The sequence below is a fragment of the Podarcis bocagei genome (assembly GCF_964188305.1).
Source record: "Podarcis bocagei genome assembly, chromosome: 13".
Classification (NCBI taxonomy): domain Eukaryota; kingdom Metazoa; phylum Chordata; class Lepidosauria; order Squamata; family Lacertidae; genus Podarcis; species Podarcis bocagei.
Window position 1 is genome coordinate 49,413,905 of NC_138138.1, and position 144,179 is coordinate 49,558,083.

Here is a 144,179-nt window from a genome sequence, read left to right on the forward strand (position 1 = left end):
ACTTTGGAAAAACCATTTCCCTGAGTCCAAGAAGGCTTTATGTTTTGAAGAAAATCTTGGAATGCTAGAAGTTTCTGTGAGTGAATTGTGAGGGCAATGGCACCTTGGAAGAGCAGAACATTCCAAACCTTAAGAAGACCCATAGATATGAAGTCAGTCTGGGCTGTCAAAATCCACACCTTCTTAAGTGATGCCTTTTCCTTATTTGTAGGATCTCGCATAAATATAATAGCTCTCAGCCCTGTAATTGTCTGAGATTCTCCATAAACGATAAATGTTGTGGCTTTAGCATCCATAAATAGTGCATACATATTTGAGGCTAAATCATACATTTCATCCAACTTATCAAAATAGAGTAGTTTTGGGATTCTTTGTGTGAAGGCTGAACAAATTCCATTCTGAGAAAGCAGGGGCTCCAGAGTCTTGAGGAAATATTCCCCACTGTTATCATTCACAGCAAATAGTCCAACCCACGTCCATCCAAAATGCTTAAGCAAACTGATAATACCCATGTACTGGTGGACTTCATTAGGCACCATGCGGTAAAAAGAAGGAACCTGACTTGAATCCCTCTCCTCTGGGGGAAATGAACCATATGTGAGCTGAGAAAAAAATGTAGAGATATTGCCAAGTTATGGGAACAGCATTCATTCTGTGACTATGCGAGTTTCTTTCAACATACATTTCTTCAATCAATTTATAGATTAAATTCAAGGACTATTCCAGCCAGGGCTTATTTAAGCTTCTTTTTTCCAACTGCATATTTTGATTTGGGATTTGGACAGATTGGTTGTATAGATGGGAAACATGAGATATTAAGATTTAGGTTTGTATTCAACTGAAATGCATGGACAGAAATCCATGGAAGAAGCAAAAATTAAATCCTGATGCCCTTGTTCATACATCTTACCTGTGGGATCTTGTAGATTCTCAACGCATCTGCCATGTGGAAGGAGGTGTCAGAGCCAAGTCCCCCAATAGTAGCTAGGAGGTTTTTCTGGGTGTCACATTTGTAGTTGGGGACAAAGCTGTTTGATTTGAAGAGCAGGTCCAGCGTGGTCCGATAGGTCATCCTTGCATCATAATAGCTATCATAGATGTGGAAGCCAAGTGTGACATTGGGCAATATGTTTGGGTTCTCATTGATTTCTTTCTCAGCAAATGCCAAGACAAGGATGTGCTGGTAGAATTTGGTTATCATGCTGCAAATAAAGTTAATCTTTTAGAAACAAAATATACCACAATATCAATTCTGTTCTGTCTCAAACTGCTTTGGACCAAAATCAAAGTATTTAGTTTATCATTAACCTTTCTAAGGTAATAAACACCATACAGTCAAAAATGAATGGTGGATGATAGTAGTTCTATTTTGCTTAGTAGTTACACTTTACCTTCTGTTCATCTTTTTGTTTGACCTTCTCAGTTCATTTAGTCAAAACAATAAATCACCTCTGTTTCTCTTTAAGTATGTGACCATTTCATATATCAGAAGAAGCTTGGTCTAGACCATGAAAACTGCAATCCCATACTTGCTTAACTGGAAATAAGTCCCATTGGAGTCAGTGGGGCTTATGTGTCACTAGACAGTTGGGAGAAGGCATAGCTCTGTAGCAGAACATCTGATTTTCATGCAGAAGATCCCAAGTTTAATCTCCAGCAACTACAGGAAAGGCATTTCCAAAACAGCTAGAAACTTTGATGCAACATGCACGACGAGGCTTTCTGTCTCCAGGGTGTATGTATAATGTAAAGAAAAACACCCTCACCAATGTCAGCCACCAAAGGTAACCTCAAGCCCCCCAAACATTGAAACTTTAACACACTGTGAAAAAGAGGCCAAAAACACAGCAATTTTTAAAAGGGGATGAAAGCTGATTTGGCACATCTCTAGCTTTATGTTATGAATTTCTTCCCCATTATACTCTATTGAGTCATTCATTTTCATTTTCATGAACCTCCACAACCAATAGCTGTACCCATCCCTTTACAAAACAGAAAGCATTATGAGTGAACAACAGTCCTGCCACTTAGCAGACTGCACAAGAATCAGAAAGGAGTTTAAAATGGGGAGTGTCCTGGGGTGCATCATTTGGATTGTTTTCAATTGCTTAAGGGATTCCCTGTTTGTTTTTACTTGAAGGATTATTTATTATCTTACACTTCTGGGGGGCAAAGTCTTGCATGGCAGCTAATAGCATGCTAATAAATGTGAGTGTTGAGACAGTCCCCAACTTAAGTGACATGAGCCGAAAGGAAAATGGATGTGGATTGGTGCTGGAGCAGGAGGTAGAGAAGCTCTTACTATGTAACATCAAACAAATTCTTTGCTGGTTGTTCATTGAAGAAAACTTCGTAGAAAACATAACAGATCTGAGAAGCAATCCCACCAATGATGAGGTCACCTGGCTGGTACCACTCATGTGGAACAGGAAAAGGATTATTCTTCAGACACATGGGTGTTTTACACACAACAGCAGGCATTAGAAACAAGAGCACAAATAGACACAACATCCTGAGATCCAAGCTTTTCTCTAAATACAAACTCTGCTGTGTCCATCCATCGATATAAGAGTCCACATTGGATCATGCATGGTTCTTCCAATACAGATCTTTGAGATCTCGGAGGTGCATCATGGGTTCCAAGGGTTACAAATGCATGACTCGAGTACTAACAGAGATTATGGTATTAGAAATTAAATTGACCTCGCCCTGCCTACCTCTTGCTCCTACCCTAGCTTTCGATAGCACATAGGTTTATTTATAACCATTTTCAGGCTTGCCTAGAAAGTCTCTGGAGGGTTGATCAGGTGCACCAATTACAGTGATTTGGATAAATGTGTGTGCATCTGGGGGGATTATTGCTTCAGAGTTTGGCTCTGAGTGACTTCCCCCCTCCCCACAACCACCATTCCTCTCCTCTGCCCCTTAGAGACACAAAAAGTGGCAGGTACAATTTTCCATAGTGAGCAAACACCAACAGGAAACTCAGAATGAAGCCATTGGCTTTAGGATGCAAACAGTAGCACCACATTTTGAGATTATGGCCACTGCCTAGTCCAATGTTTCTGAAGGAATCCAAGTCAACATTTTTCATTGCAGCTCAGCAATAGTTTAAAAACACCTGTGTCAACCAACAGAAGCTGTTGCTGTATTCATGGGGTTGGGGGGGGGGTTGGGGTGTTAGCCTGACTGTGGGCAGCAAATAAATAAAAGCTATTGAATTGAAGAGATGTGGCAAATATATTAATGACGTGGGTGCCAACTTCAGTTTATCAGCAAGGAAAGACTGACTTAGTACCAAAAAGATAGCAATATTTATGCTCCATCTCTCCTTTGAAGAACATTCTATCATAAAACAATTGAAAGATATTTGTATCACTAAATTTTGTAGCATATGTGTATATATATTGAAATAAAGCAATATTTTTAGTATCAGTATTCTACATGCAAGTGTTTTAATTTAAATATCATTTACTTGTTGTATAAAGCAGGTGGTGGGGATCATTTGGCCCACCAAATTTTGCTGACCTATAACTCCCTATAAAGGGAGCTGCAGTTTCTCAGCATCTGAAGGGCCCCACCTACCAATCACTTGGTGTCGCAATGCTAGGTAATGAGTTTATTTGAAGGCACATTTCCACAGAAACATCATCTTGCAGTAGGAAGTGTCCTCTGCTGCAAAATTCAGTTTTTGTCTGCATCTTAGTAGCAGTTGATGTCAGGCTGCTGCCAGCAACTCCCACAACTGGTTGTCCAGGAACATACAAACACAAGGAAATGTTTCTAACTGTCCACTTTTTATTCAGTATTTACACAGAGAAGCTTTAGAACCCAACCTCTTGGATTATGATGTTGTCCGGAATGAATCTCCAACCACCATCTCTCCCATTTCCTCATTCGTCATTCTCAGTACCTCCTTGGGTGCTGACAAATGCCCTCTGCCTTTGAGCTCTTTGATCTCCTACTTTCAAGACTTGCCAGGTTCTGGGAAATTTGGGGGGGGGGGGGGGCTGGAATACTTTCTAAAGACACTGTGTCCATCTGCTGTCGCCCCCCAGGTGCTTCCTCTTTCTCCTCCTCCTCTCCTCTCTCTTTTTAGTATATGCTTGTATATGCACAAAAAAGTTATAGACTAGAGGTACTTATACAGTGGTACCTTGGGTTACAAACACCTCAGGTTACAAACACCTCGTTTACAGACTCTGCTAACTCGGAAGTAGTACCTTGGGTTAAGAACTTGGCCTCAGGATGAGAACAGAAATCGCATGACAGCGGCGCAGTGACAGCAGGAGGCCCCATTAGATAGTGGTACCTCAGGTTAAGAATGGATTCAGGTTAAGAATAGACCTCCGGAACAAATTACGTTCGTAACCAGAGGTACCACTGTAGTAACAACTTTATACCAAACTCCTTTATAACAGTACAATCAAATAAAAAAATAAGGTACAATTTACATCTTTCTCCTTATCATTTGCTCCCTGTTGTTCAGCTCAGGCTTCAGAACAATGATGTAACATTTAGGGACAAAGATGCAGCCCAACAATCCAGCACTGGAGGACAAGATGGAGAAGATCTCCACAACCACCATGGATTTTCCTTTGGTGCTCAGGTATGATGGGACAAAAGACAGCCAAACACTGCAGAACAGCAACATGCTGAAGGTAATGAACTTGGCTTCATTGAAACTGTCTGGTAGTTTGCGAGCTGCAAATGCCACAATGAAGCTGGCAATGGCCAGGAGGCCCATGTAGCCCAGGACACAGTAAAACATGGCCACTGAGCCTTCATTACATTGCACAATGGTTTCTTCTGTTAGCGAGTGCATGTCTACAGCTGGGAACGGGGGAGAGATAATCAACCAGCCACTACAAATGCTCACTTGAATGAGGGAGCAGGAAAGGACAATGGTGTTGGTCAGTCTTTTCCCCACCCACTTCCTCATATTGGATCCAGGCTTGGTGGCCATGAAAGCTGCAACTACAGTGATGGTTTTGGCCAACACACAAGAAACAGCCACGGAGAAGATGATGCCAAAAGTTGGTTGTCGAAGAAGACAGGTCATTTTGCCAGGGTGTCCAATGAATAGAAAGGATGAGAGGAAGCAGAGTAGAAGGGCAATGAGGAGAGCGTAGGTGAGATCCCTGTTGTTGGTTTTGACAATGGGAGTGTCTTTGTGTTGGATAAAAGTTCCTAGCACCAACATTGTGATCAGGGAAAAAGCAGCTGCAACTGTGGTTAAGCTGATCCCTACAGGATCCTTATAAGAAAGAAAGGTTTTTAATTTGGGAATGCATCTATTTTTCTTCTTGTTCGCATACTGATCTTCTGGGCATCTGAAGCAGTCAGTCATGTCTGAAAAATTGTCAATTCATTTGATCAAATTCCAATGATATTTCATTGGTGTCCTTTGCCGCTTACGTAAAAGTTATCATTCCTGTTTATTTCAATCTTCAGAAATTTAGCTAGTTAGTAGTCATGTAATATCTGAATTACCTTTTGAGCTTAATTTATGATTGCTTTGTTTAAAACAATTTAATTAATAGTTATTTTTGAAAGTTTTTATAAGATGTTACTGGAAGGCAGCATACAAAATCTTCATGCCACTCTAAGGAGGATAGTATGGTATTTAAATTCTTATAAATCAATGTGACTCGTTAATCATTACTATTCTTGTAATAAAATGTCATTTACCATTCTGGTTTGAAATCTTCCCTTCTGGGCACAGAGTACAATCATAGCAGCAAAATTTATGCCCTTCCTTCCTTTTCTTCTGATTACCAGGGTGGCAGTAGTCATTGCACACAGAAATGGGCACCACCTGTCAACAGGAAAGTGTTTCATTTTTTGGAGAGGGTTGTTGAATAAACTTCTATTAGGGTTTATAGATAAAAATACAAAACTTAATATCAAATATTTTCCCTCTCTTTTTTTTGTCCAAATTAAGACTTTGATCTGAATACAATAAAAACATAAAGAGATGTGGGAGGAAGAAAGGGATAAAGAAAGAGAGAGAAACAAAGGGGGAAAATAGAAAAGAGGTTAAACAAGAGAGAGAAATAAAATTCAGAAGGGAATTCTTATTCTTCCTCTGTCCACTATAAAATAAACAATATTCCCTTTATCCACTCCAATATAACACCCAGAAAGCCACTTTCTACTGTATACAAAAACATTATCTTCAATCCTGAAAGGCAATTATTATTATTATTATTATTATTATTATTATTATTATTATTATTATTATTATTTTGTTTTTCACGCAAAACATCTATGAGAGGTTTCCAATCTTTAGCAAATGTTAACAATGACTTTTCTCTGAATAAACATGTCAGATTTGCCATCTTTGCTAAGTCCATTAGTTTTATCAGCTATTCCATTGTTAGAATAATGGATCCTTCCGTCTTTGCCTATATAAAAGTCTTGCAGCTGTAATCATATATTGTAGCAAAGTTCCATAGTCATTTTCTAACTGTATATCCATAAGTCCCAGCAGGAAGAGTTCTGACTGGGGATCAAAATAAATCTTCAAAATAAACAGAAAACTGTTTCAGAAGGGGAAAGTGCTGGGGGGGGGGGAGAGAGAGAGAGAGAGAGAGAGAAGGAATTCATCTGTTGAACTTCAAATAAGAAAGTACACTTCTCATCCCATATATATTTGCACAGGAAATCAGATCAGACATTGGCCAATTTGAATTAGGGAACCAGAAAAAGGCAAGAAAGAAGATATGAATTAAACAAGGGCCTCTGTCCTAACTTTAACTTAGCCCAAGTCACTTTTCTGAGTCAGATGTGGGGAGCAGTAATAACACTTTAGGAATACAGAAATGGTTAGGGTTTTGTCAGCCCTGATCTGTCTCAGGAGACAATGGAAGAGGGGACCTTCAGGGTGAAGTCAAACCATTGGAAAGTTACAGCACAACTTAAATATAAAAACATATGCCCTTCAAAAGTTTTAAAACATTATTAAAACAAAAACATTAGGTTTGTTTTGGAACTTTATAATTGCATCCAGTTAGATATCCAGTTTACTTCCATGAGTTTATGAAGGAAATCATTGATGATTATTCCGGGACACCTGAATGACCCATCTGAAGAATAAATACTCTTGGCTTCTGATTCCACTCTCCCTTAATGGAGGCAGACACCACAACAGCGGGAGATCGTGGTGAAGGAAAAACAAGGATGATTGAGGGTAATTATCCTTGCGAGTTCCCCTAAGGAAGAGGGGAGAATGGGCTTCACTCGCAGTTCATCTCAGTACCTGGCTCTCGCTCCGGCATGGAATGCGAGGGGGCAGAGAGGTGCTGAGTGCAAAAGCATTTCACCTGCTGACAACACTCCAAGGTCGCCATTAAGAAGCAGAGGGTTTCCTGTTAACTAGAGCTTAATTGGACTAAAGTAAGGGTACCCGCAAACTGCAGAACAAAACCAACTGCGAGGACTTTCAGGTTTGAATTTGAGATAAAATTTCATTTGGTGCAAAACACGGTGTGGGGAGGCGAGTCTATGGTTTCTTTATTTAAAGTATTATTCTCTAAATTTATGATTTGACAACCCTCCTGTGAATGTTAGTTCAAATTATATTTTTACAAGCAAGGATTGAAGAAATTGGATTATAAATGCGCAATATAACATCAAATGGAAATGTGTGTGTAAAGAAAGGAAAAAGGGAGGGAAGCTCTATTTTGCAAAAGGTTTACAATGGAAGCTTTGAGCTGACTTTTCCCCATCCTTTATTATTTATGGGGTGAACTGAATAGCACTAGGAAGACCTGGAATTTAATTTAATTGGGTGTATAATTGCTCATATATTTTCAGTTGGAAGGAAGGATGAAAGGAGCCTGTTAACTGTTATGGTTTTTTATTGAGTCGTCTGCAGTTTGACAGACCACTCTTATCAGACTGAGATGGAAAATGGTGAAAATAGGTTATTTATTGGGACAGAGTATTTATTTATTGGGACAGCTGTTGTTAAAATTGCAAAATAACGAAGCATGGGACAGAGCAGTGGAGAAAATTCTGGAACAAGAATGGGATATCAGCTCCGCCAAGGCATTATGGATAACAGCAACAATGGGGGGAAGAAAGACATAACATCCTACAAGGAAAGGAAGAAACAGCATGCACAGAATAATTGCCACACACAGGAAGAACAAGTATATCATTTGAGTTCCTCACTTGTAGTTTTATAAATCACTTAATGTGTCAACACAAATACCGTAGAAGTTATTAATATTGCAGTTGTTGTATAAGGGATTATTGTTATGACTAGAATGTAATGGAAATCAATAAGATTTTGAATGCAGAAATTAAGCAAATAAACAATTGATCAAATCTAGTACGCGGGGGCCATTTTATCTAAATTATATGATTCAGTATTTGAACAATTGGTATTAATAATTGTATTATAAATTGGTACTGTTATAATGAGGCTATTAATCGATTGCAATTGAAAAAAAATAAAAAATATGAAAACGAACGAGGAGGAGGAAGAGGAATACTCCTCATGCCAGACCTGGTTAAAACCTTCGTGCCACATAATCATGTCCTCATTAATGATGAATTCTTTTCCATCAAGTGCATAGGGATTCACCGATCCTATTTTCAGTTGAATGAAGGACTTATTTGGGAAGGCGATCATGTTCATAATGTCAAATCCACCTTGCATTTCTCTGTTATCAGTAAATAATACTGTTTCTCCAGCTGAGTTGTTAAATGAAATGTCATGGAAAAAATGGTGCAGCTAATGGAAAGAGACAAAATGCTTGAAAGGAAAATAATGCAATGGAGCTTTTGATAAAATGCCATGATTTTCTACCAACATTCTTTAGGAATATAATAATAATAATAATAATAATAATAATAATAATAATAATAATAATAATAATAATAATTTTTTATTTATACCCCGCCCTCCCCAGCCAAGGCCGGGCTCAGAGCGGCTTACAAGCAATAATAAAAACAAGATGAGTGATTACAACTTAAAAACAAAAATAAAATACAACATTAAAATAATGGAACATTAAAATATTAAAATGAAGCCTCATTGCAGGAGAAGGAAAAGAAAAAAGAAAAAGGGGGCGGAGAGAATCAAATTGGCTCCAATCCAAAGGCCAGGCGGAACAACTCTGTCTTACAGGCCCTGCGGAAAGAGATCAGATCCTGCAGGGCCCTGGTCTCATGAGACAGAGCATTCCACCAAGTTGGGGCCAGTGCTGAAAAGGCCCTGGCTCTGGTTGAAGCCAATCTAACTTCCTTAGGGTCTGGGACCACTAGGGTGTTGTTATTTATGGACCTTGAGGCTCTCCGTGGGGCATACCAGGCGAGGCGGTCCCGTAGGTACGAGGGTCCTAGGCCGTGAAGGGCTTTAAAGGTCAAAAGCAGCACCTTAAATCTGACCCTGTACTCCACCGGGAGCCAGTGCAGCTTGAAAAGCACTGGATGAATATGCTCCCATGGCAGAGACCCCGTGAGGAGCCTCGCTGCAGCATTCTGTACCCGCTGGAGTTTCTGGGACAGCTTCAAGGGCTATTATTTACCTATACTTATGTAACTTCTTCTAACAAAGACCCAGCATTAATCAGCTGCTTGATATTAAATATTCTTCGGTGAATGAGACCCGTAATGGCATTTCAGCAGCTTCTTGTGAATGACAATTTTGATCAACCTTTTACTTTTTACTAATCTGTTCACTGAAATTGTACGATATTTTGATACTCTTCAATTGCAATGCATTACCTGCCAAGGCTGTAGATCTTGAAATTTTAATACTCCACTGTTTCCTGTTGCTCTTTTCTTTAAGCTAGTCAAATATATGCCTTGCAAAACATGCGCCACAACGTAAACAGCCTTGTAGATACTGTAGCTGTGGCCAGTCATGCTCATTTCAAATAGAGACCCTGGAAGACTCTGCAAGCTCTCTTCCCCAGTACACATGTCACTGACCTCTGTTGGCACACTGGGATTTGGAAATGTACAATCAAATGCTTGCTCCCAGAAATCCTTGAAAAACCCATCTCCCTGTGTCCAGTGAAGTTTTATTCCCTGAAGAAATTCTTGGAACTGTGGGAGATTTTGTGAATGAATTGTGAAGGAAATAGCACCTTGGAAGATCTGAAGGCCCCAACTCCTTTGAGATCCTGTTAATATGAAATCAATCTGAGTTGTTATAATCCACACCTTTTTAAATGATGATGTTTCCCTATTTTCAGGATCTCTTAGAAATAGAATACTTCTGAGCCATATAATTGTCATAGATTCTCCATACATCATAAAAGCATTGGCTTTGTCATCTGTTAAATGAACATAAATATTTAAGCCTATATCATGAAGTTCAACCCAGTTATCAAAACGGGCTACTTGTGGGATTCTTTGCGTGAAGGCTAAACAGATTCCATTATGGGAAAGTAATGGCTCCAGGGTCTGCAAGAAATGTTCTCCGCTATTATCATCGACAGTGAAGAGCCCGACCCAGGTCCGTCCAAAATGCTTAATCAAACTGATAATCCCCATATGCTGGTGGGCTTCATTGGGCACCATGCGGTAAAATGAAGGTACTTGGCTTCCATAATTTTTATCTGGGGGAAATGATCCATATGTGAGCTAAAAGAAAATTAAAGAGATTGGTTAGCAGCAGATGCCTGTTTATTCAAGAAACACTTGTTTAAGCAACTTATGAATTAAATCCAAGTATGTATGTATCTTGGGAAGTGGGTGGCGCTGTGGGTTAAACCACAGAGCCTAGGACTTGCTATTCAGAAGGTTGGTGGTTCGAATCCCTGCGACGGGGTGAGCTCCCGTTGCTCAGTCCCTGCTCCTGCCAACCTAGCAGTTCGAAAGCACATCAAAAGTTCAAGTAGATAAATGGGTTCCACTCCGGCGGGAAGGTAAACAGCATTTCCGTGCACTGCTCTGGTTTGCCAGAAGCGGCTTAGTCATGCTGGTCACATGACCCGGAAGCTGTACGCTGCCTACCTCGGCCAATAAAGCGAGATGAGCGCCACAACCCCAGAGTCTGCCACAAATGGACCTAATGGTCAGGGGCCCTTTTACCTTTACCTTTATGTATGTATCTATTTGTTTAATTTCTATATTGCCCTTCATCTAAATAACTCAGGGTGTTCTCTGCATTAAAATGTCAAATAAAAACACATCATATAACCAAGACAAAAACAACTTCAGATTTAAATATCAGTCATAAACTCTTCCTCTTTCAAAAGTTCATACCGACTCCCAGAAAGGTAAGGCAAGAGTTTATTTTGAGATACCCTTTCATAGATCCTACCTGTGGAATCTTGTAGATGCCTAATGTGTCAGCCATATGGAAGGAGGTGTCAGCGCTAAGACCCCCAATGATGGCTATGAGATTTTTCTGGGTGTCACATTTGTAGTTGGGAACAAATCTATGTGATTTGAAGAGCAGGTCAAGAGTGGTACGATAGGTCATTCTGGCATCATAGTAGCTATCATAGATGTGGAAGCCGAGGGTGATATTAGGACAAAACTTGGGGTTCTCGTTTACCTCTTTTACGGCAAATGCCAAGGCAAGAATGTGCTGGTAGAATTTTGTTAGCACACTGCAAGCAAAGTTGATTAATGTACAACTTTGGAATTTGAAATCAACATGCCACAATGCCATTTTTAGCTCAAATTGATTTAGATAAACATAACATTATTTTAAATTTCATTAATGTTTCTAAGCTAATAAACACAGTGCACTTCATATAAAAATTATGCTCTCTCAGGGGATGCCTAAAACTTTGAATCACCTGCTATTAATTTCTTTCTTGACCTTCTCAGTTCTCTTGGTTCCCCAGTGGGAATCTTGGGATACAGTCTACCATACTCCTGAAAGTTATCCAATGTTACATATTTTAACATCCTTTTCTTTATTTTTCAAAAGGGGGGAAATTGTTTATTTAGGCAAAATGAAGGACGTTCCTTTATAAAGTAAATTAGGAAGACCAGCAATCACAGGGCTTGTCCAAGAGATTTTCTCTCAATAATTAAAAATAAATTATTGAGGAATGGTAGATGTACTGATTCAAGCATTTTTTAAATTCTTCAGCTACACGTCTCCCACAGCACCTGAAAAAATATATAAAACGCTCCCTACCTTCAGGTTTACAATCTAAAAAACATGACACAAAAGCAAAGGAGATTTGGAATGATGCAAAGACAGAAAAGGCCCTTACTATGGAACATCAAACATATTCTGTGAAGGGTGCTCCTTGAAGAAAACTTCATAGAAGACATAATAGACCTGAGAAGCAATCCCACCAATGATGAGGTCACCTGGTTGGTACCACTGATGTGGAGCAGGGAATGGATAATTCATGGGACACCTAAGTGTATCTACTTTGCACACAGCAGGAAGGAGAAGAGACAACATCAGCAGCCACAGCATCCTTGCGGTCAAACACACACCTCCTGTTTCCATTCAGAGTAGTTGCACGACTTGAACAGGTTACATTGGGTAATTCCTAGCTCTGTCAATACAGCTTTAGAAGAATGGATTACAACCAGCATTTGAGAATCAAAGGGTTAAAACTGCATAACCTATTAGCCAAGATTGCCAACACTGTGATGCTAAATCTGATCAATATTGTGTGTGTGTGTGTGTGTGTGTGTGTGTGTGTGTGTGTGTGAGAGAGAGAGAGAGAGAGAGAGAGAGAGAGAGAGAGAGACGTGAGCATTGAAACCGACAGAACCTTGACTGCTTCTTATCCCTGTGTCCTGCTCCCAATAGCGCGGGGTTTCTTTATAACTACTTTGAGGTTTGCTTATTGAGTGATTGCTTGAGTTCTAGGAAGCCTGGGAAAGTTCAGAGAAGAGAACAAAGTATAGTGATTTGGATAATTGCTGGGTGAGATAATTACTTTTTCATTGCTTTGGCTGTAAGTAGCAGTTTTGCTAACAAACATGCTGAACTGCCACGACTTTCATCATCTGCTCCTTAGGGGCAGAAAAAGTGACAAATACAATTTCCCATGGTGAGCAAACACCAAAAGAAAAGTAACACTGAAACATTCGGCTTTGATGACTCAAAGAAGTAGTAGATGATCCTGAAATGAAACGAGGCTGGTCAACTGCAGTTTTAGCAAAGAAATGTGAAGCTGCAATTTCTTTTTGCCAAAAATAGAGAGCCTATGGGGTTCCAGGTGCTGCTAGAATACAGCTTCCAACATTTCCCACCACTGACCATGTTGGCAGTGGCTGATATGGTGCGGGGCAAAGTTTCCTTATCTCCCCTCTAAGAAATAAATCTCAGAGAGGGAGAGAGAAAATGAGGGGCAAAGACTCTCCTCCCTGGAAGAGAGGGGAGTGGTTGTGGACGGGAGCCCGAGCACCGCCCCTAGCAGGGGGCGTAGCCCCCTGCTTCCACCTCACCTGGCTGGTGCCCACGCCCCTCGGGAGGCAGCCAACCAGGTGCCTCGGAGGGGGCGTGTTCAGCAGCCTTTTGCTGTGGTGCCAGCCTCTCCCCGGCCTCATTCTTTGCCATCGTCTCGTTCGAGTCACCCACCCTCCACTCCCTTTTAATTAGGGCTTAGGTCATTGGCCTTGCTATGGACCTTAGGTTGGTCACCCTGGTTGTCTGGGGGGCCTGGTAGGAGTTTTTCCATTTGGCTTTAGGCTTTTTGGTTTTTTCGCCTACCTCGTAGCAATCGTCACAACTTTTGTGGTATTGGTGGGTAGGTTAGGCATTGGAATAATGTGTTGTGGGGTGTCGAAGGCCTAGGTGTGGCCATCGCCTATGCCTTCAAATTTTGGGTATTCCGTTAAAGGAATCTGGCGGTCGTGTGTTCTGTCCGATGCCTGCTTGGCGGGAGGCCATAGCACGACCCTCGGTGACATCAGGGGGGAGTCTATAGTTGGATTAGCATCAACAGGCTCCACCTACTGGTGAATAAACCCACTTGCTTTAGAGATCCAATGCCTAAGCCAATACCTTTTCCACTGCTGTAATCAATAAAGTTGTGGCCTTTCCATGCCCATTAACCTTATATCATGTGTCCTTGTGTATTCATTCCGCATCGCGGGGGTCGGGTCCTCGAACCACAATAGTAAATTTTAATCTTAAGGAATGTCAACAGTCATGTTACAGATGGAATAACCATTTGTATTATTTATTATTATTATACTATTGCATATTGAAATAAAAAAAAACTATTCTAGGGTGTCATATTCTTTTTGTAATACTTATTATTATTAAATTTATATCCTACCCCAAGAGCCCAGGGTGGCTAAACATAAATGTTTTAACAGGTAAAACATCTAAAAGCATCTACAAACCAATTCCTGGACAGATGCATACTGGAAAGATCTCTACTTAAAAGGCTTGTTGAAAGAGGTAGATTGTCACTAGCTACTGAAAAAGCATCATATGGCCGGACAGTCTCAAACAAACATGTTCTTTCCCAAGTAAACATTGCCAGCATGTCCACACTCCTGTCTGCATCATGTCTACTCTGGCTTGGTCATGTCCACAGAATAGAAAATGGCAGGATCCCCAAGGCTTTGTTTCATGGGGAACTAGCTTGAGGTACCAGGCCCATTCTGACATGAAGGTTGGCAACATCAAGCCCACCACGTGGGAATCCCTTGCAGATGACCACAGTGCCTGGAGACAAACAACCAGGTCATGCATCTATAGCAGTGATCAGAGGAGGAATGACCACTAGGAGGAACATAGAGATATGATGTTCCATGGTGCATCTGCAGCCGTGCAATAGGTAGCCTTCATCTACCCCAGGTGCAACAGAACTTGTCTCTCCTATATTGGTCTCTACAGCCACAGCAAGTGCTGTAAACGTCCAGTAGTTCAACTGTAGCCGCAAAGGTGCACCTCTCCATTATTTCTCAAGTCAAATTGATGCCAGCAACCAAAAGTACAACAGAGGTGGTACCTGTCTAATATTTAGCCAGAACGCATTTCAAAGGGTAGATGATATGAATAAATAATGTGTTGTGGAAGCCACATTCAAACAATGACAAAGTGGCTCAATTCACCATATAACTGAATGGGAAACTGTCCCAATATAATGACATCATCATCATGGGCTGACAAAAGTGTCTACTTCTTTTCTGTGCGGTGTGTTCCCAATCCAAATGTCCACTCATCCCTCACAGAGCTATTTATAACAATAACAAAGGTTTCAAGGATTTTGCATTGATGTGTAATGTGCAGTTGAAACCTTCAAGATGCCACAAAGCGGTTTCTCTATGTATGGCATTTCTAAATTAATAGAATCAGTTTACAATTGCCCAGAAGTGTTTTCTCAAGATGTTGTTCTTGTTTATTTGCTGCTCTGGTAGGGAGAGTGGGGTATAAATATATATGAATGAATAGTAAATCTCTTTAATCTGTAAAGTAAATCTGCATCCTTCATTTAAAATGTATATCCTACCTAATTCCCCACAGTGGTAATTAAAATGTGTTTGGCAGTTCAGCTGTGGGAAGGTGGCTGGAGGGAACTCAGTGTGGAAGAAAACCAATAGAGGAAACCACAAGTTTGACCACTTTGCTGGTCAACCGATAAACCAATATGACTTGCTATGGACAATATGTTTTGAGGAGGAAACACCCGGTCTCCATTGGATTGATTTGGACCCCTTTAAAAGCAGGGAATGGAGAAGCTGGCTTTCATTCTTGGACATCACAGAATTCTAGAGTTGGGAGAGACCTCAAGAGTCATCTAGTACAAACTCCTTTAATGCAAACTGAGATTGTGGCTGACAGGAATATAGGATAACCTTTGTCAATGTTATCAATAACATATTTTTTTTAAAAAAGTTACGCATATTGCCAGCACACCTGGAAATGAATTTCATGAGACATGAACTGTCTGAACTTTATTAACAATAAACTTGAGGGTGTGACATAGAACACTGAACAATAAATTAAACAACAATACTAAAATAAATATTCTAAATGCAGGTGTTTTAATCTAAATATCATTTGTGTGTTATATAATGCAGATGGAGGGGAACATTTGACCCTCCAAATTTTGCTGACCTATAACTCCCTTTATCCCTAGCCACTAGCCAGACCTGCTTGAGATAAAAGGAGTTGTAGTTTATCAGCATCTGGAGGCTCCACCTTTCAAACACTTGGTGTCGATGAATCTATTTGAAGGCACATTGGAGCAGATAGTGTCTTCCACTGCAAAATTATTATTATTATTATTATTATTATTATTATTATTATTATTATTATTATTATTTATTTGTACCACGCCCATCTGGGCGGCATCCATAGAAACCAAAAAACACTAAAATATCACACATTAAAAACTTCCCTGAACAGGGCGGCCTTAAGATGTCTTCTGAATGTCAGATAGTTGTTTATCGCTTTGACATCTGATGGGAGGGCGTTCCACAGGGCGGGCGCCACTACCAAGAAGGCCCTCTGCCTGGTTCCCTGTAGCTTTGCTTCTCGCAATGAGGGAACCGCCAGAAGGCCCTCGGCACTGGACCTCAGCGTCCGGGCAGAACGATGGGGTGGAGACGCTCCTTCAGGTATACTAGACCGAGGCCGTTTAGGGCTTTAAACGTCAGCACCAACACTTTGAATTGTGCTCAGAAACGTACTGGGAGCCAATGTAGGTCTTTCAAGACCGGTGTTATGTGGTCTCGGCGGCTGCCCCCAGTCACCAGTCTAGCTGCCGCATTCTGGATTAGTTGTAGTTTCCGAGTCACCTTCAAAGGTAGTCCCACGTAGAGCGCATTGCAGTAGTCCAAGCGGGAGATAACTAGAGCATGCACCACTCTGGCGAGACAGTCAGCGGGCAGGTAGGGTCTCAGCCTACGTACCAGGTGGAGTTGGTAGACAGCTGCCCTGGATACAGAATTGACCTGCGCCTCCATGGACAGCTGTGAGTCCAAAATGACTCCCAGGCTGTGCACCTGGTCCTTCAGGGGCACAGTTACCCCATTCAGGACCAGGGAGTCCTCCACACCAGCCCACCCCCTGTCCCCCAAAAACAGTACTTCTGTCTTGTCAGGATTCAACTTCATTAGCCACCATCCATCCTCCAACTGCCTCCAGGCACTCACACAGGACCTTCACCGCCTTCACTGGTTCTGATTTGAAAGAGAGGTAGAGCTGGGTATCATCTGCATATTGATGGACACCCAGTCCAAACCCCCTGATGATCCCTCCCAGCGGCTTCATATAGATGTTAAAAAGCATGGGGGAGAGGACGGAACCCTGAGGCACCCCACAAGTGAGGGCCCAGGGGTCTGAACACTCATCCCCCACCACCACTTTCTGAACACGGCCCAGGAGGAAGGAGCGAAACCACTGTATGACAGTGCCCCCAGCTCCCAGCCCCTCAAGACGTTCCAGAAGGATGTTATCCAGCAGAACTAGGAAACAACTCTCACCTTTGTCCCTAGCTCGCCGGAGATCATCAACCAGTGCGACCAAGGTAGTTTCAGTCCCATGATGAGGCCTGAATCCCGATTGGAAGGGATCCAAATGGTCCGCATCCTCCAGGCGTGCCTGGAGTTGTTCAGCAACCAAGCGCTCAATCACCTTGCCCAAGAATGGAAGATTTGAGACTGGGCGATAGTTGGCCATATTGGCCGGGTCTAAAGATGGTTTTTTAAGAAGTGGTTTAATAACCGCCTCTTTCAGTGGATCTGGGAATGTTCCCTCACAGAGGAAAGCATTCACCACCCCGCAGAGTCCATCGCCCAGCCCTTCCCGGCTTGCTTTTATTAGCCAGGATGGGCAAGGATCAAGGAGACAGGTGGTTGGTTTCACACGTCCAAGCAGCCTGTCCACATCCTCGAGGGTAACGGATGGAAATTGATTCCATGCAACTTGACCAGACAGGGCTCCAGCACTCTCCCGCCCTAGCCCTGCTCCCACGGTGGTGTCTAGCTCCTTCCGAATATGAGTGATTTTATCTGCAAAAAAGTTTGCAAAATCGTTGCAGGAGATCTTGGAGTCTTTACAAGGCCCCGGTGGTAAAGGTGGTTCCGTTAAATTGCGGACCACCTGAAAGAGTCTCCTGCTACTATTTTCTGCAGATGCAATAGAGGTGGTTAAGAAAGTCTTCTTCGCTGTCACTATCACCACTTGGTAGGCTCAATGTTGAGCTCTAACCTGTGTCCGGTCAGATTCGGAGTGAGTTTTCTGCCACCGATGCTCTAGCCATCTCAGCGATTGTTTCATTGCCCTCAGATCCATGGAAAACCACGGGGCTGTCCGGGCTCCATGCAATCGGAGAGGGCGCTTTGGAGCCAGATAGTCGATAGCCCTGGTTAACTCCGCATTCCAGCGGGCCACCAGGGAATCAGCTGAAAGGCCATCGACATGGGATAAAGCATCCCCTACCAATCTCTGGAAACCATTTGGATCGATTAAGTGGCGGGGGCGGACCATCCAAATTGGTGCCACCTTCCTGCAGAGGGGAAGGGTCATGGAAAAGTCCAGTTGCCCCAGGAAGTGATCTGACCATGGCACTTCTTTTGTTTCACTTTTACTTAGTGTCAGATCACCCACGTCACTAGAGGTGAATACCAGGTCTAAGGCATGTCCATGACTATGAGTTGGGCCCAACTTATTCAGGGACAGCCCCATGGAGGCCATGCTTTCCACGAAGTCCCGAGTGGCCCCTTGTAAGGTCATGTCGGCATGGATGTTAAAATCCCCTAGGATAACCAAACTAGGTGTCTCCAGGAGAACATCCGCCACGACCTGAAGCAGCTCGGACAGGGAATCCTTGGTGCAGCGGGGAGGTCGGTACACCAAAAGGAATCCTGTACTGCCCCTATTGCCCAACTTGCAGAACATGCACCCATAAAACTGGGTCTTCCCAATAGGACGCCTGATGCAAGCTAATGACTTCCTAAAAATCACCTCAACCCCCCCTCCCCGCCCACATGACCTGGGTTGCTGTGCGTAAGAGAAACCTGGTGGGCAAGCAGCGGCAAGGACAGGCCCATCTGCTTCCTCCAACCAGGTCTCTGTCACACATGCCAGTTCAAATCCTCCATCCACAATCAGGTCGTGGATGGCAGTGGCTTTATTCATCATTGACCTGGCATTACACAGCAACACCTTCAGGTCATGTGGGTTTCCCCTGTTGATTCCAATATCCATCCAGTCAAGGCCAGACCCGGAGGCAGGGATTGTCTTCAAACAACGACTAAACCTGCCTCCTCGGTAATGACATGGTCTGGTCTTAGCGTATCTCCTCCTCCTGCCCATGATCATCGAGATTGGATGTCCCAGTGCTTCCCCCCCTGTGGAACTTGTCCCAGCCATCGTGTTGGCTGGGGCCCCACTCCCAGGCAGCCCTGATCCCGCCCCTTAAAAACAAAACGCAAACTATACAGAACCAATAAAACAACAAACAACAAAAACAAAATAATTATACTAAAATTAATCCCCAACCAAATATCCATCCATCCCACCCACCCACCCCCCAACAAAGGAAAAAAGGAAAAAAGAAATAAAAATTTAAATTGCCACCGACTGCTTGAGGGCTTTTTAAAACACATTAACCACTTGGAACAGGGAAACTTCCCCAAAAGTTTGTTCCAAATAAGGGTCTTGGCCACACCCCCTGGGCGAGTTGGAAAGGCCCTGGAAGGGAGCAGGCCCTGCATTCCTCCCCACAGTCGATGGTCCAAGGCCTCACCGCAGCAGGAGTCCCTTTATAGCTGGGAGAGAGGGCCTGGGCCACGCCCCCTGGGCCAGTTGGAGAAGGCCCTGGATGGGAGCAGGCCCTGCAGTCCTCACCCAGCCGATGGTTCAAGGCCTCACTGCAGCAAGAGTCCCTTTGTAGCTGGAAATGTGAGGGCCTGGGCCACACCCCTTGGGCCAGTTGGAAAAGGCCCTGGAAGGGAGCAGGCCCTGCAGTCCTCCCCACAGCCGATGGTTTTATATTTAAAATAAGGCTATTTCCAACAGTAGTTGTACTCAGAGCAGACCCATGGAATTGATATAGACAGGCCCACGTCCTGGACGGATGGTATGACAGCCGGCAGCTGGGGCAATACTGTGGCATCTGAATATAGACTGCATTTTTAATCAAGGCATATATTGGCTTATATCTTGATCAGGTTCCTAAATTAAATGGGCTTAGATTTTCAAATGTTTCATGCCAGGCAAGAAGGCCAGCTGTTTTTTACAGAACCTTGACAGTGTTTTCCTCCTAGACAAGAGACGCCATCCAGATATATTAGTTGTCAGACATTTGTTTAGAAACCTTCAAATGAAGGAGATCTTTCAATGTTTATGTGAACCCAAGGTCTCTGACATCTGTTCAAGATAAAATTTTAAAATTATTAACCATCTGTTTTGGAGGGCAAGGAGGGCAAGAGGTGAGCTGGTAATTAAGATTCCTTGTTGAGACACATGTAAGATATATTACTACTTATTTGTCATTTATAGATGTAACAATATATAGCTCTTTGTGTTCCATATAAGGACAGGAGGATATGAGTGTATCTTAAAATTGGTTATAGCAATCAGCCAATAGGAAATTCAAGCAGGCTGATTGAACAGAGGCAGCCAAAGGAGGAGCAAAGGGGCTGGATTAAGGAAATATAAGTGCTGGCCATTATGGCAGGAGGCAGGCCAGAGCTTGGTAACGATATACCACTGTGCCTCTCATTTATTTGTCTGACAAATAAATTATTATTTAATTTCTCTGTTGCTGCGTTGAATATTTCATTCCAGCTAAGCGTTAACCACAAGCAGGGTGCTACATTTTATGGTGCCTGCGACTCGGATAAGTGGTCTGCTGGAACGCAGCGCCTTCGCCTTACTGGACGGGGTACAAGAGAGAAGACAACTGATTGCCTACCCAAGCGCGCACTGGAAAAATTTTTCCAGGGGAACGCAGCAGTCTCGTCTGTCTGATACCCTGCCCACCGACGGCGACGGACCGGGGGGGGGACCAGAGAAATAAACAGGGAACCAGCTAAGGGTAAGTGCACTAAGGGGTTTTGGCCCTCCAATTAATTGGGAGGAAGAGAAGTCCTGATCAAACTTCTGCGTCTCAGTAAAGGGGAACTGAGTACGCTAGGTGGCTGGGTATATCAGATGGTGGTCTGGTGGGGGAAAAGGGAAGAATGGGAGGTAGTGTGTGGTGAAGTATCTGGCGCATTGCATGTGTGAGAAAGTACAATGTGTAGCTGACCTAAGTGTGGAGTGAGTACTACTTCGTTTACCAGTAAGGTGTGTGTGTGAGTGACTGAGTGGATACTTCACAGGGCCATACAATGGGAGTTGGGGGTTCAAAGGGGGGAAGTACACCTTTTGAATGTATGTTAAATAATTTTAAGAAAGCCTTCTCAGGGGCATATGGAGTCAAAATGACGCCAGAGCGCCTGAAAACGTTATGTGAACTAGAATGGCCGAAGCAAAATACTAAATGGCCATCTCAAGGAACCTTTGATATAAATTTAGTAAGCAAACTTTGGTCTAACATCGCCAAAGAGACTGGAGGGTGCCCAGAACAATTTTCATACATAGATTCTTGGCTGAGCACATTAAATAAAAATCCTCCATGGATAAGGGAATGCAAAGTCCAACGATGCAAATTATTGGCTGTAAAAGCCAAAGCTAGGAAAGGAATCTTGCCAAATAAATCCAAACACTCCACCAGTTGTAACCCCAAGGCAAGAAAGTGGAATGAATAATGGGGGTGGAGTCACAGAACTTGATTCCTTGATAGATTATGATAAATATCTTCAGGAGGCATTGGAGTTCTATAATGAAGCCCAAGCAGAAGTGGTTATTCCACCTGTGAGTCCCAGTAGAACTCCATCTACAGTCTCCTTTAGTGGAACAACTAATTGCCCACCCCAAACCCCTGTACATCCAAGTTCTAGAGAATTATTACAGAAGTTACAGGGAGACCTTGATCGGTCAGCAAGCAATACAGCCACCTCAGGCTATGATGGACTTGGTGACTTCAATAATAAATACTCATAGTCCTACTTGGACAGATTGCCGCCAGCTCCTGAATACTCTGTTCACCACTGAGGAAAGGAGAGACATAATTGAAAAGGCACAGATATATTTGCGTGAGCAGGCCAGAGTGGGAAATATTTTTAATATTGACCGTCATCTCCAGGACAACTTTCCCTTGGAAGATCCTAATTGGGATCCAAATAATGCAATTCACCTACCGCCAGACGCTTGTGCAAGGTATCTGCAGGGCATGCCAGAAGCCCACTAATATGTCTAAAGTCTCAGGAGGGTAGACGTGTTACCCATAACACTGTTTCGTGTTCGGTGCACACCCACAAAAAGACTTAAGTTGTCACCTTTTGAGCTCCTGTATGGGAGGCCGCCCTCCTTTGTTCAGGATAGTCCAACTGACCTCAAACAAATAAGAGACCATGTGACACAGGGACAAGTGCAATCTCTCTCCCGTGTTTTTGTCTCTCTCCCGTGTTTGTTTGTTTGTTTTTTATCTTAACAGGTGGGCCCTCGAGCGCACGCAGTGCAGCATTGCCAAGCCGATTCATCAGCTCCAGGCTGGCATAGCATATGGGTGAAAGAGTGGAAACGTGATCCACTTGCACCTAAGTGGCGTGGACCTTACACTGTCTTGCTCTCTACTCCAACAGCGGTGAAGGTAGCTGAGGTGACCCCCCTGGATTCATCACTCCCGTTTGAAGAAGTCCGAAGGCAGTTGGACGTGCAAAGGTGACCCCTCTAATCCTCTTAAACTGACTCTCTCCAAAAACCCCTGTATCTAGCCCTACGGGGAACGGGCTAGGTCACGGGCAACATTAGACGACCGGCCTGCTGCAGCCACACCCTGGAAGCTGGCTGACCTGCGCACGCCTGAAGCTTGAGGAGCGTCTGAACCAGAGACTGTGAGCGGGAAGATTCTCTTATACAATTGATTGACTGCCCCCTTGTGGAACAATTATCAGGGATATTACACATTGGGGATCTTTGGGATATATGTTTTGGTCTTGGTGGTTCCCCATTCCTGTCACTGGGGGAATTATATAGGGACTAATATTTATATGCTATCACAATACGGTAATCTTTTGTGGAAGGAATGCATATGCTAGACATCAACATGATTTTATTATTAATCCTGATCCCTTGGGAAGGGGAGGGTCCTTGAATCTGACCAAATTTGCTAAATATGGATTCCGCTATGACCATAATATGTGGGTAGGCTTAGCTGAAATGGTAGGCAATGTTGCAAATAGGACTAATTGCCTTGTTTGCTCTCTTGGGCCAGATGATTCAGAGGGAGGTATGCCCTTATTACCGATACCATTAAATGCTATTGGTATGGTAAGCGAAATGCCACACCAAACAGAAGTACAGAATTTCCCCGGATGGAACTCAACTAAACATTACGAGTTATACCTGTACAAGGGGAATTCTGTGTACATAAATCATCAGATGCAGCTGATTCTACCATGATAGGCTCTTCTCATTGCCACTATACTTGGGATTATATTAAGAATAGTCATACCTGGGCAAACGGTACTACCTATCGAACTCGGAATACCTTGCCCTGTGCAACCCCTTTTATTCATGCATGGAAAGTGGTATGGAACATAACTGTGACAGAGAAAGGCAATCTAACATACTGCACTGTGAACTCTATACCCCTTGTGATATTTCGCCTTATGCACTCCACATACCAAAAACCTCAGACCCGATGGTTGTGGTGGATATGTGGAGAATGGGCATACAAGAAACTCCCTTCCAAATGGAGTGGGACTTGTTTCCTGGGATGGGTATTACCACCAATGTGGATTTTGCCCACTAATTTGGCCAAGCGTACACGAAGAAACGCTGATATTTCTCATATAGCAGGAGGAAGTACCCAAAGTTGGAGCGGTACTGATGATTGGCCACCAGAGCGCATTATAGCCTATTATGATCCTGCCTCCTGGAATCCTGGTGAGCTCATACAAGGGGCACGGGATCCTATTTATAATCTAAACAGAATAATTTGATTGCAAGCAGTAGTGGAACTTGTAACCAATGTAACGGCCCAGAGTTTGAGACTTATTGCACAACAGTTGGATGAAAGTAGAGCCCCATTTTGCAGCTGAAAATGGGAATGGATTATGTACTTGCCAAGCAGAGAGGCCTATGTGGAGTCTTGAACTTGACAGGGAATGCCTGTTGCTTTAACATTTCAGATAATGGTGAGGCAATCCGTGTGTTGGCCACATGTCTTGCTTGTTTTTCTTGACGGTAGTAGTGATGGTTTTATGTATGATGCCATGTATCATTTCATGTTTTAGAAGTACAATTAGCAAGATGATTTCGAATGAAACTCTACCTCATATCATGGCCCTATACACAGCTTTAACTCAGAATATGATGCAGATCAAGCTATCAAGGACGCTTGGTCCTTGAGCTTGAAAGGGGGGAATGTGGCATCTGAATATAGACTGCATTTTTAATCAAGGCATATATTGGCTTATATCTTGATCAGGTTCCTAAATTAAATGGGCTTAGATTTTCAAATGTTTCATGCCAGGCAAGAAGGCCAGCTGTTTTTTACAGAACCTTGACAGTGTTTTCCTCCTAGACAAGAGACGCCATCCAGATATATTAGTTGTCAGACATTTGTTTAGAAACCTTCAAATGAAGGAGATCTTTCAATGTTTATGTGAACCCAAGGTCTCTGACATCTGTTCAAGATAAAATTTTAAAATTATTAACCATCTGTTTTGGAGGGCAAGGAGGGCAAGAGGTGAGCTGGTAATTAAGATTCCTTGTTGAGACACATGTAAGATATATTACTACTTATTTGTCATTTATAGATGTAACAATATATAGCTCTTTGTGTTCCATATAAGGACAGGAGGATATGAGTGTATCTTAAAATTGGTTATAGCAATCAGCCAATAGGAAATTCAAGCAGGCTGATTGAACAGAGGCAGCCAAAGGAGGAGCAAAGGGGCTGGATTAAGGAAATATAAGTGCTGGCCATTATGGCAGGAGGCAGGCCAGAGCTTGGTAACGATATACCACTGTGCCTCTCATTTATTTGTCTGACAAATAAATTATTATTTAATTTCTCTGTTGCTGCGTTGAATATTTCATTCCAGCTAAGCGTTAACCACAAGCAGGGTGCTACAATACTTCATGTACCCTCATGCTTGGTCTCAATAGGCAGTGAGTTTCCACAGGCGCTGCCTCGCGAAACAATCTTGCAAGGGCCTGTCCTGCACAGAGCCGTTTGCACTTGCACAGAAGGAATCCTTTGCATCCATCTCTCTAGCAGTTGCTGCTACTTACAGCAAATGCACAATCAGGAACTCATTTAAGCTCCAGATTGTTCCTCTGAAATAATTGGTACCTTTAACACACTTACTGTCAATTATATAGTCAGATGAGGGGTAGATGGGTGTGGATGGTCAGGAATGGTCTGGCAATTGGAATCATTCCTAGATGAAAGTTGGCCCACCAGCCAGAGGTCCCCTACCAATGTGCTAGGTTGACATAACATTTAATTTCACGAATTTGAGCTTTTTAGTACATGCTTGTACTTTTCCCACAAAAGAGTGAGACCAGAGGTACTTATAGTAACAACTTTATACTAAACTCCTTAATAGAATGAAGAACTAAGCTGCAATACTTAGGAGAAATATTTACATCTTTCTCCTTATAAGTTGCTCCCTGTTGTTCAGCTCAGGCTTCAGAACAATGATGTAACATTTGGGGGCAAAGATGCAGCCCAATAATCCAGCAGTGGAGGCCAAGATGGAGAAGATCTCCACCAGCACCATGGATTTTCCTTTGGTGCTCAGATAGGTTGGAACAAAAGAAAGCCAAACACTGCAGAACAGCAACATGCTGAAGGTAATGAACTTGGCTTCATTGAAACTGTCTGGTAATTTGCGAGCTGCAAATGCCACAATGAAGCTGGCAATGGCCAGGAGGCCCATGTAGCCCAGGACACAATAAAACATGGTCACTGAGCCTTCATTACATTGCACAATGGTTTCCTCTGTTACTGAGTTCATGTCTAGATCAGGGAATGGGGGAGAGGTCATCAACCACCCAGTACAAATGCTCACTTGAATGAGTGAGCCGGAAAGGACAATGGAGTTGCTCAGTCTTTTCCCCACCCACTTCCTCATCGTGGACCCAGGCTTGGTGGCCATGAAGGCTGCAACTACAGTGGTGGTTTTGGCCAACACACAAGAAACAGCCACGGAGAAGATGATGCCAAAAGTGGGTTGTCGAAGAAGGCAGGTCATTTTGCCAGGGTGTCCAATGAAGAGAAAGGATGAGAGGAAGCAGAGTAGGAGGGCAGTGAGGAGAGCATAGGTGAGATCCCTGTTGTTGGCTTTGACAATGGGAGTGTCTTTGTGTTTAATAAAAGTTCCCAGCACCAAAATTGTAATTAGGGCACAAAGGACAGCAACTGATGTTAAGCCGATCCCTAAAGGTTCCTTATAGGAAAGAAAGGTTATTAACTTGGGAATGCATCCATTTTTGTTCTTGTTTGCATACTGATCTTCTGGGCATCTGAAGCAGTTGTCCAAATCTGAAAAAATCGCATAAGGCCAAACTCCAATTGCTATTCATGAGTGTTCTTTGCCTCTTACATATAAGTTATGATTCCTCTTGTCAGACTCCGGGTAATTCTTTCCCTCCCCCGGTGGCCACAAGGAGCAGAGAAAAACAAGAAAGAGTTCTTACTAATGAGTTTATTAAATCATCACAGAGCGAGACAACAGAATCAGTCTACCTCCCCATTAATGGTGTTGCTCCAAATGAGCTCTTCCTGCCTCCCTTCCTAGCAACAGCACTTCTCCTGATGGTGGCTGCCCTCAATGAACGCTGAGTTCTTGGAGAAGAGGGTCAAAAATGCTCTCCAGTGATGACGTGTCAGCTGGCTGCTCTGGCTCTTCTCCCAACAGCTCCCAAGTCTTCTGTTTTTCTGTCTCTGAGCTGTGACTTTCCTAAATCAACCAGTGTTATTCAATACAGTGGTACCTCGGGTTAAGAACTTAATTCGTTCTGGAGGTCCATTCTTAACCTGAAACTGTTCTTAACCTGAGGTACCACTTTCGCTAATGGGGCCTCCTGCTGCTGCCGCCGCGTGGACACAGTGCAATTTCTGTTTGCATCCTGAAGCAAAGTTCTTAACCCGAGGTACTATTTCTGGGTTAGTGGAGTCTGTAACCGGAAGCACCTGTAACCTGAAGTGTCTGGAACCTGAGGTACCACTGTATTGCCTTCTTCTCCTCTGGAAGCTTCAGGAGAAGGGGGGGGGGCAACCGCCGCCATTTTCCTCCTCCTCAATCTGGTTCCCTTCAGTCCAGTCTCTGCACCTGTTTATCTCAATCTTCCAATATTAAAGTAATTGGTGGTCATCTAATATTATCTGAATTACCCTTTGAGCTGAACATATTATAGCCTTGTTTAAAACATTTTAATTAATATTCATTTTTGAAAGTTTTTTTATAAGAAGTTACTTGAAGGCGGCAGAAAAAATGTTCATGCCACTCTAAGGAGGACAGTGTGGCTACATGCATAACTTAGTAATTAGGTTCTTTAAAATCAATATGACTCATTAATCATTACTAGTCTTGTACGATGAAGAATGTCGTTTACCATTCTGGTTTGAAATCTTCCCTTCTGGACATGGAACACAATCATAGCAGCAAAATTTCTGCCCTTCCTTCCTTTTCTTCCGATTACCGGGGTGACAGTAGTCATTGCACACAGAAACAGGCACCACCTGTCAACAGGAAATTATCTTGTTTTTGGGGAGAGGGGTTTTTAAATAAACATTATGAGGGTTTATAGATAAAAATACAAAACTTAATATCAAATATTTTCCCTCCCTTTTTTTTTTGTCCAAACTAAGACTTTGATCTGAATACAATAAAACATAAAGAGATATGGGAGGAAGAAAGGGACAAAGAAAGAGAAAAACAAAAAAATAGAAATAATAGAAAAGAGGTTAAAAAATAGAAATAGAAAAGAGGTTAAACGAGAGAGAGAAATAAAATTCACTATAAATAAACAATATTCACTTTATCCACTCCAATATAACACCTAGAATGCCACTTTCTATACACAAACATTACCTTCAGTCCTCAAATCAAAATGTTATAATTAATTTTAACAGCTATTCCATTGTTAGAATAATGGATCATTCCATCTTTGTCCATATAAAGTCTTGCAGACATAATCCTATATTGTAGGAAAGTTCCATAGTCATTTTCTAACTGTATATCCATAAGACCCAGGAAGAGTTTTTCACAGAAAAGAATGCATAGAGAAAAGACCATGTGTGGGAAATATTTAAAACTTTCATCAAGCTCCTAAGCATCCGTAATGATAGGTTGAGGTATTCATGATTCACACACCCTTTGAGGCCAACACCAGCAAGCTAATGACATGATTTGATGTAAAATTCATCCACACAGGTCGCAGAGCATTTGGAAAAGTTTCTGGAACCAGAATTCATCTGAGAAACACTTATCAGACTGCCTCCACTAACTGCACCTCCCCGGTTCTGCTTGTAAGGTTTACAATGAAGTTGGAAAATCCCTCCCCCACCCCAAACCATCAAGACAATCATAGGAGAGAGAAAAACTACTTGGCCTAAACAACGGTGATCACTTTACTTAATATTGCATATGGTGAAGAAGAAGGATGGGGGGGGGCGCGGCAGTGGCAAATGACAGACAATCTACATTATATGGCAGTGCATCTCTAATGCTGATACACATCAAAAACATAGCCCAAGCCACTTTTCTAAGCCAGACTGGGGGGGCGGTGTTAACACTTTAGGAATACAGAAATGGTTAGGGTCTTGCCAGCACTGATCTGTCTCAGGAGAAAATGGAAGAGTGGACCTTCGGGGTGAAGTCAAACCAATGGAAAGTTACAGCACTACCTAGATATTAAAACGTGCCCTTCAAAAGTGCTATACCAACTTACCATTTAAAAGAGTCACCTATCTGCACTTCAGTTTTTTTATCTATATTATGTGAGCACGCCATGTATAAATGTAGCATAAATGGTAAAGGTAAAGGGACCCCTGACCAATAGGTCCAGTCGTGAACGACTCTGGGGTTGCGGCGCTCATCTCGCTTTATTGGCCGAGGGAGCCAGCGCACAGCTTCCGGGTCATGTGGCCAGCATGACTAAGCTGCTTCTGGCGAACCAGAGCAGCGCACGGAAACGCCATTTACCTTCCCGCCAGAGCAGTACCTATTTATCTACTTGCACTTTTACGTGCTTTTGAACTGCTAGGTTGGCAGGACCTGGGACCGAGCAACAGGAGCTCATCCCGTCGCAGGGATTTGAACCGCCAACCTTCTGATCGGCAAGTCCTAGGATCTGTGGTTTAACCCACAGCGATAAGTGTGGCATAGTAAACATTATTAAAACAAAAGAATAGTTTGGTTTTGGAAGCTCATAATTGCATCCAGCTGGTACCAAAATTATTTTCATGCATTTATGAAAGAAATCAGTGATGGTTATGTTGAGACACCTGAATGACCCATCTGAAGAAACCTGAATGACCCCAGGCGCCAGACCTGTTTAAAACCTTTGTGCCACATAATCTTGTCCTCATGAATGATGAATTCCTTTCCATCAAGAGCATAGGGATTCACACATCCTATTTTCAATTGAATGAAAGACTTATTTTCGAATGTGACCATGTTCATTATGTCAAATCCACCTCGCATTTCTCTCTTATCAGTAAATGTTACTGTTTCTCCAGCTGAGTTGTTAAATGAAATGTCATGGAAAAAATGGTGCAGCTAGTGGAAAGAGACAAAATGCATGAAAGGAAAATAATGCAATGGAGCTTTTAATAAAATGCCATGATTTTCTACCAACATTCTTTAGGAATATTATTTACCTATGGTTATGTAACTTTTTTCTAACAAAGACCCAGCATTAATCAGCTGCTTGATATTAAATATTCTTCAGTGAATGAGACCCGTAGTGGCATTTCAGCAGCAGCTTGTTTCTTCCAATTGTGATCAACCTTTTACTTTTACAAATCTATTCATTGAAATTGTCTGACATTTTGCTACTCTTCAATTGCAATCCATTACCTGCCATGGCTGCAGATCTTGAATTTTTAATATTCCACTGTTTCCTATGGCTCTTTTCTTGAAACCAGTCAAGTATATCCCTTGCAAAATATGAGCCACAACATAAACAGCCTTGTAGATACTGTAGCTGTGGCCAGTCATGCTCATTTCAAATAGAGACCCTGGAAGACTCAGCAAGCTCTCCTCCCCAGTACACATGTCATTGACCTCTATTGGCACACTGGGATTTGGAAATGTACAATGAAATGCTTGCTCCCAGAAATCCTTGAAAAACCCATCTCCCTGTGTCCAGTAAAGTTTTATTCCCTGAAGAAATTCTTGGAACTTCAGGAGATTTTGTGAATGAATTTTGAAGGAAATAGCACCTTGGAAGATCTGAAGGCCCCAACTCCTTTGAAATCCTGTTAATATGAAATCAATCTGAGATGTTACAATCCACACCTTTTTAAATGATGATGTTTCCCTATCTTCAGGATCGCTTAGAAATAGAATACTTCTGAGCCATATAATTGTCATAGATTCTCCATACATTATAAATACATGGGCTTTGTCATCTGTTAAATGAACATAAATATTCAAGACTATATCATGAAATTCATCCAAGTTATCAAAACGGGGTATTTGTGGGATTCTTTGCGTGAAGGTTAAACAGATTCCATTATGGGAAAGTAATGGCTCCAGGGTCTCCAAGAAATGTTCTCCACTATTATCATCGACAGTGAAGAGCCCGACCCACGTCCATCTGAAATACTTAAGCAAACTGATAATCCCCATATGCTGATGGGCTTCATTGGGCACCATGTGGTAAAATGAAGGTACTTGGCTTCCATAATTTTTATCTGGAGGAAATGATCCATATGTGAGCTAAAAGAAAATGTAAGTACATTAAAGAGATTGGTTAGCAGCAGATGACTGTTTATTAAAAAAAATATACATTTTAAGGAATTTGTGGGTTAAATCCAAGAAGTTAGTTAGTTAGTTAGGTAGCTATGTAGTTAGGTAGTTAGGAAGTTAGGAAGGTAGTTAGTTAGTGTATTGCCCTTCATCTGAAGATCTCGGGGTGTTTTTAGCATAAAAATGTGAAATAAAAGCACAAAATACCAAATATAAACAAGAACAGGAACAATACAAAAGAAAACAATGACCACCACTCAATCCCAAAAGGTTTTTATAACTGAAGGGAAAGGGGGAAATTGAAAAAGTAAATGAATGGAGGAAGACAGATAACTAGAATAGACAAGGAAGGGACAAAGGGCCAGGAAGGAAAAAGGGGCCAGGAAGCTTGGGATGAAGTTGAAGAAGGAGCAACGACTTTGAAAGAATTGAGGTACCGGTAGTAAGTGCATGTGACAGAAGGATGTTAGAAGGCAATGATTCCCCTTTTGTTTCAGTGAGTGTGGCAGGGAGTGAGGTTGGGAGCTGTAATTTCCATGCCCAGGTTTGTTCATGGAGCAAGCAAGGTTTGTTCATGGAGCAAGTGTCCTCCTTATGGCTTATATGGAGATGGGAACGGATTGGCTAGAAATGGAATGCTAGGGAAAATGACACTTGTAGGGGGATGCTTAGAAATCTACTAGGCCACCTTTAAACCAGTTGGGGTGGAGTTGCAGAAAGCTCAGGTCAACTTAAAGCACTGCAATATGTAATAATAATAATAATAATATTAATAATAATAATAATAATAACCGTAGCGTCAATTTTTTAAAAAATCAGATTTAAATGTCAGTCAAAAACCCTTCCTTTTTCTAAAGTTCAAAATGACTCCCAGAATGGTAAGGCAAGAGTGTGTTTTGTGATACCTTTTCAGAGATCCTACCTGTGGAATCTTGTAGAGGCCAATTGTGTCAGCCATATGGAAGGAGGTGTCAGCGCTAAGTCCCCCAATGATGGCTATGAGATTTTTCTGGGTGTCACATTTGTAGTTGGGAACAAATCTATGTGATTTGAAGAGCAGGTCAAGAGTGGTACGATAGGTCATTCTGGCATCGTAGTAGCTGTCATAGATGTGGAAGCCGAGAGTGATATTAGGACAAAACTTGGGGTTCTCGTTTATCTCTTTCACGGCAAATGCCAAAGCAAGAATGTGCTGGTAGAATTTTGTTACTACACTGCAAGCAAAGATAATTAATGTACAACTTTGGAATATGAGATCAATTTGCCACAATGCCATTTTTAGCACAAACTGATTAAGATTGACATAAAATTATTTTAAATGTCATTGATGTTTCTAAGCTAAGAAACTCAGTGCAGTTCATATAAAGATTATGCTCTCTCATGGCATGCCTAACACTTTGAAACACATGCTATCAATTTCTTTCTTGACCTTCTCAGTTCTCTTGGTTCCCCAGTGTGAATCTTGGGAGACAGTCTACTATACTTCTGAAAGTTGTCAATTGTTACATATTTAAAAGTCTTTTTATTTATTTTTCTAAAGGGGAGAAAATTTTTATTTAGGCAAAATGAAGGACATTCCTTTATAAAGAAAATCAGCAAGACCACTAATCCCAGGGGCTCCACCAGCCAGACTCACCATCTCCCAACATTTATATTAAAACTCAGGGAAGTGCAAAATGAGTTATCTCCTTCCACAGAGGAGGCAATTTGAAAGCATTGTATAAATGTTTAATTGAAAGAAAAAACATGCATATTTTTTTCAGCTTTTTAATATGGCTTATAACTTGGTTTACGGCTTGGTTTTATGTATTTCTGATGTAAGCTACTTTGATTTTTTAAATAAAAGAATGATATATAGATATATATTTAAAATAGTTTTGTAAGTAAAATATATACACCCATATCGTCCACTGCACAACAATGAAATAAGCTTAACCTCATACCTTGAAAAATTACTAAAGTTCCCTGCAAATGCAGAAAAACTCAGGATTCTTTAATTTGGGAACAAATGGCTCTAGTCTTATCATTTGAATTTCTTCCCCAGATTACCCCCCACCCCCATTTTCAACTTTATCCTCATAAATGTCTGAATGGCAGAACAATTTCATTTGTTTGGTGCAATAATTTTTTGCAGCAAAAATTCAAAATCCTTTTCATCATTTTGCTTTACAGAATGGAAAACATTCTCAGTATGGTAAACCAAACTACTATTGTCTACATTGCCAAAGATAAATAATGTGACAGAGAATGAGGAGTGGCCAGAGATTGTCCAAAAGCTTTTCTGTCAATAATTAAAAATGACTCCTTGAGGAATGGTAGATGTATTGATTCAAGCATTGTTTTATTGCCTCTCTTCAGCTACAAGTCTCCCACAGCACCTGAAAAAATAACTAAGACAATCTCTATCTTCAGATTTGCAATCTAAAACACATGACACAAAAGCAAAGGAGATTTAGAATGCTGCAAAGAGGGGGAAGGCTCTTACTATGGAACATCAAACATATTCTGTGAAGGGTGCTCCTTGAAGGAAACATCAAAGAAGACATAATAGACCAGAGAAGCAATCCCACCAATGATGAGGTCACCCGGTTGGTACCACTGATGTGGAGCAGGGAATGGATAATTCATGGGACACCTAAGTGTATCTACTTTGCACACAGCAGGAGGGAGAAGAGACAACATCAGCAGCCACAGCATCCTTGCGGTCAGACTTTTCTCTAAACACACACCTCCTGTTTCCATTCAGAGTAGCTGCACGACTTGAACAGGTTACATTGGGTAATTCCTAGCTCTTTCAATATAGCTTTAGAAGAATGGTTTACAACCAGCATTTGAGAATCAAAGGGTTACAACTGTATACCTTATTAGCCAATATTGCCAACATTGTGATGCTAAATCTGATCAATATTATACGTGTGTGTGTGTGTGTGTGTGTGTGACACGTGATCATTGAAACCGACAGAACCTTGACTGCTTCTTATCCCTGTTTCCTGCTCCCAATAGTATGCGGTTTCTTTATAACCACTTTGAAGTTTGCTTATTGACTGATTTCTTGACTTCTAGGAAGCCTCAAAAGGTTCGGAGAAGTGAGCAAATTATAGTGATTTGGATAATTGCTGGGTGAGATGGTTACTTTTTCATTGCTTTGGCTGTAAGTAGAAGTTTTGCTAACAAACATACTGAATTACCCCCACTTTCAATCATTTGCTCCTTAGGGGCAGAAAAAGTGACAAATACAATTTTCCATGGTGAGCAAACACCAAAAGAAAAGTAAGACTGAAACTTTCAGCTTTGATGACTCAGAGAAGTAGTAAATGAAAGGGGCTGGTCAACTGCAGTTTTATCAAATAAATGTAAAGCTCCAAGAATGGAGAACCTGTGGGGTTCCAGGTGCTGCTGGAATACAGCTTCCATCATTTCCGACCACAGACCATGTAGGCAGGGGCTGATTCCTAAAGTGTTATTACTCAGACCAGATGGGTGGGAGATTGCCTGCTCTTGATGGGGATGTACTTCTTCTGAAGGAGCAGGTTTGTAGCTTGGGGATATTCCTGGATCCCCTGCTCTCAGTTGAGGCCCAGGTGGCCTCAATGGCAAAGAGTGCCTTCCATGACCTTTGGCTGGTAGCCCAGCTATGGCCCTATCTGGACAGGGATCACCCAACTACTGTCGTCTATGCTCTGGTAATCTCAAAATTAGATTACTGCAATGTGTTATAATGTGTTATATGCAGGGTTGCCTCTGAAGATGGTTTGGAAACTTCAACTGGTGCTGAACTCAGTGGCCAGGTTGCTCACTGGAACTAAACGGTTTGAGCATATTACACCGATCCTGGTCCAACTGCACTGTCTACTGATATGTTCTGGTCCCAATTCAATTGACCTATGAAGCCTTAAACAGCTCAGGACCACAATACCTTAAGGACCGCCTCTCCCCATATGAACCTGCCTGGGCCCTGAGAGCATCCTCTGAGGCCCTTCTTCATGTGCCTCCTCCTTGAGAGGTCAGGAGGGTGGCAACACAAGAAGGAGCCTTTTCTGTGGTGGTTCCCCATCTGTGGAATGCTCTCCCCAGGGAAATTCACCTTCCACCTTTACTCTACATCTTTAGGCATCAGACAAAAACATTCCTCTTCAACCAGGCCTTTGCCTGACCTGACATTCTATACCCTTTTTAAAATGCTGGCTCTTTTCACGGGGGTGGGGAAGTAAAACTGCTTTCTGTTTTGATTTTATGTAAGTGATTTTTAATGTGAACCACCCTGATACCTTTAGGTATAGGGCGGTATAGAAATAAAATAAATAATAATAATAATATATCTGAATGGGAAATTGACCCAATATACTAGCATCATCATCATGGGCTGACAAAAAGTTTACTCGTTTTCTGTGCAGCGTGTTCCCAATCCAAATGTCCACCCATCTCTCACTGAGCTATTTATAACAATAAAAAAGGTTTCAAGGATTTTGTATTGATGTGTAATGTGCAGTTTGTTCCTCTCTTGAAACCCTCAAGATGCCACAAAGCGGTTTCTCTATGTGCGGCATTTCTAAATTGATAGAATCAGTTTACAATTGCCCAGAAATGTTTTCAAGATGTTGTTCTTGCTTATTTGCTGCTTTGGGAGGAAGAGTGGGGTATAAATATATATGATTGAATAGTAAATCTCTTTAATCTGTAAACTAAATCTGCATCCATCATTTAAAATGCATATCCTACCTAATTCCCCACAGTGGTAATTAAAATGTGTTTGGCAGTTCAGCTGTGGGAAGGTGGCCGGAGGGAATTTTGTGTGGAAGAAAACCAATAGATGAAACCACAAGTTTGACCACTTTGCCTGTCAACCGACAAACCAGTATGACCTGCTATGGAGAATATGTTTTGAGGCGGAAACACCCGGTCTCCATTTGTTTGATTTGGAACCCTTTAAAAGCAGGAAATGGAGAAGCTGGCTTCCATTCTTTGGCATCATAGAATTCTAGAGTTGGGAGAGACCTCAAGAGTCATCTAGTACAAACTCCTTTAAGGCAAACTGAGATTGTGGCAGACAGGAAAATAGGATAACCATTATCAATGTTATCAATAACATTTTTTTTTAAAAAAAGTAACGCATATTGCCACCACACCTGGAAATGAGTTTCATGACACAAAAACTGTCAAAACTTTATTAACAATAAACTTGAGGGTGTGACATAGAACACTGAACAATAAAATAAACAATAATGTTACAATAAATATTCTAAATACAGGATTTTTAATCTAAATATCATTTATGTGTTATATAAAGCAGGTGGTGGGAAACATTTGGTCCTCCAAATTTTGCTGACCTATAACTCCAATCACCCCTAGCCACTAGCCAGACCTGCTTGAGATAAAAGGAGTTGTGGTTTAACAGCATCTGGAGGGCTTCAACTTTCAATCACTTGGTGTCGATGAGTCTATTTGAAGGCACATTTCCACAGATGCATCCTCTTGGAGCAGATAGTGTCTTCCACTGCAGAATTGAGCCTTTGCATCCATCTTTCTAGCAGTTGCTGCTTCTTATGGCAAATGCACAATCAGGAACTCACTTTAAGCTCTGGATTGTTCCTCTGAAATAATTGGTACCTTTGCCACACTTACTGTCAATTGTATAGTCAGATGAGGGTTAGATGAGTGTGGATTGTCAGGAATGGTCTGGCAATTGGAATCATTCCTAGATGAAAGTTGGCCCACCAGCCAGAGGTCCCTTACCAATGTGCTAGGTTGACATAACATTTAATCCACTTTAATTTCGCAAATTTGAACTTTTTAGTACATGCTTGTACTTCTCCCACAAAAGAGTTAGAGACCAGAGGTACTTATAGTAACAACTTTCAACTAAACCCCTTAATATATAAGAGTACAATAGAACAAAGAACTAAGATGCAATTTTTAAGAGAAAACTTTACATCTTTCTCCTTATTAGTTGCTCCCTGCTGTTCAGCTCAGGCTTCAGTACAATGACGTAGCATTTGGGGGCAAAGATGCAGCCAAATAATCCAGCACTGGAGGACAAGATGGAGAAGATCTCCACCAGCACCATGGATTTTCCTTTGGTGCTCAGATAGGTTGGAACAAAAGAAAGCCAAACACTGCAGAACAGCAACATGCTGAAGGTAATGAACTTGGCTTCATTGAAACTGTCTGGTAGTTTGCGAGCTGCAAATGCCACAATGAAGCTGGCAGTGGCCAGGAGGCCCATGTAGCCCAGGACACAATAAAGCATTGTCACTGAGCCTTCATTGCACAGCACAATGGTTTCCTTTGTTACTGAGCGCATGTCTAGATCAGGGAATGGGGGAGAGGTCATCAACCAGCCACTACAAATACTCACTTGAATGAGTGAGCCGGAAAGGACAATGCAGTTGCTCAGTCTTTTCCCCACCCACTTCCTCATCTTGGACCCAGGCTTGGTGGCCATGAAAGCTGCAACAACAGTGGTGGTTTTGGCCAACACACAAGAAACAGCCACGGAGAAGATGATGCCAAAAGTGGGTTGTCGAAGAAGGCAACTTATTTTGCCTGGGTGTCCAATGAATAGAAAGGATGAGAGGAAGCAGAGCAGGAGGGCAATGAGTAGAGCATAGGTGAGATCCCTGTTGTTGGCTTTGACAATGGGGGTGTCTTTGTGTTTAATAAAAGTTCCCAGCACCAAAATTGTAATTAGGGAACAAAGAACAGCAACTGATGTTAAGCCAATCCCTAAAGGTTCCTTATAAGAAAGAAAGGTTATTAACTTGGGAATGCATCCATTTTTGTTCTTGTTTGCATATTGATCTTCTGGGCATCTGAAGCAGTCGTCCAAATCTGAAAAAATAGCATAAGGCCAAACTCCAATTGCAATTCATGAGTGTCCTTTGCCACTTACATCTAAGTTATCATTCCTCTTGTCAGAATACGGGTAATTCTCTCCCTCCCCTGGTGGACACAAGGAGCAGAGAAAAACAAGAAAGATTTCTTACTAATGAGTTTGTTAAATCATCACAGCACGAGACAAAGGAATCAGTCTGCCTCCCCATTAATGGTGTTGCTCCAAATGAGCTCCTCCTGCCTCCCTTCCAATAACAGCACTTCCCCTGATGGTGGCTGCCAGTATGTAACTGTCTCTGAGTCCTTTGCTCAATGAATGCTCAATGAACGCTGAGTTCTTGGAGAAGAGGGTCAAAAATGCTCTCCAGTGATGTCGTGTCAGCTGGCTGCTCTGTCTCACCTGGCTCTTCTCCCAACAGCTCCCAAGTCTTCTGTTCATCTCTCTCTGAGCTGTGACTTTCCTAAACCAACCAGTGTTATTCAATACAGTGGTACCTCGGGTTAAGAACTTAATTCGTTCTCGAGGTCCAATCTTAGCTAATGGGGCCTCCTTATGCCGCTACATGGCTGCCGTGCAATTTCTGTTCTCATCCTGAAGCAAAGTTCTTAACCTGAGGTAGTATTTCTGGGTTAGCGGAGTCTGTAACCTGAAGCATCTGTAACCCATTTACCATTCTGGTTTGAAATCTTCCCATCTAGACATGGAACACAATCGTAGCAGCAAAATTTCTGTCCTTCCTTCCTTTTTTTCCGATTACCGGGATGGCAGTAGTCATTGCACACAGAAATAGGCACCACCTATCAACAGGAAATTATCTTATTTTTTTGGAGAGGGGTTTTTAAATAAACTTTATGAGGGTTTATAGATAAAAATACACAACTTAATATCAAATATTTTCCCTCTCTTTTTTTGTCCAAACTAAGACTTTGATCTGAATACAATAAAAACATAAAGAGACGTGGGAGGAAGAAAGGGATAAAGAAAGAGAAAGAGAGAAACAAAGAAAAAGAAATAGAAAAGAGGTTAAGTTAAACATGAGAGAGATATAAAATTCAGAATGTAACTGACTTCTGGTTCCTCCTCTGTCTGCTATAGATCAACAATATTCACTTTACCCGCTCCAATAAAACACCTAGAAAGCCACTTTCTGTACACAAACATTACCTTCTATCCTCAAATCAAAATGTTATAATTAGTTTTAACAGCTATTCCATTGTTAGAATAATGGATCCTTCCGTCTTTGTCCATACAAAAGTCTTGCAGCTATAATCCTATATTGTAGCAAAGTTGCATAGTCATTTTCTAACTGTATATCCATAAGACCCAGGCATAGCTGTCAACTTACAGATTTGAAAATAAGGGACCAGCAGCCTTGAAAATAAGGGACCAGCAGCCAAAATAAGGGACCTGCAGCCTCACCTGTTCCAGGCACTCCAGTCTTCCTGTCCTCCTGCAGTCAAACTCATGCTGGTAGCTTCGAGAACACTGTCCAACCAACTTTGTAACCAGAGGTTCAACTGAATAGAATCTGAATCACATGCACCACAAGGCCTATGCATCCTCAACTTAAGATGGCTCCCTGGCCTGGCTTTGCACTGCAAAGTTTGCAGCAGCACGTGCAACAAAATGGCGTCCAGCATTCAAAAAACCCCTCAGCTTGCATTAACTAGCCACACACAAGGCATGCAAGCTCCACCCCCCCCAGTCGTTCTTAGACTTCTTTTTGGGCGAGCAACACAGCCAAGCAACACAGTTGGAGCCTCCCTCCTCCCTGGCCGGCAGGGAGGGAGGGAGAGGAGCTGCTTCCTTTGAAATATAAGGGACATCATTTGAGGGACATCCATCAATAAGGGACAGCAGCGGGACATGGCGCTGGAATAAGGGACTGTCCCTTCAAATAAGGGACAATTGACAGCTATGGTCCCAGGAAGAGTTTGGCACAGAGAAAATTGCATAGAGAAAAGACCATGTGTGGGAAATATTTAAAATTTTCATAAAGCTCCTAAGCCTGTCATGATAGAGTGAGGAATGCATGATTCACAGACCCTTTGAGGCCAACACCAGCAAGCTAATGACACGAGTTAATATAAAAGTCATCCACACAGGTCACAGAGCCTTTGGAAAAGTCTCTGGATCCAGAATTCATCCGAAAAGCACTTACCAGACTGCCTCCACTAATTGCAGCTTTTCAGTTCTGCACGTAAGGTTTCCAATGAAGTTGGAAAATCCCTCCCCCACCCAAACCATGAAGACAATCATAGGAGAAAAAAAACCTACTTGGCTTAAACAATGGTGACCACTTTACCTAAAATTGCATATGGTGAAGAAGAAGGATGGGGGGGGGGGCGCCAGCAAATGACAGACAATCTACATTATATGGCAGTGCATCTCTAATGTTGATACACATCGAAAACATAGGCCAAGTCACTTTTCTAAGCCAGACTGGGGGAGCGGTAATAACACTTTAGGAATACAGAAATGGTTAGGGTCTTGTCAGCACTGATCTGTGACAGGAGACAATGGAAGAGTGGACCTCCAGGGTGAAGTCAACCCAATGGAAAGATACAGCACTACCTAGATATTAAAATGTACCCTTCCAAAGTGCTATGCCCACTTACCATTTAAAATGGATATCAACTATTTTCGCCTTTTTTTTTATCTGTCTAATGTAAGCACTGCCATGTATAAATGTGGCATAGTAAACACTATTAAAACAAAAGATTAGTTTTGTTTTGGAAGCTCATAGTTGCATCCAGCTGGTACCAAAATTATTTTCATGCGTTTATGAAAGAAATAAATGATGGTTATGTTGAGACACCTGAATGACCCATCTGAAGACACCTGAGCGACCCCAGATGCCAGACCTGTTTAAAACCTTTGGGCCACATAATCATGTCCTCATTAATGATGAATTCTCTTCCATCAAGAGCATAGGGATTCACCGATCCTATTTTCAATTGAATGAAGGACTTATTTGGGAATGTGACCATGTTCATAATGTCAAATCCACCTCGCATTTCTCTCTTCTCAGTAAATGATACTGTTTCTCCAGCTGAGTTGTTAAATGAAATGTCATGGAAAAAATGGTGCAACTAAGGAAAGAGACAAAATACATGAAAGGAAAATAACAAAACAGAGTTTTTGATAAAATGCCATGATTATCTGCCACCATTCTTTAGGGATATTATTTACCTATACTTATGTAGCATCTTCTAACAAAGACCAAGTATGAATCAGTTGTTTGATAGTAAATATTTTTCAGTGAATGAGACACGCAATAACATTTCAGCAGCTACTTGTTTCTGGCAATTGTGTTCAACCTTTTACTTTTTACCAATCTGTTCATCACCTCATCTGTCTCCTGAGAAATCTCTATGTGGGACAAGAAGCTGCAGTTAGAACTGGATATGGGACAACTGATTACTTCAAAATTGGGAAAGGAGTGCGGCAAGGCTGTATATTGTTTCCCTGCTTATTTAACTTATATGCAGAATTCATCATGCGAAAGGCTGGGCTGGATGAATCCCAAGCCGGAATTTAGATTGCTGGAAGAAATATCAACAACCTCAGATATGCAGATGACACAACCTTGATGGCAGAAAGTGAGGAGGAATTAAAGAACCTTTTAATGAGGGTGAAGGAGGAAAGCGCAAAATATTGTCTGAAGCTCAACATCAAAAAAATGAAGATCATGGCCACTGGGCTTATCACCTCCTGACAAATAGAAGGGGAAGAAATGGAGGCAGTGAAAGATTTTACTTTCTTGGGCTCTATGATCACTGCAGATGGTGACAGCAGTCACGAAATTAAAAGACCCCTGCTCCTTGGGAGAAAGGCAATGACAAACCTAGACAGCATCTTAAAAAGCAGAGACATCACCTTGCCGACAAAGGCCCATATAGTTAAAGCCATGGTTTTCCCAGTAGTGATGTATGGAAGTGTGAGCTGGACCATAAAGAAGGCTGATCGCCGAAGGATTGATTCTTTTGAATTATGGTGCTGAAGGAGACTCTTGAGAGTCCCATGGACTGCAAGAAGATCAAATGTATCCATTCTGAAGGAAATCAGCCCTGAGTGCTCACTGGAAGGACAGATCGTGAAGCTGAGGCTCCAATACTTTGGCCACCTCATGAGAAGAGAAGACTCCCGGGAAAAAGGCCCTGATGTTGGGAAAGATGGAGGGCACAAGGAGAAGGGGACGACAGAGGACGAGATGGCTGGACAGTGTTCTCGAAGCTACAAACATGAGTCTGACCAAACTGCGGGAGGCAGTGGAAGACAGGAGTGCCTGGTGTGCTCTGGTCCATGGGGTCATGAAGAATCAGACACGACTAAACGACTAAACAACAACAACAAATCTGTTCATTGAAATTGTCCAATATTTTGCTACTCTTCAATTGCAATACATTACCTGCCAAGGCTGCAGTTCTTGAAATTTTAATATTCCACTGTTTCCTGTTGCTCTTTTCTTTAAGCTAGTCAAGTATATGCCTTGCAAAACATGAGCCACAACGTAAACAGCCTGGTAGATACTGTAGCTGTGGCCAGTCATGCTCATTTCAAATACAGACCCTGGAAGACTCTGCAACCTTTCCTCCCCAGTACACTTGTCATTGACCTCCATTGTCACATTGGAATTTGGAAATGTACAATCAAATGCTTGCTCCCAGAAGTCCTTGAAAAACTCATTTGCTTGTGTCCAGTAAAGTTTTATTCCCCGAAGAAATTCTTGGAACTGTAGGAGATTTTGTGAATGAATTGTGAAGGAAATAGCACCTTGGAAGATCTGAAGGCCCCAACTCCTTTGAAATACTGTTGATATGAAATCAATCTGAGTTGTTATTATCCACACCTTTTTAAATGATGATATTTCCTTATTTTCAGTATTGCTTAGAAATAGAATACTTCTGAGCCATATAATTGTCAGAGATTCTCCGTACATCATAAATGCATTGGCTTTGTCATCTGTTAAATGAACATAAATATTTAAAACTATATCACCAACTTCATCCAAGTCATCAAAACGGGGTATTTGTGGGATTCTTTGTGTGAAGGCTAAACAGATTCCATTATGGGAAAATAATGGCTCCAGGGTCTCCAAGAAATGTTCTCCACTATTATCATCGACAGTGAAGAGCCCGACCCACGTCCATCTGAAATACTTAAGCAAACTGATAATCCCCATATGCTGATGGGCTTCATTGGGCACCATGCGGTAAAATGAAGGTACTTGGCTTCCATAATTTTTATCTGGAGGAAATGATCCATATGTGAGCTAAAAGAAAATGTAAGTACGTTAAAGTACGTTAGCAGCAGATGAGTGTTTATTAAAAAAAAATATTAAGGAATTTGTGGGTTAAATCCAAGAAGTTAGTTAGTTAGTTAGGTAGCTATGTAGTTAGGTAGTTAGGAAGTTAGGAAGGTAGTTAGTTAGTGTATTGCCCTTCATCTGAAGATGTTTTCAGCATAAAAATGTGAAATAAAAACACAAAATAGCACATATAAACAAGAACAAAACAAAACAATGGCCCCTACTCACTCCCAAAAGGTTTTTATAACTGAAAGGAAAGGGGGAAATTGAAAAAGTAAATGAATGGAGGAAAACAGATAACTAGAACAGACAAGGAAGGGACAAAGGGCCAGGAAGGAAAAAAGGGCCAGGAAGCTTGGGATGAAGTTGAAGAAGGAGCAACGACTTTGAAAGAATAGAGATCGTAAGTGCATGTGACAGAAAGATGTTAGAAGGCAATGATTTCCCTTTTGTTTCAGTGAGTGTGGCAGGGGAGGAGGTTGGGAGCTGTAATTTCCAGCCCCAGATTTGTTCATGGAGGAAGCATGGGTCCTCCTTATGGTTCATATGGAGATGGGAATGGATTGGCTAGAAATGGAATGCAGGGAAAATGGCACTTGTAGGGGGATGCACAGAGATGTACTATGCCCACTTTAAACCAGATGAGGTGCAGTTGCAGAAAGCTCAGGTCAACTTAAAGCTCTGCAATCTGTAATAATAATAATAATAATAATAATAATAATAATAATAATAATAATAATAATAATAATAATAATAATATCGGATTTAAATGTCAGTCAAAAACCCTTCCTTTTTCTAAAGTTCAAAATGACTCCCAGAATGGTAAGGCAAGAGTGTATTTTGTGATACCTTTTCAGAGATCCTACCTGTGGAATCTTGTAGAGGCCAATTGTGTCAGCCATATGGAAGGAGGTGTCAGCGCTAAGTCCCCCAATGATGGCTATGAGATTTTTCTGGGTGTCACATTTGTAGTTGGGAACAAATCTATGCGATTTGAAAAGCAGGTCAAGAGTGGTACGATAGGTCATTCTGGCATCATAGTAGTTGCGTGTTGAGTCACAGTAGCCCCCCAATAATTCACACTTCACACATCAATTTTTGTTTAAGGTTTTTGGCATAATTTTGGCCACAACTTTATTCAAATACAAAAATGTGAGTGGTTGCTTAGGCACTGGTTCCGACTATCTGTCCTTGCCCTCAGGGACAGAGCTGGCCTTCCGGATACCAGCGGAAGCCAGCGTGGGAAACAAGTATTGGGTGAGAAATAAAGCTGGGCACCAGACCATTACTTCTCACCCTCATGTTCCTGTGGGGCTTGCACGGCCCAAGTCCGACTCCGGGGACAAGGACGAAAGAATGGCAAGCCCCTGGATTTCCTTTAACGGAATTCCCATTCGCATCATTTGGAGGGGTAGGCACTTACCCCTCCAAGCACCAATTTAACCAGTGCCTAACCGCCAACCTTACAAGTTGTGACGATTTGCTACGCAGTAGGCAAAAACCAAATGGCACCAGCCAATCAGCCAGATGGCAAAATTCCTACCGTGCCCCCACACCAAGGCGAACGACACCATGACAGGCATAGCAAGGTCAAGCGATCAGCTTAAATAAAAAACCCCCCTATTAAAGGGAGGGAGGGCGGGTGATCCGATGCAAAACGGCCAAGAGGCCGTGCCAACGTCTGGCCCCTGTATATATAGACTCTGACCCCTCCTCCGAATTGGCAACAATCAAAACACCCCAGCAACCCAGTTTAACCATTTAAATGGTCGGGATTCAACTAAATTTGCCTAGTCACTGGAGGGTGGCCTGTTCCCAACCGCAACACGTGCTCTCTGCTAGGGAGAACACGCTTTGCGTGTTGAGTCACAGTAGCCCCCCAATAATTCACACTTCACACATCAATTTTTGTTTAAGGTTTTTGGCATAATTTTGGCCACAACTTTATTCAAATACAAAAATGTGAGTGGTTGCTTAGGCACTGGTTCCGACTATCTGTCCTTGCCCTCAGGGACAGAGCTGGCCTTCCGGATACCAGCGGAAGCCAGCGTGGGAAACAAGTATTGGGTGAGAAATAAAGCTGGGCACCAGACCATTACTTCTCACCCTCATGTTCCTGTGGGGCTTGCACGGCCCAAGTCCGACTCCGGGGACAAGGACGAAAGAATGGCAAGCCCCTGGATTTCCTTTAACGGAATTCCCATTCGCATCATTTGGAGGGGTAGGCACTTACCCCTCCAAGCACCAATTTAACCAGTGCCTAACCGCCATGGAGCCCTCAGCTCACCGCCAAACCACTCACAGCCCCAACCAAGACCTCAGCTTGGTCACCACCGCACCAATCCAAGCCTCATTCCCTGAAGCGGAAAGGTGCATGCCATCAGCTTGGAAAAAGGATGGCCTCTCAAAAAGAATCTCGGGGTGGGAAATTGCATCGCCACCAGCTCCAAAACTTTTTTGACCACAGCAGAATTGATGCGTTTTCGGGCCCTTTCAGTGGCAGCCGGGCAACGACTGCCCTTCCAAACGCAGCGTTGCAAAAGCTTTGACCAAAATTTTTTCGCTGTCGGCACCATTGCACGCAGCGTCTCCAGGTCACCCAAAATTGCAGCACGTAGTGACAAACAGTCCATGGGCACCAGGTCGTTCTCACCAAGCTGCACCACAATAGCAGCTGGCTCCAAGAGCAACTGCCTCCGGATACTTGGCAGGAACTCCGACCAGCACATCCCACGTCTGGACAGCCAAGACAAGCGAATATGTGGAGGAAAGCCGAAATCTGGACCCAATCCAGATTGCCGTGCTGCGACGCCAGCCCAATGGACGATACTGTGCCCCACAATCCAAACACGGGTCACCGCTAAACCTGATAAATAAGATGAAACAAGCAAAAATTGTAAGACACCAATAATGTTAACGAACATAATCTTTGAATGCATTCGATTTCCAACGACCTGTATTTTATTTCCACTGCCTTATTAACATGCTTTCCGGCCTTCTTGGTGGTACGTTTGTCTAGGCATTGGTTCCCGACTAGCTGCACCTGACCTCAGCAGGGCAGCACTGACGACTGGGCCCCACCATATCGTCAGTACCAGCAAACATTGTGGGGGAGCAATGAATCCCAAGGCAATCGCATCCCGCCAGGTGTCGTTCCCCATAGGGGAAAGATGCACCCCATCTGCCCTAAAGAGGGCAATAGCCTTGAAGAAAATTAGGAGGGTGCAATATTACAGAACCACCTAAAGCAAGGACCTATTTTATTTTATTTGTTATTTTATTTACTTTATTTATTTTATTCTATTATCCACCGCCTTATTAACATGCTTTCTGGCCTGCTCGGTGGTAGTTTGTCTAGGCATTGGTTCCCGACTAGCTGCACCTGACCTCAGCAGGGCAGCACTGACGACTGGGCCCCACCATATCGTCAGTTCCAATAAACAGCATGGGGGAGCAATGAACCAGGATCAGACTCAAGCTCACCCCAAATGCTCCCAGGGACTCTTGCATGGCCCTACCCCTCAAAAGGGGTCGACAAAAGCATGGCAAATCCTTGGATTCCCTTAATAGAACATCTTTGCGCATTGGAGGGGACAGGTGCTCCAACCCCCCCTCCAGACCACCTTGAACCAATGCCTTAAATTATTTTGAGTCCAGGGAGAGCTGCCATCAACTCAATCCAAGCCCTCTTGCATGCAGGAATGCAAACTTATGCTGGAGGAAGACAGCAAACATTCTCGCCCAGCTGTACCACCAGCACTGCGGGAGGACCTGCACAGGTCACACTCGACCGCACCAAAGGAAGGATCTCCTCCCAAAGCATTCCCCATCTGGACATCCAGTATATGTTCACATGGGCAGGAAGACTGAGATGACGCCCCAGTCCAAACCCGTCAACATGCTTGCCAGCCTAGTGTACAATGCTGTGGCCCAAATGTGCACAGCTGCTCCTATGAAAAAAGGAAACAACAGACAAGCATCAGCACAGACATCACTGTGACACTTCCTGATATAATCCTTGTCAGCGTCAGACTTCCAATGACCCGTATTCACAATCCTGTCTACTGACAGGCCCCCAGTGTGCAGCCTTTGCAGCAGCACCTAATCGTAAGGAATGAGGAGTGTTCAGCGGTAAGCAAGCCGCAGGCTCTAATAACTGGTGCACGACGTAAGCACATTGATGCCGGGCTAACGGGAACCCATTTTCATGCACTAGGAGCGGGCCAGCCCCCAGGGAATAAAAAGCCAAATATTCTGTTATCCATAACCGGGCAAGGGCCCTCCTCACCTGTGGCAGGAAGCCTGATTGTGGCACTCCTGCCCACTAAGTCTGTTTTAGAGTTACCAGCTCTAATGACAAGCTCCAAAGGATAAGGAAAAGTCCTGAAGCAATAAGCCTCCAGAATCTCGGCCCCGTGCTGGCTCCAACAACCATTTCCCCAACCCTCAGTGCGAAAATGCAATGGACTACTGAAAGGAGTCTCACCTTGATCTTTAACCCGCAGACAAGTTTTAACTTGTTGCAGATACTGCATAGGTAAAAATTGACCGACTTCCTGCCCACTGTCCTATGAGGTTGGAGCCTATTCCAACCTTCCAAGGCCCTGCGCACTGCAAACTTTATACAAGGGTCTCTGAAAAAATAAAGCTTCAATGAAACAGACATTGCAGCGGACTGAATTCGGATAGTTATAACCGCATGCCCAATCTGCAGCAGGTGGACCAAATACTGCAGGATCTGCTCAGAGGATGGGGGCAAATTCTTCTGAATGGCCAAGAACTGCCAGCTTAAGGCTAAGAAATCCATCCAGGCCTTCCCATAAGAGGTAAAAGCAGAAGGGGAAATGGAAGCTGCCGCTCTCTGAAATTACTAATTGTTGTCAAAATGCCACAAGACTGGAAAAGTCTGGCAATAGCTGAGTCTGGAGCCCAGGATCTGAAGCGCTTCATCTGAAAATCGGATAGTGTCAGCGTAATTTGGAGAGTAGAAAGCACAATATTAAACCTTAAGTGGCGCAGCTCGAAAGCATGAGCGGAGGGGCAGAGACTGTGCTACAGCATGAGGACTGTTTTGCCAAGACGCTCACCACCACCTGGTTATCAGACCAAAAGCAGATCCGATGGTCACTGAACTCCTCGGGCCACATGTGAACTGCTACTACAATGGGGAAAACTCAAGAAAAGTTATGTCACATGATTGCCTCACCACACCAGGCTTGAGGCCATAGCTTTGCACACCAGCAGCCCTTGAAATAAAAACCAAAGGGCAAAGATCCAGCAGCACCAGCATGAACCTGAAAATCCCTGAGCGGGTTCAAGGTATCCTGCCATGGCGAACTACTATTGCATACATTCAGGAATTGCTACCATCGCCTGATATCTGCCTTCACCACATTTGGTAGGCATACACAAAGGTAAGGGGACCTCTGTCAGCATCGCCCTTGAGCCAGTGCCACCAACTGGACTCATCCACTTCAGCCCCAACTGGGCTAGGCGAGCTGGGTAGCACTTCCAGAGACCACCTTCTGCACATGAACAGGTCAAAGTGCTGTGGACTCACAGCTTAGAGTTGTGAGCACCGGATTCACTCCAACAAAAAGACAGTCGTCGCACAGCAGAGTACAGCAGAGTCTGAGTATATAAACAACTCAGAGAGCAGCTCTGTAGAATATCTTCTTTATTCTATCTACAACTATACAAACTATATACAGAGCTTAATAGGTCTAAGCATAAATAAATGCTGCACTGCACTGAGTATCTGCAGCTGCCCTTAGCAGCAACCTTATCTCTACACATGATCTCTAACACTCAGTCTCTCTCCCTCTCCGACACTGACTGACTGACTGACTTGGTGCTGGAGCAGAATAAGTAGAGACCAGAACACGCCTCCTCCTCTCTGGAGAATCAGCAGACTCCTCAGGAGATTCTTGGATATGGGAGGGGTGAAATCTAGGCAGCCTGGCCTAGTGGGAAGATTAGTTAAGTGACCCAGCAAGATCGGATCTGGTGAAGCATCACTTGCTACAGAGGAAGTATTACAAAATAACTTCCTTCAAGGCAGACAGCTTCTCCATAGCCAAGTGGTATGTTTTAGCAACGATATCCAACTGGATCCCTAAATAAAATGGGAATATGGGCAAAAGGTATTGAGCTATTGCTTGCCAGCTTCCAGCCCCCGCTTGGGCAGGGGGCATCTTGTGCAGCCATCATGATATGTAAATTTACAGGGCCGACGCTGGCCAGAACCCCTAAAGAAGTCCCAACCAAGCTGCCGCCAAGCCAGCTTCCTTTTCAGACACACACTCTGTGCAATGCAAAAAAAAAACAACAACACACACTCCGTGCAGTGCTCACACTCTCCATGCAATGCAACTACACACTCCGTGCAATGCAAAAAGCACGCTCTGTGCAATGCAACTACACATTCCGTGCAATGCACACACAAAACCTCTGTGCAATGCAACTACACACTCCGTGCAATGCAAAACACACTCTCTGCAATGCACACACCTTTCATGCAATGCAACTACACTCCATGCAATGCAACTACACACTCCGTGCACTGCACCCTCTGTTCAATGCAACTACATACTCCGTGCAATGCACACACACTCCGTGCAATGCAAAAAACCAAAGCAAAACAAAAAACACTCTGTGCAATACAACTACACCCTCCATGCAATGCACACGCACTCCATGCAATGCAACTACACACTCCCTGCAATGCACACGCACTCCATGCAATGCAACTACACACTCCCTGCAATGCACACACCCTTCATGCAATGCAACTACACTCCATGCAATGCAACTACACACTCCGTGCACTGCACACCCTCTGTTCAATGCAACAACAAACTCCGTGCAATGCAACTACACCCTCCGTGCAATGCAACTACACACTCCGTGCAATGCAACTACACACCCTCCGTGCAATGCAACTGCAAATCTCCTAGCAATGCAATGCAATTGCAGCCCGTGCAGCGCCGTGCTCTGCAACGCACAGAGCAAACTGCAATGCGGGCACGCAAAGGTGCTTTCTCCCAGTTGCATATTGCAAACATGGCGCCCATTACATCCCTCGCAGTGAGGTAACCACCAAAAGGACTTAAGTGTCCAGGTAGAGCAATGGGGGAGCATGCAGCTGTCCCATACAGGGACCAATCCTGCAACCTAGGCATTACCGGCACTATGCGCTGACCCAGTGAAACCAATGCTTCATGGACCACATGGGGACACTATTCAGGCCGGAAACGCTTCCAGGCCATCGAATTCTAGGGCAAAGCCCTAGGATCACCTGCTAGGCCAGGCATGAATGTTTCCAGTGAAATAGCAGAGTTGAGGTAGCCCACAGCTTGTCCAGGTACCCCTGCTTGCCCTTTTAGAGGGAAGCACCCCTTCAAGAAACCCAAAGTTCTTTTATCACAAATGGGCCGAACTGCCCAGCAACAGAATAGCCCATAAGGAGCAGTTTGTTTTGTTTTGTTATAACAATGGCTAAGAGGGGGATATGAACTCCCAGGTCCTAGTCCTGCACTTTAGCCACTAAGCCACAATGGCTCATCTCAAAATGGCAGTCGCCTCTATCAGGGCAAAACAAACTTAAAGAAAATAAACTTGTTCAGAAACAGCATAGTTCAAGAGCATATACAGAGTGCTCATAGTCCTTGGAGGCACAGGGAGCCATAAAGCCAACCTTCGGGGATACTATAAACGAAAGTGATACCAGCTAAGCTGGGAACAGCCCTGACTAGCCCCACAATTTCAACAAGAGAAATGGGGGAAACCTTTTTGCGAAAGAAAGCCCCTAACGGGGGCTCTCTCACTATTGGGAAAGGCAAGCCACAGATACAGGGAGAATCTTCCTACAGGGCAGGGTAAGGGGTGGGGTGGGAAATTGAACAGGAAAAGGGGGAAATAAATTATTTAAGGGACTAGAGAGGATTAAAAGAAAGGGGAAATAAAGAAATAAAGAAATGTAACCAGACAATGAGAAGATTGTCCCAGTGCTCCATGTGATCCGATGCAAAACGGCCAAGAGGCCGTGCCAACGTCTGGCCCCTGTATATATAGACTCTGACCCCTCCTCCGAATTGGCAACAATCAAAACACCCCAGCAACCCAGTTTAACCATTTAAATGGTCGGGATTCAACTAAATTTGCCTAGTCACTGGAGGGTGGCCTGTTCCCAACCGCAACACGTGCTCTCTGCTAGGGAGAACACGCTCTATCATAGATGTGGAAGCCGAGAGTGATATTAGGACAAAACTTGGGGTTCTCATTTATCTCTTTCACTGCAAATGCCAAGGCAAGAATGTGCTGGTAGAATTTTGTTACTACACTGTAAGCAAACATAATTAATGTACAATTTTGGAATATGAGATCTATTTGCCACAATGCCATTTTTAGCACAAACTGATTAAGATTGACCTGAAATTATTTTAAATGCCATTGATGTTTCTAAGTTTTTAAACTCAGTGCAGTTCATATAAAGATTATGCTCTCTCAGAACATGCCTAACACTTTGAAACACATGCTATCAGTTTCTTTCTTGACCTTCTCAGTTCTCTTGGTTCCCCAGTGGGAATCTTGGGAGACAGTCTACTACTGAAAGTTGTCGATTGTTACATATTTAAAAGTCTTTTTATTTATTTTTCTAAAGGGGAGAAATTGTTTATCTAGGGGAAATGAAGGATATTCCTTTATAAAAAAAATCAGCAAGACCACTAATCCCAGGGGCTCACCAGCCAGACTCACCATCTCCCAACATTATTTTAAAACTCAGGGAAATACAACATAAGTTATCTCCTTCCACAGAGGAGGCAATTTGAAAGCATTGTATAAATGTTTACTAGAAAGAAAAACATGCACATATTTAGCTTTTTAGTATGGCTTTTAACTTTGCTTACTGCTTGGTTTTATGTATTTCTGATGTAAGCTACTTTGATATTTTTTATAAAATAATAATATATAAATATATATTTAAAATAGATTTGTAAGTAATATATATACACACATATTGTCCACTGCACAGCAATGAGATAAGCTTAATCTCATACCTTGAAAAATTACTAAAGTTCCCTGCAAATGCAGAAAAACTTAGGATTGTTTAATGTGGGAAGAAAACATTTGAGAAATTGAAAGACAACTTTAGACATGGCTCTAGTCTTATCATTTGAATTTTTTCCCCAGATTACCACAGCACCTGAAAAAATAACTAAGACAATATCTGTCTTCAGATTTGCAATCTAAAACACATGACACAAAAGCAAAGGAGATTTGGAATGATGCAAAGAGGGGAAAGGCTCTTACAATGGAACATCAAACATATTCTGTGAAGGGTGCTCCTTGAAGGAAACTTCACTGAAGACATAATAGACCTGAGAAGCAATCCCACCAATGATGAAGCCACCTGGTTGGTACCACTGATGTGGAGCAGGGAATGGATAATTCATGGGACACCTAAGAGTATCTACTTTGCACACAGCAGAAAGGAGAAGAGATAACATCAATAGCCACAGCATCCTTGCGGTCAGACTTTTCTCTAAAAACACACCTCCTGTTTCCATTCAGAGCAGCTGCATGACTTGAACAGGCTACATTGGGTAATTCCTAGCTCTGTCAATACAGCTTTAGAAGAATGTTTTACAACCAGCATTTGAGAATCAGAGGGTTACAGCTGTATACCTTATTAGCCAGGATTGCCACTCTGTGATCCTAAATCTGATCAATATTTTATATGTGTGTATGTGTATGTGTGTGACACATGAGCATTATCCCTGTGTCCTGCTCCCAATAGCACGGGGTTTCTTTATAACCACTTTGAGGTTTGCTTATTGACTGATTTCTTGAGTTCTAGGAAGCCTGGGAAGGTTCAGAGAAGAGAACAAAGTATAGTGATTTGGATAATTGCTGGGTGAGATAGTTACTTTTTCATTGCTTTGGCTGTAAGTAGCAGTTTTGCTAACAAACATGCTGAGCTGCCCCCACTTTCCATCATCTGCTCCTTAGGGACAGAAAAAGTGACAAATACAATTTTCCATGGTGAGCAAACACCAAAAGAAAAGTAAGACTGAAATATTTAGCTTTGATGAAAGATGGCCGGTCAGCTGCAGTTTTATCAAAGAAATGTGAAGCTACAATTTCTTTTTGCCAAGAATGCGGAGCCTGTGGGGTTCCAGGTGCTGCTGGAATACAGCTTCCCTCATTTCCCACCACTGACAATGTTGGCAGTGGCTGATATGGTGCGGGGCAATGTTTCCTTATCTCTCCTCTAAGAAATAAATCTCAGAGAGAGAGAGAGAAAATGAGGGCCAATAGTAAATTTTAATCTTAAGGAATGTCAACAGTCGTGTTCCAAATGGAATAACTATTATTATTATTATTATTATTATTATTATTATTATTATTATTATTATTATTATTACATATTGAAATAAAAAACTATTCTAGGGTGTCATATTCTTTTTGTAATACTTATTATTAAATTTATATCATACCCCAAGAGCCCAGGGTGGCTAAACATAAATGTTCTAGCAGGTAAATCATCTAAAAGCATCTAAAAACCAATTCCTGGACAGAGGCATACTGGAAGGATCTCTACTTAAAAGGCTTGTTGAAAGAGTCAGATCGGCACTAGCTACTGAAAAGGTGTCGTATGGCCCGATAGTCTCAAACAAACATGTGCTTTCCCAAGTAAACATTGCCAGCATGTCCACACTCCTGTCTCCGTGATGTCTACTCTGGCTTGGTCATGTCCACATAATAGAAGATGGAAGGATCCCCAAGGCTGTGTTCCATGGGGAGCTAGCTTCAGGTACCAGGTCTATTCTGACATGAAGATTGGCAACATCAAGCCCACCACATGGGAATCCCTTGCAGATGACCACAGTGCCTGGAGACAAACGGTCAGGACATGCATCTATAGCAGTGACCAGAGGAGGAATGACCACTAGGAGGAACACAGAGAGAAGATGTGCCATAGTGCAATTGGTTGCCTTTATCTACCCCAGCTGCAACAGAACTTGTCTCTCCTGTATTTTTCTCTACGGCCACAGCAAGTGCTGTAAACTTCTAGCACTAATAATAATAATAATAATAATAATAATAATAATAATAATAATTTATTATTTATACCCTGCCCATCTGGCTGAGTTTCCCCAGCCACTCTGGGCGGCTCCCAATCAGTGTTAAAAACAGTACAGCGTTACATATTAAAAACTTCCCTGAACAGGGCTGCCTTAAGATGTCTTCTGAATGTCAGGTAATTATTTATCTCTTTGACATCTGATGGGAGGGCGTTCCACAGGGCGGGCGCCACTACCGAGAAGGCTGGTTCCCTGTAGCCTCACTTCTCGCAATGAGGGAACCACCAGAAGGCCCTCGGCGCTGGATCTCAGTGTCCGGGCTGAACGATGGGGGTGGAGACGCTCCTTCAGGTATACAGGACCGAGGCCGTTTACACTTCAACTGTAGCCGCAAAGATGCACCTCTCCATTGTTTCTCAAGACAAATTGATGCCAACAAAGGTACAACAGAGGTGGTACCTGTCTAATATTTAGCCAGAAGGCATTTCAAAGGGTGGATGATATAAATAAATAATAAGTGTTGTGGAAGCCACTTGCAAACAATGACAAAGTGGCTAAATTCACCATATATCTGAATGGGAAACTCCCAATAGAATGATATCAGCATCATAATCATGGGCTGACAAGAGAGTTTACTACCTTTCTGTGCAGCGTGTTCCCAATCCAAACGTCCACCCATCTCTCACAGAGCTATTTATAACAATAAAAAAGGTTTCAAGGATTTTGTATTGATGTGTAAGGAGCAGTTTGATCCTCAGTTGAAACCCTCAAGATGCCACAAAGCGGTTTCTCTATGTACGGCATCTATAAATTAAGAATCAGTTTACAATTGCCCAGAAATGTTTTCAAGATGTTGTTCTGGCTTATTTGCTGCTCTGGGAGGGAGAGTGGGGTATAAATATAGATGAATGAATAGTAAATCTCTTTAATCTGGAAACTAAATCTGCATCCATCATTTAAAATGTATATCCTACCTAATTCCCCACAGTGGTAATTAAAATGTGTTTGGCAGTTCAGCTGTGGGAAGGTGGCCGGAGGGGACCTATAGAGGAAACCACAAGTTTGACCACTTTGCTGGTCAACCGACAAACCAATATGACTTGCTATGTTTAATATGTTTTGAGGAGGAAACACCTGGTCTCCATTTGTTCGATTTGGATCCCTTTAAAAGCAGGAAATGGAGAAGCTGCCTTCCATTCTTGGGCATCATAGAATTCCAGATTTGGAAGAGACCTCAAGATTCATTTAGTACAAGCTCCTTTAATGCAAACTGAGATTGTGGCTGACAGGAAAATAGGATAACATTTATCAATGTTATCAATAACATATTTTTTTTTAAAGTTACGTATATTTCCAGCACACCTGGAAATGAGTTTCATGACACATAAACTGTCTCAACTTTATTAACGATAAACTTGAGGGTGTGACATAGAATACTGAACAATAAGTTAAACAATAATGTTAAAATAAATATTCTAAATGCAGGTGTTTTCATCTAAATATCATTTAATTTTATATAAAGCAGGTGGTGGGGAACATTTGGCCCTCCAAATTTTGCTGACCTATAACTCCCTTTATCCCTAGCCACTAGCCAGACCTGCTTGAGATAAAAGGAGTTGTAGTTTATCAGTATCTGGAGGGCTCCAGCTTTCAATCACTTGGTGTCACAATGCAAGGCAATGAGTCAATTTGAAGGCACATTTCCACAGATGTATCCTCTTGGAGCAGATAGTGTCTTCCACTGCAAAATTGAGTATTTGCATGCATCTTTCTAGCAGTTGCTGCTTCTTATGGCAAATGCACAATCAGGAACTCACTTTAAGCTCCGGATTGTTCCTCTGAAATAATTGGAACCTGTGGTACACTTACTGTCAACTGTATAGTCAGATGAGGAGTAGATGAGTGTGGATTGTCAGGAATGGTCTGGCAATTGGAATCATTCCTAGATGAAATTTGGCCCACCAGCCAGAGGTTCCTTTCCCCTATGCTAGGTTGACATAACATGTAATCCACTTTAATTTCACAAATCTGAACTTTTTAGTACATGCTTGTACTTCTCCCACAAAAGAGTGAGACCAGAGGTTCTTATAGTAACAACTTTATACTAAACTCCTTAATAGAATAAAGAACTAAGGTGCTATACTTAGGAGAAATATTTACATCTTTCTCCTTATAAGTTGCTCCCTGTTGTTCAGCTCAGGCTTCAGAACAATGATGTAGCATTTGGGGGCGAAGATGCAGCCCAACAATCCAGCGCTGGAGGACAAGATGGAGAAGATCTCCACCAGCACCATGGATTTTCCTTTGGTGCTCAGATAGGTTGGAACAAAAGAAAGCCAAACACTGCAGAACAGCAACATGCTGAAGGTAATGAATTTGGCTTCATTGAAACTGTCTGGTAGTTTGCGAGCTGCAAATGCCACAATGAAGCTGGCAATGGCCAGGAGGCCCATGTGGCCCAAGACACAGTAAAACATGGTCACTGAGCCTTCATTACATTGCACAATGGTTTCCTCTGTTACTGAGTTCATGTCTAGATCAGGGAATGGGGGAGAGGTCATCAACCACCCAGTACAAATGCTCACTTGAATGAGTGAGCCGGAAAGGACAATGGAGTTGCTCAGTCTTTTCCCCACCCACTTCCTCATCGTGGACCCAGGCTTGGTGGCCATGAAAGCTGCAACTACAGTGATGGTTTTGGCCAACACACAAGAAACAGCCACGGAGAAGATGATGCCAAAAGTGGGTTGTCGAAGAAGGCAGGTCATTTTGCCAGGGTGTCCAATGAAGAGAAAGGATGAGAGGAAGCAGAGCAGGAGGGCAATGAGGAGAGCATAGGTGAGATCCCTGTTGTTGGCTTTGACAATGGGAGTGTCTTTGTGTTTAATAAAAGTTCCCAGCACCAAAATTGTAATTAGGGCACAAAGGACAGCAACTGATGTTAAGCCGATCCCTAAAGGTTCCTTATAGGAAAGAAAGGTTATTAACTTGGGAATGCATCCATTTTTGTTCTTGTTTGCATACTGATCTTCTGGGCATCTGAAGCAGTTGTCCAAATCTGAAAAAATCGCATAAGGCCAAACTCCAATTGCAATTCATGAGTGTTCTTTGCCTCTTACATATAAGTTATGATTCCTCTTGTCAGACTCCGGGTAATTCTTTCCCTCCCCCGGTGGCCACAAGGAGCAGAGAAAAACAAGAAAGAGTTCTTACTAATGAGTTTATTAAATCATCACAGAGCGAGACAACAGAATCAGTCTACCTCCCCATTAATGGTGTTGCTCCAAATGAGCTCTTCCTGCCTCCCTTCCTAGCAACAGCACTTCCCCTGATGGTGGCTGCCAGGAGCTAACTGTCTCTGAGCCTTTGCTCAATGAACCCTCAATGAATGCTGAGTTCTTGGAGAAGAGGGTAAAAAATGCTCTCCAGTGATGTCGTGTCAGCTGGCTGCTCTGTCTCACCTGGCTCTTCTCCCAACAGCTCCCAAGTCTTCTGTTTTTCTGTCTCTGAGCTGTGACTTTCCTAAATCAACCAATGTTATTCAAAACAGTGGTACCTCGGGTTAAGAACTTAATTCGTTGTGGAGGTCCATTCTTAACCTGAAACTGTTCTTAACCTGAGGTACCACTTTCGCTAATGGGGCCTCCTGCTGCTTCCGCCGCGTGGCCACAGTGCAATTTCTGTTTGCATCCTGAAGCAAAGTTCTTAACCCGAGGTACTATTTCTGGGTTAGTGGAGTCTGTAACCTGAAGCACCTGTAACCTGAAGTGTCTGGAACCTGAGGTACCACTGTATTGCCTTCTTCTCCTCTGGAAGCTTCAGGAGAAGGGGGGGGGGGCAACTGCCGCCATTTTCCTCCTCCTCAATCTGGTTCCCTTCAGTCCAGTCTCTGCACCTGTTTATCTCAATCTTCCAATATTAAGGTAATTGGTGGTCATCTAATATTATCTGAATTACCCTTTGAGCTGAACATATTATAGCCTTGTTTAAAACATTTTAATTAATATTCATTTTTGAAAGTTTTTATAAGAAGTTACTTGAAGGCGGCAGAAAAAATGTTCATGCCACTCTAAGGAGGACAGTGTGGCTACATGCATAACTTAGTAATTAGGTTCTTTAAAATCAATATGACTCATTAATCATTACTAGTCTTGTACGATGAAGAATGTCGTTTACCATTCTGGTTTGAAATCTTCCCTTCTGGACATGGAACACAATCATAGCAGCAAAATTTCTGCCCTTCCTTCCTTTTCTTCCGATTACCGGGGTGACAGTAGTCATTGCACAAAGAAACAGGCACCACCTGTCAACAGGAAATTATCTTGTTTTTGGGGAGAGGGGTTTTTAAATAAACATTATGAGGGTTTATAGATAAAAATACAAAACTTAATATTAAATATTTTCCCTCCCTTTTTTTTGTCCAAACTAAGACTTTGATCTGAATACAATAAAACATAGAGATTTGGGAGGAGGAAGGGGACAAAGAAAGAGAAAAACAAAAAAATAGAAATAGAAAAGAGGTTAAACGAGAGAGAGAAATAAAATTCAGAATGTAGCTGACTTCTGGTTCTTCCTCTGTTCACTATAAATAAACAATATTCACTTTATCCACTCCAATATAACACCTAGAATGCCACTTTCTATACACAAACATTACCTTCAGTCCTCAAATCAAAATGTTATAATTAATTTTAACAGCTATTCCATTGTTAGAATAATGCATCATTCCATCTTTGTCCATATAAAGTCTTGCAGACATAATCCTATATTGTAGGAAAGTTCCATAGTCATTTTCTAACTGTATATCCATAAGACCCAGGAAGAGTTTTTCACAGAAAAAAATGCATAGAGAAAAGACCATGTGTGGGAAATATTTAAAACTTTCATCAAGCTCCTAAGCATCCGTAATGATAGGTTGAGGTATTCATGATTCACACACCCTTTGAGGCCAACACCAGCAAGCTAATGACACGATTTGATGTAAAATTCATCCACACAGGTCGCAGAGCGTTTGGAAAAGTTTCTGGAACCAGAATTCATCTGAGAAACACTTATCAGACTGCCTCCACTAACTGCACCTCCCCGGTTCTGCTTGTAAGGTTTACAATGAAGTTGGAAAATCCCTCCCCCACCCCAAACCATCAAGACAATCATAGGAGAGAGAAAAACTACTTGGCCTAAACAACGGTGATCACTTTACTTAATATTGCATATGGTGAAGAAGAAGGATGGGGGGGGGCGCGGCAGTGGCAAATGACAGACAATCTACATTATATGGCAGTGCATCTCTAATGCTGATACACATCAAAAACATAGCCCAAGCCACTTTTCTAAGCCAGACTGGGGGGGCGGTGTTAACACTTTAGGAATACAGAAATGGTTAGGGTCTTGCCAGCACTGATCTGTCTCAGGAGAAAATGGAAGAGTGGACCTTCGGGGTGAAGTCAAACCAATGGAAAGTTACAGCACTACCTAGATATTAAAACGTGCCCTTCAAAAGTGCTATACCAACTTACCATTTAAAAGAGTCACCTATCTGCACCTCAGTTTTTTATCTATATTATGTGAGCACTGCCATGTATAAATGTAGCATAAATGGTAAAGGTAAAGGGACCCCTGACCATTAGGTCCAGTCGTGAGCGACTCTGGGGTTGCGGCGCTCATCTCGCTTTATTGGCCGAGGGAACCAGCGTACAGCTTCCGGGTCATGTAGCCAGCATGAATAAGCTGCTTCTGGCGAACCAGAGCAGCGCACGGAAACACCATTTACCTTCCCGCCAGAGCAGTACCTATTTATCTACTTGCACTTTGACGTGCTTTTGAACTGCTAGGTTGGCAGGACCTGGGACCGAGCAACAGGAGCTCATCCCGTCGCAGGGATTCGAACCGCCAACCTTCTGATCGGCAAGTCCTAGGATCTGTGGTTTAACCCACAGCGATAAGTGTGGCATAGTAAACATTATTAAAACAAAAGAATAGTTTGGTTTTGGAAGCTCATAATTGCATCCAGCTGGTACCAAAATTATTTTCATGCGTTTATGAAAGAAACCAGTGATGGTTATGTTGAGACACCTGAATGACCCATCTGAAGACACCTGAATGACCCCAGGCGCCAGACCTGTTTGAAACCTTTGTGCCACATAATCTTGTCCTCATGAATGATGAATTCCTTTCCATCAAGAGCATAGGGATTCACACATCCTATTTTCAATTGAATGAAAGACTTATTTGGGAATGTGACCATGTTCATTATGTCAAATCCACCTCGCATTTCTCTCTTATCAGTAAATGTTACTGTTTCTCCAGCTGAGTCGTTAAATGAAATGTCATGGAAAAAAGGGTGCAGCTAGTGGAAAGAGACAAAATACATGAAAGGAAAATAACAAAACAGAGTTTTTGATAAAATGCCATGATTATCTGCCACCATTCTTTAGGGATATTATTTACCTATACTTATGTAGCATCTTCTAACAAAGACCAACCATGAATCAGTTGTTTGATATTAAATATTTTTCAGTGAATGAGACACGCAATAACATTTCAGCAGCTACTTGTTTCTGGCAATTGTGATCAACCTTTTACTTTTTACTAATCTGTTCATTGAAATTATCCTATATTTTGCTACTCTTCAATTACAATGCATTACCTGCCAAGGCTGTAGATCCTGAAATTTTAATATTCCACTGCTTCCTATTGATCTTTCTTTGAGATTAGTCAAATATATGCCTTGCAAAACATGAGCCACAACATAAACAGCCTTGTAGATACTGTAGCTGTGGCCAGTCATGCTCATTTCAAATAGAGACGCCGGAAGACTCTGCAAGCTCTCCTCCCCAGTGCACATGTCATTGACCTCTATTGGCACCCTGGGATTTGGAAATGTACAATCAAATGCTTGCTCCCAGAAGTCCTTGAAAAACCCATCTCCCTGTGTCCAGTGAAGTTTTATTCCCTGAAGAAATTCTTGGAACTGTGGGAGATTTTGTGAATGAATTGTGAAGGAAATAGCACCTTGGAAGATCTGAAGGCCCCAACTCCTTTGAAATCCTGTTAATATGAAATCAATCTGAGTTGTTATAATCCACACCTTTTTAAATGATGAGATTTCCCTATTTTCAGGATCTCTTAGAAATATAATACTTCTGAGCCATATAATTGTCAGAGATTCTCCGTACATTATAAATGCATTGGCTTTGTCATCTGTTAAATGAACATAAATATTTAAGACTGTATCATGAAATTCATCCAAGTTATCAAAACGGGCTATATGTGGGATTCTTTGTGTGAAGGCTAAACAGATTCCATTATGAGAAAGTAATGGATCCAGGGTCTGCAAGAAATGTTCTCCGCTATTATCATCGACAGTGAAGAGCCCAACCCATGTCCATCTGAAATGCTTAAGCAAACTGATAATCCCCATATTCTGATGGGCTTCATTGGGCACCATGCAGTAAAATGAAGGTACTTGGCTTCCATAATTTTTGTCTTGGGGAAACGAACCATATGTGAGCTAAAAGAAAATGTAAGTACATTATAGAGATTGGTTAGGAGCAGGTGCCTATATATTCAAGAAATAAACAATTTATTTAAATAATTGATGGGTTGAATCCAGTTAGTTAGTTAGTTAGTTAGTTAGTTAGTTAGTTGGTTAGTTAGTTAGTTAGTCAGTATATTGCCCTTCATCTGAAGATCTTGGGGTGTTCTCTGCATAAAAATGTCAAATAAAAGTACAAAATATCTAATATAAACAAGAACAAGAAGAAAAGAAAACAATAAAAAACTGTCCCAAGTTTTTTTTTAAATGAAAGGGAAGTGGAAAATTGAAAATCTGAATGAATGGAGAAAGATAGATAACTAGAGTAGACATTAAAAAAAAGAAAAAGAAGGGACATTAACAGAAAAGGAAGAAAAAATGGCCTGGAAGTTTGGGATGTAAGTGAAAAAGGAGCAAGCACTTTTAAAGAATTGAGGTATGAAGTGCCTGTGAAAGAAACATGTGAGAGCTTAGGTCAACCTAACCTAGTAATAAAAATAAAAATAATTCAAATTTAAATGTCATTCAAAAACCCCTCCTTTTTCTAAAGTTCAAAATGACTCCCAGAATGCTAAGACAAAAGTGTATTTTGTGATACCTTTTCAGATATCCTACCTGTGGAATCTTGTAGATGCCTAATGTGTCAGCCATATGGAAGGAGGTGTCAGCGCTAAGTCCCCCAATGATGGCTATGAGATTTTTCTGGGTGTCACATTTGTAGTTGGGAACAAATCTATGTGATTTGAAGAGCAGGTCAAGAGTGGTACGATAGGTCATTCTGGCATCATAGTAGCTATCATAGATGTGGAAGCCGAGAGTGATATTAGGACAAGATTTGGGGTTCTTGTTTATCTCTTTCACGGCAAATGCCAAGGCAAGAATGTGCTGGTAGAATTTTGTTAACACACTGCAAGCAAAATTAATTAATGTACAACTTTGGAATATGAAATCAACATGCCACAATGCAATTTTTAGCTCAAATTGATTTAGAGTGACATGAAATTATTTTAATTTTCATTGATGTTTCTAAGCTAATAAACTCAGTACACTTCATATAAAAATTATGCTCTCTCAGGGGATGCCTAAAACTTTGAAACACGTTATTAATCTCTTTCTTGACCTTCTCAGTTCTCTTGGTTCCCCAGTGGGAATCTTGGGATACAATCTACTACACTCCTGAAAGCTGTTGACTGTTATATATTTAAAAGTCTTTTTATTTATTTCACTAAAGGGGAGGAATTTTTTATTTAGACAAAATGAAGGACATTCCTTTATAAAGAAATCAGGATCACCAATCCCAGGGGCTTGTTCAAAAGATTTTCTGTCAATAATTATAAATGCCTCCTTGAGGAGTGGTAGATGTATTGATTCAAGCATTTTTTAGTGCCTCTCCTCAGGTACAAGTCTCCCACAGCACCTGAAAAAATAACTAAGACAATCTCTATCTTCAGATTTGCAATCAAAAACACATGACACAAAAGCAAATGAGATTTGGAATGACGCAAAGAAGTGGAAGGCTCTTACTATGGAACATCAAACATATTCTGTGAAGGGTCTCCTTGAAGGAAACTTCATAGAAGACATAATAGACCTGAGAAGCAATGCCACCAATGATGAGGTCACCTGGTTGGTACCACTGATGTGGAGCAGAGAATGGATACTTCATGGGACACCTAAGAGTATCTACTTTGCACACAGCAAGAGGGAAAAGAGACAACATCAACAGCCACAGCATCCTCGTGGTCTGACTTTTCTCTAAAAACACACCTCCTGTTTCCATTCAGAGCAGCTGCATGACTTGAACAGGCTACATTGGTTAATTCCTATCACTGTCGATACAGCTTTAGAAGAATGGTTTACAACCAGTATTTGAGAATCAAAGGGTTACAGCTGTATACCTTATTAGCCAAGATTGCCAACACTGTGATGCTAAATCTGATCAATAGTTTGTGTGTGTGTGTGTGTGTGTGTGTGTGTGTGTGTGTGTGTGACACACATGAGCATTATTCCTGTTTCCTGCTCCCATTAGCACGGGGTTTCTTTATAACCACTTTGAGGTTTGCTTATTGACTGATTTCTTGAGTTCTAGGAAGCCTCGAAAGGTTCGGAGAAGTTAACAAATTATAGTGATTTGGATAATTGTTGGGTGAGGTAGTTACTTTTTCATTGCTTAGGCTGTAAGTAGTACTTTTGCTAACAAACATGCTGAACTGCCCCCACTTTCCATCATCTGCTCCATAGGGGCAGAAAAAGTGACAGATAAAATTTTCCATTGTGAGCAAACACCAAAAGAAAAGCAAGACTGAAACTTTCGGCTTTGATGACTACGAGAAGTAGTAGATGATCCTGAATTGAAAGGAGGCTGGTCAACTGCAGTTTTATTAAACAAATATAAAGCTACAATTTCTTTTTGCCAAGAATGGAGAGCCTGTGGGGTTCTAGGTGCTGCTGGAATACAGCTTCCATCATTTCCAACGACTGACCATGTAGGCAGGGGCTGGTTCCAAAGGTGTTATTACTCAGACCAGATGGGTGGGAGATTGCCTGCTCTTCATGAGGATGCACTTCTTCTGAAGGAGCACATTCGTAGCTTTGGGGTATTCCTGGATCCCTTGATGTCACTTGAGGCCCAGGTGGCCTCAATGGCCCGGAGTGATTTTTAATGTGAACTGCCCTGAGACCTTCGGGTATAGGGTGGTATAGAAATAAAATAATAATAATAATAATAATAATAATAATAATAATAATAATAATAATAATAATAATAATAATATCTGAATGGGAAATTGTCCCAATATACTGGCATCATCATCATGGGCTGACAAAAGAGTTTACTCCCTTTCTGTGCAGAGTGTTCCCAATCCAAATGTCCACCCATCTCTCACAGAGCTATTTATAACAATAAGAAAAGGTTTCAAGGATTTTGTATTGATGTGTAATGTGCAGTTTGTTCCTCACTTGAAACCCTCAAGATGCCACAAAGCGGTTTCTCTATGTATGGCATTTCTAAATTAATAGAATCACTTTGCAATTGCCCAGAAGTGTTTTCAAGATGTTGTTCTTGCTTATTTGCTGATTTGGGAGGAAGACTGGGGTATAAATATAGATGAATGAATAGTAAATCTCCTTAATCTGTAAACTAAATCTGCATCCATCATTTAAAATGTATATCCTACCTAATTCCCCACAGTGGTAATTAAAATGTGTTTGGCAGTTCAGCTGTGGGAAGGTGGCCGGAGGGAACTCAGTGTGGAAGAAAACCAATAGAGGAAACCACAAGTTTGACCACTTTGCCTGTCAACCGACAAACCAATATGACCTGCTATGGAGAATATGTTTTGAGGCGGAAACACCTGGTCTCCATTGGTTTGATTTGGACCCTTTTAAAAGCAGGAAATGGAGAAGCTGCCTTCCATTCTTGGGCATCACAGAATTCTAGAGTTGGGTGAGACCTCAAGAATCATTTCGTACAAGCTCCTTTAATGCAAACTGAGATTGTGGCTGACAGGAAAATAGGATAACCTTTATCAATGTTATCAATAACATTTTTTTAAAAAAAGTTACGCATATTGCCAGCACACCTGGAAATGAATTTCATGAGACATAAACTGTCACTTTATTAACAATAAACTTGAGGGTGTGACATAGAACACTGAACAATAAATTAAACAATAATGTTAAAATAAATATTCTAAATGCAGGTGTTTTAATCTAAATATCATTTATGTGTTATATAAAGCAGGTGGTGGGAAACATTTGGTCCTCCAAATTTTGCTGACCTATAACTCCAATCACCCCTAGCCACTAGCCAGACCTGCTTGAGATAAAAGGAGTTGTGGTTTATCAGCATCTGGAGGGCTTCAACTTTCAATCACTTGGTGTCGATGAGTCTATTTCAAGGCACATTTCCACAGATGCATCCTCTTGGAGCAGATAGTGTCTTCCACTGCACAATTGAGCCTTTGCATCCATCTTTCTAGCAGTTGCTGCTTCTTATGGCAAATGGACAATCAGGAACTCACTTTAAGCTCTGGATTGTTCCTCTGAAATAATTGGTACCTTTGCCACACTTACTGTCAATTGTATAGTCAGATGAGGGTTAGATGAGTGTGGATTGTCAGGAATGGTCTGGCAATTGGAATCATTCCTAGATGAAAGTTGGCCGACCAGCCAGAGGTCCCCTACCAATGTGCTAGGTTGACATAACATTTAATCCACTTTAATTTCACAAATTTAATTTTTTTAGTACATGCTTGTACTTCTCCCACAAAAGAGTTAGAGACCAGAGGTACTTATAGTAACAACTTTCAACTAAACCCCTTAATATATAAGAGTACAATAGAACAAAGAACTAAGATGCAATTTTTAAGAGAAAACTTTACATCTTTCTCCTTATTAGTTGCTCCCTGCTGTTCAGCTCAGGCTTCAGCACAATGACGTAGCATTTGGGGGCAAAGATGCAGCCAAATAATCCAGCACTGGAGGACAAGATGGAGAAGATCTCCACCACCACCATGGATTTTCCTTTGGTGCCCAGATAGGTTGGAACAAAAGAAAGCCAAACACTGCAGAACAGCAACATGCTGAAGGTAATGAATTTGGCTTCATTGAAACTGTCTGGTAGTTTGCGAGCTGCAAATGCCACAATGAAGCTGGCAATGGCCAGGAGGCCCATGTAGCCCAGGACACAATAAAACATGGTTACTGAGCCTTCATTACATTGCACAATGGTTTCCTCTGTTACTGAATTCATGTCTAGATCAGGGAATGGGGGAGAGGTCATCAACCACCCAGTACAAATACTCACTTGAATGAGTGAGCCAGAAAGGACAATGGAGTTGCTCAGTCTTTTCCCCACCCACTTCCTCATAGTGGACCCAGGCTTGGTGGCCATGAAAGCTGCAACTACAGTGATGGTTTTGGCCAACACACAAGAAACAGCCACGGAGAAGATGATGCCAAAAGTGGGTTGTCGAAGAAGGCAGGTCATTTTGCCAGGGTGTCCAATGAATAGAAAGGATGAGAGGAAGCAGAGTAGGAGGGCAATGAGAAGAGCATAGGTGAGATCCCTGTTGTTGGCTTTGACAATGGGAGTGTCTTTGTGTTTAATAAAAGTTCCCAGCACCAAAATTGTAATTAGGGAACAAAGAACAGCAACTGATGTTAAGCCAATCCCTAAAGGTTCCTTATAAGAAAGAAAGGTTATTAACTTGGGAATGCATGCATTTTTGTTCTTGTTTGCATACTGATCTTCTGGGCATCTGAAGCAGTCGTCCAAATCTGAAAAAATAGCATAAGGCCAAACTCCAATTGCAATTCATGAGTGTTCTTTGCCTCTTAAATCTAAGTTATCATTCCTCTTGTCAGAATCCAGGTCATTCTCTCCCTCCTCCGGAGGACGCAAGGAGCAGAGAAAAACAAGATAGAGTTCTTACTAATGAGTTTGTTAAATCATCACAGCGTGAGACAAAGGAATCAGTCTGCCTCCCGATTAATGGTTTTTCTCCAAATGAGCTCCTCCTGCCTCCCTTCCAACAACAGCACTTCCCCTGATGGTGGCTGCCAGGAGCTGTCTCTGAGTCTTTGCTCAATGAACCCTCAATGAACGCTGAGTTCTTGGAGAAGAGGGTCAAAAATGCTCTCCAGTGATGTCGTGTCAGCTGGCTGCTCTGTCTCACCTGGCTCTTCTCCCAACAGCTCCCAAGTCTTCTGTTCATCTCTCTCTGAGCTGTGACTTTCCTAAACCAACCAGTGTTATTCATTACAGTGGTACCTCGGGTTAAGAATATAATTCGTTCTCGAGGTCCATTCTTAACCTGAAACTGTTCTTAACCTGAGATACCACTTTAGCTAATGGGGCCTCCTTATGCCGCTGCATGGCCGCTGTGCAATTTCTGTTCTCATCCTGAAGCAAAGTTTTTAACCTGAGGTACTATTTCTGGGTTAGCAGAGTCTGTAACCTGAAGCATCTGTAACCCATTTACCATTCTGGTTTGAAATCTTCCCATCTGGACATGGAACACAATCGTAGCAGCAAAATTTCTGCCCTTCCTTCCTTTTCTTCCGATTACCGGGGTGACAGTAGTCATTGCACACAGAAATAGGCACCGCCTGTCAACAGGAAATTGTCTTATTTTTTTGGAGAGGGGTTTTTAAATAAACTTTATGAGGGTTTATAGATAAAAATATAAAACTTAATATCAAATATTTTCCCTCTTTTTTTTGGTCCAAACTAAGACTTTGATCTGAATACAATAAAAACATAAAGAGATTTGGGAGGAAGAAAGGGAGAAAAAAAGAGAAAGAGAGAAACAAAGAAAAAGAAAGGAGGTTAAAAGAGAGAGAGAAATAAAATTCAGAATGTATCTGACTTCTGGTTCTTCCTCTGTCTGCTATAAATAAGCAATATTCACTTTATCCACTCCAATATAACACCCCGAAAGCCACTTTCTATATACAAACATTATCTTCAGTCCTCAAATCAAAGTGTAATTATTTTTCACGCAAAATGTCCAAGAGAGGTTTCCAGTCTTTAACAAAGGTTAAGAATGACTTTTCTCTGAATATTCACTTTACCCACTCCAATAAAACTCCTAGAAAGCCACTTTCTGTACAGAAACATTACCTTCTATCCTCAAATCAAAATGTTATAATTAGTTTTAACAGCTATTCCATTGTTACGATAATGGATCCTTCCATCTTTGTCCATATAAAAGTCTTGCAGCCATAATCCTATATTGTAGCAAAGTTCCATGGTCATTTTCTAACTGTATATCCATAAGACCCAGGAAGAGTTTTGGCACAGAGAAAATTGCATAGAGAAAAGACCATGTGTGGGAAATATTTAAAATTTTCCTCAAGCTCCTAAGCCTAGATAGAGTGAAGAATTCATGATTCACAGACACTTTGAGGCCAACACTAGCAAGCTAAAGACACGAGTTAATGTAAAAGTCATCCACACAGGTAACAGAGCCTTTGGAAAAGTCTCTGGAACCAGAATTCATCTGAGATACACTTACCAGACTGCCTCCACTAACTGTACCCACCCAGTATTGCTTGTAAGGTTTCCAATGAAGTTGGAAAATCCCTCCCCCACCCAAACCATCAAGATAATCATAGGCGAGAAAAAACCTACTTGGCCTCATCAATGGTGATCACTTTACCTAAAATTGCATATGGTGAAGAAGAAGGATGGGGGGGGGGGCGCCGGCAAATGATAGACAATCTACATTATATGGCAGTGCATCTCTAATGCTGATACACATCGAAAACATAGCCCAAGTCACTTTTCTAAGCCAGACTGTGTGAGCGGTAATAACACTTTACGAATACAGAAATGGTTAGGGTTTGGTTAACAATGATCTGTGTCAGGAGACAATGGAAGAGTGGACCTTCGGGGTGAAGTCAAACCAATGGAAAGTTACAGCACTACCTATCTATGTGCCCTTCCAAAGTTCTATGCCCACTTACCATTTAAAAGGGATATCAACTATTTTCGCCTCATTTTTTTTATCTATCTAATGTAAGCACTGCCGTGTATAAATGTGGCATAGTAAACATTATTAAAACAAAAGATTAGTTTTGTTTTGGAAGGTTATAATTACATCCAGCTCGTACCAAAATTATTTTCTTGAGTTTATGAAAGAAATCAGTGGTTATGTTGAGACCCCTGAATGACCCATCTGAAGACATCTGAATGACCCCAGATGCCAGACCTGTTTAAAACCTTTGTGCCACATAATCTTGTCCTCATGAATGATGAATTCTCTTCCATCAAGAGCATAGGGATTCACCGATCCTATTTTCAATTGAATGAAAGACTTATTTGGGAATGTGACCATGTTCATAATGTCAAATCCACCTCGCATTTCTCTCTTATCAGTAAATGATACTCTTTCTCCAGCTGAGTTGTTAAATGAAATGTCATGGAAAAAATGGTGCAGCTAAGAGACAAAATACATGAAAGGAAAATAACAATATAGAGTTTTTGATAAAATGCCATATTATCTGCCACCATTCTTTAGGAATATTATTTACCTATACTTATGTAGCATCTTCTAACAAAGACCAAGCATGAATCAGTTGTTTGATAGTAAATATTTTTCAGTGAATGAGATACGCAATAACATTTCAGCAGCTACTTGTTTTTGGCAATTGTGATCAACCTTTTACTTTTTACCAATCTGTTCACCACCTCATCTGTCTCCTGAGAAATCTCTACGTGGGACAAGAAGCTACAGTTCGAACTGCATATGGAACAACTGATTGGTTCAAAATTTGGGAAAGGAGTGGTTACATTATGGTTGGATTAGGGAGGTTTTTAAGATGGATAAAAAAATAGTCTTCCAGGTGGAAAAATTGAAACTAGAAACAGAACTGTTAGAACCAAAAATTAAGGTACTTTCAAGAAAGTATAACTTGCTGTTAAAATGGAATACTCAGGATGAAACGGTTAAATCAGCTATGATAAAATGGGCGCAAGACATTGGCTACAATATTATGTTTGCTGACTGGGAACAGTTATGGACCACCGGTGTGAAATTTACGGCATGTAATGCCCTGAAAGAAAATATTATGAAAATGATATACAGGTGGTACATGACTCCAGTCAAGCTTGCAAAAATATACCATTTGCCAGACAATAAGTGTTGGAAATGTAAAGAAACTGAGGGAACGTTCTTTCACCTTTGGTGGACGTGCCCAAAGGTTAAGGCTTTCTGGGAAATGATCTATAATGAACTGAAAAAGGTATTTAAATATACCTTCCCTAAGAAACCAGAGGCCTTTCTTTTGGGCATTGTTGGCAAAATGGTGTTAAAGAAGGATAGAATTTTCTTTATGTACGCAGTAACAGCAGCAAGAATACTCATCTCAAAATATTGGAAGACACAAGATTTGCCCACCTTGGAAGAATGGCAGATGCAACTGATAGACTACATGGAATTGGCAGAAATGACTGGCAGAATCCGAGACCTGGGAGAAGAGATAGTGGAAGAGGACTGGAAGAAATTTAAAGATTATTTGCAAAAGTATTGTAAATTGTATGAATGTTAGAATGATGCAGGATACAAAGATAATATGGCACTAGTGACATAGTTGATAGGATATAAAAATCAATTTATAAGAACAAAGCCGAAACCTGAACAATATTATGTCAAGTTTAAATAATTGATAACAAAGGGAAAAACTGGAGACCTAATAGTTGAAATGTATAATACAAGATAAGATTTGAAAGAAGGTGAAGTATTGCTGAAATGGGATTTTGTAAATGGGAACACAGAAAAGGGAGATGTGAGGGAGTCAGGAAAGAGAGTTATGGAAATATTTTTTAAAACTGAATTATTATTATTTTATGTCTTTTTAATGATTTTTTGTCTTTTGTCCTTTTTGTATGTTTTTGTTGGTTTTTTTGGCTTTTTTGATTGATTGTGATGGTGTTTTTCTTTTTTGGGTTGTGAATGTGAAGTCTGTTTTATTGTTTAAACTTTTAATAAGTATTTTATTAAAAAAAACAAAATTTGGGAAAGGAGTACGGCAAGGCTATATATTGTCTCCCGGCTTATTTAATTTATATGCAGAATTCATCATGCGAAAGGCTGGGCTGGATGAATCCCAAGCTGGAATTAAGATCGCCAGAAGAAATATCAACAACCTCAGATATGCAGATGACACAACCTTGATAGCAGAAAGTGAGGAGGAATGAAAGAACCTTTTAATGAGGGTGAAAGAGGAGAGCGCAAAATATGGTCTGAAGCTCAACATCAAAAAAATGAAGAACATGGCCCCTGGGCCCATCACCTCCTGCCAAAGAGAAGGGGAATAAATGGAGGCAGTGAGAGATTTTACTTTCTTGGGCTCCATGATCACTGCAGATGGTGACAGCAGTCACGAAATTAAAAGACCCCTGCTCCTTGGGAGAAAGGCAATGACAAACCTAGACAGCATCTTAAAAAGCAGAGACATCACCTTGCCAACAAAGGTTCGCATAGTTAAAGCCATGGTTTTCCCAGTGGTGATGTATGGAAGTGAGAGCTGGATCATAAAGAAGGCTGATCGCCAAAGGATTGATTCTTTTGAATTATGGTGCTGGAGGAGACTCATGGAGGAGAGTACCATGGACTGCAAGAAGATCAAACATTCCGTTCTTAAGGAAATCAGCCCTGAGTGCTCATTGGAATTACAGATTGTGAAGCCGAGGCTCCAATATTTTGGCCACCCCATGAGAAGAGAAGACTTCCTGGAAAAGACCCTGATGTTGGGAAAGATGGAGGGCACAAGGGAACAACAGAGGACGAGATGGTTGGACAGTGTTCTCGAAGCTACAAACATGAGTCTGACGAAACTGCAGGAGACAGTGGAAGACAGGAGTGGCTGGCGTACTCTGGTCCATGGGGTCACGAAGAGACAGACACGACTAAATGACTAAACAACAACAACAAATCTGTCCGATATTTTGCTACTCTTCAATTCAAATACATTACCTGCCAAGGCTGCAGATCTTGAATTTTTAATATTCCACTGATTCCTGTTGCCCTTTTCTTTAAGCTAGTCAAGTATATGCCTTGCAAAACATGAGCCACAACGTAAACAGCCTGGTAGATACTGTAGCTGTGGCCAGTCATGCTCATTTCAAATACAGATCCTGGAAGACTCTGCAACCTTTCCTCCCCAGTACACATGTCATTGACCTCTATTGGCACACTGGGATTTGGAAATGTACAATCAAATGCTTGCTCCCAGAAGTCCTTGAAAAACCCATCTCCCTGTGGCCAGTAAAGTCTTATTCCCTGAAGAAATTCTTGGAACTGCAGGAGATTTTGTGAATGAATTGTGAAGGAAATAGCACCTTGGAAGATCTGAAGACCCCAACTCCTTTGAAATACTGTTAATATGAAATCAATCTGAGTTGTTATAATCCACACCTTTTTAAATGATGATATTTCCTTATTTTCAGTATCGCTTAGAAATAGAATAGTTCTGAGCCATATAATTGTCAGAGATTCTCCATACATCATAAATACATTGGCTTTGTCATCTGTTAAATGAACATAAATATTTAAAACTATATCACGAACTTCATCCAAGTCATCAAAACGGGGTATTTGTGGGATTCTTTGTGTGAAGGCTAAACAGATTCCATTATGGGAAAGTAATGGCTCCAGGGTCTTCAAGAAATCTTCTCCACTATTATCATTGACAGTGAAGAGCCCGACCCACGTCCATCTGAAATGCTTAAGCAAACTGATAATCCCCATATTCTGATGGGCTTCATTGGGCACCAGGCGGTAAAATGAAGGTACTTGGCTTCCATAATTTTTATCTGGAGGAAATGATCCATATGTGAGCTAAAAGAAAATGTAAGTACGTTAAAGAGTTTGGTTAGCAGCAGATGACTGTTTATTTAAAAAAAATACATTTTAAGGAATTTGTGGGTTAAATCCAAGAAGTTACTTAGTTAGGTAGCTATGTAGTTAGGTAGTTAGGAAGTTAGGAAGGTAGTTAGTTAGTTAGTGTATTGCCCTTCATCTGAAGATCTCAGGGTGTTTTCAGCATAAAAATGTGAAATAAAAACACAAAATAGCACATATAAACAAGAACAAAACAAAACAATGGCCCCTACTCACTCCCAAAAGGTTTTTATAACTGAAAGGAAAGGGGGAAATTGAAAAAGTAAATGAATGGAGGAAAACAGATAACTAGAACAGACAAGGAAGGGACAAAGGGCCAGGAAGGAAAAAAGGGCCAGGAAGCTTGGGATGAAGTTGAAGAAGAAGCAACGACTTTGAAAGAATTGAGGTAGTAAGTGCATGTGACAGAAGGATGTTAGAAGGCAATGAATTCCCTTTTGTTTCAGTGAGTGTGGCAGGGAGTGAGGTTGGGAGCTGTAATTTCCAGCCCCAGATTTGTTCATGGAGCAAGCATGTGTCCTCCTTATGGCTGACATGGAGATGGGAATGGATTGGCTAGAAATGGGGAAAATGGTGCTTGTAGGGGGATGCACAGAGATGTACTAGACCCACTTTAAACCAGATGGGGTGGAGTTGCAGAAAGCTCAGGTCAACTTAAAGCTCTGCAATCTGAAATAATAATAATAATAATAATAATAATAATAATAATAATAATAATAATAATAATAACCGAAGCGTCAATTAAAAAAAATCAGATTTAAATGTCAGTCAAAAACCCTTCCTTTTTCTAAAGTTCAAAACGACTCCCAGAATGGTAAGGCATGTGTGTATTTTTATATACCTTTTCATATCCTACCTGTGGAATCTTGTAGAGGCCAATTGTGTCAGCCATATGGAAGGAGGTGTCAGCGCTAAGTCCCCCAATGATGGCTATGAGATTTTTCTGGGTGTCACATTTGTAGTTGGGAACAAATCTATGTGATTTGAAGAGCACGTCAAGAGTGGTACGATAGGTCATTCTGGCATCATAGTAGCTATCATAGATGTGGAAGCCGAGAGTGATATTAGGACAAAACTTGGGGTTCTCGTTTATCTCTTTCACGGCAAATGCCAAGGCAAGAATGTGCTGGTAGAATTTTGTTACTACACTGTAAACAAAGATAATTAATGTACAATTTTGGAATATGAGATCAATTTGCCACAATGCCATTTTTAGCACAAACTGATTAAGATTGACCTGAAATTACTTTAAATGTCATTGATGTTTCTAAGCTATTAAACTCAGTGCAGTTCATATAAAGATTATGCTCTCCCAGAGCATGCCTAACACTTTGAAACACATGCTATCAATTTCTTTCTTGACCTTCTCAGTTCTCTTGGTTCCCCAGTGGGAATCTTGGGATACAGTCTACTATACTCCTGAAAGTTGTCGATAGCTACATATTATAAAGTACTTTTATTTATTTATCTAAAGGGGGGAAATTGTTTATTTAGGCAAAATGAAAGATATTCCTTTATAAAAATAAAAAAAATCAGCAAGACCACTAATCCCAGGGGCTCACCAGCCAGACTCACCATCTCTCAACATTATTTTAAAACTCAGGGAAATACAACATGAGTCATCTCCTTCCACAGAGGAGGCAATTTGAAAGCATTGTATAAATGTTTACTAGAAAGAAAAACATGCACACATTTAGCTTTTTAATATGGCTTTTAACTTTGCTTACTGCTTGGTTTTATGTATTTCTGATGTAAGCTACTTTGATTTTTTTATAAATTAATTATATATAAATATATATTTAAAATAGATTTGTAAAGAAAATATATACACACATATTGTCTACTGCACAACAATGAGATAAGCTTAACCTCATACCTTGAAAAATTACTAAAGTTCCCTGCAAATGCAGAAAAACCTAGGATTGTTTAATGTGGGAAGAAAACTTCTGAGAAATTGAAAGACAACTTTAGACATGGCTCTAGTCTTATCATTTGAATTTTTTCCCCAGATTACCACAGCACCTGAAAAAAATAACTAAGACAATATCTGTCTTCAGATTTGCAATCTAAAACACATGACACAAAAGCAAAGGAGATTTGGAATGATGCAAAGAGGGGAAAGGCTCTTACAATGGAACATCAAACATATTCTGTGAAGGGTGCTCCTTGAAGGAAACTTCATTGAAGACATAATAGACCTGAGAAGCAATCCCACCAATGATGAAGCCACCTGGTTGGTACCACTGATGTGGAGCAGGGAATGGATAATTCATGGGACACCTAAGAGTATCTACTTTGCACACAGCAGGAGGGAGAAGAGATAACATCAATAGCCACAGCATCCTCGTGGTCAGACTTTTCTCTAAACACAAACCTCCTGTTTCCATTCAGAGCAGCTGCATGACTTGAACAGGCGACATTGGGTAATTCCTAGCTCTGTCAATACAGCTTTAGAAGAATGTTTTACAACCAGCATTTGAGAATCAAAGGGTTACAGCTGTATACCTTATTAGCCAGGATTGCCAACTCTGTGTTCCTAAATCTGATCAATATTTTATATGTGTGTGTGTGTATGTGTGTGACACATGAGCATTATCCCTGTGTCCTGCTCCCAATAGCACGGGGTTTCTTTATAACCACATTGAGGTTTGCTTATTGACTGATTTCTTGAGTTCTAGGAAGCCTGGGAAGGTTCAGAGAAGAGAACAAAGTATAGTGATTTGGATAATTGCTGGGTGAGATGGTTACTTTTTCATTGCTTTGGCTGTAAGTAACAGTTTTGCTAACAAACATGCTGAGCTGCCCCCACTTTCCATCATCTGCTCATTAGGGACAGAAAAAGTGACAAATACAATTTTCCATGGTGAGCAAACACCAAAAGAAAAGTAAGACTGAAACTTTTAGCTTTGATGAAAGATGGCCGGTCAGCTGCAGTTTTATCAAAGAAATGTGAAGCTACAATTTCTTTTTGCCAATAATGCGGAGCCTGTGGGGTTCCAGGTGCTGCTGGAATACAGGTTCCCTCATTTCCCACCACGGACCATGTTGGCAGTGGCTGATAGGGTGCGGGGCAATGTTTCCTTATCTCTCCTCTAAGAAATAAATCTCAGAGAGAGAGAGAGAAAATGAGGGCCAATAGTAAATTTTAATCTTAAGGAATGTCAACAGTCGTGTTTCAAATGGAATAACTATTATTATTATTATTATTATTATTATTATTATTATTATTATTATTATTATTACATATTGAAATAAAAAACTATTCTAGGGTGTCATATTCTTTTTGTAATACTTATTATTAAATTTATATTATACCCCAAGAGCCCAGGGTGGCTAAACATAAATGTTCTAGCAGGTAAATCATCAAAAACATCTAAAAACCAATTCCTGGACAGAGGCATACTGGAAAGATCTCTACTTAAAAGGCTTGTTGAAAGAGTCAGATCGTCACTAGCTACTGAAAAGGTGTCGTATGGCCAGATAGTCTCAAACAAACATGTGCTTTCCCAAGTAAACATTGCCAGCATGTCCACACTCCTGTCTCCGTGATGTCTACTCTGGCTTGGTCATGTCCACATAATAGAAGATGGAAGGATCCCCAAGGCTGTGTTCCATGGGGAGCTAGCTTCAGGTACCAGGTCTATTCTGACATGAAGATTGGCAACATCAAGCCCACCACGTGGGAATCCCTTGCAGATGACCACAGTGCCTGGAGACAAACGGTCAGGACATGCATCTATAGCAGTGACCAGGGGAGGAATGGCCACTAGGAGGAACACAGAGAGAAGATGTGCCATAGTACATCTGCAGCAGTGCAATTGGTTGCCTTCATTTACCCCAGCTGCAACAGAACTTGTCTCTCCTGTATTGGTCTCTACGGCCACAGCAAGTGCTGTAAACTTCTAGCACTCATAATAATAATAATAATAATAATAATAATAATAATAATAATAATAATAATAATAATAATAATAATAATAATTTATTATTTATACCCTGCCCATCTGGCTGAGTTTCCCCAGCCACTCTGGGCGGCTCCCAATCAGTGTTAAAAACAGTACAGCGTTACATATTAAAAACTTCCCTGAACAGGGCTGCCGTAAGATGTCTTCTGAATGTCAGGTAATTATTTATCTCTTTGACATCTGATGGGAGGGCGTTCCACAGGGCGGGCGCCACTACCGAGAAGGCCCTCTGTCTGGTTCCCTGTAGCCTCACTTCTCGCAATGAGGGAACCACCAGAAGGCCCTCGGCGCTGGATCTCAGTGTCCGGGCTGAACAATGGGGGTGGAGACGCTCCTTCAGGTATACAGGACCGAGACCGTTTACACTTCAACTGTAGCCGCAAGGATGCACCTCTCCATTGTTTCTCAAGACAAATTGATGCCAACAAAGGTACAACAGAGGTGGTACCTGTCTAATATTTAGCCAGAAGGCATTTCAAAGGGTGGATGATATAAATAAATAATAAGTGTTGTGGAAGCCACTTGCAAACAATGACAAAGTGGCTAAATTCACCATATATCTGAATGGGAAACTCCCAATAGAATGATATCAGCATCATAATCATGGGCTGACAAGAGAGTTTACTACCTTTCTGTGCAGCGTGTTCCCAATCCAAACGTCCACCCATCTCTCACAGAGCTATTTATAACAATAAAAAAGGTTTCAAGGATTTTGTATTGATGTGTAAGGAGCAGTTTGATCCTCAGTTGAAACCCTCAAGATGCCACAAAGCGGTTTCTCTATGTACGGCATCTATAAATTAAGAATCAGTTTACAATTGCCCAGAAATGTTTTCAAGATGTTGTTCTGGCTTATTTGCTGCTCTGGGAGGGAGAGTGGGGTATAAATATAGATGAATGAATAGTAAATCTCTTTAATCTGGAAACTAAATCTGCATCCATCATTTAAAATGTATATCCTACCTAATTCCCCACAGTGGTAATTAAAATGTGTTTGGCAGTTCAGCTGTGGGAAGGTGGCCGGAGGGGACCTATAGAGGAAACCACAAGTTTGACCACTTTGCTGGTCAACCGACAAACCAATATGACTTGCTATGTTTAATATGTTTTGAGGAGGAAACACCTGGTCTCCATTTGTTCGATTTGGATCCCTTTAAAAGCAGGAAATGGAGAAGCTGCCTTCCATTCTTGGGCATCATAGAATTCCAGATTTGGAAGAGACCTCAAGATTCATTTAGTACAAGCTCCTTTAATGCAAACTGAGATTGTGGCTGACAGGAAAATAGGATAACATTTATCAATGTTGTCAATAACATATATATATATATATTTAAAAAGGTAAGCATATTGCCAGCACACCTGGAAATGAACTTCATGACACATAAACTGTCTCAACTTTATTAACAAAAAACTTGAGGGTGTGACATAGAATACTGAACAATAAATTAAACAATAATGTTAAAATAAGTATTCTAAATGCAGGTGTTCTCATCTACATATCATTTAATTTTATATAAAGCAGGTGGTGGGGAACATTTGGCCCTCCAAATTTTGCTGACCTATAACTCCCTTTATCTATAGCCACTAGCCAGACCTGCTTGAGATAAAAGGAGTTGTCGTTTATCAGGATCTGGAGGGCTCCACCTTTCAATCACTTGGTGTCACAATGCCAGGCAATGAGTCTATTTGAAGGCACATTTCCACAGATGTATCCTCTTGGAGCATATATTGTCTTCCACTGCAAAATTGAGTCTTTGCATCCATCTTTCTAGCAGATGCTGCTAGTCACGGCATTTACGCTCCGGATTGTTCCTCTGAAATAATTGGTACCTGTGATACACTTACTGACAATGATATAGATGAGTGTGGATTGTAAGGAATGGTCTGGCAATTGAAATCACTCCTAGATGAAATTTGGCCCACCAATCAGAGGTCCCCTACGCTTGTGCTAGGTTGACATAATATATAAGATTACAATAGAATAAAGAACTAAGATGCAGTCTTTAGGAGAAAACTTTATATATTTCTCCTTATTAGTTGCTCCCTGATGTTCAGCTCAGGCTTCAGCACAATGATGTAGCATTTAGGGGCAAAGATGCAGCCAAATAATCCAGCGCTGGAGGACAAGATGGAGAAGATCTCCACCACCACCATGTATTTTCCTTTGGTGCTCAGATAGGTTGGAACAAAAGAAAGCCAAACACTGCAGAAGAGCAACATGCTGAAGGTAATGAACTTGGCTTCATTGAAACTGTCTGGTAATTTGCGAGCTGCAAATGCCACAATGAAGCTGGCAATGGCCAGGAGGCCCATGTAGCCCAGGACACAGTAAAACATGGTCACTGAGCCTTCATTGCACTGCACAATGGTTTCCTTTGTTACTGAGCGCATGTCTAGATCAGGGAATGGGGGAGAGGTCATCAACCACCCAGTACAAATACTCACTTGAATGAGTGAGCCGGAAAGGACAATGGAGTTGCTCAGTCTTTTTCCCACCCACTTCCTCATAGTGGACCCAGGCTTGGTGGCCATGAAAGCTGCAACTACGGTGATGGTTTTTGCCAACACACAAGAAACAGCCACCGAGAAGATGATGCCAAAAGTGGGTTGTCGAAGAAGGCAGGTCATTTGGCCAGGGTGTCCAATGAAGAGAAAGGATGAGAGGAAGCAGAGTAGGAGGGCAATGAGGAGAGCATAGGTGAGATCCCTGTTGTTGGCTTTGACAATGGGAGTGTCTTTGTGTTTAATAAAAGTTCCAAGCACCAGAATTGTAATTAGGGAACAAAGAACAGCAACTGATGTTAAGCCAATCCCTAAAGGTTCCTTATAGGAAAGAAAGGTTATTGACTTGGGAATGCATCCATTTTTGTTCTTGTTTGCATACTGATCTTCTGGGCATCCGAAGCAGTCATCCATATCTGAAAAAAAATAGCATAAGGCCAAACTCCAATTGCAATTCATGAGTGTCCTTTGCCTCTTACATCTAAGTTATCATTCTTCTTTTCAGAATCCGTGTAATTCTCCACCTGCTCCGGTGGATGCAAGGAGCAGAGAAAAACAAGAAAGAGTTCTTATTAATGAGTTTGTTAAATCATCACAGCATGAGACAAAGGAATCAGTCTGCCTCAGTCTGTGACTTTCCTAAACCAACCAGTGTTATTCAATACAGTGGTACCTCGGGTTAAGAACTTAATTCGTTCTGGAGGTCCATTCTTAACCTGAAACTGTTCTTAACTTTAGCAAATGGGGCTTCCTGCTGCTGCTGCGCCGCCACTGCACGATTTCTGTTTTCATCCTGAGGCAAAATTCTTAACTCGAGGTACTATTTCTGGGTTAGCGGAGTCTGTAACCTGAAGCATCTGTAACCTGAAGTGTCTGTAACCTGAGGTACCACTATACTGCCTTCCTCTCCACTGGAAGCTTCAGGAGAAGGGAGGGCAACCTCCACCATTTCCCTCAATCTTGTTCCCTTTAGTCCAGCCTCTGCACCTGTTTATCTCAATCTTCTGAAATTAAGGAAATTGGTGGTCATGTAATATTATCTGAATTACCTTTTGAGCTGAACATATTGTAGCATTTTTTAAAAAAACATTTTAATTAATATTCATTTTTGAAAGTTTTTATAAGTTACTGGAAGGCATCAGAAAAAATGTTCATGCCACTCTAAGGAGAATATTCGCTACATGCACAACATAGTATTTAAGTTCTTTTAAGTCAATATGACTCATTAATCATTACTAGTCTTGTACGATGAAAAATGTCATTTACCCTTCTGGTTTGAAATCTTCCCTTCTGGACATGGAACACAATCGTAGCAGCAAAATTTCTGCCCTTCCTTCCTTTTCTTCCGATTACCAGGGTGGCAGTAGTCATTGCACACAGAAATAGGCACAACCTATCAACAGGAAATTATCTTATTTTTTTGGAGAGGGGGTTTTAAATAAACTTTATGAGGATTTATAGATAATAATACAAAATTTAATATCAAATATTTTCCCTCTCTTTTTTGTCCAAACTAAGACTTTGATCTGAATACAATAAAAACATAAAGAGATATGGGAGGAAAAAAGGGATAAAGAAAGAAAAAGAGAGAAACAAAGAGAAAGAAATAGAAAAGAGGTTAAATGAGAGAGAGAAATAAAATTCAGAATGTAACTGACTTCTGGATCTTCCTCTGTCTGCTATAAATAAGCAATATTCACTTTATCCACTCCAATATAACACCCAGAAAGCCACTTTCTATACACAAACATTATCTTCAGTCCTCAAATCAAAGTGTAATTATTTCTTTTTCTTTTTCACGCGAAATGTCCAAGAGAGGTTTCCAGTCTTTAACAAAGGTTAAGAATGATTTTCTCTGAATAAACATGTCAATTTTGCCATTCAACTAGGTCCATTAGTTTTAACAGCTATTCCATTGTTAGAATAATGGATCCTTCCATCTTTGTCCATATAAACGTTTGCAGCCATAATCCTATTCTAGCAAAGTTCCATAGTCATTTTCTAACTGTATATCCATAACACCCAGGAAGAGTTTTGGCACAGAGAAAACTGCATACAGAAAAGACCATGTGTAGGAAATATTTAAAACTTTCATAAGCTCCTAAACCTGTCATGATAGGGTGAGGTATTCATGATTCACAAAATTAAGACTTCTGCTTCTTGAGAGAAAAGCAATGACAAACCTAGACAGCATCTTAAAAAGCAGAGACCTTGCCAACAAAGGTCTGTATAGTTAAAGCTATGGTTTTCCCAGTAGTGATGTATGGAAATGAGAGCTGGACCATAAGAAGGCTGGTCACCAAAGAATTGATGCTTTTGAATTATGTTCCTGGTAGAGACTCTTGAGAGTCTCATGGACTGTAAGAAGAACTAACCTATCCATTTGTAAGGGAATCAGCCCTGAGTGCTCACTGGAAGGAGAGATCCTCAAGCTGAGGGTCCAATACTTTGGCCACATTATGAGAAGAGAAGACTCCCTGGAAAAGACCCTGATGTTGGGAAAGATGGAGGGCACAAGGAAAAGGGGACAGAGGACAAGATGGTCGGACAGTATTTTCGAAGCTACTAACATGAGTCTGACCAATCTGCGGGAGGCAGTGGAAGACAGGAGTGCCTGGCCTCCTCCGGTCCATGGGGTCATGAAGAGTCAGACACGACTAAGCGACTAAACAACCACAATTAATGATTCACACACCCTTTGAGGCCAACACCAACAAGCTAATGACACGTGTTAATGTAAAAGTCATCCTCACAGGTCACAGAGTCTTCGGAAAAGTCTCTGGAACTAGAATTCATCCAACAAGCACTTAGCAGACTGCCTCCACTAACTGCACCTACCCATTATTGCTTATACGGTTTCCAATGAAGTTGGAAAATCCCTCCCCCACCCAAACCATCAAGACAATCATAGGAGAGAAAAAACCTACTTGGCCTAAACAATGGTGATCACTTTACCTAAAATTGCATATGGTGAAGAAGAAGGATGGGGGGCCGCCGGCAAATGATTGACAATGAAGTCAAACCAATGGAAAGTTACACCAATACCTAGATATTAAAACGTGCCCTTTAAAAGTTCTATGCCCACTTACCATTTAAAAGGGATGTCACCTATTTTCACCTCAGTTTTTTTATCTATATAATGTAAGCATTGCCATGTATAAATGTGGCATAGTAAACATTATTAAAATAAAAGATCGGTTTTGTTTGGGAAGTTCATAATTGCATCCAGCTGGTACCAAAATTATTTCCATGCGTTTATGAAAGAAATCAGTGATAGTTATGTTGAGACACCTGAATGACCCATCTGAAGAATGATTACCCCAGATGCCAGACCTGTTTGAAACCTTTGTGCCACATAATCATGTCCTCATTAATGATGAATTCTTTTCCATCAAGAGCATAGGGATTCACCGATCCTATTTTCAATTGAATGAAGGACTTATTTGGGAATGCGATCATGTTCATAATGTCAAATCCACCTCGCATTTCTCTCTTATCAGTAAATGATACTCTTTCTCCAGCTGAGTTGTTAAATGAAATGTCATGGAAAAAATGGTGCAGCTATGGAAAGAGACAAAATACATGAAAAGAAAATAACACAAAAGAGTTTTTGATAAAATGCCATGATTTTCTGCCACCATTCTTTTGGAATATTATTTACCTATACTTATGTAGCATCATCTAACAAAGACCAAGCATGAATCAGTTGTTTGATATTAAATATTTTTCAGTGAATTAGAGATGTAATAGCATTTCAGCGGCTACTTGTTTCTGGCAATTGTGATCAACCTTTAACTTTTTACTAATCTGTTCATTGAAATTGTCCTATATTTTGCTACTCTTCAATTGCAATGCATTACCTGCCAAGGCTGTAGATCCTGAAATTTTAATATTCCACTGTTTCCCATTGCTCTTTTCTTGAAACTAGTCAAGTATATGCCTTGCAAAACATGAGCCACAACATAAACAGCCTTGTAGATGCTGTAGCTGTGGCCAGTCATGCTCAGTTCAAATAGAGACCCTGGAAGACTCTGTAAGCTCTCTTCCCCAGTACACATGTCATTGACCTCCATTGTCACACTGGGATCTGGAAATGTACAATCAAATGCTTGCTCCCAGAAGTCCTTGAAAAACCCATCTCTCTGTGTCCAGTAAAGTTTTATTGCCTGAAGAAATTCTTGGAACTGTGGGAGATTTTGTGAATGAATTGTGAAGGAAATAGCACCTTGGAAGATCTGAAGACCCCAGCTCCTTTGAAAACCTGTTAATATGAAATCAATCTGAGTTGTTACAATCCACACTTTTTTAAATGATGATATTTCCCTATTTTCAGGATCTCTTAGAAATATAATACTTCTGAGCCATATAATTATCATAGATTCTCCATACATCATAAAAACATTGGCTTTGTCATCTGTTAAATGAACATAAATATTTAGGACTATATAACGAAATTCATCCCAGTTATCAAAACGGGCTGTTTGTTTGATTCTTTGTGTGAAGGCTAAACAGATTCCATTATGGGAAAGTAATGGCTCCAAGGTCTGCAAGAAATGTTCTCCACTATTATCATCGACAGTGAAGAGCCCGACCCAGGTCCATCCAAAATGCTTAAGCAAACTGATAATCCCCATATGCTGATGGGCTTCATTGGGCACCATGCGGTAAAATGAAGGTACTTGGCTTCCATAATTTTTGTCTGGGGGAAATGATCCATATGTGAGCTAAAAGAAAATGTATGTACCTATTGGTTAGCAGCAGATTCCTGTTTATTCAAGAAACACTTGTTTAAGCAATTTATGAATTAATTCCAAGTATGTATGTATCTATTTGTTTAATTTGTATATTGCCCTTCATCTAAATATCTCGGGGTGTTCTCAGCATAAAAATGTCAAATAAAAACACATCATATAAACAAGAACAAGAACAAAACAATGACCTCCCTGCCACAAGGTTTTTGTAACTGAAAGGAAAAGGTGGAATTGAAAATACGAATGAATGAAGAAAGACAGATAACTAGAGTAGACGAGGAAGGGATATTAGCAGAGAAGGAAGGGGACAGTGCCAGGGATGATATTGAAGAAGCAGCAAGGACTTTGAAAGAATTGAGGTAGAAAGTGCATGTGACAGAAGGATGTTAGAAGGCTGTGAGAAGGTTTGTTCAATGAGCAAGCATGTTGTGGGTGGCTTGACTGTGTCCTCCTTATGACCAACATGAAGATGAGAATGGATTTTTAGAAATGGAATGCTAGGGAAATGGCTCTTGCAGGGGGATGCTCAGAGATGTACTAGGCCAGCTTTAAACCAGATGGGGAAGAGTTGCAGGGAGCTCAGCTCAGCTTAACACACTGTGGTTTGTAACAACTACTACTACTACTGCTACTACTACTACTTCAGATTTAAATGTCAGTCATAAACCCTTCCTCTTTCAAAAGTTCATAATGACTCCCAGAAAGATAAGGCAAGAGTTTATTTTGAGATATCCTTTCATAGATCCTACCTGTGGAATCTTGTAGAGGCCAATTGTGTCAGCCATATGGAAGGAGGTGTCAGCACTAAGTCCCCCAATGATGGCTATGAGATTTTTCTGGGTGTCACATTTGTAGTTGGGAACAAATCTATGTGATTTGAAGAGCAGGTCAAGAGTGGTACGATAGGTCATTCTGGCATCATAGTAGCTGTCATAGATGTGGAAGCCGAGAGTGATATTAGGACAAAACTTGGGGTTCTCGTTTATCTCTTTCACGGCAAATGCCAAGGCAAGAATGTGCTGGTAGAATTTTGTTACCACACTGCAAGCAAAGTTCATTAATGTACAACTTTGGAATAGGAAATCAACATGCCACAAAGCCTTTTTTTAGCTCAAATTGATTTAGATTGACATGAAATTATTTTAATTTTCATTGATGTTTCTAAGCTAATTAACTCAGTTCACTTCATATAAAAATTATGCTCTCTCAGGGCATGCCTAAGATTTGAATCACCAGCTATTAATCTTTTTCTTTACCCTCTCATTTCTCTTGGTTTCCCAGTCAGAATCTTGGGAGACACTCTACTATATTCCTGAAAGATGTTGATTGTTACATATTTAAAAAATCTTTTTATTTATTACTCTAAAGTGGAGGAATTTTTTATTTAGGCAAAATGAAGGACATTCCTTTATAAAGTAAATCAGGACCACCAATTCCAGGGGCTTGTCCAAAAGATTTTCTGTCAATAATTAAAAATGATTCCTTGAGGAATGTTAGATATATTGATTCAAGCATTTTTAATGCCTCTCTTCAGCTACACATCTCCCAGAGCACCTGAAAAAATATCTAAGACAATCTCTATCTTCAGGTTTGCAATATAAAAAAACATGACACAAAAGCAAAGGAGATTGGGAAAGATGCAAAGAGGGGGAAGGGTCTTACTATGGAACATCAAACATATTCTGTGAAGGGTGCTCCTTGAAGAAAACTTCATAGAAGACATAAAAGATCTGAGAAGCAACCCCACCGATGATGAAGCCACCTGGTTGGTACCACTGATGTGGAGCAGGGAATGGATAATTCATGGGACACCTAAGAGTATCTACTTTGCACACAGCAGGAGGGAGAAGAGACAACATCAACAGCCACAGCATCCTAATGGTCAGACTTTTCTCTAAACACACACCTCCTGTTTCCATTCAGAGTAGCTGCACGACTTGAACAGGTTACATTGGGTAATTCCTAGCTCTGTCAATACAGCTTTAGAAGAATGTTTTACAACCAGCATTTGAGAATCAAAGAGTTACAGCTATATACCCTATTAGCGGAGATTGCCAACACTGCAATATTATATATATAAAGACGACACGTGAGCATTGAAGCCGACAGAACCTTTACTGCCTCTTATTCCAATTTCCTACTCCCAATAGCACGGGGTTTCTTTATAACCACTTTGAGGTTTGCTTATTAAGAAAGCCTGGAAAGATTCAGAGAGGTGAACAAAGTATAATGATTTGGATAATTGCTGGGTGAGATAATTACGTTTTCATTGCATTGGCTGTAAGTAGCAGTTTTGCTAACAAACATGCTGAGCTGCCCCCACTTTGAACCACCTGCTCCGTAGGGGCAGAAAAAGTGACAAATACAATTTTCCATGGTGAGCAAACACCAAAGGAAAATTGAGAGAGAAACTTTTGGCTTTGATGAAAAGAGGCTGGTCAACTGCAGTTTTCAAAGAAATGTGAAGCTACAATTTCTTTTTGCCAAGAATGGAGAGCCTGTGGGGTTCCAGGTGCTGCTGGGTTACAGCTTCCATCATTTCCCACCACTGACCACGTAGGCAGGGGCTAATATGGTGCAGGGCAAAGTTTCCTTATCTCTCCTCTAAGAAATAAATCTGAGAGAGAGAGTAAATGAGTGGCAATAATAAATTTTAATCTTAAGGAATCCATCAGTCATGTTCAGAAAGAGTATCTATTCGTATTATTATTATTATTATTATTATTATTATTATTATTATTATTATTATTAAACTATTCTAGTGAGCCAAATTCTTTTTTGTAATTCGGACTGCTTTAAAAGTAGGAAATTGAGAAGCTGCCTTCCATTCTTGGACATCATAGAATTCTAGAGTTGGGAGAGACCTGAAGAGTCATTTAGTACAACCTCCTTTAATGCAAACTGAGATTGTGACTGACAGGAAAATAGGATAACATTTATCAATGAATGGTAGGTGATGTTGCTGTGTTGTATTATATTATCTTTGTACATCAATTTATTTCCTGGAGTTAAGAATAGATCTGGGATAAATGGTGTTCACTGAGCCCGTATTTTATACAGTCTGTATATGATGTTTGCTTGTTAATGTGTGGTGTGCTATGCCTAATAAAGGATTTTGAATTTGAATTTATCAATGTTATCAATAACATTCTTTTATTAAAAAGTTATGCATATTGCCAGCACACCTGGAAATGAGTCTCATGAGACATAAACTGTCACAACTTTATTAATGATAAACTTGAGGGTGTGACACAGAACACTGAACATATTACACTGGAAATTTGCAGAATCCATCATGGAGCCCAGGCTTTGTCATTTGTTTTGGTTTTAGATCATTTTTATCAGTTTCCAATAGAACAGCCAATTAACATATCCATAATCATAATCCAATTAAAAATAAACTAAGATAAAAAAACAACCAAATTGCAGTCCAAATTATTATTTTTTCCGGGTTTCCCATAGTCTGTACCTCTGAAGTATATCTCCAATATCTTCATGTCTGCCTTCTTCTTGTTGTTCTCATATTTTCCACATTCCGATCTTATTGCTTTAAGGTTCCCCATCCCTGGCTGTGCAATTATCAATCATGTCAGAAATCATATATCCTTTCATCCATCGAATACAGCTTTATTTGTGTGTGTGTGTGTGTGTGTGTGTGTGTGTGTGTGTGTGTGTGTGTGTATTCAGCTCTCTATTTCCCAGTGCAGCTTTTCCTGTCTTTATTCCAATATTCCAATCCGGGCTGTTGTCCAAGTCTATCATTTGAAGTTTAATGACACAGCAACTCCCAAGTAGTTAATTCATTCCAATCCGATCTGTTATCCAAGCCTGTCGTATGAAATTTCCATCTTGTTAAATTGTTGCTATACACAATGATTTCCCATTGTTAAATTGTTAAGCGTACTGTTTGCAATATTGCAATGTAAATGAACTGTATTCTACATAATAAGTTATTTGGTGATCAATCAGCCTTCCCAGAAACCACACAATTCCCCACCCCGGGCCCTAGAAGCGGGGTTGCTAGACATCCATTTAGCTTTCTCTCTCGCTCATAATGAAGAAATTCTGCAAACAGATGCACTGTCTGTTATTCCAAATTGTTGTCTCAAGTCATTTTAAAGTCAGCTAGCAGGTATTTCCCACTTCCCTCGAAAAAGGGAGGAATTCTCATTTTTCCATGCTGCGTCATATTAACAAGCGCCATCTTGTTTCTTCTTTTATCTTTATCAAGTCTTTCAAGTCTGAGTAAAGTGGCGCAATTGAGTACTTAATTATAAATAGAAGTCCATCTGTACTTTTTTAAAAAAAGGTTTCTTGATGAGGCTTGGCATAGAAAAACAAATGTAGATATTTAGAAGAGAAAAAAGGACATACCAATCACCTCCGTAATCCAAACACCATGATGAGAATCTCTTTTGAAGTCCGAGCTTAAACACCAGGGACTGTGCAGTTTTGCAGGTTTTTTCTCAGTCTTCTTCAGTTCAGACTATGTCTGTTTATTGTCAAAATCTAATTATTTTATCAAACAGATATTTCCAGCTTATGAGAGTGACTTTGGAGAGTGCCAGCCGTGTTGTGCTCTGGGACCCAGCATCCTGCCACTTGCACCTTGATGCAAGCTGACAATCTTGGACAATCTGCAGGTCTACGAGAAAGTCTTCCCCCACCCTGGGGAGTCTGCCAGGGCTAATTACCCCCATATCAACCCTGAATTACCGGCACGGCTGGGGTCTGATTGTGGGGGAGTCAACCATTTCTCACTGCCAGAAATAGGAAGCCAGGCTTTGTGGTTTTTACCTGGCAGTTCATAAGCTGGCTGAGAGGGAATGGGAACAGCAAAAGGAATGATGGAAAGCCCAGAGTCTCCTACAGACTGTTGCTATTTTGAAGGAGGGAATAAATTCCATACTAGCAAATTTAGCTTTTTGCAATTAAAGTGAATTAAAGTGCTCTTGTACAACAAGCAAACTTTTAAAAAATGGAATAAGGAGGGGGGGAATACACTCAGACGAGTGGAATGATAATTGCTAGTCATAATTGCTAGTAAGTCATAAAATCTCTCTGCAACCAAATAAGGGTGAATGCTCAATAAACACAGGGCATTATATAACCTCTCCACGAGCTTTGTGAAGAATGAATTCTCAATAACCACTTTGCCTGAAGGCACCCAAAGTAGACCATTTAAATAAATTTCACTGATTAATATTAATCTGTTTTCTCCTAAATTCAGTGTTATTTTTCTAGAAAAAGAGGTGTTGGAACACACCATAAATGCCTCTGTTGTTTCCTTACAATGGCAATGGCACCCACCAGGGAGGTGCCCAAACTGAGTTCTGGCAAGTTCTGGCTGGACAACCAACCAAAAGCCCTTCCCAAAATCAGTATCCTTCATATAAAACAACACAAACAATACAAAAGGTGGGAGAATCAAGAGTTCCTTTAATTCTTTCTTCTCCTTAGTTGTTCTCTGCTGTTCAGTTCAGGCTTCAGAACAATAATATAGCATTTAGGGGCAAAGATGCAGCCCAATAACCCAGCACTGGAGACCAAGATGGAGAAGATCTCCACAGCCACCATGTATTTCCCTTTTGTGCTCAGAAAAGTTGGGATAAAGGACAACCAAACACTGCAAAATAGCAACATGCTGAAAGTAATAAACTTGGCTTCATTAAAGCTATCAGGTAGCCTGCGGGCTATAAAGGCCACAATGAAGCTGGTAAAAGCCAGGAGACCCATGTATCCCAGGCAACAATAAAACATAGCAATGGACCCCTCATTACATTGCAGAATGATTTCTTCAGTTACTGAGTGCATGTCTAAATCAGGGAATGGTTGAGAGGTTGATAACCACACAATACAAATACTTACTTGGATAACGCAACAGAAAAGGACAATGGAATGAGACAGTCTTTTCCCTACCCACTTCCTCATACTGGAACCTGGTTCGGTGGTCATGAAAGCTACAACCACAGTGTTGGTTTTGGCCAACACACAAGAAATGGCCACTGAGAAGATGATGCCAAAAGTTGGTTGTCGGAGGAGGCAAGTCACTTTGCCAGGTTGGCCAAAGAATAGGAAAGAAGAGAGAAAGCAGAGTAGGAGGGAGACAAGGAGAGTGTACGTAAGGTCCCGGTTGTTTGCTTTGACAATGGGGGTGTTTCTATGCTTAATGAATATTGCTAGCACAAAAGTTGTGACTAGAGAAAAAGAAATAGCAATTGAGGCTAAGCTGATCCCTAATGGTTCTTCATAAGAAAGAAAGTTCAGAGTTTTGGTAGCACATCTGTTTTTGTTCTTGTTTGGATACTGATCTTCTGGGCACATGAAACAGTCGTCCATATCTGAAAGGGGAAAAAAATAGAACAAGTTCACATTCCAGTGGCAATTTATTTAAGATTCATGGTGAATTTCTCTGCCTCTCACATGGTAGCTACTGCTCCTATTAATTTGAATCCATTTGTTCAAGGGTTAGCGTATTGGAATAGAATGTATCTATTATAGTAATGTACAGCATGTAAGAGTTGTATTAACAAATGGAATACTGGGAGTGACGGAAAGCTGCATAACATCCTTTTTGGTGCATTCTGGCACTCCAACCATGAAATTAGGCAAAAATCAATTTATCAAAAGGTGATGCCTTTGCCTTGCCTAACAGACATTTATTCTTTCTTTATGTTCATAACATACCACTCTGGTTTGAAATCTTCCCTTCTGGGCATGGGACACAATCATAGCAGCAAAATTTCCCCTCTTCCTTCCTTTTCTTCTGATTGCCAGGGTGACAGTAGTCATTGCACACAGAAATAGGCACCACCTGTCCACAAACAGAGAAGATGTTTTAAAATAATAATATAAAAAGTTCTGCTGTTCAAAGAAATTACGTAAATACTCAGTAATGCACCCTAAATGGCCTCGGCCCAGTATACCGGAAGCTTTTCCACCTGCATCATTCTGCCCGGACACTGAGGTCCAGTTCCGACGGCCTTCTGGCGTTTCCCCCTCACCGCGAGGTGTGAGGTTACAGGGAACCAGGCAGAGGGCCTTCTGGTGGTGCTGCCTGGTGGAACGCCCTCCCATTAGATGTCAAGGAAATTAGCAACTATCAGACTTTTAAAAGACCAGATGTCTGACCAGAAGTCAGCCCTGTTTAGGGAAGTTTTTAATGTTTGATGTTTTATTCTGTTTTTAATCTGTTGGGAGCCACCCAGAGTGGCTGGGGAAACCAGCTATAAATAAATTATTATTATCATCGTCATCATCATCATCATCATCACCACCACCACCATCATCAGGATATAGCCTTGATATTGCCCTCTTCCTCTTCAGGGGTAACGAACTTTTTCCCAGTGGTCATACGCAAAAATGTGGGGTTTGCATACTAACTGCAAAATTGGACAATGAATGTAACGCTTACCTTTGTAACTTGCAATGCAGCTAAGTACACATGCATACACCAATGAGAGGGGGCATGACCTGGTAGGTATTTGAGGACCAAACAGATCTGGTCTGCATTAGCCTCTGGTACTGAGGTTCTCCACACACAATGTCAGAAAGTGTAGCTTCAAGCCCTGCCTGGATATGCAAGGGACTGACATTCTTTCCCCATTCAAAGCTTTGTTCTGGTGACCACAACCCAGTAGAAATTGTGATGGCCGCTTGTGGCATCATAACAATTTTGTTCTGAAATTTGTAGAACCCTCCCATATTTAAGAAAGACACAACACCAACACTTCACCTGCCAAAAATACAGCATTGTTTTGGCAAGGCAAAATGTTGTATCTGAATTTTGGATGTGAAGGGCAGTAAGATTCTCTAGGTAAAGGTAAAGGTAAAGGACCCCTGGATGGTTAAGTTCAGTCAAGGTGCCTATGGGGTGCAGCGGTCATCTCACTTCAGAGCGCATGGAAACGCCGTTTACCTTCCGGTCACAGTGGTACCTATTTATCTAGGAATGCAGGTGGTGCTGTTGTCTAAACCAAAGAGCCTCTTGGGCTTGCTAATCAGGAAGTTGGCAGTTCAAATCCATGTGATGGGGTGAGCTCCCATTGCTTTGTCCCAGCTTCTTCCAACCTAGCAGTTCAAAAGCATACCAGTGCAAGTAAATGAATAGATACTGCTGTGGTGGGAAGGTGAACAGCATTTCTGTGTGCTCTGGCACTTGTCACGTTCCTCCATGCACCTGTAGCAGTTTAGTCATGCTGGCCAAATGAGTCAGAAAGCTGTCTTTGGCTCCCTTGGCCTGCAGCAAGACGAGTGCCCCACCCTGTATTTGCCTTTGACTGGACTTAACCTTCAAGGGGTCCTTTATCCTTACCTTTTCACCTATTTATCTATTGCGCTGGCATGCTTTCGAACAGCTAGGTTGGCAGAAGCTGGAACGGAGCAACAGGAGCTCACCCCGTCATGGGGATTCAAACTGCTGACCTTCCAACTGGCAAGCCCAAGAGGCTCAGTGGTTCAGACCACAGTGCTGCCTGCGTCCCCTTTCATATTCTCCATGGTCCTATCCAGTAGAAACAGAAATGATTGTACAGAAAAGGGGGTTTTCATGTACCCAAATGACGCATCCAGAAAATGAAGGGAAGCCAAAGAATACCCTAGAATCCAAACCTGGTGAATACCATTGTACCACACAATCATGTCCTCATGAATGATGAATTCTTTTCCTTCAAGAGCCTCAGGATCCACCCATCCAACTTTCACTTGACGGAAGGACTTGTTTGGGAATGTGACAAAATTCATGATGTCAAATCCACCCCCTCTTTCTCTTTTATCATTAAATGAAACTGTTTCTTTAGCTGAGTTATTAAAATAAATTCTTTGAAGAAAAGAGTGGAGCTAATTGAAAGAGAAAGAGACAGCATAATAACTTAGTGAACATTTGCAAAAACCCACCCTAACCAATATTGTTTAAATAGCTTCATCCAACAAAGATCAATACATAAAGCTATTTTGCAACAACCAAGGGAAAATATATGCTGCAAATGTAAAATGTTTTAAACATTGGTTGAAAACTAAAACTAAAAATTAAAAATCCAGGCCCAATATACTCAGAAAACTTCATCTGTGAATGAAAAATACAACACTATTGCGGGCATTCAATACTAGTTCTACTCATAGTAGAACTCTTGAATTTAATGGACATAACTAAATTAAGTTTGTTAACTTTACTGGGTCTACTCTGAGTAGGACAATTCCAAAATATCAGATGCTCACAATAACTCAGAGTAGGACTTTCATTGGGGATCCCCGTGTTCTGTACAACAATATTATTGTTAAGTTACTGCGTCCATTATCTGTACTTTCTGGAAATGAGTCAAGGCATTCTTATTTTCCATGTGATTTTCCAGATTGATGAAAAGATCTCTGCCTAGGTGTTCATTTTCTGTTGTTTTTAAGCCTTAACTCTGCTTTTCTTCTTCTAATTTAAAAATCATTGTAGCTTTTTTTCTTTAATGATCATCTTGGGAAGGCAGTGCACAAATCCATTATTATTATTATTATTATTATTATTATTATTATTATTATTATTATTATTATTATTATCCTTATTATCATTATCATTACATTAGTTAGTTGTGAGTGGCTATCCATATGTAGTAGCGCCTTGCACAAATTAGTTCATTGAAATAAGGTTTCCTTTCCATGACATTACCTGCCAAGGCTGTGGCTCTTGAAGTTCAAATCTTTTATAGCGCAACATTATCCGGTCCTTCATTCTAGTAGAGTAAATGGCTTGCAAAGCATGAGCCACAACGTAGACAGCATTGTAGATACTGTAGCTGTGGCCAGCCACACTCATTTCAAACAGTGGCTCAGGAAGCCTCTCCAATCTCTCCTCACCAGTACATGTTTCATTTACTTTGGTTGGCTCATGAGGAGTTGGAAATGTACAGTCAAATGCTTGCTCCCAGAAGTCCTTGAGGAAACCATTTCCTGAGGTCCAGTAAGGCTTTGCAACTTGAAGAAAATGCTTGAACCCTGTAAGTTCTTTTGAATGACTTGAGAACGCAATGGTGCCTTGAAAGAACTGGAGATCCCATCCTCTTTGAAAGCCTACTAATACAAAATCAGTCTGGGTTGTCAAGATCCACACTTTTCTTAACGACATGATTTCATTATTTATAGGATCCCGCATAACTATAATTACTGTCAGCCACGTCAGTGTCAAAGATTCTCCATAAATGATAAATGTACTGGCTTTATCATCTGTGAATGGTATATAAATATTTGAGGCTAGGTCAAGAACATCACCAATTTCATTGTAATGGGGTATGTGTGGGATTTGCCGTGTGAAGGCTGAGCAGATTCCATTCTGGTAAAACAAGGACTCCATTGTCCGTAAGAAATGTTCTCCACTGTTATCATTCACAGTAAAGAGTCCAATCCATGTCCATCCAAAATGCTTCAACAATGTGATAATCCCCATGTACTCTTGGGTTTCATTGGGCACCATGTGGTACAAAGACATAACCTGTCTTTTATCGCTCTCCTTTGAAGGAAATGAACCATATGTCAGCTAAAAATAAATGATGAAATAGGGTAGAGATGTGTTAGGGCTGTTATATGTGAGAATGTGCTTGTCTGTCAATGAAATATTTCTTGAAGTTGTTTGTAGGTTCTGTGAGTATTATACTAGAAGTATTTCAGCTAAACTTTCTAGAGATATGGAAACAGTATACCATTTCTAGGAATTGTCATCCCTCAGGAATTGTAGAGGGAGTGGTTTCTTCAATTCCACTTTTTATCAACAGTTGTTCAGATATTGTATTCAGGGATCAATGGAACCCCAAACCCCAATAACTCAGAGTCCCTCAATATGAACCTTTTTTGCTTCCATCTGCAGCATAGGAATGGCAGACAAATGACACAGGAACAGTGTTATTTATGGAAATTCCCATGTCTCCAATACATTCCTACCTGTGGAATGCTGTACAAGTCTAAGATGTCTGCCATATGGAAAGACGTGTCAGAGCCAAGTCCTCCGATGATGGCTATGAGGTTTTTCTGGGTGTCACATTTGTAGTTGGGGACAAATCTATGCAACTTGAAGAGCAGACCTAGAGTGCTACAATAGGTCATCCTTGCATCATAGTAGCTGTCATGGATGTGGAACCCAAGTGTGACATTGGGTAAGATCTTTGAATTCTCATTGATCTCTCTCACAGCAAATGCCACAGCAATGGTGTGCTGGTAGAATTTTGTCAGCATTCTACAAACAAAGCAATTTAATTTACCATTTCAGAAGAAAAGTTTACAATGCAGGAAATAAACGTATTATTTATGAGCTAACAGGCACCTTCCTCCTTAGAACACATATAATATAGGCTGCATGAGTGCATTTATATTCTGCATAGTATTTTGACACCTCTTGGAGTCTGACTTTCTGCTGCAAACCACAATCCCCTGGAAACAAGTGGGGTTTACTCAGGAATAGGCATATATGGAACTGCATCATATTTGTTACACTTATTCCCAATAAATTAATCTGACTTTTAAAAAAGACCCATTCATTTTAGTGGGAGGAAACTTACAGTGCAAGCCTATTAATTTTAAATCAGATGACCTATGATGATGGATGAGTAATATGTAAAATTGCAGTTTTAGTCTGAATACAATCCTTAATCTTTAAGGTACCAGAAGGTTCTTCCCTTGTTTTTGGTTAATGATTGGCTATTGAGTGATAGCAATTAATTTCAATGGTTCTACTCTGAATACCACCCAGTGTTTATGTTTCTCCCTTCAATTTTTTTGTTACTAGCTGCTTGGGTTCAAGAAACATGAAGTGTGTGTCTGTGTGTGTGCAACAAATAAGCATCCTGCAAAATATCTAAGAATGATGCACAAAAATCACCGTGCGCGCACGCACACACACATACACACACACAGAGAGAGAGAGAGAGAGAGAGAGAGAGAGAGAGAGAGAGAGAGAGAAATGAAGTGTCTACTGTCACCTTGAAGACTAATGAACCTAATATGGATACGCTTTTGTTGATTACAATCAATTTCATTAGTTCCAAGAAGTGTTACCCCCAGATATCTCTCCTTGTATTAGTTTACTACTAAAAATCAGCTTCTAGTTGACTTTCAAAGCATAACGCAGTACACTAAAAAAAGCAATTAAGCTCAATAAACACAACAACAACAACAACAACAACAATGAAATATCAGCAGTATAAATACACTAAATGCCTGAGAATATACTGAAATAAAGTCCATATGTACTGCCTGAAAGCTTAGCAGAATGCACAAAATTCAAAATGTGATTGAGAATGAGGAGTTGGCCAACAGGAATGCTGTCAGTTATCAAGACAATTCCCCTGTGAACTGACCAAGCCTAGAAGATGGAGAGTGGGGATTGATCCTTACTGTGGAACCTCAAACATTTTCTGCGAAGGGTGCTCCTTGAAAAGAATTTCAGAGAAAACGTAAAATATCTGAGAAGTAATTGCACCAATGATGAGGTCACCTGGCTGGTACCACTCATGGGGAACAAGGAGAAGATTGGTCACATCATCTAGTCTGCACACCATAGGAGGAAGCAGAAACAGCAACACCAATAGTGGCAACATACTGTCAACAAAGTTTCACTCTAAATGCAGTCCTTCTTTTCCCCATCCATACCACCTGCCTTAGTTAAATAGGTTTTGTTGAATGATGTCTGACTGTGTCAATACAGCTGCAGAAGAATCATTTATCAGTTGTATTTTTACTATTAAATGATTGACTCTGAACATCTTGATTAACTGCTGAGATTACAAACACTTTGATATGACATCTGACCAGTATTATAGGGGTGGGCAGAAGAAACATCAGCTAACAAAGCTCTGTCTGCCTTATGCTCCTATGTCCAAGGGGGATTATTTATAAGCACTTTCAGGCTTACTTGTTGATTGTTTCATGATGCCTTCTGGGCAGTCTCTTGGGCTATGCCCATTTTTTGTGATTTAGATAATTGCAGGGGAGAAAATCACTTATTCAGAGATTGGATCCTGAGTGGCCCTTTTGATAGAAAACATGTTGGTCCATATGCCACCTCTGTTCTTTAGTGGCACAGAAAGTTGTGGATTGGTTACAATTTTCTCCAAAGGGCAAATGCCAAAGGGAAAGTCAGAGTGAGGCCATTTTCTTTGGAAAAACAAAGCATTGCTAAATGCTAAAAATAATGTCTACAGAGGTACCTTGAGAACTTAACTCATTCTGGAGGTCCATTTTTAACCTGAAACTGTTCTTAACCTGAGGTACCACTTTAGCTAATGGGGCCTCCCACTGCTGCCGCCATGCCGCCACTGCACAATTTCTGTTCTCATCCTGAAGCAAAGTTCTTAATCCAAGGTAACATTTCTGGGTTAGTGGAGTCTGTAACCTGAAGCGTATGTAACCCGAGGTACCACTATATATATATAGTGGTACCTCGGGTTACATACATATATGAAGAAAAAGTAGTTGAGGTTTTAAAAAGACTTCCAAACATTCCGATTGTACGTTATCTGTTTTCAGTCTGTAACCTGAAGTGTCTGTAACCCGAGGTACAACTGTATTGCCAAAGCCATGTTCAGCTACAATTTATCCATGCAACAAATCACTGGCTAAAAAAAGTATGGAATTGACTATAGTGGGTAAAATTGTAGATTTAATCTCAAAGAATGTCTAGGGTTGGCTTGACATTGAGCACCTATGAAATTTATTTCATTGTCATTTCTAACTTATTAAAAATAAATAAATGAAACACTAAGTGACCTATTTGTTTTATGGTAGCATATACAGAATGCAAACAAACAAGCAAATGCTATGTTAGAAACCCACTTGTGGTTCGAGGACCCGACCCCCGTGTGGTGAAATAAAGACACAAGGACACGTGATATATGGTTAATGGGCAAGAAAAGGCCACAACTTTATTGGTTACAGCAATGGAAAAAGGTATTGGCTTAGGCATTGGACGATGGGTTATTCACCAGTAGGTGGAGCCTGTCGATGCTAATCCGACTCTAGGCTCACCTCTGTTGTCACCGAGGGTCGTGCCAAGGCCTCCCGCCAAGCAGGCATCGGACGGATACACGACCCCCAGATTCCTTTAACGCAATACCCCTAAAAAATTGAAGGCATAGGCGATGGCCACACCTAGCACTTCGACACACCACAACACATTATTCCAATGCCTAACCTACCCACCAATACCGCAAAAGTTGTGACGATTGCTACGAGGTAGGCGAAAAAACTAAATAGCCTAGTGCCAAGTGGAAAAACTCCTACCAGGCCCCCCAGGCAACCGGGGCGACCAACCTAAGGTCCATAGCAAGGCCAAAAACCTAAGCCCTAACTAAAAGGGAGTGGAGGGTGGGTGACTTCCCGAAGAGGCGACGACGAAGAATGAGGCCGGGGAAAGGCTGTCGCTGCAGCAAAAGCTGCTGAACACGCCCCCTCAGCGGCACCTGGTTGGGTGGCCACCGAGGGGGCGTGAGCGCCAGCCAGGTGAGCTGAAAGCGGGGGGCCACGCCCCCCGCTAGGCGGAGCTCGGGCTCCCGACCACAACCCCTCCCCTCTCTTTCAGGGAGGAGAGTCTTTGTAAGCAGTGGCCAGAAGGCTTTCAAATCAGCACATGCATGAGTGGGAAACTGCCTGGGTAGACTGACATGATCACCATGGGCTGATGAAAGAGTTCACTCCCTTCCCATGTAGTTTGGCTCCGATTAATATCACACACATGTGCACACAGATATATATACACTTATTTATGACAAATAAAAAGGATTCAAAGAGTTTGCTGTGATGTATAACATGCCATTTTCTTTTAAATTTAAATCCACCGAGAATAGTGCTGCCACTTGCTGACCGAAGACTTTCTATATTAGTCTAAACCTGCATTCATGTCTTAGAACATAATTTGTACCAAATTCTTCTCCACATAAGTAATTCAAAGGTCATTGGCAGGGCAGCTGTGAAAACGCTGGTTGTTGTTCATCATTTTGCTGAGGCCTTTGACTACTTAAGCAAACTATGGGTGGGGGGGTATGTTTTTTGTTTGTTACCATGTTATGCATGTATGTGTTTTTAAATTGTAAACCACCCTGCCTGTGATCCTCGGCTGAGTGGCATAGAAATTTGACAAATAAAATAAATATAAATAAATTGGTGAGGAAGGAAAGCAATAGAGAACATCAAATACTTGTTTGACTATTTTGCTGGACAGCCATCAACTCACTATTGCATGCTAATGCAAAGCTTTGTGAGGAGACAACCATGGAAGCAATCCAACACTCAGTTATTGCTGTTTTTAATCATAAGCACCACATCTTTAAAAGCAGAGGGATGGAGAAACTGGGTGTAATCCATGGGAACAAAGGGACAAACTTGGTTTGAACTTGTTTGTTTGGTGTTTGGTAGAAAAAATGGATAAACTTTAATATATATATATATATATATATATTTGCTTTCGTAGATTTTCACGGGTACAGGAATGTAGGTTTTGGTGTCTTCGGGTGTCTTCCCGTGTAAGAGTTGGGGTGTCTAGGCGACGTTTCGACGAGGTCTCACTCGTCATCTTCAGGCTGGTGCTTTCGGCTTCTTGTTACTGGAACAGAGCAGGATCTCAGTGTTTGAGTTCCTATAAATACTGTTGAGGGGGTGTGGTGTATAGCCTCCAACGTTCTGGGCAGAGAGGAAGTTCCCAGGTTAGTGTGTCTTTTCTTCTTTTGTTCATTAATTACTTGAGGAATATCTTGAGTGATTTCTTGAGTGATATTCTGAGTACCACTTAGGAGGGTAATTAGGTGTGGATTAGTTGCTAAAGCTTTCGTGTCTTGACCTCTTGAGCTTGTGAAGAGTTTTTTCTGAGAAGATGGCTGTACTTCACTTAGTTGTGCTCTGGCTTGGCTTCGTGTATAGGGGCGAGCTGTGGTTTTGTGCCCTGTGCCAGCCAGATCTGTGTAAGGATTGCAGGGGGGTGCAGCATCCGGAGGTGCCACTATGGTTTGGCTACTGGATGGTGTCTGTAATTTATCTGTGGAGAGGGTCTGGGTTTGGGTCTGGTGTGGTTGATTGGAGATGGCGTTCTGTGTGCCTCTGGTTCTGGTGTCGGTTTTTGTGGGGAGGGCTATTTTCCAGATGTCTGGCAGGCGGGACGTATCGTCACGCTTGTTCATGTTGTGAGGGTGTTTCTCTATCTCGATGGCTTCCATGATTATTCTCTTGTGGTGGTGTTCCGTGTTAAAGAGCAATTTGGAATCTGAAAAATTAATTTCGTGTCCTGTTTCTTTCATGTGTTGGTAAAGAGAGGAAGTTTTTTCTTCTTTTTTGACGGCATTCTTGTGTTCTGCGATACGTGCATTTATTCGTCTGTTTGTTTGTCCAATGTACGTGGCTGGGCAGACTTTGCAGGGTATTTCATAGACCCCTTGGTTTTCTAACTGGATTTTATCTTTGGGGTTTCTGAGGATATTGGCTATTTTTTGGTTGGTGCAAAAGGCTGTTTTGATATTGTGTTTATGGAGGATTTTGCTAATTTTATCTGTAGTGCCCTTGATATAAGGAAGGAGGGCCATGCCATTGTTTTCTTCTGTGTCTTGGTTTTTGGGGGGTGTTTCTTTTTGGATTAGCTTCGTAACCCTGTTTTGCTGGTATCCGTTGGCGATTAACACATTTGAAAGATTCTGTAACTCAGTTGTCAAGTGGTCTTTGTCAGCCAGGCGTTTGGTTCTGGAGATGAGAGTCTTGGCTACGGAGTTTATTTGTGCAGGGTGGTGGTGTGATTGTGCATGTAAGTAGCGGTTGGTGTGTGTTTTTTTCCGGTAGATAGTGTGTCCTAGGGAGCCATCAGGTTTTTTGTAGATTAGGACGTCAAGGAAGGGAAGTTGGTTGTTGGCTTCTATTTCCATAGTGAATTGTATTTTGGGGTGTAGGCTGTTGAGATGTGTGAGGAAGCTATCTAGTTTTTTCTTCCCGTGTGGCCAAATTACAAAGGTGTCGTCAACATACCTGAGCCAAAGTTTGGGTTTGTGTTCTGACTTGTCTAAAGCATTGGTTTCAAAGTGTTCCATGTACAGATTTGCGATGACCGGTGAGAGGGGTGATCCCATAGGTGCTCCTTCTATCTGTTTGTATCTTTGTCCATTGTGGATGAAGTACGTGTTGGTTAGGCAGTGGTTGGTCAGGTCCAGGATGTATTCGGGGGGATTGTATTTGTTTTGAATGGCTGTCAAGGCTTCATTAATGGGCACTTGTGTGAAGAGAGATACAACATCGAAGCTCACAAGTAGGTCGTCGGGATGTAGGTTTTGCTTCTTTATTGTTTCTATGAACTGGAAGGAGTTTGTAACGTGTGAAGCGATAGATTCTGCATAGGGCTGAAGTTGCTTAGCGAGAAATTTAGCGAGATTTTGTAGAGGTGAGCCTATGGAGCTGACTATTGGTCTGAGTGGTGTTCCTTCTTTGTGTATCTTGGGGAGACCGTAGAGTTTGGGGCATCTGGATGATTTTTCTCTGGGGATGATTCTTAGCTGGATTTCTTCACTGATAGGAGAGGCTTTTATTTTGGATTTGGTGGTTTTTTCCAGATAGGTGGTGGGATCTGTTTTTATAGGTTGGTAGGTAGGGTCTTGGAGTAGATTTGATAGTTTTGCTTGGTAGTCCGATGTGTTCATCACAACAGTGGCATTACCTTTGTCTGCTGGGAGAATGATTATGTTGTTGTCTTTCCTCAGGTTGGTGAGTGCTTTCTGTTCTTCTTTGTGTAAATTGCTTCTGGGTGGTTTGCTGGAGCAGAGGATGTTGGTGACTTCAAGTCTGATTTTATTGGCTTCATCTGGGTTGATTTTGGTTAGGCTAGCTTCGACTCCGCATATGATGTTTTCCGTGGGGATGCGTCTCGGGGCGACTGCAAAGTTGAAACCTTTGGAGAGTACTTTGGTTTCAGTTGAGGTGAGGATCCTGTCTGATATGTTATGTACTGTTTGTTTCATGGGTTGTTGTGGAGGGTGGCTGGGCTTCTGGCGTTTCTCTAGTTTGTGGAGTTTGTTGGTGTGTGTGTCTGTCTTATGTGCGGACTCCGTTTCAGCTCTCCAAACGGCTAGTTGTTTGCATTTGTCCCAGAGTGCAGGGTGGATTTTGTTACAAAGTTTGAGGTGAAGAGTGAGCAGATCTTTGTTGGTTTGGTTTAGTAGGTATCTTTTCTTATGTAGTTCGTTTCTGATTAGGGATAGTTCAGTTCGTTTCAGGATCCTTTCGGTAGCTGGGGTTTTAGAGTGGAATTTAAGTTGGAAGCATGTGGGAATTAAGTTGTTGTCTCGGCAGTTGCGTAGGAACAAGAGATCACATAAGATGGTGGCTCTTCGGATTTCTAGTTTCTCGTAGGTTCTTGTCAGCTGGAAGGTTTCCTCCCCGTAGAGGTGAGATATTTGCTTTCGTAGATTTTCACGGGTACAGGAATGCAGGTTTTGGTGTCTTCGGGTGTCTTCCCGTGTAAGAGTTGGGGTGTCTAGGCGACGTTTCGACGAGGTCTCACTCGTCATCTTCAGGCTGGTGCTTTCGGCTTCTTGTTACTGGAACAGAGCAGGATCTCAGTGTTTGAGTTCCTATAAATACTGTTGAGGGGGTGTGGAAGTACGTGTTGGTTAGGCAGTGGTTGGTCAGGTCCAGGATGTATTCGGGGGGATTGTATTTGTTTTGAATGGCTGTCAAGGCTTCATTAATGGGCACTTGTGTGAAGAGAGATACAACATCGAAGCTCACAAGTAGGTCGTCGGGATGTAGGTTTTGCTTCTTTATTGTTTCTATGAACTGGAAGGAGTTTGTAACGTGTGAAGCGATAGATTCTGCATAGGGCTGAAGTTGCTTAGCGAGAAATTTAGCGAGATTTTGTAGAGGTGAGCCTATGGAGCTGACTATTGGTCTGAGTGGTGTTCCTTCTTTGTGTATCTTGGGGAGACCGTAGAGTTTGGGGCATCTGGATGATTTTTCTCTGGGGATGATTCTTAGCTGGATTTCTTCACTGATAGGAGAGGCTTTTATTTTGGATTTGGTGGTTTTTTCCAGATAGGTGGTGGGATCTGTTTTTATAGGTTGGTAGGTAGGGTCTTGGAGTAGATTTGATAGTTTTGCTTGGTAGTCCGATGTGTTCATCACAACAGTGGCATTACCTTTGTCTGCTGGGAGAATGATTATGTTGTTGTCTTTCCTCAGGTTGGTGAGTGCTTTCTGTTCTTCTTTGTGTAAATTGCTTCTGGGTGGTTTGCTGGAGCAGAGGATGTTGGTGACTTCAAGTCTGATTTTATTGGCTTCATCTGGGTTGATTTTGGTTAGGCTAGCTTCGACTCCGCATATGATGTTTTCCGTGGGGATGCGTCTCGGGGCGACTGCAAAGTTGAAACCTTTGGAGAGTACTTTGGTTTCAGTTGAGGTGAGGATCCTGTCTGATATGTTATGTACTGTTTGTTTCATGGGTTGTTGTGGAGGGTGGCTGGGCTTCTGGTGTTTCTCTAGTTTGTGGAGTTTGTTGGTGTGTGTGTCTGTCTTATGTGCGGACTCCGTTTCAGCTCTCCAAACGGCTAGTTGTTTGCATTTGTCCCAGAGTGCAGGGTGGATTTTGTTACAAAGTTTGAGGTGAAGAGTGAGCAGATCTTTGTTGGTTTGGTTTAGTAGGTATCTTTTCTTATGTAGTTCGTTTCATCCACAATGGACAAAGATACAAACAGATAGAAGGAGCACCTATGGGATCACCCCTCTCACCGGTCATCGCAAATCTGTACATGGAACACTTTGAAACCAATGCTTTAGACAAGTCAGAACACAAACCCAAACTTTGGCTCAGGTATGTTGACGACACCTTTGTAATTTGGCCACACGGGAAGAAAAAACTAGATAGCTTCCTCACACATCTCAACAGCCTACACCCCAAAATACAATTCACTATGGAAATAGAAGCCAACAACCAACTTCCCTTCCTTGACGTCCTAATCTACAAAAAACCTGATGGCTCCCTAGGACACACTATCTACCGGAAAAAAACACACACCAACCGCTACTTACATGCACAATCACACCACCACCCTGCACAAATAAACTCCGTAGCCAAGACTCTCATCTCCAGAACCAAACGCCTGGCTGACAAAGACCACTTGACAACTGAGTTACAGAATCTCTCAAATGTGTTAATCGCCAACGGATACCAGCAAAACAGGGTTACGAAGCTAATCCAAAAAGAAACACCCCCCAAAAACCAAGACACAGAAGAAAACAATGGCATGGCCCTCCTTCCTTATATCAAGGGCACTACAGATAAAATTAGCAAAATCCTCCATAAACACAATATCAAAACAGCCTTTTGCACCAACCAAAAAATAGCCAATATCCTCAGAAACCCCAAAGATAAAATCCAGTTAGAAAACCAAGGGGTCTATGAAATACCCTGCAAAGTCTGCCCAGCCACGTACATTGGACAAACAAACAGACGAATAAATGCACGTATCGCAGAACACAAGAATGCCGTCAAAAAAGAAGAAAAAACTTCCTCTCTTTACCAACACATGAAAGAAACAGGACACGAAATTAATTTTTCAGATTCCAAATTGCTCTTTAACACGGAACACCACCACAAGAGAATAATCATGGAAGCCATCGAGATAGAGAAACACCCTCACAACATGAACAAGCGTGACGATACGTCCCGCCTGCCAGACATCTGGAAAATAGCCCTCCCCACAAAAACCGACACCAGAACCAGAGGCACACAGAACGCCATCTCCAATCAACCACACCAGACCCAAACCCAGACCCTCTCCACAGATAAATTACAGACACCATCCAGTAGCCAAACCATAGTGGCACCTCCGGATGCTGCACCCCCCTGCAATCCTTACACAGATCTGGCTGGCACAGGGCACAAAACCACAGCTCGCCCCTATACACGAAGCCAAGCCAGAGCACAACTAAGTGAAGTACAGCCATCTTCTCAGAAAAAACTCTTCACAAGCTCAAGAGGTCAAGACACGAAAGCTTTAGCAACTAATCCACACCTAATTACCCTCCTAAGTGGTACTCAGAATATCACTCAAGAAATCACTCAAGATATTCCTCAAGTAATTAATGAACAAAAGAAGAAAAGACACACTAACCTGGGAACTTCCTCTCTGCCCAGAACGTTGGAGGCTATACACCACACCCCCTCAACAGTATTTATAGGAACTCAAACACTGAGATCCTGCTCTGTTCCAGTAACAAGAAGCCGAAAGCACCAGCCTGAAGATGACGAGTGAGACCTCGTCGAAACGTCGCCTAGACACCCCAACTCTTACACGGGAAGACACCCGAAGACACCAAAACCTGCATTCCTGTACCCGTGAAAATCTACGAAAGCAAATATCTCACCTCTACGGGGAGGAAACCTTCCAGCTGACAAGAACCTACGAGAAACTAGAAATCCGAAGAGCCACCATCTTATGTGATCTCTTGTTCCTACGCAACTGCCGAGACAACAACTTAATTCCCACATGCTTCCAACTTAAATTCCACTCTAAAACCCCAGCTACCGAAAGGATCCTGAAACGAACTGAACTATCCCTAATCAGAAACGAACTACATAAGAAAAGATACCTACTAAACCAAACCAACAAAGATCTGCTCACTCTTCACCTCAAACTTTGTAACAAAATCCACCCTGCACTCTGGGACAAATGCAAACAACTAGCCGTTTGGAGAGCTGAAACGGAGTCCGCACATAAGACAGACACACACACCAACAAACTCCACAAACTAGAGAAACGCCAGAAGCCCAGCCACCCTCCACAACAACCCATGAAACAAACAGTACATAACATATCAGACAGGATCCTCACCTCAACTGAAACCAAAGTACTCTCCAAAGGTTTCAACTTTGCAGTCGCCCCGAGACGCATCCCCACGGAAAACATCATATGCGGAGTCGAAGCTAGCCTAACCAAAATCAACCCAGATGAAGCCAATAAAATCAGACTTGAAGTCACCAACATCCTCTGCTCCAGCAAACCACCCAGAAGCAATTTACACAAAGAAGAACAGAAAGCACTCACCAACCTGAGGAAAGACAACAACATAATCATTCAGAGAGGCAACCAACAACACAGCTATGTCAGCAAAAGAGAGCAGCAGATCCCTGATTTGTTTGAGGATGCATTGAAGCAAGGTGAAACTACATCAGAGAGGCAACCAACAACACAGCTATGTCAGCAAAAAAGAGCAGCAGATCCCTAATTGCTTTGTGGCTGGCATTAAGAATATGGAGCTTGTTTTTGCTGCAAAGTGCAAGGTTCTTATGAACTGCAAGTGTGCACTGGGAAAGAAAAGGAGCAATGCCTAGCAGAATGTGAGATAACGTTCCAATGACTACTGGTTAAAGCTGTGTCAGAGTCTTCAACTCAACAGGGACAACACTGTTGAGAGGCAACACTGTCATAGAAAGGAACTGAATCAGCATTAGAAGCAATAGGAAAACTGCACCACTGAAAACCTTGCCTAGAGAGATCATCACAGACTGCAGCAAGCAGATGAAGAGATGGGCAGAGATCCATCAGAAACTGTACTTCCTCGTGGGAAAACAAAGTCTCTCACACAGCAATTGAAAACATCTAGACTCTGTCTTGGAAGAGCTGGATGTCCCCCTTGCTCTTGAAGAGCGGAATCTATGCACATTTGAAAGATGAAGCCTATCACACTCAGAAGTGACCACCATGAAGGAAAATAATAATAATAATAATAATAATAATAATAATAATAATAATAATAATAATAATAATAATAATTTTTTATACCCAGCCCATCTGACTGGGTTTCTAGCAAGCGGACTATGTTCCTCTGGCTTAGAGTTAATGAAAGAAAGCAAAGCAGCTAATCATAAAGAATTTATTGGACCCCCACCCCCACCAATCTGCCAGGCTGTGTCAATTTGTAGGCCAAATAGACAAGTGGTTGTCACTTTCCAGAGGTCCACAGTGACACTCCTGTTCATTTGCGGAAATTTCATTTTTTGTGGGCAGATCTCTGTAAAGGGAAATGAATATTAGAAATCTTTGATAACTCCCAAACAATGGATTACTATCTTTAAATTGTGCAAATATTATTCCACATACAAGAACAATTACCTCCAATAAGTCACTTTTGGTGATATATTTTATTTTCACAGACTCAGTTTTCTGGCTGGCTTATTTTATTTAACATGCTTTTTTCTATGCTGAGACCCAATAAAACTTTTTTTCCCCTCCCTACTAAGTAGGACCAGATGAAACTTTGGCTGTGATAAGGTGAACATGATTTTCTTTTGCCATCTGAGAGAAAGACTTCATCTTATAACTGGCAATTATCTCTTGTGTAATCATCAAATTGATCATAAACATTTCTGCCTCTCTTCTCCATCCCAGGGGAGGGAAAATAGCCACATGCAAACTATGAAGCAAAACTTGAGGAAGCAATCTCCAGACCCTGTACCATTCACAGCTCATGCTGGATCCAAGGCTCTCTCAGACTGATCACTGATTTCCTTACCCTAAGTGGACCACATTTTCAAATGCATTTCAGTGAGACTTTCCTCATCAAGAATACTTGAATGATAATGTGCAAGTTTCCTATTGCTCAGTGTTCTATTATGGATCCACTTCCAATTCTGCACCAATATTATCAGTCTGGGGACTTCATCATTGGTGGCATCATGTCTCAGATTTATATATCTTCAAGTATATTAACCTTCCGTAAACCTCCCTCTCCTGAATTTTTTGATGACATTTTGTAAGGAATTGTGGTTTTTATATATTAAATATATGTTTAATAAGTATATTTCTGCATTTGACATATGATGATTAAGAAGATGGCAATGATTTCTACTAAACTTCTCTCGTTCTTAGTAGTTTAGATGCTTATTGGGGGTGGGGTGGAAGATCTTGAGGTGTACCTCAAAATTCTTTGTGCAAGTTATGCCAACATTAGATTCAGAATTTCAATTTATTAGGTAGGTCAAATTTGCCATACTCATTATGAAATTATCACTAGACAGCAGACACAATATTATTTAATTTCGCTTTGTTAAGGTTTTGGAGCTATTACCCATGTGAAACTTTGAATTTGAGAATCCATATTTGACATTTTTGAAACCTGCCATGAATGGTTTATCACTAAGATTTGGAACATTTTTCAATACATTAAATGGTATAATATATTATTACTATCATCATTAGGTATAGTAATAACAACAATGATAGTAGAGTTGGCAGGAACAACTACTTACATTCTGCAACATAAAGTTCATTCCTACTTGAAATATGGCCCTAGGTAACATTCTGGTATATGCACAAAATATACAAATACCAACATAACATTGTATTGGTAGAAACCTTTCTCTTTCCTAAACTGTTGCCAATTAAAATAATAAAATTGTGGGGGAAAGTAAATTTTTTTGTGATTTCTCCCATGCTCATTACATATTTCACTGGATTGAATCTGTTCAATAAAGGATTCATTGGCAGTATTGTGTGATTTTTGACAAATAGACAGGGAAATATGTTGATACTGAGTTTTTCAGGAAACAATAGCAGGGGAAACAGAGTGTTGTGCTTGTATCTGCGCAAAGAGGTTGTTACTTATCAACATCAAAGCCAGTGCATTTTTTTCTTAAAAAAATATGTTAAGGGGTACTGTCGTTTTCCTATTCATATTGAAATACTGCCACTCAATGAGGCTGAAATTAGATTCACAAAATGTTTAGGGGTATGCGTACCCCTGCGTACCACGAGGGGAAAAAGCATTGATCAAAGCTATGTACAGGAAATCCAAATGTTCACATCTATCTATCTAATCTGATCAAATTTCCATGGACTATGGGCCTACAATCTATTTTTCTGGGCATGCACTGTTATACAATATATTTTGCTTTTCTTTCAGGCCAATGACACAACTCTATCAGCATGTGCTGGCCTTGACGTTTGCTGTGAAGGAGATAAATGAGAATCCACATATCCTACCCAATGTCACACTCGGCTTCCACATCTATAACAACCATTTCATTGCAAGTTGGACCTATCAAGCCTCTCTTGATAGGTAGAGCCAGTGTGGTGCAGTGGTTAAGAGGGGTAGTCTCGTAATCTGGGGAACCGGGTTCGAGTCTCCGCTCCTCCACATGCAGCTGCTGGGTGACCTTGGGCCAGTCACACTTCTCTAAAGTCTCTCAGCCCCACTCACCTCACAGAGTGTTTGTTGTGGGGGAGGAAGGGAAAGGAGAATGTTAGCCGCTTTGAGACTCCTGAAGGGGAGTGAAAGGCGGGATATCAAATCCAAACTCTTCTTCTCTTGAACTTCTATCCAGGCAAGGCAGATTTATCCCTAATTACAAGTGTGATGCTGAAACTATTCCAATAGCTGTCATTGGGGGATCAAACTCAGACTCATGTCTCCAGATGGCCACCATCCTGTGCAGATACAAGATGCCCCAGGTAAGATGTGTGCCTGGAGCATGGATGGTGGTCTTTGATGATATCCCTTTAGGCTGAATATCGGTACTTGTACTTCAGCATCTTTTAAAATAGGAGATAAATCACAAACCTCAAGGATAAAACAATTTTGGCCTCAAGAGAACAGGGATATTTTGATACTGGCTGAAGCAGTTATTTAAAAAGAATAGGTCATTGGTAATATTTTAATGTAATTCCATGGATACGGAAAAGGGGATTTTAATATATATGCAAACCTATGTGGAATACCTAGGGGAAACAAGGTAAAACCAAGGTTAAAAAGATAGCGGCTGTTCAATTTCCCATGACAGGGTGAGCTCTCATTGCTTTTCCCAACTTTTCCCAATCTAGCAGTCTGAAAGCAGAGCAGTGCAAGTAGAAAAATAAGGGAATCAATTCTGCACTGAACACCGTATTAAAAATTAGTATAATTACCTGCACTAATAATGCAGCTGTTCTTTAAGTTTCCACACTCAGCAAAACAAGAGTGGAAACAATCAGCCAACCTCCAACTGCCAGCCCTCCTAACTAAGACTAACACACAAACACACACTTTTAAAGGGAGTTAACAAAACAACAAGACAATGATTCAACATGTCTGTGACCTTAATGGGAACCACAGGATTTTGCAGATGTTAAATTATATTGCATAGGTTCTCTTTTCCCCAGTACAATTTATTCTTTGTAAAATACATTTTCTAAAAGATAAAGTACAAATACTAACAGTTCCATGCTAACAAAAAGGAATGAAATGGTGGCTTATCCCTACTGATAACTACTAATCAAATTAACTTAAATTTACTTAAAAAATGAAATTTGGTTTTCTGTTGAATTTTTGCTTCTTAGCACATTTTTTCAGCACTTTTCTTTTATACCTAGCTCAACTTTTGTTGCCCTTCCTTTTAGCTAATCTATGGCTCTTCTCCCATGATGGAAAACAATGTGCAAACACTTTTCTCCCAATGGATGTCCCCAGATGGGACACATCAGTACAATGGGATACTCCACCTTCTGCTGCATTTCAGCTGGATGTGGATTGGGGTGCTTTCTCTGAGTGATGACACTGGAGAGAGATTTGTACAAAATGTTCTTCCCATGTTTGCACAGAGTGGCATCTGCTTTGATTTTATAGAAAGATTTCCTCAAGTTAAGTTTTCTGGAGAGTTCAGTCAAATGGTGGCTGATGGTTCTGAAATAATCCGCATTGTTAAGGAAAGCACTGCCAGCGCTGTGGTGGTTCATGGTGAAATTTTTACCATTATGGTAATGAGAATGACGCCAAAGCTTGCAGAAGCAGATGATGTACCATTTAAAGCCACATCGAAAATCTGGATAATGACTGCACAGATGGATTTCACATCATTTCCCATTCAAAGAGGATGGGAAATAGATATCCTCCATGGGGCTCTATCCTTGGCAGTTTACTCAAAGGATCTTTTAGGATTCCAGAAATTTATTCAGACGAGAAACCCTATCATAGAAAGAGAGGATGGGTTTCTGAAGATTTTCTGGGAAGAAGCATTCATCTGTTCATTCCCCCATACTCATTTGGATAAGAACCATGAGACATTCTGCACTGGGCAGGAGAAGATTGACACCCTTCCTGGGACTGTTTTAGAAATGAGCATGACTGCACAAAGCTACAGTGTCTACAATGCTCTATATACTGTGGCACATGCTTTGCATACCATGCAATGCTCCAAATTCAAACACAGAGCAATGGCAGATGGAATAATGGGGAACCAGCTAAACCAACATACATGGCAGGTAATGCTTCGATTCAATCAATGCAAAAGTTATATAAATATATACACATTGAGCTAATGGTGGGGTCTCCTCTTGTAGATTTTTAAATTATATCTTCAGAGGCCAAGCACATGTATTCCTGTTCAGTGTACCTCCATGTCATCATATATGCAGGAAACTAAAGGTTTGTCTCATCGTGCATGTCCCAAAATGTGTCTCTTGTTCCTTGATTTCTCTCTACTGTCTTTCTTCAGTCTCCCTCTCCATGCAACCTTCTCAGACTTCTCTTTTCATGATCTATCCTGGAATGCCTTTCTCTTTGTGGTCTCCTTCCTTCCAAGCCCATTCTGTAGCATATCCCCATCTCCAACACAAACCTTTTATGCCGGCTCCCTCAGCCTGAAAGCAAAATTAGCACCACAACCCCATAGTCGCCTTTGAATGGACTCAGCTGTCCAGGGGTCCTTTACCTTTATCTTACCTTTTTACAAATGTATCCCAGGCTCCAACCTGGTATTCCCCTATCAGCTTTCCTGCTACACATTCTTTCAGAAGATTAAAACAGGTGCACTTCCATCTTCCCTTTGTGTCATCCATTGGGCCCTGCCACATTGATCTTGATCATTCACCTAACTGAAGCACAATCCCAAATTACAAACCAGCAGATAAATCAAAAGACCTGCATCAGTATCTGCCCCCCCCCCTTGGACAACAGGTGTGTGGTAGGTAGCTATAGTTTAGGGGAAACTGCATCACAAGCCAAAACGGGTGGCGTGCCATGGAGAGAACAGATGTTCACAGTCATCACTGTGCTTGAAGATGACAGTGGATTGAATGTGTGTTGGCAAACTGAGACTTATATGGGACAATACTAATGTGTTGGGGAATCATTCTATCAGAAACAACTGGATATTTCTAGAAGGTTCCAGAACTTTCTTTTAGATATGGGAGTGACACTCTGAGCTTATTTTGTGTCAGCTGCAAGTGCCAATAAAAATATGAAGTATCAGCCTATAGTTTGCAGATGCCTGATGGCAGACGTCTAACCGAAAGGTGCTGTCTGTAAAAGCTACTGGAGGACTGTTCCTGTTATTTACGATATACTCGAGATAAGATAGATTTTTTTTTTTTAAGTGTGCTGTTAATTGCTGTTTATTTTAACAGTTGAAAACTATTCTTTGTTACTGTGATGCTTTTACCCAGTTGGGGAATAAAGAACTTTTGACCGAGACTTCACAGTTTTGGTGAGTCATCCTCAAAACAACTTTTGTCATTGTTCACCGTTTCCAAGAGAAAGAAGACAAACTCTGTTAAACCGTTTGAAAGAAGTTTTACCTACACACAAGAATCTTCACAGCAAAAGAGTGTGGTAGCCTCTAATATAATGCACTGTAGGTCAACTGGTCATTCCATATAATGATGTGTCAGCTTTTAAACAAATCATGAACCAAGCTATCAGGTGTGAAATATAATCTCACTCATGTCATAAGGAATTCGTTTGTAGATCATCATTATCTTTCCCCACCCCCAATTTAGCTCCAGCACTTTCTGAGAAGTGTCTCCTTCAACAATAGTGCCGGAGAAGAGATTTCCTTTGACCAAAAGGGAGCATTAGTAGTTGGATTTGATATTATCAACTGGGTCACATTCCAAAATGAGTCCTTTCTTAGAGTCAAAGTTGGAAAAATGGACCCACAGATTCCCCTAGAACAGTGTTTCCCAACCTTTTTTGGGCAAAGGCACACTTGTTTGATGAAAAAAATCTCGAGGCACACCACCATTACTGTAGCACCCTGCTTGTGGTTAACGCTTAGCTGGAATGAAATATTCAACGCAGCAATAGAGAAATTAAAATAATTATTTATTTGTCAGACAAATAAATGAGAGGCACAGTGGTATATGGTTACCAAGCTCTGGCCTGGCCTCCTGCCGTTATGGCCAGCACTTATATTCCCTTAATCCAGCCCCCTTTGCTCCTCCTGTGGCTGCCTCTGTCCAATCAGCCTGGTTGGATTTCCTATTGGCTGATTGCTATAACCAATCCTAAAAGATACACCCATATCCTCCTGTCCTTATATGGAACACAAAGAGCTATATATTGTTACATCTATAAATGACAAATAAGTAGTAATATATCTTACATGTGTCTCAACAAGGAATCTTAATTACCAGCTCACCTCTTGCCCTCCTTGCCCTATTGCCTTCTAAAACAAATGGTTAATCTTAAATTTTTATCTTAAACATATGTCAAGGATCTTGAGTTCACATCAACATTGAAAGATCTCCTTCATTTGAAGGTTTCTAAACAAATGCCTGACAGCTATATATCAGGACTGCTTGGATGGCGTCTTCCTGTCTGGCAGGGGGGCTAGGCTGGTGGCTGACTTAATTTCAGGATAAATACAACTCTTACAACTATATGAAATAAGAATCTAGCATTTCTTAAATCCTTTGCATAATTACATTTAAGCCAATATATTTTAATACATAACATAGGTAGCCTTTTAAAAGGAATAAGGCCTTTGTAAAGTAGAAAAAGGAACTCAGTAAAAAAAGCCGCTTCAAAAGAAGCCTCTTCAGTTCACACCCCCCCCTTCAGCCAGCTGCTTTCCCCAACATTTATTGCCCTTTAACTCTCTCAGTTTAAGAAAGAAACAGCTTTAAAAAGACTTCCCAAAAATGCTCTCCCAAAAATGCTCTCTTTCTGCCAGCTAGATGCTTCTCCATTTGGTCTTGGCCTTTTAACCTTAGAAAGAAGATCTGGCTCATTTTACTGGGAGGCACATTGGTATTATTTTACTATTTACTCATTCCTAATTATGTTTATCTCTGCCTTTTTTATCTTCTGTAACATGTAGGGTCAGTGTCCTCACTCTCAGTCTGTAATTCCAGCTTTTACGACTTTGAGAATTGTTTTCTGCTATAAATCAAGGGGCCCCTTGTCTAGGAGGAAAACATTGCCAAGGTTCTCTAAGCAGCTGTCTTATGCCTGGCATGAAACTTTTGAAAATCTTTAAGCTGTCTCTTTAATATACAAGCCCTGATCAAACATTAATAAAAATGCAGGCTTATGCCTGATGCCTCATTACAGCCCCGTGACGTCAGCGCGCAGCGTCACGCCGGGAGGGACGCACGAAAGTGTAAGTTTCAATTTTTTCCCCTCCCCCTTGCCGGGGAACCTCCAAGCTTTGGGGGTGGGGGGGGAGGAGGCAGCAAAGCGAGGCAGGAAGGAGAGCGCGGCTTGGCTGGGTGAGCTTTGGCAGGGGCTGGGAATGAGAGCCGCGAGGCGGGTGCTGCGGACGGAGGCGCTGCCTGCCGAGCTCGCAGGCAGCCAGGCAGGCAGACGGCGAGAGCCCCGCGCTGGGCGGCCTCTCCTCGCCGCCGCCACCCCGCCTCTCGCCACCCGACTCGCCCGCCTCCCTCCAGGCAACATCTCGCGGCACACCAGGCAACATCTCGCGGCACACTAGTGTGCCGCGGAACAGTGGTTGGGAAACACTGCCCTAGAAAAGGGGCTCACAATTAATGATGATGCTATTGTATGGCCCAGCAGCTTTAACCAGGTAAATTCCATTTTAGAGCTTTTCCAGTCATTTCCCCAGTGTTTAATCTGCTCTCTTCTCAGATCAATATAGACTTGGCTAGAAAATCCATTGAAATTGCACTTCTCTGGGCGTCATTTCACCAACCTAAAAATATACATTCCAAATGAGTTATGGCAACTGTGATGGGGAATAATTACAGATTAACACAGGCCTGAAAACATCTGGGAACATGAACTCATGAACTGAAATGCATAGTCAAAGTTTGATGAAGCCAAATAATTATTGATTCATTATGATGTTACTAATATTCTAAATAATAGTAATTTTAAAAAGAATCATACATTGTGTATACCTTCACTCACAGTAGTTGCTTGTAAGAATTTCGAGGCCAAGACTCATCTTTTCCACCAACTTCATACAGGTGTGAGTAATTTGTTGGAGTGGTGTTTTCATTTATTTGTTTTAACTGGGTGTTAGTCCAGGAAAGTAAGGCAAATCAAGAGATGATGTGGTAAATAGCTGAGGCAGTAGTGAGTGAAGGGCACACTTTCATCACCTTACATTAGCTTTCACTGGGTCACTGGGTGAGCCCTGTTGGCTTGGCATGCAAACTGGGGAAAACATTGAGCCAGTGAGTCTGCTACCTGCTTCTCACAAGAAGGAAGTATTCCTTCAAATTCTTCACTCCAAGGCTGCAGGCATTGCCTGTAAACAGGTCCCGGAGAGTGGAGTGACCTGATCCCTCCTGCCTTAGAGAACTTTCTGCCCAGACTCTATTTTGATTGCCAAATTCAGTTTGATTTGCACATCATTATATTCAATAGATATAAACTTTCTCCCGAAATACTGTGTTTTGAGTCTTCTCTTTAAGATGTGTTGGTAAAGGCAGTGTTACCAATGGTATAATTGATTCTGCCTGCAGCTGCATGAAAAGTGCTATCAGGGGCTGGAGGTGGCATTTTCCTATATTGTTATGCTATTTCTGAACTGTAGATTTCACCTTCTTTGTTGTGCCAGCAAGATGCAATCGCTGAAACCATTATCTTCTTTTATTTTTGTACAGACACCACCTCTTTCTTTGTGTAATGAGAAATGCGCTTTAGGTTACACCCGTGCCAAGAAGGAAGGGAAACCCTCTTGCTGCTATGATTGTCATCCATGTCCAGAAGGGAAGATCTCAAACCAGAGGGGTAGGAGATGTACTGGGATTTCTTTAAAAATGATATCAGGATTGATATTACCGTGGAGATAGTCATGAATATACAGAATACACAAACACACACACACAGAGAGAGAGAGAGAGCGAGAGAGAGTGAGAGAGAGAGAGAGAGAGAGAGAGAGAGAGAGAGAGAGAGAGCTATTTCTTACAGGGTATATTATTTTCTTAGTTGTCTGCAAAAACTTGACAGCAATAAAATTATTCAACAGATCTCTAAAGTTTACTGTAGAAGATTCCTGTTTATTCTCTATTGAATTCTCCTATATTCCATAGAAGTGGTCTAATTTCAATAAAGTCTTGGTCCCAATAATTCAAGCTACAACAAGCAGTCCTCCTACAGATCATCTCAGTTATCAAGCTGGAATAGAAGAGTTCTGTCCAATAGAATCATAGAATCATAGAGTTGGAAGAGACCACAAGGGCCATCGAGTCCAACCCCCTGCCAAGCAGGAAACACCATCAGAGCACTCCTGACATATGGTTGTCAAGCCTCTGCTTAAAGACCTCCAAAGAAGGAGACTACACCACACTCCTTGGCAGCAAATTCCACTGTCAAACAGCTCTTACTGTCAGAAAGTTCTTCCTAATGTTTAGGTGGAATCTTCTTTCTTGTAGTTTGGATCCATTGCTCCATGTCCGCTTCTCTGGAGCAGCAGAAAACAACCTTTCTCCCTCCTCTATGTGACATCCTTTTATATATTTGAACATAGCTATCATATCACCCCTTAACCTCCTCTTCTCCAGGCTAAACATGCCCAGCTCCCTTAGCCGTTCCTCATAAGGCAGCGTTTCCAGGCCTTTGACCATTTTGGTTGCCCTCCTCTGGACACGTTCCAGTTGGTCAGTGTCCTTCTTGAACTGTGGTGCCCAGAACTGGACACAGTACTCCAGGTGAGGTCTGACCAGAGCAGAATACTTCTCTTGATCTAGATGCTATACTCCTATTGATGCAGCCCAGAATTGCATTGGCTTTTTTAGCTGCCGCTAAATACTCTTGATCTGAAATGTTTAAAGCTCTGTAAATTAGTACTAGAACCATGAATCTTCCTTGATAAATGATGATTGGGCAGTGCAGATATATTAACAATGGCCATGTATGCTCTCAGCTATGCACCACCATTAACAGGGGGAAAGCTATCACAGCCCAGGAAAGGGCCATGATAGCCCTTCACATGGATCCAAGATGTTAATTGTTGGGGATCATAACCAAAAGTGGCTGGTCAATATAAGGTTATGTCCTTTACTTACCTAGGAGTCATAATTCAAGGCTTTTCAATTTTATGCATTATTTCTGCCAAGCATGACAAGAGAAGATTTCCATGTATAGAAACCTGTCTTTTCCTTTCCAGACATGGATGACTGTTTTGAATGCCCTGGCAACCAGTATCCAAACAATGATCAGGATGGATGCCTTCCAAAACAAATAACCTTCTTGTCTTATGGAGAAGCTTTGGGGATAATTTTGGCCACTTTGGCTCTTTCCTTTGCTTTTCTCACTGCTTTGGTGCTTGGAATCTTCTTGAAGAAACGGAATACTCCCATAGTCAAAGCCAACAACCGGAACCTCACCTACACTCTCCTCATCTCCCTCTTGCTTTCTTTCCTTTGTGTTTTGGTATTCATTGGCCAGCCTGACGCACTGACCTGCCTCTTTCGACAAACTGCTTTTGGCATGATCTTCTCAGTGGCAGTTTCTTGCATATTGGCCAAAACCAGCATTGTTGTTCTAGCTTTCATGGCCACCAAGCCAGGATCCAAGATGAGGAGATGGGTGGGGAAACCATTGTCCACCTCCATAGTCCTTTCCTGCTTTCTTCTTCAAACCACCATTTGTACTTTGTGGCTGTCAACCTCTCCCCCATTCCCAGATTTAGACATGCATACCATGATGAAGGAAATTGTACTGTTCTGTAATGAGGGGTCAGTCCTCATGTTTTATTGTGTACTGGGCTACATGGGCTTCTTGGCTATTGTCAGCTTTACCGTGGCTTTTCTAGCTCGTAGGTTGCCTGACAGCTTTAATGAAGCCAAGTTTATCACCTTCAGTATGTTGATCTTTTGCAGTGTTTGGCTGACCTTCATCCCATCCTACCTGAGCACAAAAGGAAAATATATGTTGGCTGTGGAGATCTTCTCCATCTTGGCCTCCAGTTTTGGGTTATTAGGCTGCATCTTTTTCCCCAAATGCTATGTTATTGTACTGAGGCCCGAGCTGAACACCAGGGGACAGTTAGCTAGAAGAAACTAATAATCAGCATAACCAAATTATCTAAATCACATTACCTTTAAATTTCATTGATTGGTGAAGAGTGGCACACCCGCACAGCTTACAAAAGCAATGGGACCTCTGAATGGTTGAATCAACCATGTGTTCCATTAAGTCAGGAATGATGATGACATGAAAGTTGGGAAATAATGTATCAAAGTGTCTCTTGGAAGAGTGTTAGCCAGCAATTTTCTTTACTTCTAGTAAGGTTCTATTCCAATAAATCATAATTCTCCAAAAGAACTTTCATGTTTCTTGTATTGTTGATTTCAAGAGATTTATTGCCCCTTTTGTGTCATATTGATTGTTTAAAAAGAGGATTAGATAAATTCATGGAAAAGAAAGCTATCTGTTGCTAGCTTTGTAGCTTTATTCACAAACAGTGTATTCCTGTCCTTTAAGTTGTGAATCGATTATTCCAAGTCTAGGAATAATTGCTTAAATTGGTTTTATATTTTCTTTTTATGTACTCAGTTTTCAGGATGACATTTTTCTTTAACTTATTTTTCTTCCCTTTAATGAAACACATTACAGCTTTCTTCCTTTCACTACTATGTAGGACAAACTGAGACATTAACTATGATAAGGTAAATATGATTTCATTTTGGAATGTCATAAAAACCCTCAGTTCAGGAGTAGCATTTATCTCTCTTCTAATAATCAAATTGATTGTAATCATTTCTGCTGTTTCTCCCCATACCAAGGGAGTTTCAGAAGTTGCATGCCAACCACGAACCACAAGTGGAGGTTGCAATTATTAGACCCTGTGCCATCATTGGCTCATGATGGAGATCTATAAGGCTTGCTTAGACTGATCAATGATATTCCAACACTGAGCAGACCAAATTGCTATGCGTTTTCAGGGAGGCCTTCTGAGCACAATTCAAAATGTTGGTGCTGACCTTTAAAGCCCTAAGTAGTCTTGGTCCTGTATACCTGAAGGAGCGTCTCCACCTCCACTGTTCAGCCCGTACACTAAGGTCCAGCTCCGAGGACCATCTGGAGGTTCCCTCACTGTGAGAACTGAGATTACAGGGAACCAGGCAGAGGGCCTTCTCAAATCTTCCATTCCTGGGCAAGGTGATTGAGCGAGCGGTTGCTGAACAACTCCAGGCACGCCTGGAAGAAGCGGACCATTTGGATCCCTTCCAGTCGGGATTCAGGCCTCATCATGGGACTGAAACTGCCTTGGTCGCACTGGTTGATGATCTCCGGTGGGCTAGGGACAAAGGTGAGAGCTGTTTCCTAGTTCTGCTGGATCTCTCAGCGGCGTTTGATACCATCGACCATAGCATCCTTCTGGACCGTCTTGAGGGGCTGGGAGCTGGGGGCACTGTCATACAGTGGTTCCGCTCCTTCCTCCTGGGCTGTGTTCAGAAAGTGGTGGTGGGGGATGAGTGTTCAGACCCCTGGGCTCTCACTTGTGGGGTGCCTCAGGGTTCTGTCCTCTCCCCCATGCTTTTCAACATTTACATGCAGCCGCTGGGAGAGATCATCAGGAGGTTTGGGCTGGGTGTTCATCAGTATGCGGATGATACCCAGCTCTACCTCACTTTTAAATCAGAACCAGTGAAGGTCCTGTGTGAGTGTCTGGAGGCGGTTGGAGGATGGATGGCGGCTAACAGATTGAGGTTGAATCCTGACAAGACAGAAGTACTGTTTTTGGGGGACAGGAGGCGGGCAGGTGTGGAGGATTCCCTGGTCCTGAATGGGGTAACCGTGCCCCTGAAGGACCAGGTGCGCAGCCTGGGAGTCATTTTGGACTCACAGCTGTCCATGGAGGCACAGGTGAAATCTGTGTCCAGGGCAGCTGTTTAGCAGCTCCACCTGGTACGTAGGCTGAGACCCTGTCTCGCCAGAGTGGTGCATGCTCTAGTTATCTCCCGCTTGGACTACTGCAATGCGCTCTACGTGGGGCTACCTTTGAAGGTGACTCAGAAACTACAACTAATCCAGAATGTGGCAGCTAGACTGGTGACTGGGAGCGGCCGCCGAGACCATATAACACCGGTCTTGAAAGACCTGCATTGGCTCCCAGTACGTTTCCGAGCACAATTCAAAGTGTTGGTGCTGACCTTTAAAGCCCTAAACGGCCTCGGTCCAGTATACCTGAAGGAGCGTCTCCACCCCCATCGTTCTGCCCGGACGCTGAGGTCCAGCGCCGAGGGCCTTCTGGCGGTTCCCTCATTGCAAGAAGCAAAGCTACAGGGAACCAGGCAGAGGGCCTTCTCGGTAGTGGCGCCCGCCCTGTGGAACGCCCTTCCAGTAGATGTCAAAGCGATAAACAACTACCTGACATTCAGGAGACATCTTAAGGCAGCCCTGTTCAGGGAAGTTTTTAACGTGTGATATTTTATTGTATTTTTGGTTTTTATGGAAGCCGCCCAGAGTGGCTGGGGAGGCCCAGCCAGATGGGCGGGGTATAAATAATAAATTATTATTATTATTATTATTATTATTATTATTATTATTATTATTATTATTATTATTATAGTGGCACCTGCCCTGTGGAATTCCCTCCCATCAGGTGTCAAGGAAATAAGCAACTATATTACTTTTAAAGACATCTGTTTTTAATGTTTAATTCTGTTTTGTGTTTTTAATATTAGGTTGGGAGCCACCTAGAGTGGTTGGGGAAACCCAGCCAGATGGATGGGGTATAAATAATAATGTTGTTGTTGTCAAAATCACTTGAAGTATATGTGGTATTTCCATCAGTGTTGCTGCCTTAGGCTGCCTTCTTCACAAGAGTTTGTATGTTTATGCAGGGGTTGTGAAGCTTTGATACCTCAAAACACTTTGTGCAAGGTTAATCAGACTTAGATTCAGAATCTCCATTTGTAAGGCAGGTCTATAACGTGCATGTATCCAGAATAAAATTATCACAAGTCAGTAGAAACAATAAAATTCACTTTCACTTCTTTAAGGGTTTTTGCTTATCTGCCATGAAATCTGAGATTCCATTTTTTGCTTTTATCAAATCTGTCATGAATGGTGAATTCCTCGGAATAGGAGGGGATCTTTTGATCAGCTTTGGACAGTCTTGTTATGACACTGCCCATACATTTAAGTTGTCCATTATGTGAAGTGTCCCGGGGGCCCCCTCCTTTTCCCGCTTTAATTTTGAGCAGTTTGGCTGCTGGGCTCTGTGTGAAGGATTTTACCTCCCTCTTGTTGCCTATCACTAACGTCTCCTGAATAACATACAAGGAACTTGTATTTGAGGATTGCAGGGGCTTTCATGAACTTCTCCTGCTGTTTCTCTTTGATCACTGCAGAAGGTGGCTATATTGGCAATTCTGATGGGCTCCACCTCTCCTTGCCTTTTCTAGCTGCTGTGGGAGAAGGGCTTTCCTCTGTGCTCCCTGGCAGTGATTGCTCAGAAGGAGTTCTCTGCCACACACATATTTTGGAGGCACAGAGTTCTGCCCCTACCTGGTGCCTGTGTCTCCCTGCCTTTCCCCCCAGGAGATATTTTCTGAGTGCACAATTTATCAGGTAAAGCAGCATGATTAGAACTTAGAAATAGACTCACAGTTAGCTTGTAAATCAATGGGTGAGGTGAAGGCCAGGTTGAGGGCATCCTCAGCTACATGTGTTGGACCACTGATGTAATGAGGCAGCCCCATGGTTGTCATGAATGTCATGATGTCCTTCATTGACATCCCCCAACATCAAAGTGTGAGGGTTCTCCAACACCACATGCAAGATTACCTCTGTCAGCACATTTATACAGGATTGTAGAGCAGTGGGTCAGACTTCGATTTTCTCTCTCTCTGACCCAACACCGCAAACCATCCCTCAAAGCCAGATACCACATGGATCATTTTCCTAGCGAGGGATATGGAATGTTGATGGACAATTCCCACTTCCCATTTTATGGTGTTTTGTGATGTATTTGAAAACACTATATAACATGGTTCTAATGTTCCTTTGACACAGCATAGGAAAGGGAGAGGAAGAGAGAGATAGAGTGTAAAATCTCCCCAAATTTTTTGATTTAAATACTCAGAATGCATGGCAATCCATCACTTCCCAAAATGGTTTATTTAATTGGATAATATCTGGTGGCAATTTTATGCGGTTGAAGTAGACCTGGAGCAGCAGCAGGAACAAAAAGGAGGCAGGGAGGAAACATATATGTGGTCTTAAACAATAGGGCTGCATATATAATGTGGCAATGAAGGCAAATTACAAAGAGTTTTTAATGTGTTCTCCTTATTAGTTGCTCTCTGTTGTTCAGCTTGGGCCTCAAGACAATGATGTAGCATTTTGGAGCAAAGATGCAGCCCAATATCCCAGCACTGGAGGCCAAGATGGAGATGATCTCCACCACTACCATGTATTTCCCTTTGGTGCTCAGATAGGTTGGAACAAAAGAAAGCCAAACACTGCAAAAGAGCAACATGCTGAAGGTAATGAATTTGGCTTCATTAAAACTGTCAGGTAATCTGCGGGCCAGAAATGCCACAATGAAGCTGGCAATGGCCAGGAGGCCCATGTAGCCCAGGACACAGTAAAACAGGATCACGGACCCTTCATTACATTGCACAATGATTTCTGTGGTTACAGAGCGCATATCTACATCAGGGAATGGGGGAGATGTCATCAACCACAAAGTACAAACAATAGATTGAATAAAAGAACAGGAAATTACAACAGAGTAGGTCAGTCTTTGCCCTACCCACTTCCTCATGCTAGACCCTGGCTTGGTGGCCATGAAAGCTACAACTACAGTGATTGTTTTGGCCAACATGCAAGAAACAGCCATAGAGAATATCATGCCAAAAGCCGGTTGTCTGAGAATACATGTCACTTTTCCAGGTCTGCCGAGGAACAACAAAGAAGATAGGAAGCAAAGCAGAAGAGAGACCAGGAGAGTGTAGGTGAGGGCTCGGTTGTTGGCTTTGACAATGGGGGTATCTTTGTGTTTCACAAAAGTGCCTAACACCAGAGTTGTGATCAGGGAAAAAGAAAGAGCAACGGAAGCTAAGCTGATCCCAAAAGGTTCTTCATAGGAAAGAAAGCTCAGAGTTTTGAAGACGCATTGGCTTTTCATTTTGTTTGGATATTGATCTTCTGGGCATCTGAAACAGTCATCCATGTCTGAAAAAAATAGAAATAGGTCAAATTCAAAAGACAATTCATATTCTTTCTTTGCCTCCATATATGCATGCTGATTCTTAGTGAGTAGGTGTCAATGTAACATTGTATTTTGACAGACCACCAGGCTCAATATTATTATTATCAGTATCATTATGTGCCATATATTCTTGCTGCTGCAACAATTCGGAAAGGTTGAAGAGATAATGGATGAGGCCCCACAGCTAATTATATCATTCATTATTTTACCATGCACGACTTTAAAATTCATCAAACTGGGTAAAGGGAAACTTTTTGCTTTTTTATGTCCTTCAGTGATACATCAGATATCATCACTCAACCATTTCCTATCTTGAACTAACATCAATCTCTTCTGAATTTAAGATTATTAATAGGATATAACTGACTTCACAGCATTATTTTTTAAAATTTGAATTAATCAATCCATACCTACAATAAAATGTACCATGTGACCCAACTCCTGCATCACACTGACAGATAATCCCGTATCTTTGAAATTATGCATCCTATATGAACCAATCACATACCATTCTGAAAAAGATGTGATGCAAAAATAAACTATACCAATACTGTCTTATGAAGAAGGTTTTTGTTAGTGGGAGGAGGTTTGTCAAGTTACAGTATTATAGCGTTTTTCTGACCATTGAGGATTTAAGAGAATTGGCAATTATGTAATATACAATTGTATTTTTCAAAGGAAATGTAGTATAGCTATCCCATCTTTGGGAATCTAATTGGTCTTCTCTTTGGGATGCTCATTGTGTAGTTTCCCTTACTGATCCAGGAAGTTATGATTTCACTACGGTTTCTAAATTATTCTTCTGTAAGTTAGATTTTGCTGTTCTTGTTCCTTAACCTAATTTATCTTCTCATCCATAAATGTCAAAAAGTTCTGTTAAGTACATTAATTTTATTTTCTCAGCATATATGCCAAAGACTTATCCTTGACTCTTAAATATTATTTGTGCTGATATGGCATGGTGCAAACCCTCCACCTTAATGGGGCATCTGTTGCAGAGGGAACTGAGGTGAAACAGCTTTCAGACCCAGAACCTGCGGCATATAATCAAGTTTAGATCGCACATCTGACCAGATTGAATTAGTCATCACCATCATCATTTCTATTATCACTTGTCTGTTGAGGTTATAATAGTCTTGCTTAAACTGTTTCCATATGTCTACTTTTTTTGGATATGGTCAACTAAATAATTTGGTCTTCATTGAGGCTTATTGCCAAACCATAGAGATAGCATTTCACAAGAAATATTGGTTTTACTAAGCACTGGAAGTCAGCAGAGATGTATTTGCACTTCATACCGAGCAGGATAGCTTATTTATATGCACAGCATGGCAAATGCTGTAACCAATAAAGTTGTGGCCTTTCTCTAGCCCATTAACCTTATATCACGTGTCCTTGTGTCTTCATTTCACTTCACCGGGGTCGGGTCCTCGAACCACAAATAAACATCCAGTCATAGCTCTGGTTATGAACACTGTTGTGCATTTCCGGGTTACGGACCGCGATGAACCCATAAGTAAACATTTCTAATTAGTTCTTAAGCAGAATAGTAACAATACTTTGTGATGAAAATAAAAATGATTTCTTTCTCATGTACCATTCTTGTCTGAAATCTTGCCTTCTGGACATGCAGCACAATCATAGCAGCAAAATTTTTCACCTTCCTTTGTTTTCTTCTGATGACCAGGGGGGCATTGCTCATTGCACACAGAAATGGGCATCACCTATCCACAAATAGGAAAGGAATTTCAGGTTGGAGAAGTTTTCTTACTGAATTTCTTATAAAATGAATTTTTGCATGGAATCTAGCTTTATCTGCAGTCCGACCTCCAAGTCCTCTTGCTTTCTAACATTATCATAAGTTGTTTTTAATGTTTTCTATTCATATTTAGAGATGCAAAGGATTGGCAGACGGGACTTCACATTTTAAGGAAGATTTTATTCAATTGAGATTTATGCAATGGAGACAGAGATAACCCACTAAACATTTCATTTAGATCCCTCAGATGAGGCTTTAATCTGCAACAAATATACCACTGATTGTTGGTGGTTCAGTGTTTCAGCTTGGCTTTCAATGTGCTTGTTATCTGGTTATTTAAGAGCCTGACGCACATATAACATGACAGAAAATACAACTTTGCTTTTCAACTCATTGTTGTGCCTAGGCTTTCATTCTGCTAGACAGCAGCATTATTGAAGTTTTCAATAGGAAGATAGAGGGTTTGCAGAAAAAAGAAAAATTTCTGGCAGGACATAGTTGTAGGTTACAGCAGACCCCCCAAAACCCAAGAAACACTGTTAGGATCCCGACCTGGTTAAAACCTGGGTGCCACACTATCATGTCTTCATAAATGATGAATTTATTTTCTTCACGAGCATTATCATCCACCTCACCAACTTTGACTCGAAGGAAGGACTTGTTTGGGAATATGACCATGTTCATGATGTCAAATCCACCGCCTATTTCCTTTTTAGCAGTAAAGGACAGTGTTTCTCCAGCTGAATTGTTAAAGGAAATGCCATGAAGGTAAATGTGGAGCTGATTGAAAGATTAAAAGACAAGGGCGGGGGGGGGGAATTAAGATTTTGAATGTAATGCCGTGATATAGAAACACAAAAGTGAAAAATCAACTATTTTCCATAGAAGATAAAAACCTACATTATACATTGACGACACAATGTATTTCCAGGTCAGAATGCGCAATACATAACATATATATATATATATATATATATATATATATATATATATATATATATATATATATACACAAAGCTCTGTAAAAAAAAAAGTGGAGTAGCAGTTCATACATTTTTATTTATCTATTGATTGATTGATTGATTGATTGCAAAAGACAATATTGACTTATTTTCAGCATATTACCTGCCAAGGTCTCAGATCGTGAAGTTCAAATATGTTATGACCCATCCTTGATCTGGGTTTGGATCTCTTTAAAGAAATGTCATGTAAAGCATGAGCCACCACATGGACAGCATTATAGATACTGTAGCTGTGGCCAGTCATGCCCATTTCAAAGAGTGGATCAGGAAGACTCTCCAGTCTCTCATCTCTTGTACATTGCTCACTTGTGTCCATTGACCCATTGGGGTTTGGAAAATCACAATCAAATGCTTGCTCCCAGAAGTCCTTCAGAAAACCATTTTCTTTTATCCCATCAGTCTTTATGCTTTGAAGAAACTCCTGGAACCCCAGAAGCTCCTTTGAGTGAATCGTGAAGCAAATGGCACCTTGGAAGAGAACAAGAGGCCAACTCCTTTGAAGCCCTGTCAACATGAAATCAATCTGACTTGTTATGATCCAAACTTTTGTAACTGATGAAATATCATTATTTTCATTATCCTGTACAAGGAAAATAGCTGTCAGCCATATGAGTGCCATAGATTCTCCATAGATGATAAATGTTTGGGCTTTGTCATCTTTGACATCCTTGTAACCTCTGAATAATACACCATAAACGTCATCAAGGTTATCAAAACGAGCTAGTTTTGGGAGCCTTTGTGTGAAGGCTGAACAGATTCCATTTTTGGATAACAATGGTTCCATAGTCTGCAAGAAATTTGCTCCACTTTCATCATCCACAACAAAGATTCCAACCCATATCCATCCAAAATGCTTAAGCAAGCTGATAATTCCCATGTATTGATGGGCTTCGTTTGGAACCATGCGGTAGAAGGAAGAGATATGACTTTCCTCACTCTCCTCCTCAATGGGAAATGAGCCATAAGTGAGCTACATAAAAATGCACAGATATTACTGAAACACATTATGAGCAATGACTTCAGTTAATTTTCTACAATTACTGAGATATTTTCATGATTCAAAGAAAACTTTCATCAATCATAGTAGACCTTTTCTAGGAATATGCCTCTCTTGTTTAAGTTTTGCTTATAGACGCTTTCTGAATCTTGTGATGTTTAATACAATCATTTTATTTCCAACCTGCTCTTCAACAACAGGTGTTGAGGATGCTTACAATAATTTAACATACAATAGAAAAAAGAACAGCATCATGGCAGGGGTTTCCAGTTACCTCATCTTTTCCCTTGGAAGCCTCATAAAAAGCTTTTTAAGGTGAAGGAGTGTAAGCATCATTAAAGGATGGTTATTTCTAAGACAAAGGTGAAATTGTGAAGCTCCCTTCTTTTTGCTGTTGAGTGATGCATATTAAGTACCGTATTTTTTGCACCATAACACTCATTTTTTTCCTCCTGAAAAGTAAGGGGAAATGTCTGTGCGTGTTATGGAGGGAATGCCTACGGGTGGCATGCCTACGGATTTTCCTCCTCTAAAAACTACGTGCGTGTTATGGTCGGGTGCGTGTTATAGAGCGAAAAATACGGTAATTTTGTATGTGTTTTGGAATAGGAATGTTTGGTATGTCTTCAGGAGAAGGGAAGGTTAAGGAATAAACTGTTCACAAATCTGGAGTCAAATCTCTAAGACAGTTGAATGGCATCTTGTATGCCTTTCTTCTTGCAACTTCTGTGGCCAAGCTGGTGCCCAATGTATTGCTTTGTTTTCCTTTGAACCATATCAGCAAGGCTGAGAGGTCTTCTCATCCGGGCAGAGTAGGACTGAACATCCATACACACTGCCCAAGCTTGTGCCCTGGGGAGGTTACTTCAGTGTCGTAGTGCACTCTCCAAAATAATTTTTCAGAGATGTGACTTCACCCCTGGAGGCAAACTCCATTGTCTCTCAAGAAAGAGAGATGCCAATAACAGTCACTATTATTTTTCTGTGTTACTATGAAATTGTTGTTTTTATTGTTTTCTTATGGAATTATGGAATTGCCTTTGTAGTGTTTGTTTCAAGTGCTTCCGTGTTGCTTTGTGACATTCCACTTTGAGCATGTATGTGTCTCTCTGTGTGTAGAAGCAACATACAAATAAAATGAATGAATGGCAATCAAGAGAGTAAGGTTGGTCCTAAAATGAAAATATAATGTGAAATTTCAAGTTGAAGAAGTGCATATTGAAAGAGCACGTGGCAAAAACTATACAATGAAGGCACTAGACATTACCCTGCAGAGAATTCCATATTTTAAGGGCTGGCACAGATAATGACTTTTCTTAGGAATCACCCACTAAACAAACTGGCAAGGTACACCTTAAAAAAAAAGTTATGGGAGTTCTAAATGTATAATCTTACAATGGGGCACTTGGGGAGAAAGTTTCAATTTAAAGGATTAATAATGGCTGGTAGTCCAAATCATAGAATTGTAGAGTTGGAAAATACAAGGCAAAATAGCAAGGGCAAGGAGAGAGGGAGGAAGGGTAGCGGGCCTTTGCTTATAGAGAAACAGATATTTGCTTCTAATGGAAGGCAATAATATCACAAACAACATCATTCAAATTATTGTTCTTGTGGAGAGGGATTTTGAAATAATAATGACACTGTTTTCTTCCAGCTTGGTCAATTTTCTATGTTATTAACCTCGGAGAATGATTTTGAAATACTTTATTGTATTTTATTTTCATTTGCAGTTTGTTCATTGCGCTGCTATCTCAGTTTTTCAGTGCTGGAACTAACTGCTAGGTATCTTGTGCTAGCCTTTCCTTCCCACTGTATAGTCATCCTACTGGTTAAATATTTAATATCAATGTTTTATATAGAACATTGTCAAAATTCAGCTCCACAAACAAGATCAGGAGTCTATTCACCCTAGAAGTCATTATACTGCTTTCTATTGGCTTGGTCAATTTTCCAAGCTATTATATGAAATACTTTTCTGTTTCATTTGTTCATTGCACTGCTATCTCAGTTTTTCAGTGCTGGAACTAACTGCTAGGTATCTTGTGCTAGCCTTTCCTTCCCACTGTATATTCCTCCTACTTGTTACATATTTTAAAAAAAGTTTTATAAATTCAATAGAAAATGCCAAAATTCAGCTCCTAGAAATCAGTATGCTGCTTCTGCTCTTCAGAAATCCTACCTGTAGAATCTTGTAGAGGTCTATATTGTCTCTGATATGGAAGGATGTATCAGAGCTAAGTCCCCCAACGATGGCCATGAGGTTTTTCTGGGTGTCACATTTATAGTTGGGGACAAATCTCTGTGATTTGAAGAGCATGTCTAATGTGCTACGATAGGTCATCCTTGCATCATGATAGCTATCGTAGATGTGGAACCCAAGAGTGATATTGGGCAAGATTGTGGGGTTCTCATTGATCTCTTTCACAGCAAAGGCCAAGGCAAGTATGTGCTGGTAGAATTTTGTCACCATGCTGCAAATGAAGTAAATTAATATACAATTCCAGAGTCGGATTCTGTAGTGCATAAAATCAACATTCCACAATTTTGACCGTGCTCGTCTACAATGATTTTTATTGAAATGAAATTATGGCTTTTGCAATTCATGTTTCTAAGCTAAGAGACAACACATAGGTGATGAAAATGTATGATTCACATGGGCATCTGTGTTCTGCATGGTTCTTTGACACACCTGCTTTTCATCCCTTCCTCAACATTTGCAGCTCAGTTGATTTTTTTAATTAAAAAAAAATCTTTCTCTCATCCTTCTCTTTAGGTAGCTGAATAGTTCACATATCTCATGAAGTGCTTTCCGACTCGTAAATGTCTTTTTGCTATAATCGTTTACCTTGTATAACCTCAACTGAATTCAATGGGACTTTTCTTTGATTGGATGGATATACATAGATGTGTTGATGCTCACTGGCTCCATATGGGCGATTCTGCCAATTTCGTGTTATCGTGTTTATATTTCCAATCTTAGATTCAGTTCTTTACATTTCCAGATCAGCCCAATGGACACTTGCTATATGAAATGTTGCCTAATATACTGATTCTTGTAAATACCTCTTTTGAGGTTGTTGTGTGTTTTTTGCAATATTCTCTAGCATAAGGTATTGTGATTAATACATGTGTTTTATGTACACCTAACTGCAACATATTTTTGGAAACATTATTTTTCTGGAGCATTTTAGTCCAGGTTTCAAGGGGCCCATAAATTCAGTCAAGTGGTTCACAGGACATTCACATTAAATATCTATGATTATTTTTATCACTACTTAATTGAATTATTTTGTTGGTATGTTGTATGTATTTGATTGAATTTCGTAGATTTCGATGCCATTCCAAATGAAATATATTAAAATACAATATAAAAATAAAAGAAGCAGAAATGTATAATTCAAAATCTAGCTCAGCAGCTTATAAGTGTCAGTGTACAGTCTCAACCATCAAGCTTTCAATGTTAAGGACATGACAAAAAGAGAGAGAGAGAGAGAGAGAGAGAGAGAGAGAGAGAGACTTGTTGGGTAGGAAGGAAACACTTACTATGAAACATCGAACAGATTCTGTGAAGGATGTTCTTTGAAGAAAATCTCAGAGAAGATGTGAAGAATTTGAGAAGAAATCCCACCGATGATCAAGTCCCCTGGCTGGTACCACTCATGAGGAACAGGAAAAGGATCCTTCATTGGACACCGGATAGTATCTGCTCTGCACGCAACAGGAATTTGCAGGAACAGCAACACCAATAGCCACAGCATCCTACCAGTTTAATTTTTATCCTCTTCCAACAAATCTCTTAAGGAGAGATCTGTTTCCCAGTCTATAGCTGTACTGAAATTATATTTAGATGTTTTCAGATGTTTTAGTCATTTTATAGTTTATGTGTTTGCTGACCTAGTGTAGTGGTTAAGAGCGATGTACTCATAATCTGGGGAACCGGGTTCGCGTCCCTGCTCCTCCACATGCAGCTGCTGGGTGACCTTAGGCTAGTCACACTTCTCAGCCTCACTCAGGTCACAAAGTGTTTTTTGTGGGTGAGGAAGGGAAAGGGGATTGTTAGCCACTTTGAGACTCCATAAGGGGAGTGAAAGGCGGGATATCAAGCCCAAACTACTACTACTACTACTACTACTACTACTACTACTACTACTACTACTACTATTCTTCTTCTTCTTCTTCTTCTTCTTCTTCTTCTTCTTCTTCTTCTTCTTCTTCTTCTGGATTAGCCGTATTGGATGAAGCCTAACAATGGAAGAGTGAATTGCCAGCTACGTATTAGAATCAAATCCTGACAAATGCATGCCTTGATGTATATATAAGAGTGTCAACACTCATTGAAGTCTTGACTCTTTTCAGGTGCAAACAGAAAGTCTCTTAAGATTTGGCCAAGTGAACTAAGTATAATTATTTGGATAATTACTGGAAGAGATAATAATCTTCTGAGTATTTTGCCCCAGGGTCAAACTTTTTGTAATCAACATGTTTATCCCAATCTGATTACATATTGCCTCTGCCTCTTAGTGGCCCCCAAAGTGGATTTTTTCAAAGCAAGCAAACTGGAAAGTCATGGTGAAACTATTTACTTTGTGACTGCAAAGCAGGGATTTCTAAATCTCATGATTTAGATGTTACAGCAAAAAAGAGCTGAGTACAATCTGTTTTCTGATGACACCTTGCCCCACATTTCCTAATGCTCAAATCACATGGACCACATCATATAATTATCACTAAGGAGATTAGGAACATGGTCCTCTGGAGCACCCCACAGCACAACTTCTACAGTGCTGAAATATATTTAGTAACACTGACCACAGCCAAAACCACCCCCAATCTGCCCTGTGGGGAGGGGGTTATCAGGCTAACCAGTCCTGGGTTGACGCCAATACTACTCATCCCAGAACAAATCCCAAAATAAATGTGCATGGTAAGACTATTGTTAGTTTCAGGAATAATACTGCTCCACGGCGATGCTGAGGGTACTTAGAATCCATTGATTCAATGGCTGTGCAAACCCCACCATTACACAGTGAGACAAGAGCCTTAACAGGAGAGCTATGCAGATCAGCCAGAAAATCCCTCATTTCTTTGGGGAATCCATCAAATTCTCTCACTCTACAACAGTGAACAACTCAATGGTTCCCCAGCCATTGAAGAGTATTAGCAGCAATAATAAATGGGGAGGAGGGGAGAGACAATATAATTTTTTGGGGCGGGAAACCCTGATTTCTTCTTTTAACTGCTCAGATTGCATGACAATACAGCTCTTCCCTAACTGGCTTATTGGATAAGGCCTCCTGGCATTTATTTATTGAAGCATAGGCAGGACGAAATCTGCAGTACGTAAGTGTGGAAAAAATGAGGGAAACAAAAACAAAAACCAGAATTCAGTTTCAGTTTCAGATGGCGGCTGCCAAACCCCAGTTTTACCAAAGCAATGGCAGCTCCCATTTCTCAAGAGTATGAATGAATTCAGAGCAGAATACACTTGTGTCAACAAGGTGAAGGGTCTTACAAGCCAATCAGATAAACAAGAAGCTAGTGTAAAATTAGATTACATTACGATAAAGTACACTATGGAGCAGGACTACTGTTTGCTGAGCTGTCCAAACCATAGCAGAAGGAAAATAAGGTTTTATTACTATTTTTATAATGATATTTTTAATTAGTTTTCAATTACAATACAATAATAGCCTCGTAACATTACCAAAAATAAGCTTTTATAATGGTGTGGTAGATGCAACCATATGCAAACGGACTGCATTGTACTCGGATATAGTATGCACATTCCCTGCGTATTGCATTGCATTGTCATTCAAGTGCTTTACTAACACATCTTCCTAACATGTACAATTCCCCCTTTCCACGCCTCTTTTCCCTTAGTTGTGTGGTGTTCTGGCACCAACTCAGAGCTACCTCAACCCACCTGTACCTTCTTCCCCCCTCTCTCTAAGCTGTGCAGCCCTGTACTTGGTTTCTTCTACGTTATATCATACCCTTCAACATTTCTGTGATGAAAATAAGAAAATCCTGCTCCATACCCTCCAACATTACTCCCATGAAAATAGGGACATCCTAAGCAAAACTGGGATATCCCGGGATCACATCAGAAACTGGGATATCTTCTGTAATCTGGAACTGTCCCTGGGAAATAGGTTCACATGCAGAAATTGTTGGTTTGGCACTGGAATAACAACAGAATCTCTAGCGGAGGATGGAGGTTAAATGGCCTTGGTCTTAAACAATACTATTTCACATATAGAAGACACTGAAGGAAAATCCCTAAGGTTCTATTTAATTCTTTCTCCTTATTAGTTGTTCTCTGTTGTTCAACTCAGGCCTCAAGACAATGATGTAGCATTTTGGAACAAAGATGCAGCCCAATAACCCAGCACTGGAGGCCAAAATGGAGATGATCTCCACCACTACCATGTATTTCCCTTTGGTGCTCAGGTAAGTTGGAACAAAAGAAAGCCAAACACTGCAAAAGAGCAACATGCTGAAGGTAATGAATTTGGTTTCATTAAAACTGTCAGGTAATCTGCGAGCCAGGAATGCCACAATGAAACTGGCAATGGCCAGGAGACCCATGTAGCCCAGGACACAGTAAAACAGGATCACGGACCCTTCATTACATTGCATAATGATTTCTGTGGTCACAGAGTGCATATCTAAATCGGGGAATGGGGGAGATGTCGTCAACCACAGAACACAAACAATAGATTGAATAAAAGAACAGGAAACTACAACAGAGTAGGCCAGTCTTTGCCCTACCCACTTCCTCATGCTAGAGCCTGGCTTGGTGGCCATGAAAGCTACAACTACAGTGATTGTTTTGGCCAACATGCAAGAAACAGCCACAGAGAAGATCATGCCAAAAGCCGGTTGCCTAAGAAGACAGGTCACTTTCCCAGGTTTGCCAATAAATAGCAAAGAAGAGAGGAAGCAGAGCAGAAGAGAGACCAGGAGAGCGTAGGTGAGGGCTCGGTTGTTGGCTTTGACAATGGGGGTATCTTTGTGCTTCACAAAAGTGCCTAACACTAGAGTTGTGAGAAGAGAAAAAGACAGAGCAACGAAAGCTAAGCTGATCCCAAAAGGTTCTTCATAGGAAAGAAAGCTCGTAGTTTTGCAGATGCATTGGTTTTTCTTCTTGTTTGGATATTGATCTTCTGGGCATCTGAAACAGTCATCCAGATCTAAAGGACAGAAATAGGTCAAATTCCAAAGACAATTCATAAGCTTTTTTTGCCTTCCATATACACTAGCTTATTCTTAGTGAGTAGATGGTAATGTAACATTGTATTTTGATAGTACACCAGGCTCAGTAGTATTATTATCCGTACCAATATGTGCCAAATATTCCTGCTGCTGCACCAATTTCGGATGGTTGAAGAGATTATGGATGAGACTCCACAGCTAATTATATAATACATTCTTTTACCGTAAACCAATGCACCACATTAAAATTTAGCAAACTTGAAATTAAAGGAATCTTTACTTTTTTATATCCTTATGTGTTAGAGTTCACACTACTCTTTTTAAATTTTGAATTAATCAATTCACACCTACAACAAAATTTACTGACTCCTGCATCACACTGACAAATATTCCCATATCTGTGAAATTATGCTTCTTATATGAACTACCGTATTTTTTGCTCTATAAGACTCACTTTTTCCCTCCTAAAAAGTAAGGGAAATGTGTGTGTGTGTGTTATGGAGCGAATGCAGGCTGCGCAGCTATCCCAGAAGCCAGAACAGCAAGATGGATCGCTGCCTTCGCTGCACAGTGATCCCTCTTGTTCTGGCTTCTGAGATTCAGAATATTTTTTTTCTTGTTTTCCTCCTCCAAAAACTAGGTGGGTCTTGTGGTCTGGTGCGTCTTATAGAGCGAAAAATACGGTAATCACATACCATTCTGAAAAAGATGTGATGCAAAAATAAAGTATACCACTATCGTCTGATAAAAAAGGTTTTTGTTAGTGGGTGGAGGTTTGGTAAGTTACAATAATATAGTGTTTCTCTGACCATCGAGGATTTAAAAGAATTGGCAATTATGCAATATACATTTGTATTTTTCAAAGGAAATGCAGTATAACTATCCCATCTTTGGGGGTCTAATTGGTGTTCTCTTTGGGATGCTCATTGCATGGTTACCAGTCTTACCCTTACAATTCTACTAGGGTTTCTAAATTATCCTTTTGTAAGTTAGATTTTGTGTTCTTATTCCATAACCTAATTTATCTTCTCTTCCATAAATGTCAAAAAGTTCTGTTAAGTACATTAATTTTATTTTCTCAGCATATATGCTAAAGACTTATCCTTGACTCTTAAATATTATTTGTGCTGATATGGCATGGTGCAAACCCTCCACCTTAATGGGGCATCTGTTGCAGAGGGAACTGGGGTGAAACAGCTTTCAGACCCAGAACCTGGGACATATAATCAAGTTTATATCTCACATCTGAACAGATTGAATTAGTCATCACCATCATCATTTCCATCATCATTATCACTTGACTGCTGAGGTTATAATAGTCTTGCTTAAACTATTTTCATATTTCTACTTTTTTTGATATCTTAAAGTACAGTAGTTACATACGATTCAGGTTACATACGCTTCAGGTTACACATTCCGCAAACCCAGAAATAGTGCTTCAGGTTAAGAAATTTGTTTCAGGATAAGAACAGAAATCGGGCTCCGGCGGCACAGCGACAGCAGGGGGCCCCATTAGCTAAAGTGGTGCTTCAGGCTAAGAACAGTTTCAGGTTAAGAACGGACCTCCGGAACGAATTAAGTACTTAACCCAAGATACCACTGTATATGGTCAACTAACTCATTTGGTCTTCATTGAGGCTTACTGCCAAATCCATACAGATAGCATTGAAGGAATATTAGCTTCTCCAAGCACTGGAAGTCAGCAGAGATATATTTGCAATTCATACCAAGCAGGATAGCTTATTTACATGCACAGCATGGCAAATAAACATACAGTCATAGCTCTGGTTACGAACACTGTGAGTTGCTCATTTTCGGGTTGTGGACCGCAACGAACCCATAAGTACCAGAAGCACTAAATGACCTCATGTGCATGAGCAGAAGCACTGAATCGCATCACATATGTGCAGAGACATGGCGCTTCAGGCTACGGACACTGTGGGTTGCGAACATGCCTCCGGCACGGATAACGTTCACAACCCGAAGTATGACTGTATCTAATTTGCTCTTAGGCAGAAGAATAACAATACTTTGTTGGAAATAAAAATGATTTATTTCTCATGTACCATTCTGGTCTGAAATTTTGCCTTCTGGACATTCAGCACAATCATAACAGCAAAATTTTTCTCCTTCCTTCCTTTTCTTCTGATGACCAGGGAAGCAGTGATCATTGCAACGAGAAATAGGAGTCACCTATCCATACACAGAAAAGCAGTTTCAGGTTGGAGACTAAAAAAAAGTTCTCTTACTGGATTTCTTATAAAATGAATTATTGCAAAAGATGCAGCTTTATCTGTAGTCTATCCTTCAAGTCCGCTTCCTTTCTAACATTATCAAAAGTTCTTTCTGATGTTTACCAATCCAACTTAGAGATGGAAAGAATTGGAAGATTACAACTAATCTTTCAATGTGCTAGTTATCTGTCTCTTTCAGAACCTGATGCATATGTAACATGGCAGAAAATATAACTTTGTTTTTCAATTCATTGTTGTGCCTAGGCTTTCATTCTGTTGATAGCAATATTATTCCTGTGACGTTTTGAATAGAAAGATAGAGGGTTTACATAAAAAAACAAAAATTTCTATCAGAACACATTTGTAGCTTGCAGCAGACCCACTAAACAAACAAACAAACAAACAAACAAACAAACAAACAAACCACTGTTAGATTGCAGACCTGGTTAAAACCTGGGTTCCATGTTATCATATCCTCATTAAAAATGAACTTCTTTCCTTCTGGAGCAGTATCATCCACCTCTCCAACTTTGACTCGACGGAAGGACCTGTTTGGGAATATGACCATGTTCATGATGTCAAATCCACCTCCCATTTCCCTTTTAGCAGTAAAGGACAGTGTTTCTCCAGCTGAATTGTTAAAGGAAATGCCATGAAGGAAAGGGTGGAGCTGATTGAAAGATTAAAAAACAAGGGCGGAGGGAATGAAAATTGTGAATTTAATGTCATGATATAGTGACACACATTTTACTATTAGTGTTTGTTAGCATTATCTAAGAAAGACCAAAACTGAAAAATCAACTATTTTCCAGAGAAGATAAAAACCTACATTATACATTTATGACATGATGTCTTTCCAGGCCAGAATGAGCAATACATAACGTAAATATACAAAGCTTTGTAAAAAAATAAAAATAAAATTTGGAGTACCAGTTCACACATATTTTTTTATCCCCCCCCCCAAAAAAAATTTGCAATATGGACTTATTACCAGCACACTACCTGCCAAGGCTGCAGATCTTGAAGTTCAAATGTGTTATGACCCATCCTTGCTCTGGGTTTGGATCTCTTTAAAGAAATGTCATGTAAAGCATGAGCCACCACATGGACAGCATTATAGATACTGTAGCTGTGGCCAGTCATGCTCATTTCAAAGAGTGGATCAGGAAGACTCTCCAGTCTCTCCTCTCTTGTACATTGCTCACTTGTGTCCATTGACCCATTGGGGTTTGGAAAATCACAGTCAAATGCTTGCTCCCAGAAGTCCTTCAGAAAACCATTTTCTTTTATCCCATCAGGTTTTATGCTCTGAAGAAAATCATGGAACCCAATAAGCTCTTTGGAGTGAATTGTGAAACAAATGGCACCTTGGAAGAGATGAAAATCCCAATTCCTTTGAAGCCCTGTCAACATGAAATCAATCTGTGTTGTTATGATCCAAACTTTTGATGATGAAATATCATTTCTTTTAGATTGTTGTACAGTGTCACTCTTTTGAAGATCTTGTAGAAAAAAGAAAATAGCTGTCAGCCATATGAGTGTCAAAGATTCTCCATAGATGATAAATGTTTGGGCGTTGTCATCTTTGACATCCTTGTAACTGCTTAATAATAAATCATACACTTCAGATAAGTTATCAGAATGAGCTACTTTTCGGAGCTTTTGTGTGGAGGCTGAACAGATTCCATTTTTGGAAAGCAATGGTTCCATAGTCTGCAAGAAATTTTCTCCACTTTCATCATCCGCAACAAAAAGTCCAACCCATATCCATCCAAAATGCTTAAGCAAGTAGATAATTCCCATGTATTGATGGGTTTCATTTGGAACCATGCGGTAGAAGGAAGAGATATGACTTTCCTCACTCTCCTCCTCAGTGGGAAATGAGCCATAAATGAGCTACAAAAAATGCACCAATATTACTGAAACACATTATGCGCAATTACTTCAGTTAATTTTCTACAGTTGTTGAGATGTTCAGGATTCAAAGAAACCTTTCATCAATCATAATAGACCTTTTCTGGTAATATACCTATTTAGATTGTTTATAAACACTTTCTAAAGCTTAGAATCACATCAATAATAGTGATACTTCAAACAATCATTTTATTGGTTTGTTATGTCATTATAAAACTGCTTTTGTAGTGTTTATTTGAAATGCATCCCTGCTCCATTGTGGCATTCCACTCGGAGCTTTGTATGTATGTATCTCTCTCTTTGTGTGAAAACAATGTACAAATAAAATGAATGAATGAATGACAATCAAGAAAGTAAGGTTGGTGTTAAAACGTAAATATGACATGACATGAAGGCACTAGACATTACCCTGTAGATAATTCTATCCTTTTATGGGCTGGCACAGTTAATGACTTTTCTCAGGCATCACCCACCAAACAAACTGGCAACATACAACTTAAAAAAAAAAGTTTATGTGAATTCTAATTGTATAATCTGACCATGGGGCACTTGGGGATGAAGTTTCTATTTAATGGATTAATAATGGCCATTAGTCCAAATCACAGAATTGTAGAGTTGGAAAATACAAGGCAAAATAGCAAGGGCAAGGAGAGAGGGAGGAAGGGTAGCGGGCCTTTGCTTATAGAGAAACAGATATTTGCTTCTAATGGAAGGCAATAATATCACAAACAGCATCATTCAAATTATTGTTCTTGTGGAGAGGGATTTTGAAATAATAAAGACACTGTTTTCTACCAACTTGGTCACTTTTCCATGTTATTTACCTCTGAGAATGATTTTGAAATATTCTTTTTCATTTTTGTTCATTGCACAGCGCTCTCAGTTTTTCAGTGCCAGAACTAACTGCTAGGCATCCTGTGCTAGCCATTTCTTCCCACTGTATATGAATCCTACTTGTTACATATTTAATATAAAATTTTATAAATTCAGGAGAAAGTGCCAAAATTCAGCTCCACAAAGAATATCAGGAGTCTATTCCCCTTGAAAGTCATGAAGCTGCTTCTGCTCTTCAGAAATCGTACCTGCGGAATCTTGTAGAGGCCTATGTTGTCTCTCATCTGGAAGGAGGTATCAGAGCTAAGTCCCCCAACGATGGCTATGAGGTTTTTCTGGGTGTCACATTTATAGTTGGGGACAAATCTCTGTGATTTGAAGAGCAGGTCTAATGTGCTACGATAGGTCATCCTTGCATCATGATAGCTATCATAGATGTGGAACCCAAGAGAGATATTGGACAAGATTGTGGGGTTCTCATTGATCTCTTTCACAGCAAATGTCAAGGCAAGTATGTGCTGGTAGAATTTTGTCACCATGCTGCAAATGAAATCAATTAATATACAATTTGAGAGGGAAATTCTACAATACATAAAATCAACATTTCATAATTTTGATCATCTTTGTCTCAAATATTTTTTACTGAAATGAAGTTATGCCATTTGTCATTCATGTTTCTAAGCTAGCAGACAACACACAGTTGATGAATGTGTATGATTCATCAGGGCATCTGTGTGGTTCTTTGACACACCCACCTTTCATCCGTTTCTCAAACTTTGCTCTAGTTGAAAAAAGATAAAGAAAAACATTGGAACAAGTGGAATTTGCTGACAAGGAGTGTGGTGGAGTCTCCTTCTTTGGAGGTCTTTAAGCAGAGGCTTGACAACCATATGTCAGGAGTGCTCTGATGGTGTTTCCTGCTTGGCAGGGGGTTGGACTCGATGGCCCTTGTGGTCTCTTCCAACTCTATGATTCTATGATTTCCCCTCATCCTTCTCTTTAGGTATCTGAATACTTAACATATGTCATGAAGTGCATTCTAACTGATAAACATCTTTTTGCTATACTCATTTACCATGTATAACATCAACTGAATTCAATGGGACTTTTCTCTGAGTGGATGTTTCTCTGAACATACATGCTTTGAAGCTCAGTGTCTCCCTATGGGTGATTCATCCAATTTCTTTTTATATTGGTTTATATTTCCAATCTTAGATTCAGTTATTCATATTTTCACATCAGTCGACTGCACACTTTCCTAATATACTGATTCCTGTAAATACCTCTTTTGAGGTTGTTGTATTTTTATTTTTGCTACATTCTCTGATATGAAGTATTTTGATTAATACATGTGTTTTATGTACACTTAAGTGTAACATATTTTCAGAAACATTGTTTTCCTGGAGCATTTTAATCCAGGGTTCAAGGGAACCATAAATTCAGTCAAGTAGTTCACAGGACATAACTATTAAATATTTGTGATTATTTTTAATTGTATTTTATTGTCTCATTTACTTTTTATGTTCTAAGTATTTTAATGAATTTCCTTTTATTTCTATTCTATGCCATTCCAAATAAAATATATTAAATACAATATAACAAATAAAAGAAGCAGAATGTACAATTCAAAATCTAGCTCAGCAGCTTATATATGTCAATCACCAAGCTTTCAATCTTAAGGACATCACAAGAAAGGAAAGAGACTTGTCGGAAGGGAGGCAACTCTTACTATGAAACATCGAACAGATTCTGTGAAGGGTGTTCTGTGAAGAAAACTTCGTAGAATAAATAACCGACTTGAGAAGAAATCCCACCAATGATGAAGTCCCCTTGCTGGTACCACTCATGAGGAACAGGAAAAGGGTATTTCATAGGACACCGGATACTATCTGCTCTGTGCACAACAGGCATTTGCAGGAACAGCAACACCAATAGCCAAAACATCCTAGTAGTGTAGCTTTTCTCCCCTCCCAACAAATCTCTTAAGTAGAGATGTTTCCAGGTCTATAGCTGTACTTAAATTATTTTTAGATGTTCTCAGATGTTTCAATCGCTTTATACTTTGTGTTTGCTGTCCTGGTTTCTTATAGGATGGATCGGCAGCATTGGATGATGCCTGACAATGGAAATAAAAATAGTGATGAATCTCAAAGAGTGACTTGTCAGCTGCATATTAGAATCAAAGCCTGAGAAATCCATGCCTTGATGTATAGATAAGACCGTCAAGACTCATTAAAGTCTTGACTCTTTTCAGGTGCAAACAGAAAGTCTCTTAAGATTTGGCCAAGTGAACCGCATATAATTATTTGGATAATTACTGGAAGAGATAATAATCTTCTGAGTATTTTGCCTCAGAGTCACACTTTTTGTAACCAACATGTTGGGTTTGATTTGTTTATCCAAATCTGATTACATATTGCCTCTGCCCCTTAGTGGCCTCAAAAGTGGAATTTTTCAAACCAATCAAACTGGAAAGTCACGGTAGAAGCATTTATTATGTTACTGCAAAGCAGGGATTTCTAGATCTCATGATTTAGATGGTACAGCAAAACAGAGCTGAGTATGATCAGTTTTTGGATGACACCTTGCCCCACATTGCCTAATGCTCAAATCACATGGACCACATCATATAATTATCACTAAGGAGATTAGGAACATGGTCCTCTGCGGCACCCCACAGCACAACTTCTACAGTGCTGTAATATATTTAATAACACTGACCACAGCTAAAACCACCCCCAATCTGCCCTGTGGGGAGGGGGTTATCAGGCTAAACAGTCCTGGGTTGACGCCAATACTACTCATCCCAGAACAAATCCCAAAATAAATATGCAAGGTGAGGCTATTGTTAGTTTCAAGAATAATACTGCTCCACGGTGATGTTGAGGGTACTTAGAATCCATTGATTCAATGGCTCTGTAAATCCCACCATTACACTATGATGCAAGAGCCTTAACAGGAGTGCTAGGCATGTCAGCCAGAAATTCCTTCATTTCATCGGAGAAACCAAAAAAATTTCTCCCTCTCCAAGAGCGATCAATTCAAAAGTTCCCCAATCACTGAAGTTTATTTTCAGCAATAATAAATGAGGAAAGACAATATAAATTTGAAAAGTCTCCCTGATTTCTTCATATAAATGCTCAGAGTACATGATAATGTAGCTCTTCCCTAACTGGCTCTTTGGAGAAGACCTACTGGCTTTTATCTTTGATTGAAGCATAGGCAGGACCAAATCTGCAATAAAAGTGTAAAAATGAAGAAAACAAAAATTTCAATTTTTGGCCTCATCCACTGGCAGCTGCTAAACTCCAGTTTTACCAAAGCAATGGCAGCTCCTATTTCTCAAGAGCATGAATGAATTCAGGGCAGAATACACGTGTGCCATCAAGGCAAAGGGTCCTACAGGTCAATCAGATACACAAGAAGCTAGTGTAAAATTAGATTGCATTGCATGGTGCCAGACTACTGTTTGCTAAGTTGCTGAAACCCTAGCAGAAGGAAAATAAGCCTTTTGATTATCATTTTTTAATAATAATATTTTTATTAGTTTTTAATTACAATTCAATAATAACATCATTATAAGTTTCCCAAAAATATAAGGGTGTGGTAAGTACGATCATATAGAAATGGACTGCATTCTACTCTGATATAGTATGTGTACTCCCAGCACATTGCACTGCATTGCATTGCATTGCATTGTGATTCAAGTGCTTTACTAATGCATCTTCCTAATATGAACAATTCCCTCTCTTCATGCCTCTTTTCCCTCATTTTTGTGGTTTTTCCCCACCAAATCAGAGCTACCTCAATACACCTATACTTCACCCCCCCCCTAAGCTGTGTAGCCCTGCACTGGATTTCTTCTAAGTTATATTATACCCTTCAATATTTCTGTGATGAAAATAAGAAAATCCTGTTCCATACATTCCAACATTTCTCCCATGAAAATAGGGACATCCTAAGGAAAACTGGGATATCCTGGGACCACATCAGAAACTGGGATATCTTCTGTAAATCTCTGGGATATCTTCTGTAAATCTGGGACTGTCCCTGGAAAAGAGAGTGACATCCAGAAACTGTTCGTTTGGCACTGGAATAACAGCAGAATCTCTAGCAGAGGATGTAGGTAAAATGGCCTTGGTCTTAAACAATTCCACTTCACATGTAGAAGACAATGAAGGAAAATCCCTAAGGTTCTATTTAATTCTTTCTCCTTATTAATTGCTCTCTGTTGTTCAACTCAGGCCTCAAGACAATGATGTAGCATTTTGGAGCAAAGATGCAACCAAATAACCCAGCACTGGAGGCCAAGATGGAGATGATCTCCACCACTACCATGTATTTCCCTTTGGTGCTCAGATAGGTTGGAACAAAAGAAAGCCAAACACTGCAAAACAGCAACATGCTGAAGGTAATGAATTTGGCTTCATTAAAACTGTCAGGTAATCTGCCGGCCAGAAATGCCACAATGAAACTGGCAATGGCCA

General features: G+C 41.0%; 1 protein-coding gene and 1 long non-coding RNA gene across 6 annotated transcripts; one reads left to right on the forward strand and one right to left on the reverse strand.

The window, feature by feature from the left end:
* Window positions 1-27,543: 27,543 nt before the first annotated feature.
* LOC308572319 lies at window positions 27,544-95,364 on the reverse strand. 5 transcript variants are annotated; one of them, XR_014001712.1, is made up of 4 exons: window positions 95,256-95,364; window positions 93,991-94,391; window positions 91,023-91,149; window positions 80,842-80,977 (listed from the first exon to the last, which is right to left on the reverse strand). It is a non-coding gene; the product is annotated as an uncharacterized lncRNA (long non-coding RNA). The 5 variants fall into 5 exon arrangements; XR_014001710.1 differs by lacking the exons at window positions 80,842-80,977; window positions 95,256-95,364 and adding an exon at window positions 27,544-27,710 and having other exon boundaries at window positions 93,991-94,683; XR_014001711.1 differs by lacking the exons at window positions 80,842-80,977; window positions 95,256-95,364 and adding an exon at window positions 67,696-67,820 and having other exon boundaries at window positions 93,991-94,683.
* A 22,295-nt stretch (window positions 95,365-117,659) lies between these two features.
* LOC308570785 (vomeronasal type-2 receptor 26-like) lies at window positions 117,660-118,556 on the forward strand (the record flags this gene model as incomplete). Its single annotated transcript, XM_081165703.1, has 1 exon — window positions 117,660-118,556. One exon carries the CDS (start codon window positions 117,660-117,662, stop codon window positions 118,554-118,556), a length of 897 nt encoding a protein of 298 aa, XP_081021829.1.
* Between the last annotated feature and the right edge of the window lie 25,623 nt (window positions 118,557-144,179).